This window comes from Camellia sinensis, chromosome 6 (genome assembly GCF_055761805.1).
Source record: "Camellia sinensis isolate YWXY chromosome 6, ASM5576180v1, whole genome shotgun sequence".
NCBI lineage: Eukaryota > Viridiplantae > Streptophyta > Magnoliopsida > Ericales > Theaceae > Camellia > Camellia sinensis.
This window is the reverse complement of record NC_138966.1, coordinates 191,956,792-192,100,970: the sequence shown is the minus strand read 5'-3', so window position 1 is coordinate 192,100,970 and position 144,179 is coordinate 191,956,792. Positions and strand designations below refer to the sequence as shown.

Genomic DNA, 144,179 nt, shown 5'->3' with positions numbered 1-144,179 from the left:
GGAGAAGCCGAGGTAATCTCGGAGAAGCCGAGGTAATCTCCGAAGATGTCGGAGTCCGAAGATAAGGGACAAGAGTCCTAAGGCAAAAAGGGGACTTAGTTAAGATAAGGATAAAGCTCTTAGGGAGTTTATCTCTATCTCTTAAAGAGTCCAGAGTAAGCACTAAGATTGGAGTTCATAGAAGTCATACTTCTAGTTGGACTTGGATTGAGTACATTATAAAAGAAAGGCACCCCCGTGGGTCTAAGGTATGCAATATATACTTTGAGTATTTAATTTAGTACTTGATTATCTTTGAGAGATATACTGACTTGATCGTCGGAGTACCCCCGGGTGGAAGAACCACCGCCGGAGCTTTTCTTTTCTGTTACAGGTTGCTGGAGCCATCTATTCTGCCGGTGCTTAGCTGCTGATCACTAAACGGGCAGTGTGGTCAGATTTTTACCCACACAATTTGGCGCCGTCTGTGGGAACGAAGGAAGAATAGATGGCCAGTAACGGACAACAAGGAAACGCTGGGGACGATGCTCCTTCTGGAAGCAGCAGACCGATTAACCTTGACACCGAAGGGGACAATCACAATACAGAAGCCCGTAACCAGGGTCACAGGGAGAACGACGATATCCAGGAAGGTGACACAACAAAAAGATCAAACCAAGGAAAATACTACAATGAAGACAACCTCCAGGTATGGAGGGACAGGTGCCTACGCAGAGACGAGGAAGTAAAGGAATTAGCAAACAAGTTGGCGGACCTCCAGTCGGTCGTCAACTTCATGATGCAGAACAATGTTATGCAACCACCATACCCGCTGCAAGATACGCCAATGCCAGCAACCAACACCCAGAAGGGTGGAGGAAAAACAATCCCCGAGGTCCCTCAACATACCAGGAGCGGCAGGCATTCTCACCGGTCTTCCAGGGAAGTCGGACGAGAAAGGCCAAGGCAAGAGGAGTCCCGAAGGACGCAACACATGAAGAATCCAGACCCCAAAGAACATCGACATGTTCAGGGGCAAGTACTCCACTTTGACACAACCCATGAAGAAAGACCCAAACGGACCCACCTCGAGGCCGAGAGCAGTATACCAAAAAGACTAAAATCAAAAGACAGCCGAGCCCCAGGGCGGAGCAAAGAAGACTTAAGGGACTACCTCAAGAGGAGGCAGCAAAATGCAGAGGCCGAGGTAAACTCCCCAGTAAAACCGAAGACAGCCTTCTCGGTAGAACTGGACAAATTCGAACCACCCAAGAGGTTCAGTATGCCGAGGTTCCAAATCTATGATGGTAAGTCAGATCCAAACTTTCATGTTGGGCTATACCTAAATTCAATGGCACTATATAGCGGAAACGAACCATTGCTCTGCAAGGTATTCCCCTCATCCTTTGGGGAAATTGCATCTGATTGGTTCCACAAGTTACCGAAAGGAAGTATAAAGACATGGGAAGGCCTGGCCGAGATGTTTGTGGCCAGGTTCGTGACCAACAAGCTGCAACCCCTGAGGGTTGATGCTTTGATGGCTCTAAGAATAACCAAGGAAGAAGGCCTTAGGGCCTATGCGAAGAGATACTACGAGGTGTTCAACCGAATACCTGAATGCAACCAGGAAGTAGCAGTCGTGTCTTTCAAGAACGGCCTGAACGATGACTGCCCACTACGGAAGTCTTTGGCAAAAACATTGCCAAAGAGCATGGAGGAACTCATGGCAAGAATTGAGAAATACGCCAGGGCCGAGGAAGATACGTCGGGAAACAAAGAAGTGAAGCAAGAAAAGGGAAACGGCTCACCGAAGCGAGGCCGAGTCAACAACGGACTCACCAGGCAAGAAATAGAATTAAGAAATAAACAGGCGGTAACCACGGTATTCCGGATCCCCATCCATAAAATCTTGGATCGGATTCGGAATCAACCATATTTCAGGGCTCCAGAAAGAGCACCAGGGGAATTCATGGGAAAAAACGTCGGCAGACGTTGTGCCTACCACAATGAGGGAGGGCATCCAACTCAAGGTTGCAGGGCCTTAAAAGCACACTTGGAGGACCTGGTAAGGCAAGGCCTTCTGAGGGACCTGGTCGATGAAGCCAGAACAAGGGAAGAACAGGCAAGGTTGCCTCAAGCACCAGCAGCACCCCCTCCCCCAGCACAGCGACCACAGGCAGGAGAACCAAGGGTGGTCAATGTGATCCACTCAAGGGTCAACGAAAACGAGGTCAGAGGAGAAACCCAGAGGGTAAGACATTTACAGCATATCCACCAAGTTGGGGACAAGAGACATCGGCCAGAAGAATGCCAAGGGCCAATGATAGCCTTTACCGAAGCCGACCTAGAACTGGTCCAACATCCGCATAATGATGCCTTGGTAGTATCCCTCCAGGTTGGGGAATGCCAAGTAAAACGCATCCTAATAGACCAAGGCAGCTCCTGTGACATCATGTACGTCAGATGTTACAGAGAGCTAGGCCTTCACCCCGATGACCTAGAGCAATCCAGCGGCCCGATGGTCGGCTTTAATGGAACGCCAACATGGCCACTGGGTGCAACAAGCTTAGAGGTACAAGCCGGCACTAAGAAGATCAGGACAGAATTCCTGGTCATTGACACACCCTCACCATACAACATCATCCTTGGAAGACCGTGGTTGCATGCAATGGGGGCAGTTCCCTCGACGTTGCATCAACTACTCCGGTTCCCAACGGAGCATGGGATTGAAGAAGTCAGAGGGGATCAACTACAAGCCAAAAATTGCTCCATGGCAGCAATAAAGTCCACCTGTAGTATACAGGAGCCAAAGAAAGCAGAAGTTGAAGATGGAGACATGGAAGTCCTGGAAGACGTCGGGAAAGAACCGACCGAGAAAAGCGAAGAAGCACTAAAGAAAATCTTCGTCCAGGAGGGCGACGAAGAACGATTTTTTCTTCTCGGCTCCGGCCTAGCCAAAGAAGAAGAAAAAGAACTAGAAGATTTTTTAAGGGCAAACATAGAGGCATTTGCCTGGACACCCTATGAAATGCCTGGCATTGACCCCGAGGTCACTTGCCACAGTTTGAATGTCGACAGATCGGCAAAACCAGTGATTCAACGAGCCAGAAGGCCGACGTTATTACACGTCGAAGCAGTGGAGGAAGAGGTAGACAAACTCCTTGAAGCCAGGGCAATCCGAGAAGTCCAGTACCCAACGTGGCTGTCCAACACAGTAGTAGTAAAAAAGAAAAATGGCAAGTGGAGGGTTTGTGTGGATTTTACCAGCCTCAACAAAGCTTGCCCCAAGGACAGTTTCCCTCTGCCCAAAATCGACCAACTGGTTGACGCCACTTCGGGACACGAAAGGATGAGTTTTTTAGACGCATACAGAGGGTACCACTAGATTGCTATGTACCCTCCAGATGAGGAGAAGACCGCGTTCATCACCCCGAAAGGCCTGTACTGTTATAAGGTAATGCCTTTTGGGCTGAAAAACGCAGGAGCAACCTATCAGAGGTTAGTAACAAAGATGTTTAAACATCTGATCGGCAAAACAGTAGAAGTTTACATTGATGACATGGTCGTAAAGACCAAGGAGTCAAAAGGTCATCTTGCCGACCTAAAAGAGGTCTTTGACATACTCAAAAGATATCGGCTCCGACTCAACGCCGCAAAGTGTGCCTTCGGAGTTGGGTCAGGTAAATTCCTAGGCTATCTGGTAACAAGAAAGGGCATAGAGGCCAGCCCAGACCAAATCAAAGCTATCCTAGAGCTACAGAGCCCAACATCGGCAAAGCAAGTCCAAATGCTCACTGGAAGGGCCGCAGCCCTGAACCGATTCATCAGCAGAAGCTCGGACAAGTGCAGACCCTTCTTTAACCTGGTAAAAAAAGCCACAGACTTCCTGTGGACCGAAGAATGTGAAGCAGCCTTAGCCGATCTGAAAAAGTACCTGACCACAACCCCGGTCCTTTCTAACCCTGTTCCAGGAGAAGAATTATTTTTGTACTTAGCAGTCTCTGAACACGCAGTCAGTGCAGTGCTAATCCGCGAGGAAAAAGGGGAGCAGAAAGCTGTCTATTATGTAAGCAAGACTTTGGCTAACGCAGAAACAAGGTACCTACCACTGGAAAAATTAATGCTAGCCTTGGTAATGGCCTCAAAGAAACTAAGCCATTACTTTCAGGCACACAAGATTGTGGTTCTAACAGAGCACCCATTGAAGTCCTTATTACATCAAGGAGACTTAACAGGAAGGATAGCAAAATGGGCAGTAACACTGGGACAGTTTGACCTAGAATTCAGGCCAAGAACAGCAATAAAGGGCCAAGTTTTGGCCGACTTCGTCGCAGAACTCACACCTGAAGCCATCGCACCTCAGGCTCCGTCGAGCCGAGATGAGCATCAACCCGACAAACAAAAAAAAACCCAGTCAAAGACAAAACAGCAAGAGAAAGAAAGGCTCAGACCATTCGCATCTACATCGGCGATTCGTTCAGACTATATGTCGATGGAAGTTCAAACCGCCAGGGAGCAGGAGCAGGAGTACTGCTGATATCTCCAGATGGAGAGATTGTAGAACAATCCATCCGACTGGGGTTCAAAGCCTCCAATAACGAAGCAGAATATGAGGCATTAATTGCAGGACTAAAGCTAGCAGCAGCAGCAGAGGCAGACGAGGTAATTGTTTTTTGTGATTCGCAATTAATTGTTAACCAGTCAACAGGAGAATTTGCAGCCAGAGACGAAAGAATGTCGGCATATGCAAAGGAAGTCATCCGACTGGCGGCCCTATTTCAGAACTGCAGATTACTCCAAGTCAGCCGAGATGACAACACCCATGCCGACGCATTAGCCAACCTGGCCAGTTCAATTCAAACTGGAAAAACAAGGACAATTATGATCGACTACATGTCGGCCCCGAGTATAGATAAACAGAGCACCGAACAAGAAACAATGTGCGTGGGCCTTGGACCAAGCTGGATGGATGCACTCATTGCGTTCCTAAAAGAGGGGAAGCTGCCAGAAGACCACAAAGAAGCACATAAAATTAGGCTGAAATCCGCCAGATTCAGCCTAACAGCGGAAGGCCATCTTTACAGGAGGTCCTTCACTGGACCACTTTTAAGGTGCGTACACCCTTTGCAGGTTGAAGATTTTCTTTATGAGATCCATGAAGGAATTTGTGGAAGCCATGCCGGGGGCAGATCGTTAGCCCATAGGGCCATTACCCAGGGGTATTGGTGGCCCTACATGCAAAAGGATGCCGAAGCCTATGTAAAGAGATGTGAGCAATGTCAAAGGTTTGCACCTTTGATACATCAGCCAGCTGCCGACCTAAACCCAGTATCCAGCCCCTGGCCGTTTGCCCAATGGGGCATGGATCTGGTGGGACAACTTCCCCAGGCAACTGGGCAAAGAAAATATTTACTGGTAGCAACGGACTACTTCACAAAATGGATAGAGGCAGAACCTCTTGCCAAAATCCGAGATGTGGATGTCAAGAATTTTATTTGGCGAAACATAATCACCAGATTTGGGATCCCAAGAGCAATAGTTGCCGACAACGGAACACAGTTCGACAGCAAACTTATCAAAAACTTCTGTGCGAAATTCAAGATCAAAAACTATTTCTCAACTCCAAGTTTTCCTCAAAGTAATGGGCAAGCAGAGGCGTCCAACAAAGTAATCCTGGATGGGATAAAGAAGAGGCTCCAAGCAGCAAAGGGAAAGTGGGTGGACGAGCTGCCCAACGTACTTTGGGCATATCGGACCACGCCGAGAAGATCAACGGGAGAATCCCCTTTTGCCATGGCCTATGGCACAGAAGCAGTCATCCCATTGGAGATCGGCATCCCAGGGATCAGAACCCAGGGAGTAGAGAATGGCACCAATGACATACTCTTAGCCCGAGACCTGGATCTACTGGAAGAACGAAGAGAGAAGGCTGCAATTCAGCTTGCAGTATACCAGCAACAGCTTGCCAGAGCTTACAACAAGAAGGTTAATCCAAGGGATTTTCAAGTTGGCGACTTAGTCCTAAGAAAAGTCGTCGGAAACAAGAAGGATCCCAGGGAAGGCAAGCTTGGCCCGAACTGGGAAGGACCCTACAGAGTTACTTCAGTATTGGGCAATGGAGCATATCGGCTTGAAGACAATGAGGGCAAAGCACTACCCAGACCTTGGAATACTTGTAACTTGAAATTCTTCTATCATTAGATAAACATCATTGTTTGGCCGATATTATCAATAAAGTCTTTTCAGAATTCTCTCAACACGTATGATTAATGGTTATTGAAGACATATCAAACTCAGGCAAACTAAGCCGATGTTATTCCTTGATCCACTTGTTGAAATTTGTAGCAATTTACAAGTTGGAATCAAGCTGATTCCTTATCTTCACTTGTTGAAATTTGTAGCAATTTACAAGTTGAAGTTAAGCCGATGTTATTCCTTGATCCACTTGTTGAAATTTGTAGCAATTTACAAGTTGGAATCAAGCTGATTCCTTATCTTCACTTGTTGAAATTTGTAGCAATTTACAAGTTGAAGTTAAGCCGATGTTATTCCTTGATCCACTTGTTGAAATTTGTAGCAATTTACAAGTTGGAATCAAGCTGATTCCTTATCTTCACTTGTTGAAATTTGTAGCAATTTACAAGTTGAAGTTAAGCCGATATTATTCCTTGATCCACTTGTTGAAATTTGTAGCAATTTACAAGTTGGAATCAAGCTGATTCCTTATCTTCACTTGTTGAAATTTGTAGCAATTTACAAGTTGAAGTTAAGCCGATATAATTCCTTGATCCACTTGTTGAAATTTGTAGCAATTTACAAGTTGGAATCAAGCTGATTCCTTATCTTCACTTGTTGAAATTTGTAGCAATTTACAAGTTGAAGTTAAGCCGATGTTAGTCCTTGATCCACTTGTTGAAATTTGTAGCAATTTACAAGTTGGAATCAAGCTGATTCCCTACCTTCACTTGTTGAAATTTGTAGCAATTTACAAGTCGAAGATAGGCCGAGGTTATTGCGTAAGTTCTCATAGCAATATGTGGGTTGTCTGAACCCTAGAGAAGATGCTTAACACTTGTTGAAAGTTGTAGCCATTTACAAGGTTATGTTAAGCCGACGTATGATCACCCGCTGAGGTATACAGAAAATTAACGGGTCGATGCAAAGGTTAAGTATATTATTTAAACACTTGTTGAAATTTGTGGCAATTTACAAGTAGGTTAGAACGAAATCATTGTTTAAATACTTATTGAAAACTTAAAAGATGGCAAAAGTATACATTGAGTAGTATATGTTTAGTTCTTGACAGAATTTATACAAGGTTTGCAGGTCAGTATCTTGCCGAAGTAAAAGCCTTGCAGTTATACCCAGGGTATGTAGCCCCGAGAAGATTGCACAAAGAAAGCATGCAAAAATTTCTAAGTATAGAACTATGCAGAAGCAAGCAACAGAACATCACAAGATCAAAAATATCCATTGCAAGAACAGTTGCAATTACATACTGAAAAAGGCACATCGGCCATAAGAAGGAATGTACATTGTTCAGAAATTAAAAGAAAAAACAGAGTCCAAAATCCAGAAAAGAAAGAAGGGAAAATCAAGACTCTTGAACATCAGCAGCAGAAACTGGAACCTCGGATGATTCAGCTGGAATATCCTCGGCCACCTTCTCCGCTCGTATTTCGGCATCTATCTCTGCTAAAGTTGTGTCAAGACTTCTGTCAGTCAGAAGAAGGTCAGATGATGGACACCCCTGAACAGGTTCCCTGGGCACTTCCTCAGCCTCATCACCCACTTCATCTTGAGTTAAGTCTAAAATTTGCTCAGCTGGAAAGGACTTGGCCTCAGTAGCGCCCCTGGGTTTTCTCACCAAGGCTTCACCTTCATCTTTCTCTTCGTCTTCACCCTCAGCTTCTACCTCGGTCTCTGATTCATCCTCAGCTTGACTTGGAGGAAGAAATGGTAGAAGATTAGCATCAACTTGGCGCAATGGCGAGTCAGCAGGGAGATCAAGCTTCTTTATCAGAGACATCCAACCAAGGGAAAATCCCCTGTTGCATGCCTGCCTGACTTGAAGTTTGTATTCTTCTGCAACGTCGGCCATGCCTTGAGCATAGGCCTTTTCATCGGCCTCCTTGACTTCAGCCTCCTTGGTGGCCAGAGCTTGTTGAAGTTCTTTTTGCGCTTGGACCTTCTGAGCCTCGGCCTCCCTTTTCTCGGCTTCAGCTACTTTTTTAACGGCCTCAGCAGCTTCGGCCTTCTCAAGAGCTAAGGTTTGGTTCTTCGTCGCAGCCTCGGCTTGATCCTCTAGTTTCTTCATTTTTACTTCAAGAGCCCTTAATTCTCTCTTCATTGAGGTCGCTTCCCTTTTCATATCAACCAATCTTTGACGATTCTCAAAGGATTGCATTGAAAATGAGTGGGCATGTTGGATAGCCTGAATGCAAACAGAAGTATCAGAAAGTGTTCTCAGAAAGAAACAGAAGGAAAAAACACAAAAACAAATAGAAATACTTACTTGGGCAGAGTGTTGGAGCATCAGAGCGTAATTTTCATACTCACTGAACTTGGCATTTCGCTCCAGGTCATTCGGTAGAAGAAGAGCGGTACTAAGGGCGACAGCAACGTTGATATCATCAGTACTTTCACTAGCCATGATAGGCCTGTCCTCCAGAGAAAGATCAGGGGCCCATGGGACGTCGGGCTTCTTTGAAGCCGAGGTCGTCGCAGACGATGACCTTGGCCTCTTTGTTTGTGTAGATCCTGAGGGTTGGCCCTCAGCAGACCTTTTGGTTGAAGTAGAGGTCGATTTTTTGCTTTCAGCTAGCTTCGAAATCGGCAAAGCATCCTCAGCCTCGGCATCTGTAACCTTGGCCTTAGGCTGAGCCTTTTTTACCCTCTTCGGTTTGGATGGAAGCATTGATTGCGTTGCTGCGGCTTCGGCGTCAGCTGGAATGTCGGCAAGAAGATCTTGGACGACAGGCCTCGGACGAACCATCTCGGCAGTCTTTACTAGCCTTCGTCGGCGTTTACGTTCAGGAATTGGTATTAAGAAGGGGGCCGAAGTTGATGGAAGATCGGCTGGGTCAGATGTGGACTCTTGATCTGTCCGAGATGTAGAAGCAGTTAAGGTCGTGGCTGTTGGTGGAGAGAGACTCTTCTTCCTTTTTCGAGGGACGTCGGGTAAAATGGATCTGTGTGTGGGGACAAAGTTTAATAATACTGGGGCTTTTCGTTTAAGGATTGGAAGACCAAGAAGTGTTCTCAGATCTGGTCCTGGGAAGAAGGATTGACGAAAATTTTTCGGTGGTTGATGAAGATCTGCAAAGAATCAGACGTCAGAAACAACAAAAGTATTTAAGTGTTGAATGAAAACAACTAAGTGTTGACTCAGGGCTCTTACTCTTGCCCTCTGTAAGTGTTCGAGGAAGAGGGTAAAGGTGGACATCTTCATCTGGGCCAAATTCCCAATTTCCAGAGGCAATAAGATAGTCATCTCCAGCCCCCTTGTTGGAGTCTGGAAGGTCGGCTATAATCTTGTACTGAGTGGATCTCGGCTTAAGGTAATATACAAAACCCCTATCCTTCAGATCAAGAGGGCACATGGTATAACAATATTGAAGGTCGGCGAGGGTGATTCTGAGGTTTTCTTGCCTAGCTAAGGCTATAATACCATTAATTATCCTATAGGAATTGATAGTAAGTTGCATGGGGTTTAGCTTATAGAAATAGAGAACTTGACGAAAAAGGGGATCGAGTGGAAGCCGAAGTCCACATTCGATAAAAGCAACTACTGGAAAAGGCATTGTATGGTCTGTAGGCACGATAGTGTCATTATCCCCAGCCAGCTTAAGATGAACGTCGGCTGGGATAGAGAATTCTTGCCTAAAGTATTCAAGACTCGTTGGGGTATTTACCCTGTGCCTCCACATACCCATTGTGTCGACCTAAATTAAGAGGAATATGTTTCAGAAGACGGGCGTTTTTCAGGTTTCCCTAAAGATTAAGGGTTCTACAGACAAATCCCAAATCTACGAACTATTAAGATAAAGATTGAGGGCACAGATCTGGGGCAGATACAAAAAAGAGAAAACAAAAACGAGGTTTCAGATTCAAGAACAGAGGTATAATTTTCAGAAACAATAGAGGTACAGGAAAAAGTCAAGAACAGCGGCGAAGAGAATGATGGAAAAGCATAGAAATTCAAAATACAAATAAATCCCAGACCTCGAGTAAGATCAGTAATGGCAACAGACTGACAATAGCGCATAAAGAGAATGAAAGAAATTAAAGGAAGGGGACTTACCAGGAGAAGTGAAGCCAAGGCAATACTCGTCGAACCCAGAAACCAGTTGCGACAGCAAAAAAGGCTTTGCAAGAAATACGGGACTAAGAACAGTTCCAGAGAAGGAATTGAAGCAATGGTAGATTTGAAGAGGAAGAACGAGCTTTCGGAAGAGAAAGAGTAAAGAAGATGAAAAGAAAAAGTGAAGAAAAGATAGAGGCAAAAGAAGTTTTGTCAAAAATTTGAAACGGCGGCAAAAATAGGGCAATTATTGCGCCTAGGGTAACGCACGCGTCAGACGGCGCAGACGAAACGAACAGACAGCTTCCAGGCGCGTCACTAACACGCTCCAATAAAGACAAAACACGTGGAAGGAACAGTTAGACATGAATGACAGCTCATGTGCATAGGGGAGTACGACCGAAGCCACGTTCTCCGAAGAGAACACGTCGGCTGAAAGAAGATAATCTTGGCAAAGCAGTCTTCTTGAGCCATTATTCAGAAAGGAAGTGACAAAAAATTCGGAATAGGTTCCATCACCTCAGAATGCCGAGGTAATAGAACCTAGGGGGCAGTTGTGGGGACATATTTTTTGAATACCAACACGTGGCATGGTGACGCCGACGTGTCAGCCGAGGTGCCACGTGCCCTGGTAGTTAAGCCGAGGTAATCTCGGAGAAGCCGAGGTAATCTCGGAGAAGCCGAGGTAATCTCCGAAGATGTCGGAGTCCGAAGATAAGGGACAAGAGTCCTAAGGCAAAAAGGGGACTTAGTTAAGATAAGGATAAAGCTCTTAGGGAGTTTATCTCTATCTCTTAAAGAGTCCAGAGTAAGCACTAAGATTGGAGTTCATAGAAGTCATACTTCTAGTTGGACTTGGATTGAGTACATTATAAAAGAAAGGCACCCCCGTGGGTCTAAGGTATGCAATATATACTTTGAGTATTTAATTTAGTACTTGATTATCTTTGAGAGATATACTGACTTGATCGTCGGAGTACCCCCGGGTGGAAGAACCACCGCCGGAGCTTTTCTTTTCTGTTACAGGTTGCTGGAGCCATCTATTCTGCCGGTGCTTAGCTGCTGATCACTAAACGGGCAGTGTGGTCAGATTTTTACCCACACAATTTGGCGCCGTCTGTGGGAACGAAGGAAGAATAGATGGCCAGTAACGGACAACAAGGAAACGCTGGGGACGATGCTCCTTCTGGAAGCAGCAGACCGATTAACCTTGACACCGAAGGGGACAATCACAATACAGAAGCCCGTAACCAGGGTCACAGGGAGAACGACGATATCCAGGAAGGTGACACAACAAAAAGATCAAACCAAGGAAAATACTACAATGAAGACAACCTCCAGGTATGGAGGGACAGGTGCCTACGCAGAGACGAGGAAGTAAAGGAATTAGCAAACAAGTTGGCGGACCTCCAGTCGGTCGTCAACTTCATGATGCAGAACAATGTTATGCAACCACCATACCCGCTGCAAGATACGCCAATGCCAGCAACCAACACCCAGAAGGGTGGAGGAAAAACAATCCCCGAGGTCCCTCAACATACCAGGAGCGGCAGGCATTCTCACCGGTCTTCCAGGGAAGTCGGACGAGAAAGGCCAAGGCAAGAGGAGTCCCGAAGGACGCAACACATGAAGAATCCAGACCCCAAAGAACATCGACATGTTCAGGGGCAAGTACTTCACTTTGACACAACCCATGAAGAAAGACCCAAACGGACCCACCTCGAGGCCGAGAGCAGTATACCAAAAAGACTAAAATCAAAAGACAGCCGAGCCCCAGGGCGGAGCAAAGAAGACTTAAGGGACTACCTCAAGAGGAGGCAGCAAAATGCAGAGGCCGAGGTAAACTCCCCAGTAAAACCGAAGACAGCCTTCTCGGTAGAACTGGACAAATTCGAACCACCCAAGAGGTTCAGTATGCCGAGGTTCCAAATCTATGATGGTAAGTCAGATCCAAACTTTCATGTTGGGCTATACCTAAATTCAATGGCACTATATAGCGGAAACGAACCATTGCTCTGCAAGGTATTCCCCTCATCCTTTGGGGAAATTGCATCTGATTGGTTCCACAAGTTACCGAAAGGAAGTATAAAGACATGGGAAGGCCTGGCCGAGATGTTTGTGGCCAGGTTCGTGACCAACAAGCTGCAACCCCTGAGGGTTGATGCTTTGATGGCTCTAAGAATAACCAAGGAAGAAGGCCTTAGGGCCTATGCGAAGAGATACTACGAGGTGTTCAACCGAATACCTGAATGCAACCAGGAAGTAGCAGTCGTGTCTTTCAAGAACGGCCTGAACGATGACTGCCCACTACGGAAGTCTTTGGCAAAAACATTGCCAAAGAGCATGGAGGAACTCATGGCAAGAATTGAGAAATACGCCAGGGCCGAGGAAGATACGTCGGGAAACAAAGAAGTGAAGCAAGAAAAGGGAAACGGCTCACCGAAGCGAGGCCGAGTCAACAACGGACTCACCAGGCAAGAAATAGAATTAAGAAATAAACAGGCGGTAACCACGGTATTCCGGATCCCCATCCATAAAATCTTGGATCGGATTCGGAATCAACCATATTTCAGGGCTCCAGAAAGAGCACCAGGGGAATTCATGGGAAAAAACGTCGGCAGACGTTGTGCCTACCACAATGAGGGAGGGCATCCAACTCAAGGTTGCAGGGCCTTAAAAGCACACTTGGAGGACCTGGTAAGGCAAGGCCTTCTGAGGGACCTGGTCGATGAAGCCAGAACAAGGGAAGAACAGGCAAGGTTGCCTCAAGCACCAGCAGCACCCCCTCCCCCAGCACAGCGACCACAGGCAGGAGAACCAAGGGTGGTCAATGTGATCCACTCAAGGGTCAACGAAAACGAGGTCAGAGGAGAAACCCAGAGGGTAAGACATTTACAGCATATCCACCAAGTTGGGGACAAGAGACATCGGCCAGAAGAATGCCAAGGGCCAATGATAGCCTTTACCGAAGCCGACCTAGAACTGGTCCAACATCCGCATAATGATGCCTTGGTAGTATCCCTCCAGGTTGGGGAATGCCAAGTAAAACGCATCCTAATAGACCAAGGCAGCTCCTGTGACATCATGTACGTCAGATGTTACAGAGAGCTAGGCCTTCACCCCGATGACCTAGAGCAATCCAGCGGCCCGATGGTCGGCTTTAATGGAACGCCAACATGGCCACTGGGTGCAACAAGCTTAGAGGTACAAGCCGGCACTAAGAAGATCAGGACAGAATTCCTGGTCATTGACACACCCTCACCATACAACATCATCCTTGGAAGACCGTGGTTGCATGCAATGGGGGCAGTTCCCTCGACGTTGCATCAACTACTCCGGTTCCCAACGGAGCATGGGATTGAAGAAGTCAGAGGGGATCAACTACAAGCCAAAAATTGCTCCATGGCAGCAATAAAGTCCACCTGTAGTATACAGGAGCCAAAGAAAGCAGAAGTTGAAGATGGAGACATGGAAGTCCTGGAAGACGTCGGGAAAGAACCGACCGAGAAAAGCGAAGAAGCACTAAAGAAAATCTTCGTCCAGGAGGGCGACGAAGAACGATTTTTTCTTCTCGGCTCCGGCCTAGCCAAAGAAGAAGAAAAAGAACTAGAAGATTTTTTAAGGGCAAACATAGAGGCATTTGCCTGGACACCCTATGAAATGCCTGGCATTGACCCCGAGGTCACTTGCCACAGTTTGAATGTCGACAGATCGGCAAAACCAGTGATTCAACGAGCCAGAAGGCCGACGTTATTACACGTCGAAGCAGTGGAGGAAGAGGTAGACAAACTCCTTGAAGCCAGGGCAATCCGAGAAGTCCAGTACCCAACGTGGCTGTCCAACACAGTAGTAGTAAAAAAGAAAAATGGCAAGTGGAGGGTTTGCGTGGATTTTACCAGCCTCAACAAAGCTTGCCCCAAGGACAGTTTCCCTCTGCCCAAAATCGACCAACTGGTTGACGCCACTTCGGGACACGAAAGGATGAGTTTTTTAGACGCATACAGAGGGTACCACCAGATTGCTATGTACCCTCCAGATGAGGAGAAGACCGCGTTCATCACCCCGAAAGGCCTGTACTGTTATAAGGTAATGCCTTTTGGGCTGAAAAACGCAGGAGCAACCTATCAGAGGTTAGTAACAAAGATGTTTAAACATCTGATCGGCAAAACAGTAGAAGTTTACATTGATGACATGGTCGTAAAGACCAAGGAGTCAAAAGGTCATCTTGCCGACCTAAAAGAGGTCTTTGACATACTCAAAAGATATCGGCTCCGACTCAACGCCGCAAAGTGTGCCTTCGGAGTTGGGTCAGGTAAATTCCTAGGCTATCTGGTAACAAGAAAGGGCATAGAGGCCAGCCCAGACCAAATCAAAGCTATCCTAGAGCTACAGAGCCCAACATCGGCAAAGCAAGTCCAAATGCTCACTGGAAGGGCCGCAGCCCTGAACCGATTCATCAGCAGAAGCTCGGACAAGTGCAGACCCTTCTTTAACCTGGTAAAAAAAGCCACAGACTTCCTGTGGACCGAAGAATGTGAAGCAGCCTTAGCCGATCTGAAAAAGTACCTGACCACAACCCCGGTCCTTTCTAACCCTGTTCCAGGAGAAGAATTATTTTTGTACTTAGCAGTCTCTGAACACGCAGTCAGTGCAGTGCTAATCCGCGAGGAAAAAGGGGAGCAGAAAGCTGTCTATTATGTAAGCAAGACTTTGGCTAACGCAGAAACAAGGTACCTACCACTGGAAAAATTAATGCTAGCCTTGGTAATGGCCTCAAAGAAACTAAGCCATTACTTTCAGGCACACAAGATTGTGGTTCTAACAGAGCACCCATTGAAGTCCTTATTACATCAAGGAGACTTAACAGGAAGGATAGCAAAATGGGCAGTAACACTGGGACAGTTTGACCTAGAATTCAGGCCAAGAACAGCAATAAAGGGCCAAGTTTTGGCCGACTTCGTCGCAGAACTCACACCTGAAGCCATCGCACCTCAGGCTCCGTCGAGCCGAGATGAGCATCAACCCGACAAACAAAAAAAAACCCAGTCAAAGACAAAACAGCAAGAGAAAGAAAGGCTCAGACCATTCGCATCTACATCGGCGATTCGTTCAGACTATATGTCGATGGAAGTTCAAACCGCCAGGGAGCAGGAGCAGGAGTACTGCTGATATCTCCAGATGGAGAGATTGTAGAACAATCCATCCGACTGGGGTTCAAAGCCTCCAATAACGAAGCAGAATATGAGGCATTAATTGCAGGACTAAAGCTAGCAGCAGCAGCAGAGGCAGACGAGGTAATTGTTTTTTGTGATTCGCAATTAATTGTTAACCAGTCAACAGGAGAATTTGCAGCCAGAGACGAAAGAATGTCGGCATATGCAAAGGAAGTCATCCGACTGGCGGCCCTATTTCAGAACTGCAGATTACTCCAAGTCAGCCGAGATGACAACACCCATGCCGACGCATTAGCCAACCTGGCCAGTTCAATTCAAACTGGAAAAACAAGGACAATTATGATCGACTACATGTCGGCCCCGAGTATAGATAAACAGAGCACCGAACAAGAAACAATGTGCGTGGGCCTTGGACCAAGCTGGATGGATGCACTCATTGCGTTCCTAAAAGAGGGGAAGCTGCCAGAAGACCACAAAGAAGCACATAAAATTAGGCTGAAATCCGCCAGATTCAGCCTAACAGCGGAAGGCCATCTTTACAGGAGGTCCTTCACTGGACCACTTTTAAGGTGCGTACACCCTTTGCAGGTTGAAGATTTTCTTTATGAGATCCATGAAGGAATTTGTGGAAGCCATGCCGGGGGCAGATCGTTAGCCCATAGGGCCATTACCCAGGGGTATTGGTGGCCCTACATGCAAAAGGATGCCGAAGCCTATGTAAAGAGATGTGAGCAATGTCAAAGGTTTGCACCTTTGATACATCAGCCAGCTGCCGACCTAAACCCAGTATCCAGCCCCTGGCCGTTTGCCCAATGGGGCATGGATCTGGTGGGACAACTTCCCCAGGCAACTGGGCAAAGAAAATATTTACTGGTAGCAACGGACTACTTCACAAAATGGATAGAGGCAGAACCTCTTGCCAAAATCCGAGATGTGGATGTCAAGAATTTTATTTGGCGAAACATAATCACCAGATTTGGGATCCCAAGAGCAATAGTTGCCGACAACGGAACACAGTTCGACAGCAAACTTATCAAAAACTTCTGTGCGAAATTCAAGATCAAAAACTATTTCTCAACTCCAAGTTTTCCTCAAAGTAATGGGCAAGCAGAGGCGTCCAACAAAGTAATCCTGGATGGGATAAAGAAGAGGCTCCAAGCAGCAAAGGGAAAGTGGGTGGACGAGCTGCCCAACGTACTTTGGGCATATCGGACCACGCCGAGAAGATCAACGGGAGAATCCCCTTTTGCCATGGCCTATGGCACAGAAGCAGTCATCCCATTGGAGATCGGCATCCCAGGGATCAGAACCCAGGGAGTAGAGAATGGCACCAATGACATACTCTTAGCCCGAGACCTGGATCTACTGGAAGAACGAAGAGAGAAGGCTGCAATTCAGCTTGCAGTATACCAGCAACAGCTTGCCAGAGCTTACAACAAGAAGGTTAATCCAAGGGATTTTCAAGTTGGCGACTTAGTCCTAAGAAAAGTCGTCGGAAACAAGAAGGATCCCAGGGAAGGCAAGCTTGGCCCGAACTGGGAAGGACCCTACAGAGTTACTTCAGTATTGGGCAATGGAGCATATCGGCTTGAAGACAATGAGGGCAAAGCACTACCCAGACCTTGGAATACTTGTAACTTGAAATTCTTCTATCATTAGATAAACATCATTGTTTGGCCGATATTATCAATAAAGTCTTTTCAGAATTCTCTCAACACGTATGATTAATGGTTATTGAAGACATATCAAACTCAGGCAAACTAAGCCGATGTTATTCCTTGATCCACTTGTTGAAATTTGTAGCAATTTACAAGTTGGAATCAAGCTGATTCCTTATCTTCACTTGTTGAAATTTGTAGCAATTTACAAGTTGAAGTTAAGCCGATGTTATTCCTTGATCCACTTGTTGAAATTTGTAGCAATTTACAAGTTGGAATCAAGCTGATTCCTTATCTTCACTTGTTGAAATTTGTAGCAATTTACAAGTTGAAGTTAAGCCGATGTTATTCCTTGATCCACTTGTTGAAATTTGTAGCAATTTACAAGTTGGAATCAAGCTGATTCCTTATCTTCACTTGTTGAAATTTGTAGCAATTTACAAGTTGAAGTTAAGCCGATATTATTCCTTGATCCACTTGTTGAAATTTGTAGCAATTTACAAGTTGGAATCAAGCTGATTCCTTATCTTCACTTGTTGAAATTTGTAGCAATTTACAAGTTGAAGTTAAGCCGATATAATTCCTTGATCCACTTGTTGAAATTTGTAGCAATTTACAAGTTGGAATCAAGCTGATTCCTTATCTTCACTTGTTGAAATTTGTAGCAATTTACAAGTTGAAGTTAAGCCGATGTTAGTCCTTGATCCACTTGTTGAAATTTGTAGCAATTTACAAGTTGGAATCAAGCTGATTCCCTACCTTCACTTGTTGAAATTTGTAGCAATTTACAAGTCGAAGATAGGCCGAGGTTATTGCGTAAGTTCTCATAGCAATATGTGGGTTGTCTGAACCCTAGAGAAGATGCTTAACACTTGTTGAAAGTTGTAGCCATTTACAAGGTTATGTTAAGCCGACGTATGATCACCCGCTGAGGTATACAGAAAATTAACGGGTCGATGCAAAGGTTAAGTATATTATTTAAACACTTGTTGAAATTTGTGGCAATTTACAAGTAGGTTAGAACGAAATCATTGTTTAAATACTTATTGAAAACTTAAAAGATGGCAAAAGTATACATTGAGTAGTATATGTTTAGTTCTTGACAGAATTTATACAAGGTTTGCAGGTCAGTATCTTGCCGAAGTAAAAGCCTTGCAGTTATACCCAGGGTATGTAGCCCCGAGAAGATTGCACAAAGAAAGCATGCAAAAATTTCTAAGTATAGAACTATGCAGAAGCAAGCAACAGAACATCACAAGATCAAAAATATCCATTGCAAGAACAGTTGCAATTACATACTGAAAAAGGCACATCGGCCATAAGAAGGAATGTACATTGTTCAGAAATTAAAAGAAAAAACAGAGTCCAAAATCCAGAAAAGAAAGAAGGGAAAATCAAGACTCTTGAACATCAGCAGCAGAAACTGGAACCTCGGATGATTCAGCTGGAATATCCTCGGCCACCTTCTCCGCTCGTATTTCGGCATCTATCTCTGCTAAAGTTGTGTCAAGACTTCTGTCAGTCAGAAGAAGGTCAGATGATGGACACCCCTGAACAGGTTCCCTGGGCACTTCCTCAGCCTCATCACCCACTTCATCTTGAGTTAAGTCTAAAATTTGCTCAGCTGGAAAGGACTTGGCCTCAGTAGCGCCCCTGGGTTTTCTCACCAAGGCTTCACCTTCATCTTTCTCTTCGTCTTCACCCTCAGCTTCTACCTCGGTCTCTGATTCATCCTCAGCTTGACTTGGAGGAAGAAATGGTAGAAGATTAGCATCAACTTGGCGCAATGGCGAGTCAGCAGGGAGATCAAGCTTCTTTATCAGAGACATCCAACCAAGGGAAAATCCCCTGTTGCATGCCTGCCTGACTTGAAGTTTGTATTCTTCTGCAACGTCGGCCATGCCTTGAGCATAGGCCTTTTCATCGGCCTCCTTGACTTCAGCCTCCTTGGTGGCCAGAGCTTGTTGAAGTTCTTTTTGCGCTTGGACCTTCTGAGCCTCGGCCTCCCTTTTCTCGGCTTCAGCTACTTTTTTAACGGCCTCAGCAGCTTCGGCCTTCTCAAGAGCTAAGGTTTGGTTCTTCGTCGCAGCCTCGGCTTGATCCTCTAGTTTCTTCATTTTTACTTCAAGAGCCCTTAATTCTCTCTTCATTGAGGTCGCTTCCCTTTTCATATCAACCAATCTTTGACGATTCTCAAAGGATTGCATTGAAAATGAGTGGGCATGTTGGATAGCCTGAATGCAAACAGAAGTATCAGAAAGTGTTCTCAGAAAGAAACAGAAGGAAAAAACACAAAAACAAATAGAAATACTTACTTGGGCAGAGTGTTGGAGCATCAGAGCGTAATTTTCATACTCACTGAACTTGGCATTTCGCTCCAGGTCATTCGGTAGAAGAAGAGCGGTACTAAGGGCGACAGCAACGTTGATATCATCAGTACTTTCACTAGCCATGATAGGCCTGTCCTCCAGAGAAAGATCAGGGGCCCATGGGACGTCGGGCTTCTTTGAAGCCGAGGTCGTCGCAGACGATGACCTTGGCCTCTTTGTTTGTGTAGATCCTGAGGGTTGGCCCTCAGCAGACCTTTTGGTTGAAGTAGAGGTCGATTTTTTGCTTTCAGCTAGCTTCGAAATCGGCAAAGCATCCTCAGCCTCGGCATCTGTAACCTTGGCCTTAGGCTGAGCCTTTTTTACCCTCTTCGGTTTGGATGGAAGCATTGATTGCGTTGCTGCGGCTTCGGCGTCAGCTGGAATGTCGGCAAGAAGATCTTGGACGACAGGCCTCGGACGAACCATCTCGGCAGTCTTTACTAGCCTTCGTCGGCGTTTACGTTCAGGAATTGGTATTAAGAAGGGGGCCGAAGTTGATGGAAGATCGGCTGGGTCAGATGTGGACTCTTGATCTGTCCGAGATGTAGAAGCAGTTAAGGTCGTGGCTGTTGGTGGAGAGAGACTCTTCTTCCTTTTTCGAGGGACGTCGGGTAAAATGGATCTGTGTGTGGGGACAAAGTTTAATAATACTGGGGCTTTTCGTTTAAGGATTGGAAGACCAAGAAGTGTTCTCAGATCTGGTCCTGGGAAGAAGGATTGACGAAAATTTTTCGGTGGTTGATGAAGATCTGCAAAGAATCAGACGTCAGAAACAACAAAAGTATTTAAGTGTTGAATGAAAACAACTAAGTGTTGACTCAGGGCTCTTACTCTTGCCCTCTGTAAGTGTTCGAGGAAGAGGGTAAAGGTGGACATCTTCATCTGGGCCAAATTCCCAATTTCCAGAGGCAATAAGATAGTCATCTCCAGCCCCCTTGTTGGAGTCTGGAAGGTCGGCTATAATCTTGTACTGAGTGGATCTCGGCTTAAGGTAATATACAAAACCCCTATCCTTCAGATCAAGAGGGCACATGGTATAACAATATTGAAGGTCGGCGAGGGTGATTCTGAGGTTTTCTTGCCTAGCTAAGGCTATAATACCATTAATTATCCTATAGGAATTGATAGTAAGTTGCATGGGGTTTAGCTTATAGAAATAGAGAACTTGACGAAAAAGGGGATCGAGTGGAAGCCGAAGTCCACATTCGATAAAAGCAACTACTGGAAAAGGCATTGTATGGTCTGTAGGCACGATAGTGTCATTATCCCCAGCCAGCTTAAGATGAACGTCGGCTGGGATAGAGAATTCTTACCTAAAGTATTCAAGACTCGTTGGGGTATTTACCCTGTGCCTCCACATACCCATTGTGTCGACCTAAATTAAGAGGAATATGTTTCAGAAGACGGGCGTTTTTCAGGTTTCCCTAAAGATTAAGGGTTCTACAGACAAATCCCAAATCTACGAACTATTAAGATAAAGATTGAGGGCACAGATCTGGGGCAGATACAAAAAAGAGAAAACAAAAACGAGGTTTCAGATTCAAGAATAGAGGTATAATTTTCAGAAACAATAGAGGTACAGGAAAAAGTCAAGAACAGCGGCGAAGAGAATGATGGAAAAGCATAGAAATTCAAAATACAAATAAATCCCAGACCTCGAGTAAGATCAGTAATGGCAACAGACTGACAATAGCGCATAAAGAGAATGAAAGAAATTAAAGGAAGGGGACTTACCAGGAGAAGTGAAGCCAAGGCAATACTCGTCGAACCCAGAAACCAGTTGCGACAGCAAAAAAGGCTTTGCAAGAAATACGGGACTAAGAACAGTTCCAGAGAAGGAATTGAAGCAATGGTAGATTTGAAGAGGAAGAACGAGCTTTCGGAAGAGAAAGAGTAAAGAAGATGAAAAGAAAAAGTGAAGAAAAGATAGAGGCAAAAGAAGTTTTGTCAAAAATTTGAAACGGCGGCAAAAATAGGGCAATTATTGCGCCTAGGGTAACGCACGCGTCAGACGGCGCAGACGAAACGAACAGACAGCTTCCAGGCGCGTCACTAACACGCTCCAATAAAGACAAAACACGTGGAAGGAACAGTTAGACATGAATGACAGCTCATGTGCATAGGGGAGTACGACCGAAGCCACGTTCTCCGAAGAGAACACGTCGGCTGAAAGAAGATAATCTTGGCAAAGCAGTCTTCTTGAGCCATTATTCAGAAAGGAAGTGACAAAAAATTCGGAATAGGTTCCATCACCTCAGAATGCCGAGGTAATAGAACCTAGGGGGCAGTTGTGGGGACATATTTTTTGAATACCAACACGTGGCATGGTGACGCCGACGTGTCAGCCGAGGTGCCACGTGCCCTGGTAGTTAAGCCGAGGTAATCTCGGAGAAGCCGAGGTAATCTCGGAGAAGCCGAGGTAATCTCCGAAGATGTCGGAGTCCGAAGATAAGGGACAAGAGTCCTAAGGCAAAAAGGGGACTTAGTTAAGATAAGGATAAAGCTCTTAGGGAGTTTATCTCTATCTCTTAAAGAGTCCAGAGTAAGCACTAAGATTGGAGTTCATAGAAGTCATACTTCTAGTTGGACTTGGATTGAGTACATTATAAAAGAAAGGCACCCCCGTGGGTCTAAGGTATGCAATATATACTTTGAGTATTTAATTTAGTACTTGATTATCTTTGAGAGATATACTGACTTGATCGTCGGAGTACCCCCGGGTGGAAGAACCACCGCCGGAGCTTTTCTTTTCTGTTACAGGTTGCTGGAGCCATCTATTCTGCCGGTGCTTAGCTGCTGATCACTAAACGGGCAGTGTGGTCAGATTTTTACCCACACAATGAAGATGTTCATAATCAATGTCACTGCCACGTCGGATTCAAATAATTTAAAGAAGTATATCTTTTAAATCATATCCACATATATATTTAATAATGACACACATCTTTGTCCTTTCTGCCCATTAATTGTATTTTAGTTTGTTGCCATCTAAGTCCAGAAGAGAGAGAGAGATGTCAAATTGTTGTAAATGGTCCTAGTCGGGGACACCAAAGCACCCAGTATAGAAATCAACAAAAGTGGTCATCTGTCCAAGGGCAAGATGGGCACATAATTATTGTTTGTGGCGCGGGATTATTTGTCTTCAAAATTTTTGTTTATTCCAAGCTTCGTTTAGAAATAAATTATTTTAATAATTTTTAAATTTTTTATGAAAAGATGTGCAGAAAAATAGAGAGAGTGATGTGATAACTTATAGTGACTTTTTGACTTTTTAACTAAAACATATAGTTACCAAACAAAACCATAATGTATTTTTAATCACGTTAAATTTAAAGTTAGAACAAATTGATTTTGTTTTAGGTTGTGTAGTTATAAAAAAACACATGATAATTTAATAATTTGATTTTTTTTTTTTCCTTTTTCAAAAGAGGTCAAAATTAAATTTATTTATACTATTATTATTATATAAAGTAAACTCTTGAATTGAGAAGATGTCACAGATTTTTTTCCCCTCCAAATGCTCATTACCGTGCGGCTGTTATTCAATTATTTCAAATAAGTATCATCACCAGATTTAATTATTTGGATTCAACTATCACGAAATGTGTGTGCCTATTTTTAGTTAAAATAAAAATTTTGACACAGAAAATCCGTGCATGTGGGTTCTGATAAGATCGCACGTCAATGACAGCTTCATCCCACATGCATTCTCACACAACTCACTATTCATAGACTTATTGTAATTGTTGAAAAATATATTTTAAAAATGTATTCTAATGTATCAAATTTTTAAAATTTATAGAAGATGTATTAAAAATTATAAATATTTCAGCATTTTATATGATTCATTTTAACAGGATCCATATCTTATTATAATTTCTTAATGGCTAAATTACACTTTTATTTCTATAATTTAATCAAGTCAAGTCACTACAAGAAAAATCACCTTTGACGAATAAATTTTTAGTCGCCAAAAGTCACATTTTTACCTTCCCCGACTAAATTTTTAGCTACTAAAAAACCTTTCGTCACTAAAACCTACACATTTGGCGACTAAATCTGTTTTTAGTCGCCAATAACTATACATTTGGCTACTAACTCTTTTAGTCGCCAAAAGTCTTCACTTTTGACTACTAATTCCATTTTAGTCGCCAATTGTGCTACTTTCAGCGACGAAAATTTGGTTTTTAGTCGCCAAAACTGCTTTTCCTTGTAGTGAGTCTCAATTTTGTAATCCCGTTTACATTTTAATTAATTAATTAATTTTTTTTTTGTATATATACTTCAGGAAGCTAACAAATATAACAAAATCATTAAATTTAAGAAAAAATTAGTAAAAAATTCCTCTCTAACTTTAAATAGTAGGAGAGGTCCGATATATTATTTTTTATTAGCTAAGGTCCCTCGATGAAATTTCTCTGTGATCATATCAGAAAATTTTTAAAATTTCTCTATGAAATCAGAGAAATTTCTCTATGTCGATGCTAAATTTCTCTGTGTTAATTTTTTTCTATGAAAATGTTGATGGATCCCAACTACCTATGAAAATATTTTATATCCTTTACCTTATAAAATATTAATATTAGAGACTTTAAAAAAAATTCTCCTAAATTTAACTTTTAATTTGAATGAAAATATCAAATTAAAATTAGACTTAAATTATAAATGTTAAATTATTTAAATTAAAATAATAGAGATTAAAGTGATTTTAAAAATAAAAATAAAAAACTCAGTAATTTACCATTTCTCAATCATGACACACAAATTCGGAAAAGTCTACAATGTGCATTCACAAAAAAGAACACATGATATACACCTCATAATTTTACTCACAAAAAATATAACACAACTTACAAAAAAGTATAACTTAAAAAAATTATCATAAATTTTGTACAAAAAGATATAAAAATCGTAACTTTTCTCACAAAATGTATAACACATCTCACAAAAAGTATAACATTCAAATTTTTACAAGTTTCTTTTGAAGACACAAAAATCATAACTTCACTCATAAAATGTATAACACCACTTACAAAATGTATAACTTTCAGATTTTTACAACTTTTCATCGAACACACAAAAATCGTAACTTCGCTCACAAAATATATAACACCATTCACAAAAAATATAACACCACTCACAAAAAAATATAATATTCAAAATTTTCACAACTTATTTTTGAAGTCACAAAAAATTATAACTCCTCACAAGATATATAAGACTAACCACGAGTATAACATTAAAATGCACACATGATAACGGACCCCCACAAACTCTCAATCATTGACACTAGACAAACTCATAAATATCTATCTACCTACCTCCATGGCTGCACATGTATAAATACCAGCACAAACCTATATGTTTTCCCTCACACTCAAAACACCTTCATTTCTTTGTGCCATCTTCTTCTTCATATACTTGGATAGAAAATGGTAATTGAGAAGTGTAAGGATATTGAAAATGGTGACAGCGATGGGATTGAGGATTTGGGAAAACCCCTTATTGAGAATAAGAAAGTTGTTGATTCTGAGGATGATAACAGTGATTTGGGTGACCAGAAAGGTTCCAATGCAATGGTTTTGCTCAGTACTGCTGTTGCTGTCTGCGGCTCGTTTGAGTTCGGATCATGTGTGAGTATCTATTTTATGCCAAGAATTCTCTGTTCAAAGATTCCCATGTCTTTAAGTCTTTTTTTTTTTTTTTTTTTTTGGTTTTTGGTCAGGAACACCAAAAATTACAAAATATTCACACACAAAAAGAAGAAAAGAAAGAATTTGTTTAGCTTATGTTGATTTTTTTTGCAGGTGGGCTATTCAGCACCCACTCAATCTGCTATAAGGGAAGATCTTAATCTTTCCCTACCTGAGGTTTGCTTTCTTGAACTTGTTTTTTTATTTTTTATTTTTAATCTTTATGAATTGGTGCCAAAGTATATGAATTGTATTAACTTGTTTATCATCTTCTTGCAGTACTCCATGTTTGGCTCCATATTGACCATTGGTGCCATGATTGGTGCTATTTCAAGTGGCCGAATTTCGGACTTCTTTGGTCGAAAAACGGTATGTGTAGTGTTTTCATTTTTTGGAAACCATATAAAATTTGTTTGGCAAATTTTTTTCAAGAAAAAAATTCTGAAAATAAACCTTTCTGGGAAAGACCAAAAAGTTATTCCAAAAAGGGTTATTTTCGAGGACTGTTTTTTTTACAAAAATGAAAAGGATGAGTGTTTTCAAACTTTTCACTGTGTTAGTTACTGAAAACCTAAAAAATGAAAATAAAGAAAACGAAAAAACCACAAAAAATTTCAAGCTTCTGATAAAGCTATCATGAAGCTCAACCTATATCGTTAGAATTAATTAATTATTTTTTTTGGGTATTTTCATGCAAGCAGGCAATGAGGTTGTCAGCAGCTTTTTGCATCACAGGATGGCTAGCAGTCTACTTCTCTATGGTATGCACATCAGATTTTTCAAGATTTATAGTCCGTTTGGATTGCATGATTTGGAGAGAAAAGAAAACAAATATAAATCTCTTGGCACTAAACAAAAATGAAACATTAATTAAAATCAGTATTGTGATGCCATATATTTCTCTTTGTATTATGATTGTATACAGGGAGCTTTGTTACTTGATGTGGGAAGATTCTTCACTGGCTATGGCATTGGAATTTTCTCTTTTGTGGTAAATATTCCACAACTGGGCTGTTAACTTTAGTTTCAAAGGCAAGTTTGGTATCATTTTTTTTGTTTCTGTTTGTTTTGTTTTCAAAAACAAAAATAATGAAAAGTTATAAAATACCCGTTGTTTTCTTCTTTATGCAAAATCAGTTTCCGAAAGTTTCAAAGTTTTTTTTTTTTTTGTTTTTTTTGGTTGCATAAAAAGTGGGTTAGTTTTGCAAAAAGTCTCAAAAAGAGTTTTGAGAACAGTTCCGAACAAGTTTTTGTGTTTTCCAGAAATTGAAAACAGAAAATGAAAACAATACCAAACAAGCCTGTCTTTTGGGACCTGCTAAGGTTTATTCTTCAAAACTCACGATTGAGCAAACCTGATTGATAAACAGGTCCCCGTGTTTATCGCTGAAATTGCACCAAAGAATCTCCGCGGAGGGCTCACAACACTTAATCAGGTGGGGAGGAAAATAAATCTAATCTTCTGTTCAGTTGTTTTTTTGTGACTGATTAAAAAGTTCATTAAAATTTTATTATCCCATTTTTTGGTTCTTCTTGATCTGCAGCTCATGATTGTTGCTGGTTCATCACTTGCTTTCTTGATGGGAACAGTCATAACATGGCGATCACTAGCCTTGACGGGTAAATGCCAATTCTGTACCACACCGTGCAATAATTTAAAAAAATCAGAAACTGTTGAACCTAACTAACCAAAAGCAATTTTTATGCCAAACAAAGAAAAAAAAAAAAGGACCACACAAGAGATTCAAAAACTGATTGATAGGTTTGATTTGAAGGACTTTTACCCTGCGTTGTCCTGCTCTTGGGCCTATTCTTCATTCCAGAGTCGCCGAGATGGCTGGTGAGAAAGCGTTCCATATGAATTTCTCAGAATTTTTGTTGTTAATGCAAAAATTGGTGAGGAATGAGACTAAATTTTTATGATTTCAGGCAAAGGTCGGCCTCGAGAAGGAATTTGAAGCTGCACTACAAAGGCTTCGTGGCAAAGATGCTGATGTTTCACGGGAAGCAGCTGAAATCCAAGTAATTCTCTTTTTTTTGAGAAATTTCATATCAAATGGCCTTAAAATAGGATCAGCATTTGCAAAACTAGTTTTTTATTTTATTTTTAATTTTTTATAATCTTGACAGACTTATATTAAAACACTTCAAAGTCTTCCAAAAGCTGGACTGTTGGATTTGTTTGACAGAAAATACATCCGTTCTGTAATTGTAAGCAACTTCACAACTTGTTAAAGCATTCGAACCTTTATGACTAAAATTTTACTCGTAGGCGTTAAATTTCACTTTTTGGGTTTTGAACTTGGTAATGTTTAGATTGGGGTCGGATTAATGGTATTCCAACAATTTGGAGGCATAAATGGAATAAGTTTCTACGCCAGTCAAACCTTTGTCGCTGCTGGTAAATCCTGATTAGTCTATTCCAATTATTCAAATGCACATTGCAAACTATGACACTAACACTATAAATTTTCACATTGGCAGGACTTTCTTCGGGCAATATTGGAACCGTAGCCTATGCCATAATTCAGGTTTTTCCAAATCTCCGGTTGTCCTCAAAAGAATCTAATCTTTTACATCTAAACTAGCCAATGAGATAATTATCTTTATAGGTTCCGATAACTATAGTTGGAGCAGTACTAATGGACAAATCAGGAAGAAGACCGCTTCTCATGGTGAGTACTTAGCAGTTTTAATTAGCACTTTCCCGGATTCACTTGTTGAGGTAAAAGCACAGTGAAAAGATTCTGAAAACTAATCGAAATGGTTCTGCAATTTTTAAGGTGTCAGCAACCGGAACATTTTTAGGATGCTTCCTCACCGGAGCCTCTTTCTTCCTCAAGGTAAAATACCAAAACTGTAAATGTAAAACCGTTGTGTGAATGTATAATAAAAAAACAAACTATTTTTTATTGCAGACTTGATGGTTTTTCATGATCTTTTTGAATCAGGGCCAAAGTTTGTTGCTTGGATGGGTCCCAATACTGGCTGTTTCTGGAGTCCTGGTAAATTAACAATCACCAGCTGGCATGCTACAATTACCATGATGCTGTTTGGCAAAAATTATTTGCTGAAAACCCTAAAGGTTTTTGCCAAATACAGAACTATTCAAAGTACTTAAACTGCTTAAGCATGAAATTTCAAATTGTACACTAAATAAACTGCAAATAAGCTTTTCCAAATGGGCCATGACACAATTCATAGGACTTCATACTATGTTTGCCCATCTTCATGTTTTGACATTTTTCTTCTCAATGAGAACAGATATACATATCAGCATTTTCAATTGGAATGGGAGCAGTTCCTTGGGTCATTATGTCTGAGGTAAATTCCTAACATGTGAGAAAATATTTAATTGGTTCTTGAGAAAAATTGAAGAACATGAAGAAGAAATTGGGATTCAGCATTTTCCATTTCTCGGTTTGGAAGCATGTCAAACTGACTTTTTCAATTCATACATTTTCACAAATGATCAGGCTTTTTGCAATTTCCATCCAAACAGAAATATGCACATGAATTTAAAGTCGTGTTTGAAGTTTTCTTGTTCATTTTTCTGTTTTCTTGTGAAACAAATTGACTACCAAGAAAATTAATGAATTTTATATATTTCTTGCCGCGGTAGATCTACCCAATACATGTGAAGGGCGTTGCCGGGAGCTTGGTAGTGCTAGTGAACTGGTTGGGAGCTTGGGCAGTTTCTTACACTTTCAACTTTCTCATGAGCTGGAGTTCCACAGGTTTAGATGTTTCACAAACCTTTTGGTACAAATAATTGATCGGAAGATGAAAAGCTCTACAACTAATTCCACGTCTTTCGTTATTTTTATTTTTTTTTTTTTCCAGGTACTTTCTTGTTGTACTCTGTTTTTTGCGCCCTCACTGTGCTTTTTGTGGCAAAAGTAGTACCAGAAACCAAGGGAAAAACATTGGAAGAAATTCAGGCATCCATCAACCATATAGACATGGATTAGAGTGGTGAATTTGATATGTGATATTGGCTAATGTGTGTACTATTCTTGAGAATGGAAATCAAAGCAAGATCAAGACAAGAAAGGTTCATGTGGAAACAAGTTCTAGGCTAATTTTCTCTCGGATTTTCATTACAAAATATACGAGTTTTAGAGATAATTTTTTTTTTTTTTTTGGTTTCTAAAAGTATAAAATTTTTTGTAAAAAAACATTTAGGGACTAATTTTAGTTGTCAAGAGTATAGTCGCTGAAATATCGTCTCAAAAAGTCAAAAAAGAAACTTTTAGGGACAATTTTAAAAATTCCACTAATAAATACACTTTAAGAAGAAAAAAAAAATTGGTCTAAAAAAAGTTTATTTTTTGAGACAACTTTTGATCTCAAAATGTCAGTAATTCATCACTAAATACCTAATTTTGTTGCTAAAAATAAAATAATAACACTTTTGGCAACAAAATTATTTTATCCCTAAATTTTTTCCTTTAAAAGTTTAATTTCTTGTAGTGTTTCTAAGAATTTTTTTTTGTGGGCAGTGATGTAATCTATTTGAACATTAATGAATGTAAGACACTATACCAATTGAAATTGATTGTTTTCCTAAGAGGTGGTAAAAGAATGGGAGTGGGCCTCGTGTCCTTAGCAATGTGCCTAAGTGACCTATTGAGTTAAATGAAAATGTATTTTTTTGTTTAAAAAAGAAAGGATTATAGGATCAATGTAAAAGACTAGTAAAATTTATTTCATGCTAAATTTTTCCTAGATTTGTGGAATTTGTTAAGTGACCTATTGAGTTGAATGAAATAATATATCTTTGTTTAAAAGAAAAAAAAAAAGAAAAAGATTGTGGGATCAATATAGTAATTTTTTGTTTTGGTACCATTGGTGGTCAATCTATTTTTATTTTTATTTTTACTGCATTGGAGTGTAAACAATATACATATTAAGGAAAATGGGTGTTTTTAATGAAAAGCTTTTTTAGAGGTTCAAACCCTCATTCTAAAATTTCTAATTTTTTGCTTTTAAATAATTAATTTTTTTTATTGGCTAGCCTCATTCAATCAAAAAAAAAAAAAAAAGAATTAATATTCCTTGATTTATAAGTTTTAAATTAGAAAGTATATTAATTCATTTCAAAATTTAAATTTGAGGGACACTAACTATGAAAAGCAATCTATTAATTTACATTTAAAATTGGCACATAATTTAAAATCATTTAAAGTTAATCATCTCTCCAAATATTTATCATTTAAAATATATGAAATATAACACTCAAAGTCTCAAATTCCATTAAAAAAAATGTGGTGCAGGGGATGAAAAAATTTAAAACCCTAACATAGTTAAAGACATCATGCCTCATATTCATTGAGTTCATTTGATTTTAATTTTTTTTCATTGTATCAAATTAAACCCTACTTTACGTAGGATTGACTGATCTATCTATATCTATACTATATTAAGCAAAATAAATTTTTTATTTGTTCCAAAACATTAATTTAAATTTCTTAATTTTCTTAAAACTTATGAACCTTAAGAAAATGGCACGGAAATATTAGTCCATCTAATCGTACCTATGGTTTTGGAATTTAAAAATCTTAATATAATTTTAGTCTTATATAATTTCAAAATTTTAAAAATATTTACTTCAAAATTTTATATTTTTATTTTTGAAAACTAAATAATACATGTAGTGCTTAAAAAATTAAGAATTTTTTAATGTTAAAATGTTTATAGCTCCTTTATTAATTAAAAAAGAAATTCCACATGACACATGTAAACATAAATTAAAAAAATATGTGTAATGCAAATTTTTCTGCTACATCAAAAAATACAAGTGTCGTATTTAAAATGTGTTTTTAACGGTATATTTTAATCATATCTAAGCCTTTTGTATATATATATTTAAATAAAAAAAGCCTGACATAATATATATGGTATAAAATTACGAAAAAAATTAGTAAAACATTCCTCTCCAATTTTGTGTAGTAGGAGAGGTCCAAGATATTTTTCTTATCAGCTAAGGTCCCTTAACATTTTCACAAAGAAAATTTGACTCTGAGAAATTTCGCTTGACTCAAAGAAATTTCGCTTGACTCAGAGAAATTTCAGTTATGGCTTAGAAAAATTTCTCTGTGAAAATTGAAATTTCTTTAAGGTAGGGCAAAATTTCTCTTAAGCAAAATTTCTCTGTGAAAATGTTAAGGGACCTTAACTACTATGAAAATATTGTATGTCATTTATTTTATAAAATTTTAATATCAAGGACCTAAAAAAAAATTCTCCTAAAACTATTAGTTTATATAATTGTTTTTTTTTTAATTTAAGAATTTGTAGATGGAAAATAATAATAATAAAAAATTAACCATATCTAAATTGTATCCAATTTGAGATTTTAAAAAAGAATCCAAATAAAATTTATTTATTTGTAATTTAAAAATATTGAAATAGAAAATATGAATGGAATTTTTAGCTATATATAATTCGACAAACTTTAACATAAAATACAACAAAATTGAAAAATTTATAAGACGACATGTATTTTTATTTTATCATAAATATAATTTTTGTAATTTATTTTATTTTTTCTATATTTACCAATTAAATTACGACATTTATTTCTTATTGAGAATTTAAAATATATAGTTAATGATAAAACAACTACAATATATATATTCTAATGAAATGGTTAAAATGTAATTCATTTTAAATTTTTTTCTATACATTTTAAATAAATTTTGTATTATTATTTAATTTTTAAATTATTTTTTTAACCCGTGCATAGCATGGGTGATATATTAGTGTGTGTATATATATATATATATAAATTAGGATTTAGTTTTTAGAATTGGAAACATTTTGATAGAACTAGTACTTGACAGTAAAATTAAAGAAAAAAAAATTAAAGGACTTCGAGATACATGATTTGACCAATTAAAAATATTTTTAATTTTTTTTTATTGAGAATTTTAAAATTTCAGACCTTTTAAATTAAAACGCTTTAAAAATTTTAAAAACAACCAAATTTGAAAAAAAAAAAAAAACTAAAAACAAAGAAAGTCAATAAAATTGACTTCTTATGAACTTTTATTTATTTATTTTTTTATAATTTGGTACAATCTTTATTTTAAAATTTTTTAAGGTAGTCTAATATAACAGGAACTAAAATGTGAAAAAACATAAATAAATAACAAGTTTTTTAAAAATTAACTTAAAAACAAAAAAAGTTGCTAAAAATGTGAAACCTCCGACTCATTCTGATCCGAAATTCAATCATTGACACAAACTCTCTTCATCATTGACACCAGACAAACTCATAAATATCTATCTAGCTACCTCCATTGCTGCACATGTATAAATACCAGCACTATATTATTGTTTTCCCTTACTTAGATAGAAAATGGCAATTGAGAAGTGTAAGGATATTGAAAATGGTGACAGCAATGGAATTGAGGATTTGGGAAAACCCTTTATTGAGAATAAGAAAGTTGTTGATTCTGAGGATGATGAGAGTGATTTGGGTGACCAGAAAGGTTCCAATGCAATGGTTTTGCTAAGTACTGCTGTCGCTGTCTGCGGCTCCTTTGAGTTCGGATCATGTGTGAGTATCTATTTTACGCCAAGAATTCTCCATCCAAAATTTCCGTACTTTTTTGTCTCAAAACATTTACAATCGTTGAATTATGTGAGAATCTCAAAATAAGTGTTTCGGGACAGCGGGACAGAAGATCCTGTGTATTCTATGTAGTTTTTTATTAAAAAGCATTTTTATTGACAGTTTTCCTTTTCCCTTTTTCTTTTTTTCTTTTTTGGTTTTTTTTATCAGGAACACCAAAAATTACAAAATGTTTACAAAAACAGAAAAAAAAGAGGAATTTGTTTAGCTTAAGTTGATTTTTTTGCAGGTGGGCTATTCAGCACCCACTCAATCTGCTATAAGGGAAGATCTTAATCTATCCCTAGCTGAGGTTTGCCTTCTTAATCTTTCTTGGTATATAAATTGGTGCCAAAGTGTATGAATTGTATTGACTTGTTTATCATCATCTTGCAGTACTCCATGTTTGGCTCCATATTGACCATTGGTGCCATGATTGGTGCTATTTCAAGTGGCCGGATTTCGGACTTCTTTGGTAGAAAAGCAGTATGCCTTATGCTTTCATTTTTTGGAAACCACATAAATTTGTTTGGCAAACTGTTTTCAATTTTTTTTTTTTTTTTTTTTTTTTTTCTGAAAATAGCCCATTTTCGGGAAAGAACAAAAAGTAATTTTCAAAGACTGTTTTCGCACTTAAATGGAAATGATATGTAAAGGACGATTGTTTTCAAACTTTCCATTGTCTTAGTTACCGAAAACCTGCAAAAATAAAAATAAAGAAAATGAAAACACAACCAAAATTTTCAAACTTCTGACAAAGCTATCATGACACTCAAGCTATATTGTTAGAATTAAACCTTCTTTTTTTTTTTTTTTTTTTTTTTGGTATTTTCATGCAAGCAGGCAATGAGGTTGTCAGCTGCTTTTTGCATCACAGGATGGCTAGCAGTCTACATCTCCATGGTATGTGTACGGAAATGAAATAAATCTTCCCGTATAATTTTATTGATTAAGTCTGTGCTTCTTTATATGACGTTGCTTTACTCCCTAAAAACACAAACGTGAGCTAGCCGACGGGTGTGTGCCGGATATCTGTCCGATGCATGCCTAAGTCAGCAAAATAGACAAATAGACAAAAGCTCTGTGTATTCGAGAATCAAAGTTGTGTTACCTCTCTATAGGTGATGCTATGAACTTTTATAGGTTCCGCGTGACACAATCCTAATAGGACTCTTACTCTTCCATGTAGAGTCCTCCTTGGAATCATATTCCTGAAAGATAATGCTTATCCTTCAACACTCCTCTCACTGCTTGAACCAAGTGAGATGGTTTTACCATGGTCGGATTCTAATATGACTGAGGTAAGCATGACTATGCTAAGCCACAGAGTAGACCGAACTATCTAGTTCGGTTCTTTCTTTCACTGCTCTTACCTCGGTTTCTCCTGTACAACCCATGGCGTGCTTAGATCGAGCTAGCAAATAACAAGGTTCTAACCGAGCTAACCACAGTATGCTATGACCGAGCTAACTGCAAAGCTCTCTTGGACAGGACTAACTTCAAGGTTTTCTCGGATCGGGCTAACTTCAAGGCCTTTTTTACTCAACCCTTCTTACTATGGCCCACAACGGCCCATTGCCCAGCTCGGCCCAATTTAGATATAAATTATCCTCTTAATTGCCCCTTAATTCCATCTATGCAGCATGATAGGGATTACCTATTTACTAACCGAGCTAAAAATCTTTAGCCCTCCAATCGAGCTAAAAGCTTCTAGCTTTCCAACCGAGCTAGATCAACACCGAGCTATCCTCCTGTCCGGTCAAAACGTCTCTTCAGTCTCTATAACCGAATCGATTTCTATTCCAAGGACACGTGGCAGACTCTGATTAGCCCAATGCAGCTGTTATGCCGTCTTCGTACTTCGTGTTTTTTGATCAATCCCGCCTTTTTGTCTTTCCCTCTACACAAAAACAAACCCTTCGTTTTTGAATCAAACACATCACTACTCATTTCCCTCTCTCTCTCTCTGAGCTTCCATCTCTTCCAACCTTGTTCTTGCAGACCTCGCGTTTGTTTCTATTACTACCTATATCTTCAATGCTCTCTCCTTGAACTGGTGAGTGAATCTTCTTCCTTTCTGTTGATTTCGCACCTCTTTTGCTACACAAAGCATGTTTATTTGTATGTTTTTCAAGGCATACACCATTTTTGCTTTCATTTTCTAAAAAAAACCTTTGTAACACAACCACTGTCTATATGAATAACCTAGGAAATGATAGTTTTGATCCAAAATCATTGCTCAACCGAACTAGGATACTGTTTGTAATAGGTACGACCCAGGCCGGACTAAACAACCGGACGAAAACTTCATACCCTACTCGTAGTTTTAATAGGCCCTACCTCTTAGCCGGGCTATCGAACTGCATTAAGTTTGCACAATACCGCGCTAGAAAGCCCTAACCACCGACCGAACTAAAACTTGGAGCTAAACCAGCTCCCATAGTTAAAAACCGAACTAAGAATGCTGCCCCAAAAGTTCAATCGGGCTAATAGCCCCTTGGTCAAACCAAGCTAATACCCGTAGCACCTCACATAGCCGAGCTTTATTTATCTTGCCTTTGTTTCTTTTAGCACGGTTCAGCGATCTGTGCTTAACACCTTTGTTTTTCACTTTGCAGACTTAGGTTACCCAGGCACTCCTTTGAGCGCTCAACCGAGCTACTTAGCATCATACTTCGACCGAGCTAATACTCCTGTTTAATTTATTTATAACTTAAATTACAAATGGAAAAGTATAGGTTCTTAGTTAACTCACCAGGTGCCATGGCCGAATTCCGAAAGGATTATAACATCCCTGATGATGTTCATCTCACCTTAACCGACCTGGATATCACACTATGGCAAAAACACGGCTTCGTTCCCTTTACCCTTCTGTCCATAGTAGAAAACGGACTAAGATTCCCTGTACAGCCTCTTCTCTGTGAATTCCTTAGGTAGACCAACCTTTGCCCAACCCAACTTTCTACCAATTCTTACCGTATAATAAATGGTATTGCTGGGCTAAACCGCCGGGCTGGCCTTAATCTCGGTTTAGCCGAGCTCTTCCATCAATATTCTATAGGCTCCGCTGAAGATGGATGGGTCTATTATTTAAGAATACGACGCCGGCGTGAAAAGATAATAAAGGATACCCCGGATAAAGACGTGAACGATGATGATTTCTTCTGGGTATCTGGGAATTTTGAGGACCAACAAGCCCAGATCCCTGGTGACAGAATAAATTGGAACAAAGGTGTAGCCGGTAGAGTTTCCTCGGCTTCATTCTATGCCTTTTTTTCCTTCGATTTTCTCATCTTAAACCGCACTAACTGTTGTCTTCTTTTATGCAGATTTGAACTTTCTCAAGTCCCAATACAGCTACCCCAACTTGAATGTACTTCGCGCCGCCCTGCGATATGCAAACCGAAGTTAGACGGAGCTATTGAACTTTCAGCCGACCTACCGATATAGTGGCAAACGAAAGACCAAGGTAACTGACTTTTTGTTGGAAGCCTCTCCTAAACCGGACCCAAACTTGCCCCAAATCAAATTGATCCCTCTAACCGCTAAGCAAGAGATGGCCAAGAAACGAGCTGTAAGGGCACTCCTGACCGAAACAAACCAGCCCGAGGTACCACCAGCCGGTCAGACTCAGGAGACCGTGGTGGCCCTTCCATCCCATTAACCCTCATCATCTCGTCCCAATAAGCGTGCTCGGACTTCCACAATCGAGCCACACTTTGTTGATGAAGAAGATCCCATCATTCTGCCAAGACCTCTACCGAACCCACAACCGGAGCGTTCCGACTGAGCTAGCTCTTCCAAGTGGGCTCCCAAGATCACTTTTCAGAACCGTGCTATACGGGATACTGATTCAGTGGTCGTTAAAAAAGACTACCTAATGGCATTCAATCTGGCCAAGAGCGTTTGCTTTCCACCTGACATGGAGCACCATGACCACCTAACCGAGCTGAAGGCCCTTCGCTCGTCCACAAAATCCATGGTGCTAGTAAGTAGCTCCCTTGCTTATCTTTCAAATTCTTACGATTTTCTGCTCGGTCGTACTTAAAAAGTTTCTTTCCATCCTTTTGTAGGCCATATAGAAGGACCACATCACTCACAAGTGAGTGTTGGAACTTCAAAAAACCACAAGGCAGGCCATGGCAGAGGCCAACGAAAAAACCGCTGAGCTAGAACAGGCCAGAAAGCAGATAGCCGAGCTACAAACCGAGAATGGTCGTCTGACCGGTCTTGTTAGCTCGGCTGAAACAGACAAGCAAAAGGCTGTAACCGTGATAAATGATAAATATCTTCGCGAGCTAGCCAAGCTTGAAGGAAAAAAGAATGGCGAAATAACACAGCTCGAGAAGAAGTTGGAAGATGTGGAGGACCGCGGTTTCAAAGAAGGCGAAGCCCTGTACATCAAGCAGTGTGAAGCTGCGAAGGACTTGTTCTTTAAATGTAGGTGGAGGGGGGCTGTGGCGCAGCTCGGTCATGGACCTGAGACCGAGGTCTTCAATCCTCTTCTATATTTCATACTGAGTTCACTGGCGAAATATGCTGCTACTGTTCAGTAACAATTTCTGGAGGAGGAAGATGAGGATGAGGCTCTAGAAGGTAACACTCAGCCTGGTCGCCAGTCGACCTCCCTCACTCTAGAGGTCTCCATCCCACTCTTGCCTGCTGATGCGGTGCTTTTGACCGGGCCTAACCAAGGGGTGCTTGCCATAACCGAGCTACCTCTGGGTGAAGACTGAATTGTTCTTGATGCTGACTTAGATGATCTTTTTGCTTGATTCTGTACTTTTCTTTTCTTTGCTTTTGGACAAAAAATTGTAACAGGGCTGAGGCCCCTCCTTTGTACTTGATTTGAATCTTCAATGAAAGCTTCTTTTATTTTTCAACTGTTATCTCAGTTTACATTTATGCATATGTTTTTCTTTTTAACTGTAGTCAGAATGAAGTATAGCAGTTTCCAGCCGAGATACTTATCTCGGTCTTAATCTTGATACCTCTTACCATGCCAGCCAACCTCTTCTGTCTAGGTCTTTACTTTGGCTAAAGATTATAACAAGCCTTGCTCCTTACCTCGGTTGAAGAGTAACAAAAGTTGGTTTATCCAGCCAATCATTCTTTTAGCCTTGCTCTTTATCTCGGCTGAGGAGTGCTAAGTGTTAGTTTTTCCAGCCAACCATTCTTCAGCTTTAATCCTTATCTTGGTTGAAGAATAATAAGTGTAGGTTATTCCAGCCAACCTCTAAGTTGGTTATTCCTGCCAACTTTGAGTAAGGTGTTTGGTTATTCTGACCAAGCGTCCTGCAGCCTGGATCCTTATCCTGGGTTTAGGACGGATGTTGGTTATTCCAGCCAACTTCTAAGTTGGTTATTCCTGCCAACTTAGAACAAAGTGTTTGGTTATTCCGACCAAACGTCCTGCAGCCTGGATCCTTATCCTGGGCTTAGGAAGGGTGTTGGTTATTCCAGCCAACCTCTAAGTTGGTTATTCCTGCCAACTCAGAGTAAAGTGTTTGGTTATTCTGACCAAACGTCCCGTAGCCTGGATCCTTATCCTGGGCTTAGGAGGGGTGTTGGTTATTCCAGCCAACTTCTAAGTTGGTTATTCCTGCCAACTTAGAGCAAAGTGTTTGGTTATTTCGACCAAACATCCTGCAGTCTGGATCCTTATCTTGGGCTCAGGAGGGGTGCAAAGTTGGTTATTCCGGCCAACTATTCTTATAATGTCCCTAACTCACTAAAACAATCTTTTACTGAATGAAACAACTATGCTGAAAAGAAACTACTTGTTTTATTGAGAAAGAAAAAAGAAAATTACAAATACTTAGAAGAAAAAGCTAAAAATAAAATAGTTTGAGATTGGCAGTGTTCCTGGGAATGGCTTTGATGTCCTCATCTTCTAAGTGGTATGTCCCTTTTCCTGCTAATCCGACCATTTTGTAAGGTCCTTCCCAATTGGGCCCCAACTTGCCATCTCCGGGTACCACGGTATTTCCCATTACTTTGCGCATTACCCAATCTCCAATCTTGAATTGCCTTGGGTGCACTGTCTTGTTATACTTTCTGGACAACTCTTGCTGGTATAAAGCGATGTGAACCAGTGCCCTTTTTCTTCTTTCTTCTGCAAGGTCGAGCTCCAATGCTATGGCTTCTCTATTTAAGTCTGGATCAAAATTTTCGCTTCTGATAGTGGGGAGGCCAACTTCCAGTGGTATTACTGCTTCTATGCCATAGGCCAAGGAAAATGGTGTTTCGCCAGTTGACCGCCGTGGTGTGGTGCGGTAAGCCCATAAAACATGGGGGAGCTCCTCCGCCCACTTGCCTTTTGCTTTCTTTAACCTTTTCTTTAGTCCATCCAAGATGACTTTGTTTGATGCTTCTGCCTGGCTATTCGCTTGGGGGTATGCTGGTGTAGAATTGTAGAACTCTATCTTGTACTCTTCACAAAAGCCTCTGAAATTTTGCTGTCGAACTGAGTGCCGTTGTCAAATATCAAAGCTTTTGGTATGCCAAACCGAGTGATGATATTTTGCTAGACGAAATTCTTTACATCTTTCTCTTTTATTGATGTTAGTGCTTCTGCCTCCACTCACTTTGTGAAGTAGTCTGTTGCTGCAAGAAAGAACTTTCTGTTGCCGGGTGCCATTGGAAGTGGTCCTACTATGTCCAAGCCCCACATTGCAAAAGGCCACGGACTAGTTAAAGGTAGAAGCTCTCTGGCTGGTTGATGTATTTGGTGTCCGAACTTCTGGCATTTCTCGCACTTCTTGACATACTTTTCAGAATTTGCTTGCATGTATGGCCACCAATATCCTTGTCAAATGGCTCTGTAAGCTAATGATCTTCCTCCTTGGTGGCTTCCGCATACGCCTTCGTGTATCTCGAATAAGAACGCTTCAACTTTGCTGGGATGGACACACTTTAGGTAAGGTCCTGTGAAGGATTTCTTGTACAAGGCCATTGATGGGGAGAGCCAAAATCACTGCGACTTTGCTCTTATTTTGTTGGCCTCTTTCGTCTCTTCCGATAGGACGCCGTCTTTTAAGAATGCTATGATGAGATCCATCCATGAAGGGCCTAGTTCGGCGCAACATGCTTCTTCTACTTTAGGTTTTTCAATGCTTGGTCTTGGTAAGTAGTCAATCAGTAACGGATGTGGGACGGATGTATCTGCCATTGAAGCAAAGCCTGCTAGTTCGTCTGCTCTACTGTTTTCTTCCCTGCCGATCTGCTCTATCCGTACTATTTCAAATTTCTTGATCTCTTTTCTGACTAACTCTTAGTACTTAGCCATCCTGTCGTCCTTTGCCTCGTAGTCACCTGAAATTTGGTTTACCACCAGCTGTGAGTCATTGTAAACCATTAGCTCGGTGGCCTTCATGTAGGATGCTGATTTTAAGCCTACCAGAAGCACTTCGTATTCCGCTTCGTTGTTTGATGCTGGGAAGCCAAGGTTGACTGCTTGTTCTATCACTAGGCCATCTGGTGAGATGAGGACTATTCCTAGTCCTGCACCGTGCCTGTTGGATGCTCCATCCACGAAGAGCTTCCACATCTCTCCAACAAACAATTTCCAGTAAGTGGAGGGATCAGATGATGCCTTGGGATCAAGAGTGTTGCTGGTGTTTTCTTCAAGGTCCATACTTGTCTTTTGTCCCTCGCTATCTGATTGTACCAAGTCTTTATTTGTTGGTGAGTCTTGGCTTGGTGTAGCATGGTTTGCTTCTTCCTCTCTTACTTTACTCTAGTCTGCCTTAAGGTCTGACTGGGTATCCTGCACCAGGGGTTGCGCTATTCCGGCGTCAACTTCCAACCCTAGTTCGAATGTATTAGTCAGGTCGACTGGACAGATATGATGACTTCTTGGGGTGAATTTTGCGACAAAGTCTACCAAGGCTTGGGCTTTTATCGCGGTTCGGGATTGGAACTTGATATCGAACTGTCCCAACTCGACTACCCACTTCAAGACTCGTCCAGAAAAGTTCGCCCTCTCAAACAAAGCTTTTAATGGAAAAGTTGTGAGGACGATTATTGTGTGGGCGTGAAAGTAGTGCGACAATTTTCTTGAGGCCATCATCAAGGCTAAGGCCAGTTTTTCCAATGGTAAGTACCTAGTTTCTGCGCCCAGCAATGTCTTGCTGACATAAAAGATGGGCAGGTGTTGAATTCTTTCCGCTCGAACTAACACTATGCTGATTGCGTGTTGTGAAACTGCTACGTACAAGAATAGTTCTTCTCTAGGTATTGGGGTCACTAGCAACGGCGGAGAAGACATGTATTCTTTCAAACTTTCTAGGGCGCGGTCGTATTCTTCATCCCACTCAAACTTGGCCTTTAATGCTTAAAAAAATGGTCGACATCTGTTTGACGACCGACTGATGAACCGGTTGAGCGCGGCTGCCATACCAGTGAGATGCTGTACTTTTTTTTACTGAGTTCGGCCTCTCTAGATCTTGAATTGCTTTGACCTGAGAAGGGTCTGCCTCTATACCTCGGTTGGTCACCAGCAAGCCTAGAAACTTGCCAGATCCTACGCCGAACGCACTTGGATGCATTAAGGCGTAGCTTGTGCTTCTCCAGGATCTGAAACATCTCACCTAGGTCCTTGAGATGGTCATTCTTATCCTTGCTTTTGACTACCATGTCGTCGATGCAAGCCTCCATTGTTCTGCCTAACAATGGTTCAAACATCTTGGTAATCATTCGTTGGAATGTTGCCCCTGCGTTCTTAAGGCCAAAGGGCATGACCTTGTAATAATAGAGTCCTCTTGGCGTCGTAAAAGATGTAACCTCCTGGTCTGGCTCATACATGGCGATCTGATGGTACCCTCTGTACGCATCAAGAAAGCTAAGACAGTTGTGTCCTGCCATCAGATCTACCAGTTGGTCTATCCGTGGAAGAGGAAAGCTGTGTTTTAGGCATGCCTTGTTGACTGTTTTGTAGTCCACACTGATACGCCATTTTCCATTCTTCTTTGGCACCACTACTGTATTGGATATCCATCTGGGGTAGTGCACCTCTCTGATAGCTCCTGCTTCTAGTAGGTTTTCTACTTCTTCCGCCACTATCTCGGCGTGGTGGAGTGCCGATCTGCGAGTGCACTGTATAATTGGTCTGGCAGTTGGGTGGACATTCAATTGGTGACAAATGAAACTTGGGTTAATGCCAGGCATGTCATACAGCGTCCAGGCAAACACTTCGATATTAGAGGTCAAGAATTCCATGACCTCTATTCTCTCAGTGTTGGACATAGATGAACTAAGCAAAAAGAACTTATCCGGGTTCTTTTCATCTATTCTTACTTGTACCAAGTCTTCCACTGCCTTCTGTTCAGCGGCTTTGCCAACATCCGCAAACAATTCATTACTCTCGGGCTCTTCCACCATTTGAACAAACCCTTTGGCAACACGACTGCCATTTACTGTGACGAAGCATTGCTTGGACATAATTTGGTCTCCGTAGACCTCTTTAATTACTCCGGTTTCGTTGGGGAACCGCATTACTTGATGGTAGGTTGATGTTACCGATCACATGGCATGTAGCCATGTCCTCCCCAAGATTATGTTGTAAGTGGACAGGACTTTCAATTTCCAGAATTCCACTTGTTTCGTAATGCTTCCTACTCTGATTGGGAGAATAATCTTACCAACTGGCCATTCTGGCATTGAGTTGAATCCGATTAGGGGAGATACGATAGGTGCCAGGTCTTTGTCCTCCAGTTTCAATTGTTTGAAGGTTTCGTAGTACATTATCTCACATGAGCTCCCTTGGTCAATCAAAATCCGCTTGACGTTGTAATCCTTGACGCGGAGAGTGACGACCAGTGCGTCACTGTGAGGGCAATATATCCTTGCTAAGTCTCTTTCTTTTTGACGGTAGGTTGGGCACTTAATACCTCCCTTAAGTGCTCAACCTTCTTGATTATTCCCCTGAGCTCACATACTCGCTCAGGTTCGAATAGTCCATGTATCACGTTTATCACGCCTTGAGGTGGGGCGTCGATCGGCGTTCCGTCTGGATGATCGTGGTTTTGGGGGGCTGGATGTGCCCCTTCTTCTATGTACTGGTCCAAGTGACCAGTTGCCACTTACTCCTCCAGATGCTGTCTCAACGGCGTGCAGTTTTTAGTGCGATGCCCCTTTTCTTTATGAAAGGTGCACCAAGATCTGTCGTCGTAGTCCTTCTATGCCCCTCCCAATTTAGCTGGCCATCTGACGAAAGGTTCATCACGTATCTCACTGAGAATTTGGTAGATTGGTTTCTTGAACACCGTGGTAATGGCAGTGCGGACTCTCAACCATCTTTTATCTTGGTCTTCTCCGTTGTCTCGCCTGCCTCGCCCGTTCTTACTTGGATGTTCTACCGCGTTGACTTTTGCCGAAGTCTTTTTATCTGGTATTGAGGCTGTACCAAACTTTGTTTAGCACGCGCGCCGTCCTCCTCTACCCGAATGTGCTGGTGTACCCTCTCCATTAAGGCTTCCATTGTGAGGAAAGGTGTCATGGTAATTGAGTCCCTCAGCCTGTTTCCGACTGGAAGTCCTCTTTTGTATTGCGCGATGGCGAGATTTGTGGGACAATCTCCTATCTGGTTGAAGGTCTCCCAATAACGACTGTTGTAGGATCTCAACATCTCCTTGTCACCCATGTCAATGGAGAGTAGCTGGTCGATCTCCACTGGGGTTTTGGTATTCGTTCTAAACCTTGTTACGAAGGCCTCTGCTAACTGCGCCCAGGAGGCTATGCTACCTTCTGGTAGCCTTTCGAACCAAGTTAAACCTAGGTCGCCAAGACTAGATGTGAATAGGATGCACATCAAAGCCTCGTTCCGCCGGTATACTGCCATGACCTGGCGAAAGTGGCTTAGGTGCATGTAAGGGTCTGTCTTCTCCTTGTACGTGGTAAATTTAGGCTGGATGAAGCCTGAGGGTAATGGTGCATTCTCAATCGCCGAAACGAACGGCGAGCTATGTAGGCTTGCCAATGCTTTGTCTATTGGTTTGTAGGCAAGGTGCGGTATTGGCATTCCTACCTCGACACTTCCGTGCGTCCGAGGAGCTAACCACTGAAAGGCTTAAATTCTGTGCGGGTCGCGTGCCCTGGCATCCTCCTTTCGTCGTGTCCTTTCTTCAAGCACAGTCCGTAAGTCAGACGACCTAGGCAACTCCGTTTGCCTGGATGATGTCTGGTGCGTATGTGAGGGCCGATAGGTACTTCCCTCAGTGTAAGACCTCAACGATCTCGTTCTCTCAGACCTGGAGTAACGAGTTCTGGAAGTCCTTAATTGAGTGTCGCCTGCCCTGAGGCTTTTACTCTCCGCATGCGATGGCGTGATATGCCTACCACGATCTTCAGAGTGGCGAGGAGGCGTATTGTTTTTGCGCCTCTCTCCTGTCGCCATCCCTTTCCCTTTTATCTGGCGCTTCATCAATTCCATGTCTGCCGCCATCTTCCTGATTAACTCGTCTTGCTCCTTTACTCGATCCTCCAAAACTTGAGGGTCGATCCTCTGTCTTTGCCTATCAGGACTTGATGAGCGACGGGGGCTGTTACCCTGCCTTCCCCTTATATCCCTCCGGGGATTCTGTCGCTGGGGCTCCAAGTCTGCCATGGGAGGGATGAAAGGCAAACCTTCGCGCCTCCCACCTCCTTCTGGCGTTTGTCCTTCAATGGCGGACTGTGGCAAATCTTCATTGTGTGCCATTGCGTCTAATCTAGCGAGAAAAACTTTGATCAAGAGGTTTTGTTCTTTCTGTGATTCCCACAGACGGCGCCAATTGTACAGGAAAGAAATAAACCTTCTCGTATAATCCTGTTGATTAAGTCTGCACTCCTCCGTACGACGTCGCTTTACTTCCTGAAAACACAAACGTGAGCTAGTCGGCGGGTGTGTGCCGGATACCTCTCCGATGCCTAAGTCAGCAAAATAGACAAAAGCACTGTGTATTCGAGAATCAAAGTTGTGTTACCTCTCCATAGGTGATGCTATGAGCTTTTATAGGTTCCGCGTGACACAATCCTAGTAGGACTCTTATTGTTCCATGTAGAGTCCTCATTGGAATCATATTCCTGAAAGATAATGCTTATCCTTCAACACTCCTCTCACTGCTTGAACCAAGTGAGATGGTTTTACCATGGTCGGATTCCAATATGACCGAGGTAAGCATGGCTATGCTAAGCCGCAGAGTAGACCGAACTATCGGTTCTTCCTTTCACTGCTCTTACCTCGGTTTCTCCTGTACAACCCATGGCGTGCTTAGACCGAGCTAGCAAATAGCAAGGTTCTAACCGAGCTAACCACAGTACGCTATGACCGAGCTAACTGCAAAGCTCTCTCGGACCGGACTAACTTCAAGGTTTTCTCGGACCGGGCTAACTTCAAGGCCTTTTTTACTCAACCCTTCTTACTATGGCCCACAACGGCCCATTACCCAGCTCGGCCCAATTTAGATATAAATTACCCTCTCAGTATGCACATCAGATTTTTCAAGATTCACAGTTCGTTTGGATTGTGTTATTTGGAGAGAAAATAAAAAGAAATAGAAATCTTTTGGCACTAAACAAAAACGAAGCATTTAAAATCATTATTGTGATGTTATATATTTCTCTTTGTATTATGATTGTATACAGGGATCTTTGTTACTTGATGTGGGAAGATTCTTCACCGGCTATGGCATTGGAATTTTCTCTTTTGTGGTAAATATTCAATTCAACAACTGAGCTGTTAACTTTAGTCTCAACCCGAAGTTTGGCATCATTTTTTGTTTTTGTTTGTTATGTTTTCGGAAACAGAAAAAATGAAAAGTTATAAAGTACCCATTGTTTTCATCTTTATGCAAAAACAGTTTCTGAAATATTGAAGGGAAAAAAAAAATCTTAAATTGAGCTTTGAAAATAGTTCACCGAACAAGTTTTTTGTATTTTGCAAAAATTGAAAACAGAAAACGAAAATAATACCAAACAAGCCAGTATTTTGGGACCAGCTAAGGTTTATTCTTCAAAGCTCTAACGATTGAGCAAATTGGATTGATAAACAGGTACCTGTGTTTATCGCTGAAATAGCGCCAAAGAATCTCCGTGGAGGGCTCACAACACTTAATCAGGTGGGGAGGAACATAAATCTAATCTTCTGTTTAGTTGTTTGTTTGTGACTGATTAAAAAGTTCATTAAAATGTTATTATCCCGTTTTTCGGTTCTTCTTGATCTGCAGCTCATGATTGTTACTGGTTCATCAGTTGCATTCTTGATGGGAACGGTCATAACATGGCGATCACTAGCCTTGACAGGTAAATGTCAATTCTGTACCATGCCGTGTAATATTTATAAAAAATCAAAAACTGTTGAACCTAGTTAACCAAAAACAATTTTTATGCTAACCAAAGAATTAGAAAAACAGGACACACAATAGATTCAAAAATTGATTGATAGGGTTTGATTTGAAGGACTTCTACCCTGCATTGTCCTGCTCTTGGGCCTATTCTTCATTCCAGAGTCCCCGAGATGGCTGGTGAGAAAGCGTTCCATTCAGAATTTCTGTTGTTAATGTGAAAATTGGCAAGGAACGAGACTAAATTTTTATGATTTCAGGCAAAGGTAGGCCTCAAGAAAGAATTTGAAGCTGCACTACAAAAGCTTCGTGGCAAAGATGCTGATGTTTCACGTGAAGCAGCTGAAATACAAGTAATTCTCTTTTTTTGAGAAATTTCATATCAAATGGCCTTAAAATAGGATTAGCATTTGCAAAATTGACATCTTCTTCTTCTTCTTCTTTTTTTCAATAATCTTGACAGACTAATATTGAAACACTTCAAAGTCTTCCAAAAGCTGGACTGTTGGATTTGTTTGACAGAAAATACATCCGTTCTGTGATTGTAAGCAACTTTATGACTCGTTAATGCATTCGAATTTTTCTGACTAAAAAGTAACTTGTAACATTTTTATTTTTGAACTTGTTTGTTATGTTTAGATTGGGGTCGGATTAATGGTATTCCAACAATTTGGAGGCATAAATGGAGTAGGTTTCTACGTCAGTCAAACCTTTGTCGCTGCTGGTAATTCTAATTAACTTCTGATTATTCTGTTCCAATTATTCAAATGCATATTACAACTATGACACTAACACTTGATTTTTCACATTGGCAGGACTCTCTTCGGGCATTATTGGAACCGTAGCTTATGCCATAATTCAGGTTTTTCCAAATCTCTGGTTGTCCTCAAAAGAACCTAATCTTTTACATCTAAACTAGCCAATGTGATAATTATGTTTATAGGTTCCGATAACTATAGTTGGAGCAGTACTAATGGACAAATCAGGAAGAAGACCGCTTCTCATGGTGAGTACTTAGCAGTTTTAATTAGCACTTTCCCGGATTCACTTATTGAGGTAAAAGCACAGTGAAAAGATTCTGAAAACTAATCGAAATGGTTCTGCAATTTTTAAGGTGTCAGCAACCGGAACATTTTTAGGATGCTTCCTCACCGGAGCCTCTTTCTTCCTCAAGGTAAAATTCCAAAACTGTAAATGTAAAACCGTTGTGTGAATGTATTGAAAACAAATAAGAGATTGTAAGAAATCTCTTGTATATATTGTATCTGACAGTGTAAGAGGAGACTCCATTTATAGGAGCTATTGTTTACAACATCATTATGTTACATTACATAAAATATTAGAAAGTGCCCGAAAGCAGCCGAAAGCGAAGGCGTGCTCTGGCATCCTAGCATCCACTATATATATAATATATTAGTATAGCTATGTGTGTTAATATAATATATATACATATTAATGTATGTTACATTATATTAATATATGTTAACAGCCCCCCTCAAACTCAAGGAGGACAAACATCAACCAACTGGAGTTTGGAGACAAGGTCAACGAAGCGGCCAGGAGAATGAGCTTTGGTGAAGATATCAGCAGGTTGATCAGCAGAGGAGATTGGATGGAGATGAACAGTACCACGAGTGACGTGTTGACGAATAAAATGACAGTCAATCTCAATGTGCTTGGTGCGATCATGAAAAACATCATTGTGAGCAATTTGAAGAGCACTGTGATTGTCACAAAAGAGGGCGGTAGCGCCAGAGGGGGAAACGCCCATGTCAGCAAGAAGCCAACGAAGCCAGAGAAGCTCCTGAGTAGTATCAGCAAGAGCACGATATTCGGCCTCAGTACTGGAGCGAGCAGTAAGAGATTGTTTCTTGCTGCGCCAAGAAATAAGAGAATCACCCAAGAAAAAACAGAACCCGGTAGTAGAGCGCCGGTCAGTAGGATCCCCAGCCCAATCAGCATCGGAAAAAGCACGAAGCTGGAGAGAGGAGCGGGCGGAATAATGAAGTCCATGAAACAAGGTACCTTTGAGATAACGAAGGATACGAACTAAGGCAGCATAATGAGGGGTACGAGGAGCTGACTTAAACTGGCTGACAATATGAACGGCATAGGCAATATCAGGACGAGTAACAGTGAGATAGACAAGGCTGCCAACCAGCTGACGATAGAGGGTAGCATCAGAGAGAAGAGTGCCATCAAGAGGTGTAAGACGACTCTGAGGCTCCAGCGGAGTGGAGGCAGTCTTGCAATCCGTAAGCCCAGCACGGGTGAGAATATCAGAGGTATACTTAGCCTGAGAGAGAAAAGACCCCGTGGAATCATGGAAGATTTCAAGACCCAAGAAATAGCTGAGAGGACCAAGGTCTTTCATCTCGAAATGTTGGCTAAGAAACTGTTTAAGGCATAGAATACCATCAAGATCGTCACCGGTGATAATCATGTCATCCACATAAAGAAGAAGCAAGGTGGTCCCTTGAGTAGTGGTCCGGATAAAAAGAGCAGTATCATAAGAACTGGAGGTGAAACCACAATCATGAATAGTAGAGCTGAACTTGGCAAACCAAGCGCGCGGAGCTTGTTTGAGACCATATAAAGCACGCTGAAGTTTGCAGACTTTATGAGGTGGATAAGTAGACCCAGGGGGAGGTTGCATGTAGACCTCCTCAAGAAGAACACCATTAAGGAAAGCATTTTTTACGTCCATTTGATAAAGATCCCAGTGTCGAGTGGTAGCAACCGCAATCAGGCTGCGAACAGAGGTGAGACGAGCAACAGGAGCAAAGGTCTCCTCATAGTCAATACCATATTCTTGGTTGAAGCCTTTGGCAACAAGGCGAGCTTTGTAGCGCTCAATAGATCCATCAGAACAAGTTTTGATTTTGTAAACCCATTTGCAACCAATGGCAGTCTTGCCAGGAGGAAGATCAACAATGTCCCAAGTGTGAGTTTTGTCTAAAGCCTACAATTCATTAGTCATAGCTTGCTGCCAAAGAGGATTAGAGCGAGCCTCACGATAGGAGGTTGGTTCATAAGTAGAAAAAGCAGTAGAACCAACAATAAAGTCACGAAGACGAGTAGAAGGTTGGGTTACCCGGTGTGGTCGAGTAGAGGCAGGAGGAACCAAAGGGAAAGACGCATCAGGAGGGGAGGATCCCGAGGGAACAAGAGCAGGACCATCAGAGGTAGCAGGTGCATGGGACAGACCAGTAGGCAAGGCAGGCTCGAGAGAAGCTGGTGGGGGCGGTGGAGCAAGCTCATCAGAGAACTCGAGAGAGGCTGGCAAGGGCGTTGGAGTAAGCTCATCAGAGAACAGATTCGTGGAAGGGTCAGTAAAAATTAAAGTGGATGAGGGAACGGACAAACGGAAGAGAGAGAGAGAAGAAAACATTTTGTGTTCCCAAAAGACTACATGACGAGAGATACGGAGTCGCTGGGAGAGAGGATCCCAACAACGATACCCCTTGTGTTCAATACCATACCCTAAGAAGCAACAGAGGCGAGAGCGTGGTTCAAGTTTGGTACGTTCATGAGGTTGGAGAAGAACAAAACAGGCAGAGCCAAAGACCCTAAGGGTGGTGTAAGGGGGACGGGTGCCATGCAGACGCTCATAAGGAGTGTGATTATGAATGACAGGTGTAGGGATACAATTGATAGTGTAAGCAGCAGTGAGAGCTGCCTCTCCCCAAAAATGTTCCGGACAAGAGGAAGACAGAAGGAGGGCGCGAGTAGTGTCAAGGATATGTCGATGTTTCCGTTCAGCACGTCCATTTTGTTGAGACGTGCCGGGACAGGAACGATGAGGTTGAGTACCATGACGCTGAAGAAAAGAAAGAAAGTCAAAATCTTTATATTCCATGGCATTATCGGAGCGAAAAAGCTTAATAGTTTTAGAAAATTGTGTTTTAACCATGGCAGCAAAATTGTAATAAAGTTGTTTGAGCTCAGAGCGATTTTTCATAAGAAACAACCATGTAAAACGGGAAAAATCATCTATAAAAACAACAAAATAGCGTGCACCCCCCATAGTAGGAGTAGGAGAGGGTCCCCAAATATCAGAGTGAATGAGATCAAATGGGGCAAGAGAAACAGAGTCACTTTTATTAAACGACAAGGCAGGTTGTTTGGCAAGTTGACAAGACACACAATCTAAAACATCAGAACTTACGTGACCTAAATGACCACTGGAAATTAAAGATTTTAAACGACCAACAGAAAGATGGCCCAAACGACAATGCCAAAGCTGAAAAGGAGATAAAAGAGGAGCAGTGGTAGCAGTGGTAGGAGCTGGAGGAGCAGTGGCAGCAGTGGTAGGAGCTGTGATCTGAGAGGAATCTGGAACATGAAGATGGATGAGTTCGTAGAGACGTCCATGCTTACGGCCTATCCCAAGAGTTTGCCCCATCCGAGGGTCCTGCACCAAACAACCAGAACGGGAAAAGGTAACAGTTAGACCATGCTCACATAATTGACTAATGGAGATAAGATTTAAAGTAAGAGCAGGCATAAGATAGACATGAGATAAAGATAAGTGAGAGGTTGAAATAGAACCAACATGACTTACAGACAGAAGAGACCCATCAGCAGTATGGATAGAAGGAACATGAGGAGTAGAAGAGAGGAGTAAAAATAGTAGGGTCAAAGGTCATGTGATTACAACAAGTGGAGTCAAAGTACCAAGAAGAGTTACCTGCGGTGGCAGAGAAAACAGTAGATGGAGGAGTACCGGAATTCTGCCAAAAATGTTGAAACATGGCTTCGACATCGGATTGAGAGAAGACTGGAGTGGAAGGGTCTACAGGAACAGAGGAAGGTAAATCCTCGGAGGCAGCAGCAGCAGTGCGTTGAGCAGGTAGTGGTGTCGACGGGGTCCCAGAACGGTGAGAGTGGCGGCGAGAGAAATTCCCGGGGGAAGGACCAGGGCGAGAGGCGCGGGCGGGATTGCGGAAGCAATCTTGTTGAAGATGACCAGGGCCAGTCTTGTTGCAAAACCGACAAAGACGAACTGGACAATTAACCAGAAGATGAGTGGACGGAAGATTGCGGTTGTGACAGTAATTGCAGGCATTGGACTTCTGTGGTGAAGGTGGGGAAGGAGAACTGCGAAGCTGGGGAGTGGCAAGAACAGAGTCCACAGGGTGCGGATGGAGAGTACCAAATCTGGTTTCCTCTGACAGGAGTTCAGAAATTGCTTGCTCAAGAGTGGGTAAAGGAGTGCGATGAAGGAGAGATGCTCGTACTGGCTCAAATTGGGGAGTGAGAGCCATGAGAAACTGAACCAAGCGTTGTTGGTCACGATAAGTAGTAAATAAGGCAGCATCCTTAGTACAATCCCAAGGAGGTTCAGAAAGAGCGAGCTGATCCCAAACAGAATACATTTGGGAGAGGAAATCATTAATGTTCTGAGTTGTGTCTTGACGCATACGGTGAAGATGACTCAGAAGCTGATATTGGTGAGCAAGGCCAGTAGTTTGATAGCGTTCTTGTAAAAAATCCCAGATGGCTTTGGCAGGAGAGGAAGCAGAGTCAAGTTGGAACCGACCAAACTGAAGGTTGATAGAGGTAATAAAAGTATTGCGAAACCAAGTGATGATCTGATAGTTTTTACTATCCCAATCTTCCAGTCGGTCGACATATTTGGTAGTGGAGTCCGTGGCAGCAGAATCCGGGGTCCCTTGAATGGGTTTGCACACATCCCCAGTGATGATGCGCCAAAGTTTCTTTCCTTTGAGGAAGCCAGACATAGCTTGGGCCCATAGGACATAATTAGTCCCGTCAAGAATAACGGAAATAGGGTGGTTAGAGAAGTCCAAGCGATCCATGAGAGAAAAATAGCACAAGCAAGGGAGAATCTAAAAATTCCAAGGGCACCAGTGGGTGCAGAAGGGTCAAAATAGTCAGAAACCGGGCTGAACCGGTCAAAAAGGGCCAAAAATGGGGGTGAACCGGCATGGGAAAGTGGCTGAACCGGTTAGAGCCGGACCGGCTGGAGCCGAGTGGGTGACCAGCAGGTGCAGTCGGTGCGAGCCGACGCGAGGGACGTGCGAGCCGGCGTGAGGGACGCGGGTGGTATGGCTCACGCGGACGGCTGGCATGGCTAGCGGACGCGGAGCGCGTGGGACGCGGAAAGAGGTGGCTTAGGCGACTGGGGGCGCGTGGAGCGCGTGTGATGCTGAAGGCTGAAGCAGGCGACGCGCCGGCGACAAAACTAGCGCGTGACGGCGCGTGTGACGGCGAAAGAGGATGAATCCGGTGGCCGTGGATCCGTAGTGAAGAGATGAAGGCTTTGGTGGTGTCCAAACTGTAATTGAGAGAAGGACGAGAGGGGCAGCAATCTGCAGACTGCCAAGAGAGAGAAAGAAGGAAAAAAAAAAAGGATGCTAGGAAAGAGACTAGGCAGTATACCTGTGCTCTGATACCATGAAAACAAATAAGAGAGTGTAAGAAATCTCTTATATATATTGTATCTGACAGTGTAAGAGGAGACTCCATTTATAGGAGCTATTGTTTACAACATCATTATGTTACATTACATAAAATATTAGAAAGTGGCCGAAAGCAGCCGAAAGCGAAGGCGTGCTCTGGCATCCTAGCATCCACTATATATATAATATATTAGTATAGCTATGTGTGTTAATATAATATATATACATATTAATGTATGTTACATTATATTAATATATGTTAACATGTATAATAAAAAAACAAACTATTTTTCATTGCAGACTTGATGGTTTTTCATGATCTTTTTGAATCAGGGCCAAAGTTTGTTGCTTGGATGGGTCCCAATACTGGCTGTTTCTGGAGTCCTGGTAAATTAACAATCACCAGCTGGCATGCTACAATTACCATGATGCTGTTTGGCAAAAATTATTTGCTGAAAACCCTAAAAATTTTTGCCAAATACAGAAGTATTCAAAGTACTTAAACTGCTTAAGCATGAAATTTCAAATTTTACACTAAATAAACTGCAAATAAGCTTTTCCAAACGGGCCATGACACAATTCATAGGACTTCAAACTATGTTTGCCCATCTTCATGTTTTAACATTTTTCTTCTCAATGAGAACAGATATACATATCAGCATTTTCAATTGGAATGGGAGCAGTTCCTTGGGTCATTATGTCTGAGGTAAATTCCTAACATGTGAGAAAATATTTAATTGGTTCTTGAGAAAAATTGAAGAACATAAAGAAGAAATTGGGATTCAGCATTTTCCATTTCTCGGTTTGGAAGCATGTCAAACTGACTTTTTCAATTCATACATTTTCACAAATGATCAGGCTTTTTGCAATTTCCATCCAAACAGAAATATGCACATGAATTTAAAGTCATGTTTGAAGTGTTCTTGTTCATTTTCCTGTTTTCTTGTGAAACAAATTGACTACCAAGAAAATTAATGAATTTTATATATTTCTTGCCGCGGTAGATCTTCCCAATACATGTGAAGGGCGTTGCCGGGAGCTTGGTAGTGCTAGTGAACTGGTTGGGAGCTTGGGCAGTTTCTTACACTTTCAACTTTCTCATGAGCTGGAGTTCCACAGGTTTAGATGTTTCACAAACCTTTTGGTACAAATAATTGATCGGAAGATGAAAAGCTCTACAACTAATTCCACGTCTTTCGTTATTTTCTTTTTTTTTTTTTCCAGGTACTTTCTTGTTGTACTCTGTTTTTTGCGCCCTCACTGTGCTTTTTGTGGCAAAAGTAGTACCAGAAACCAAGGGAAAAACATTGGAAGAAATTCAGGCATCCATCAACCATATAGACATGGATTAGAGTGGTGAATTTGATATGTGATATTGGCTAATGTGTGTACTATTTTTGAGAATGGAAATCAAAGCAAGATCAAGACAAGAAAGGTTCATGTGGAAACAAGTTCTAGGCTAAGTTGGGTATTGGAATGATGGAGGGTAGTCATGAAAACATTTTCTCTCGGATTTTCATTACAAAATATGCAAGTTTTAGAGATCAATTTTTTTTTTTTTTTTTTGGTTTCTAAAAGTATAAAATTTTTTGTAAAAAAACATATAGGGGCTAATTTTAGTTGTCAAGAGGATAGTCGTTAAAATGTTGTCTCAAAAAGTCAAAAAAGAAACTTTTAGGGATAATTTTAAAAATTCCACTGATAAATACACTTTAAGAAGAAAAAAAAAAATTGGTCTCAAAAAAGTTTATTTTTTGAGACAAAACTTTTGATCTCAAAATGTTAGTAATTCATCACTAAATACCTAATTTTGTTGCTAAAAACAAAATAATAACACTTTTAGCAACAAAATTATTTTATCTCTAAATTTTTGCCTTTAAAACTTTAATTTGTGGGTAGTGATGTAATCTATTTGAACATTAATGAATGGGAGTGGGCCTCGTGTCCTTAGCAATGTGCCTAAGTGACCTATTGAGTTAAATGAAAATGTGTTTTTTTGTTTAAAAAAGAAAGGATTATAGGATCAACGTAAAAGATTAGTAAAATTTATTTCATGCTAAATTTTTCCTAGATTTGTGGAATTTGTTAAGTGACCTATTGAGTTGAATGAAAATATATATCTTTGTTCAAAAGAAAAAAAAAAGAAAAAGATTGTGGGATCAGTATAGTAATTTTTTTTTTGGTACCATTGGTGGTCAATCTATTTTTATTTTTATTTTTACTACATTGGAGCGTAAACAATATACATATTAAGGAAAATGGGTGTTTTTAATGAAAAGCTTTTTTAGAGGTTCAAACTCTCATTCTAAAATTTCTAATTTTTTGATTTTAAATAAATAATTTTTTTTTATTGGCTAGCCTCATTCAATCAAAAAAAAAAAAAAAAGAATTAATATTCCTTGATTTATAAGTTTCAAATTAGAAAGTATATTAATTCATTTCAAAATTTAAATTTGAGGGACACTAAATATGAAAAGCAATCTATTAATTTACATTTAAAATTGGCACATAATTTAAAATCATTTAAAGTTAATCATCTCTCCAAATATTTATCATTTAAAATATATGAAATATAACACTCAAAGTCTCAAATTCCATTAAAAAAAATGTGGTGCAGGGGATGAAAAAATTTAAAATCCTAACATAGTTAAAGACATCATGCCTCATATTCATTGAGTTCATTTGATTTAAATTTTTTTTCATTGTATCAAATTAAACCCTACTTTATGTAGGATTGACTAATCTATCTATATCTATACTATATTAAGCAAAATAAATTTTTTATTTGTTCCAAAATATTAATTTAAATTTCTTAATTTTCTTAAAACTTATGAACCTTAAGAAAATGGCACGGAAATATTAGTCTATCTAATCGTATCTATGGTTTTGGAATTTAAAAATCTAAATATAATTTTAGTCTTATATAATTTCAAAATTTTAAAAATATTTACTTCAAAATTTTATATTTTTATTTTTGAAAACTAAATAATACATGTAGTGCTTAAAAAATTAAGAATTTTTTAATGTTAAAATATTTATAGCTCCTTTATTAATTAAAAAAGAAATTCCACATGACACATGTAAACATAAATTAAAAAAATATATGTGTAATGCAAATTTTTCTGCTACATCAAAAAATTCATGTGTCGTATTTAAAAACGCATGTGTTTTTAACGGTATATTTTAATCATATCTAACCCTTTTGTATATATATTTAAATAAAAAAAGCCTGACATAATATATATATATGGTATAAACTTACGAAAAAAATTAGTAAAACATTCCTCTCCAATTTTGTGGAGTAGGAGAGGTCTAAGATATTTTTCTTATTAGCTAAGGTCCCTTAACATTTTCACAAAGAAAATTTGACTCAGAGAAATTTTGCTTGACTCAAAGAATTTCGCTTGACTCAGAGAAATTTCAGTAATGGCTCAGAGAAATTTCTCTGTGAAAATTGAAATTTCTCTAAGGTAGGGCAAAATTTCTCTTAGTCAAGCAAAATTTCTCTGTGAAAATGTTAAGGGACCTTAACTACTATGAAAATATTGTATATCATTTATTTTATAAAATTTTAATATCAGGGACCTTAAAAAAAATTCTCCTAAAACTATTAGTTTATATAATTGTTTTTTTTTTAATTTAAGAATTTGTAGATGGAAAATAATAATAATAAAAAATTAACCGTACCTAAATTGTATCCAATTTGAGATTTTAAAAAAGAATCCAAATAAAATATATTTATTTGTAATTTAAAAATATTGAAATAGAAAATATGAATGGAATTTTTAGCTATATATAATTCGACAAACTTTAACATAAAATGCAACAAAATTGAAAAATTTATAAGACGACATGTATTTTTATTTTATCATAAATATAATTTTTGTAATTTATTTTATTTTTTCTATTTTTACCAATTAAATTACGATATTTATTTCTTATTGAGAATTTAAAATATATAGTTAATGATATAACAACTACAATATATATTCTAATGAAATGGTTAAAATTTAATTCATTTTAAATTTTTTTCTATACATTTTAAATAAATTTTGTATTATTATTTAATTTTTAAATTATTTTTTTAACCTCTACATAGCACGGGTGATATATTAGTGTGTATATATATATATATATAAATTAGGATTTAGTTTTTAGAATTGGAAACATTTTGATAGAACTAGTACTTGATAGAACTAGTACTTGACAGTAAAATTAAAGAAAAAAAAATTAAAGGACTTTGAGATACATGATTTGACCAATTAAAAATATTTTTAATTTTTTTTTTATTGAGAATTTTAAAATTTCAGACCTTTTAAATTAAAACGCTTTAAAAATTTTAAAAACAACCAAATTTGAAAAAAAAAAAAAACTAAAAACAAAGAAAGTCAATAAAATTGACTTCTTATGAGCTTTTTTTTTATTTATTTTTTTATAATTTGGTACAATCTTTATTTTAAAATTTTTTAAGGTAGTCTAATATAACAGGAACTAAAATGTGAAAAAACATAAATAAATAACAAGTTTTTTAAAAATTAACTTAAAAAACAAAAAAAGTTGCTAAAAATGTGAAACTCCCACTCATTCTGATCCGAAATTCAATCATTGACACAAACTCTCTTCATCATTGACACCAGACAAACTCATAAATATCTATCTACCTACCTCCATTGCTGCACATGTATAAATACCAGCACTATATTATTGTTTTCCCTTACTTAGATAGAAAATGGCAATTGAGAAGTGTAAGGATATTGAAAATGGTGACAGCAATGGAATTGAGGATTTGGGAAAACCCTTTATTGAGAATAAGAAAGTTGTTGATTCTGAGGATGATGAGAGTGATTTGGGTGACCAGAAAGGTTCCAATGCAATGGTTTTGCTTAGTACTGCTGTCGCTGTCTGCGGCTCCTTTGAGTTCGGATCATGTGTGAGTATCTATTTTACGCCAAGAATTCTCCATCCAAAATTTCCGTACTTTTTTGTCTCAAAACATTTACAATCGTTGAATTGTGTGAGAATCTCGAAATAAGTGTTTCGGGACAGCAGGACAGAAGATCCTGTGCATTCTATGTAGTTTTTGATTAAAAAGCATTTTTATTGACAGTTTTCCTTTTCCCTTTTTCTTTTTTCTTTTTTGGTTTTTTTTATCAGGAACACCAAAAATTACAAAATGTTTACAAAAACAGAAAAAAAAGAGGAATTTGTTTAGCTTAAAAAGTTGATTTTTTTGCAGGTGGGCTATTCAGCACCCACTCAATCTGCTATAAGGGAAGATCTTAATTTATCCCTAGCTGAGGTTTGCCTTCTTAATCTTTCTTGGTATATAAATTGGTGCCAAAGTGTATGAATTGTATTGACTTGTTTATCATCATCTTGCAGTACTCCATGTTTGGCTCCATATTGACCATTGGTGCCATGATTGGTGCTATTTCAAGTGGCTGGATTTCGGACTTCTTTGGTAGAAAAGCAGTATGCGTTATGTTTTCATTTTTTGGAAACCACATAAATTTGTTTGGCAAACTGTTTTCAAAATTTTTTTTTTTCTGAAAATAGCCCATTTTCGGGAAAGAACAAAAAGTAATTTTCAAAGACTGTTTTCGCACTTAAATGGAAATGATATGTAAAGGACGATTGTTTTCAAACTTTCCATTGTCTTAGTTACCGAAAACCTGAAAAATAAAAATAAAGAAAATGAAAACACAACCAAAATTTTCAAACTTCTGACAAAGCTATCATGACACTCAAGCTATATTGTTAGAATTAAACCTTCTTTTTTTTTTTTTTTTGGCATTTTCATGCGAGCAGGCAATGAGGTTGTCAGCTGCTTTTTGCATCACAGGATGGCTAGCAGTCTACATCTCCATGGTATGTGTACGGAAATGAAATAAATCTTTTCGTATAATTTTATTGATTAAGTCTGCCCTCCTTTATATGACGTTGCTTTACTCCCTAAAAACACAAATGTGAGCTAGCCAGCGGGTGTGTGCCGGATACCTCTCCGATGCCTAAGTCAGCAAGATAGACAAATAGACAAAAGTTTTGTGTATTCGAGAATCAAAGTTGTGTTACCTCTCTATAGGTGATGCTATGAGCTTTTATAGGTTTCGCGTGGCACAATCCTAATAGGACTCTTACTCTTCTATGTAGAGTCCTCCTTGGAATCATATTCCTGAGAGATAATACTTATCCTTCAACACTCCTCTCACTGCTTGAACCAAGTGAGATGGTTTTACCATGGTCGGATTCTAATATGACCGAGGTAAGCATGACTATGCTAAGCCGCAGAGTAGACCGAACTATCTAGTTCGGTTCTTCCTTTCACTGCTCTTACCTCGGTTTCTCCTGTACAACCCATGGCGTGCTTAGACCGAGCTAGCAAATAACAAGGTTCTAACCGAGCTAACCACAGTATGCTATGACCGAGCTAACTGCAAAGCTCTCTTGGACAGGACTAACTTCAAGGTTTTCTCGGATCGGGCTAACTTCACCTTTTTTACTTAACCCTTCTTACTATGGCCCACAACGGCCCACAACGGCCCATTACCCAGCTCGGCCCAATTTAGATATAAATTACCCTCTCAATTGCCCCTTAATTCCATCTGTGCAGTATGATAGGGATTACCTGTTTACTAACCGAGCTAAAAATCTTTAGCCCTCCAATCGAGCTAAAAGCTTCTAGCTTTCCAAACCGAGCTAGATCAACACCGAGCTATCCTCCTGTTCGGTCAAAACGTCTCTTCAGTCTCTATAACTGAATCGATTTCTATTCCAAGGACACGTGGCAGACTCTGATTAGCCCAATGCAGCTGTTATGCCGTCTTCGTACTTCGTGTTTTTTGAACAATCCCGCCTTTTTGTCCTTCCCTCTACACAAAAACAAACCCTTCGTTTTTGAATCAAACACATCACTACTCATTTCCCTCTCTCTCTCTCTAAGCTTCCATCTCTTCCAACCTTGTTCTTGCAGACCTCGCGTTTGTTTCTATTACTACCTCCATCTTCAATGCTCTCTCCTTGAACTGGTGAGTGAATCTTCTTCCTTTCTGTTGATTTCGCACCTCTTTTGCTACACAAAGCATGTTTATTTGTATGTTTTTCAAGGCATACACCATTTTTGCTTTCATTTTCTAAAAAAAACCTTTGTAACACAACTACTGTCTATATGAATAACCTAGGAAATGATAGTTTTGATCCAAAATCATTGCTCAACCGAACTAGGATACTGTTTGTAATAGGTACGACCCAGGCCGGACTAAACAACCGGACGAAAACTTCATACCCTACTCGTAGTTTTAATAGGCCCTACCTCTTAGCCGGGCTATTGAACTGCATTAAGTTTGCGCAATACCGCGCTAGAAAGCCCTAACCACCGACCGAACTAAAACTTGGAGTTAAACCAGCTCCCATAGTTAAAAACCGAACTAAGAATGCTGCCCCAAAAGTTCAACCGGGCTAACAGCCCCTTGCTCAAACCAAGCTAATACCCGTAGCACCTCACATAGCCGAGCTTTATTTATCTTGCCTTTGTTTCTTTTAGCACGGTCCAGCGATCTGTGCTTAACACCTTTGTTTTTCACTTTGCAGACTTAGGTTACCCAGGCACTCCTTTGAGCGCTCAACTGAGCTACTTAGCATCATACTTCGACCGAGCTAATACTCCTGTTTAATTTATTTATAACTTAAATCACAAATGGAAAAGTATAGGTTCTTAGTTAACTCACCAGGTGCCATGGCCGAATTCCGAAAGGATTATAACATCCCTGATGATGTTCATCTCACCTTAGCCGACCTGGATATCACACTATGGGAAAAACACGGCTTCGTTCCCTTTACCTTTCTGTCCATAGTAGAAATCGGACTAAGATTCCCTGTACAGCCTCTTCTCTGTGAATTCCTTAGGTAGACCAACCTTTGCCCAACCCAACTTTCTACCAATTCTTACCGTATAATAAATGGTATTGCTGAGCTAAACCGCCGGGCTGGCCTTAATCTCGGTTTAGCCGAGCTCTTCCATTAATATTCTATAGGCTCCGCCGAAGATGGATGGGTCTATTATTTAAGAATAAGACGCCGGCGTGAAAAGATAATAAAGGATACTCCGGATAAAGACGTGAACGATGATGATTTCTTCTGGGTATCTGGGAATTTTGAGGACCAACAAGCCCAGATCCCTGGTGACAGAATAAATTGGAGCAAAGGTGTAGCCGGTAGAGTTTCCTCGGCTTCATTCTATGCCTTTTTTTCCTTCGATTTTCTCATCTTAAACCGCACTAACTATTGTCTTCTTTTATGCAGATTTGAACTTTCTCAAGTCCCAATACAGCTACCCCAACTTGAATGTACTTCGCGCCGCCCTGCGATATTCAAACCGAAGTTGGACGGAGCTATTGAACTTTCAGCCGACCTACCGATATAGTGGCAAACGAAAGACCAAGGTAACTGACTTTTTGTTGGAAGCCTCTCCTAAACCGGACCCAAACTTGCCCCAAATCAAATTGATCCCTCTAACCGCTAAGCAAGAAATGGCCAAGAAACGAGCTGTAAGGGCACTCCTGACCGAAACAAACCAGCCCGAGGTACCACCAGCCGGTCAGACTCAGGAGACCGTGGTGGCCCTTCCATCCCATCAACCCTCATCATCTCGTCCCAATAAGCGTGCTCGGACTTCCACAATCGAGCCACGCTTTGTTGATGAAGAAGATCCCATCCTTCCGCCAAGCCCTCTACCGAACCCACAACCGGAGCGTTCCAACTGAGCTAGCTCTTCCAAGTGGGCTCCCAAGATCACTTTTCAGAACTGTGCTATACGGGATACTGATTTAGTGGTCGTTAAAAAAGACTACCTAATGGCATTCAATCTGGCCAAGAGCGTTTGCCTTCCACCTGACATGGAGCACCATGACCACCTAACCGAGCTGAAGGCCCTTCGCTCGTCCACAAAATCCATGGTGCTAGTAAGTAGCTCCCTTGCTTATCTTTCAAATTCTTACGACTTTCTGCTCGGTCGTACTTAAAAAGTTTTTTTCTATCCTTTTGAAGGCCATACAGAAGAACCACATCACTCACAAGTGAGTGCTGGAACTTCGAAAAACCACAAGGCAGGCCATGGCAGAGGCCAACGAAAAAACCGCCGAGCTAGAACAGGCCAGAAAGCAGATAGCCGAGCTACAAACCGAGAATGGTCGTCTGACCGGTCTTGTTAGCTCGGCTGAAACAGACAAGCAAAAGGCTGTAGCCGTGATAAAAGATAAATATCTTCGCGAGCTAGCCAAGCTTGAAGGAAAAAAGAATGTCGAAATAACACAGCTCGAGAAGAAGTTGGAAGATGTGGAGGACCGCGGTTTCAAAGAAGGCGAAGCCCTGTACATCAAGCAGTGTGAAGCTGCGAAGGACTTGTTCTTTAAATGTAGGTGGAGGGGGGCTGTGGCGTAGCTCGATCATGGACCTGAGACTGAGGTCTTCAATCCTCCTCTATATTTCATACTGAGCTCACTGGCGAAATATGCTGCTACTGTTCAGTAACAATTTCTGGATGAGGAGGATGAGGATGAGGCTCCAGAAGGCAACACTCAGCCTGGTCGCCAGTCTACCTCCCCCACTCTAGAGGTCTCCATCCCACCCTTGCCTGCTGATGCAGTGCTTTTGACCGGGCCTAACCAAGGGGTGCTTGCCACAACTGAGCTACCTCTGGGTGAAGACTGAATTGTTCTTGATGCTGACTTAGATGATCTTTTTGCTTGATTCTGTACTTTTCTTTTCTTTGCTTTTGGACAAAAAATTGTAACAGGGCTGAGGCCCCTCCTTTGTACTTGATTTGAATCTTCAATGAAAGTTTCTTTTATTTTTCAACTGTTATCTCAGTTTACATTTATGCATATGTTTTTCTTTTTAACTGTAGTCAGAATGAAGTATAGCAGTTTCCAGCCGAGATACTTATCTCGGTCTTAATCTTGATACCTCTTACCATGCTAGCCAACCTCTTCTGCCTAGGTCTTTATTTTGGCTGAAGATTATAACAAGCCTTGCTCCTTACCTCGGTTGAAGAGTAACAAAAGTTGGTTTATCCAGCCAATCATTCTTTTAGCCTTGCTCTTTATCTCGGCTGAGGAGTGCTAAGTGTTAGTTTTTCCAGCCAACCATTCTTCAGCCTTGATCCTTATCTTGGTTGAAGAATAATAAGTGTAGGTTATTCCAGCCAACCTCTAAGTTGGTTATTCCTGCCAACTTTGAGTAAGGTGTTTGGTTATTCTGACCAAGTGTCCTGCAGCCTGGATCCTTATCCTGGGTTTAGGAGGGATGTTGGTTATTCTAGCCAACTTCTAAGTTGGTTATTCCTGCCAACTTAGAACAAAGTGTTTGGTTATTCCGACCAAACGTCCTGCAGCTTGGATCCTTATCCTGGGCTTAGGAGGGGTGTTGGTTATTCCAGCCAACCTCTAAGTTGGTTATTCCTGCCAACTCAGAGTAAAGTGTTTGGTTATTCCGACCAAACGTCCCGTAGCCTGGATCCTTATCTTGGGCTTAGGAGGAGTGTTGGTTATTCCAACCAACTTCTAAGTTGGTTATTCCTGCCAACTTAGAGCAAAGTGTTTGGTTATTCCGACCAAACATCTTGCAGTCTGGATCCTTATCTTGGGCTCAGGAGGGGTGCAAAGTTGGTTATTCCTGCCAACTATTCTTACAATGTCCCTAACTCACTAAAACAATCTTTTACTGAATGAAACAACTATGCTGAAAAGAAACTACTTGTTTTATTGAGAAAGAAAAAAGAAAATTACAAATACTTAGAAGAAAAAGCTAAAAATAAAATAGTTTGAGATTGGCAGTGTTCCTGGGAATGGCTTTGCTGTCCTCATCTTCTAAGTGGTATGTCCCTTTTCCTGCTAATCCGATCATTTTGTAAGGTCCTTCCTAATTGGGCCCCAGCTTGCCATCTCCGGGTACCACGGTATTTCCCATTATTTTGCGCATTACCCAATCTCCAATCTTGAATTGCCTTGGGTGCACTGTCTTGTTATACTTTCTGGACAACTCTTGCTGGTATAAAGCGATGTGAACCAGTGCCCTTTCTCTTCTTTCTTCTGCAAGGTCGAGCTCCAATGCTATGGCTTCTCTATTTAAGTCTGGATCAAAATTTTTGCTTCTGATGGTGGGGAGGCCAACTTCCAATGGTATTACTGCTTCTATGCCATAGGCCAAGGAAAATGGTGTTTCGCCAGTTGACCGCCGTGGTGTGGTGCGGTAAGCCCACCCACTTGCCTTTTGCTTTCTTTAACCTTTTTTTTAGTCCATCCAAGATGACTTTGTTTGATGCTTCTGCCTAGCTATCCGCTTGGGGGTATGCTGGTGTAGAATTGTAGAACTCTATCTTGTACTCTTCACAAAAGCCTCTGAAAATTTTGCCGTCGAATTGAGTGCCGTTGTCAGATATCAAAGCTTTCGGTATGCCGAACCGAGTGATGATATTTTGCTAGACGAACTTCTTTACATCTTTCTCTTTTATTGATGCTAGTGCTTCTGCCTCCACTCACTTTGTGAAGTAGTCTGTTGCTGTAAGAAAGAACTTTCTGTTGCCGGGTGCCATTGGAAGTGGTCCTACTATGTCCAAGCCCCACATTGCAAAAGGCCATGAACTAGTTAAAGGTAGAAGCTCTCTGGCTGGTTGATGTATTTGGTGTGCGAACTTCTGGCATTTCTCGCACTTCTTGACATACTTCTCAGAATTTGCTTGCATGTATGGCCACCAATATCCTTGCCAAATGGCTCTGTAAGCTAATGATCTTCCTCCTTGGTGGCTTCCGCATACGCCTTCGTGTATCTCGAATAAGAACGCTTCAACTTTGCTGGGATGGACACACTTTAGGTAAGGTCCTGTGAAGGATTTCTTGTACAAGGCCATTGATGGGGAGAGCCAAAATCACTGCGACTTTGCTCTTATTTTGTTGGCCTCTTTCGTCTCTTCCGATAGGACGTCGTCTTTTAAGAATGCTATGATGGGATCCATCCATGAAGGGTCTAGTTCGGCGCAACATACTTCTTCTACTTCAGGTTTTTCAATGCTTGGTCTTGGTAAGTAGTCAATCAGTAACGGATGTGGGACGGATGTATCTGCCATTGAAGCAAAGTCTGCTAGTTCGTCTGCTCTACTATTTTCTTCCCTGCCGATCTGCTCTATCCGTACTATTTCAAATTTCTTGATCTCTTTTCTGACTAACTCTTGGTACTTAGCCATCCTGTCGTCCTTTGCCTCGTAGTCACCTGAAATTTGGTTTACCACCAGCTGTGAGTCATTGTAAACCATTAGCTCGGTGGTCTTCATGTAGGATGCTGATTTTAAGCCTACCAGAAGCACTTCGTATTCCGCTTCGTTGTTTGATGCTGGGAAGCCAAGGTTGATTGCTTGTTCTATCACTAGGCCATCTGGTGAGATGAGGACTATGCCTAGTCCTGCACCGTGCCTGTTGGATGCTCCATCCACGAAGAGCTTCCACATCTCTCTAACAAACAATTTCCAGTAAGTGGAGGGATCAGATGATGCCTTAGGATCAAGAGTGTTGCTGGTGTTTTCTTCAAGGTCCATACTTGTCTTTTGTCCCTCGCTATCTGATTGTACCAAGTCTTTATTTGTTGGTGAGTCTTGGCTTGGTGTAGCATGGTTTGCTTTTTCCTCTCTTACTTTACTCTGGTCTGCCTTAAGGTCTGACTGGGTATCCTGCACCAGGGGTTGCGCCATTCCGGCGTCAACTTCCAACCCTAGTTCGAATGTATTAGTCAGGTCGACTGGACAGATGTGATGACTTCTTGGGGTGAATTCTGCGACAAAGTCTACCAAGGCTTGGGCTTTTATCGCGGTTCGGGATTGGAACTTGATGTCGAACTGTTCCAACTCGACTGCCCACTTCAAGACTCGTCCAGAAAAGTTCGCCCTCTCAAACAAAGCTTTTAATGGAAAAGTTGTGAGGACGATTATTGTATGGGCGTGAAAGTAGTGCGACAATTTTCTTGAGGCCATCATCAAGGCTAAGGCCAGTTTTTCCAATAGTAAGTACCTGGTTTCTGTGCCCAGCAATGTCTTGCTGACATAAAAGATGGGCAGGTGTTGAATTCCTTCCGCTCGAACTAACACTGCGCTGATTGCGTGTTGTGAAACTGCTAGGTACAAGAATAGTTCTTCTCTAGGTATTGGGGTCACTAGCAACGGCGGAGAAGACATGTATTCTTTCAAACTTTTTAGGGTGCGGTCGTATTCTTCATCCCACTCAAACTTGGCCTTTAATGCTTAAAAAAATGGTCGACATCTGTTTGACGACCGACTGATGAACCGGTTGAGCGCGGCTGCCATACCGGTGAGATGCTGTACTTCTTTTACTGAGTTCGGCCTCTCTAGATCTTGAATTGCTTTGATCTGAGAAAGGTCTGCCTCTATACCTCGGTTGGTCACCAGCAAGCCTAGAAACTTGCCAGATCCTACGCCGAACGCACACTTGGATGCATTAAGGCATAGCTTGTGCTTCTCCAAGATCTGAAACATCTCACCTAGGTCCTTGAGATGGTCATTCTTATCCTTGCTTTTGACTACCATGTCGTCGATGCAAGCCTCCATTGTTCTGCCTAACAATGGTTCAAACATCTTGGTAATCATTCGTTGGAATGTTGCCCCTGCGTTCTTAAGGCCAAAGGGCATGGCCTTGTAACAATAGAGTCCTCTTGGCGTCGTAAAAGATGTAACCTCCTGGTCTGGCTCATACATGGCGATCTGATGGTACCCTCTGTACGCATCAAGAAAGCTAAGACAGTTGTGTCCTGCCGTCAGATCTACCAGTTGGTCTATCCGTGGAAGAGGAAAGCTGTGTTTTAGGCATGCCTTGTTGACTGTTTTGTAGGCCACACTGATACGCCATTTTCCATTCTTCTTTGGCACCACTACTGTATTGGAGATCCATCTGGGGTAGTGCACCTCTCTGATAGCTCCTGCTTCTAGTAGGTTTTCTACTTCTTCGCCACTATCTCGGCGTGGTGGAGTGCCGATCTGCGAGTGCACTGTATAATTGGTCTGGCAGTTGGGTGGACATTCAATTGGTGACAAATGAAACTTGGGTCAATGCCAGGCATGTCATACGGCGTCTAGGCAAACACTTCGATGTTAGAGGTCAAGAATTCCATGACCTCTATTCTCTCAGTGCTGGACATAGATGAACTAAGCAAAAAGAACTTATCCGAGTTCTTTTCATCTATTCTTACTTGTACCAAGTCTTCCACTGCCTTCTGTTCAGCGACTTTGCCAACATCCGCAAACAATTCATTACTCTCGGGTTCTTCCACCATTTGAACAAACCCTTTGGCAGCACGGCTGCCATTTACTGTGACGAAGCATTGCTTGGACATAATTTGGTCTCCGTAGACCTCTTTAATTACTCCGGCTTCGTTGGGGAACCGCATTACTTGATGGTAGGTTGATGCTACCGATCACATGGCATGTAGCCATGTCCTCCCCAAGATTATGTTGTAAGTGGACGGGACTTTCAATATCCAGAATTTCACTTGTTTCATAATGCTTCCTACTCTGATTGGGAGAATAATCTTGCCAACTGGCCATTCTAGTATTGAGTTGAATCCGATTAGGGGAGATACGACAGGTGCCAGGTCTTTGTCCTCCAGTTTCAATTGTTTGAAGGTTTCGTAGTACATTATCTCACATGAGCTCCCTTGGTCAATCAAAATCTGCCTGACGTTGTAATCCTTGACGCGGAGAGTGACGACCAGTGTGTCACTGTGAGGGCAATATATCCTTGCTAAGTCTCTTTCTGAAAAAGACATGACATTCGTGGCTTTCGTTCCTTTTTTGATGGTAGGTTGGGCACTTAATACCTCCCTTAAGTGTTAAGCCTTCTTGATTATTCCCCTGAGCTCACATACTCGCTCAGGTTCGAATACTCCATGTATCACGTTTATCACGCCTTGAGGTGGGGCGTCGATCGGTGTTCCGTCTGGATGATCGTGGTTTTGGGGGGCTGGATGTGTCCCTCCTTCTATGTACTGGTCCAAGTGACCAGTTGCCACTAACTCCTCCAGATGCTGTCTCAACGGCATGCAGTTTTTAGTGCGATGCCCCTTTTCCTTATGAAAGGTGCACCGAGATCTGTTGTCGTAGTCCTTCTGTGCCTCTCCCAATTTAGCTGGCCATCTGACGAAAGGTTCATCACGTATCTCACTGAGAATTTGGTAGATTGGCTTCTTGAACACCGTGGTAATGGCAGTGCGGACTCTCAACCATCTTTTATCTTGGTCTTCTCCGTTGTCTCGCCTGCCTCGCCCGTTCTTGCTTGGACGTTCTACCGCGTTGACTTTTGCCGAAGTCTTTTTATCTGGTATTGAGGCTGTACCAAACTTTGTTTAGCACGCGCGCCGTCCTCCTCTACCCGAATGTGCTGGTGTACCCTCTCCATTAAGGCTTCCATTGTGAGGGAAGGTGTCATGGTAATTGAGTCCCTCAGCCTGTTTCCGACTGGAAGTCCTCTTTTGTATTGCGCGATGGCGAGATTTGTGGGACAATCTCCTATCTGGTTGAAGGTCTCCCAATAACGACTGTTGTAGGATCTCAACATCTCCTTGTCACCCATGTCAATGGAGAGTAGCTGGTTGATCTCCACTGGGGTTTTGGTATTCGTTCTAAACCTTGTTACGAAGGCCTCTGCTAACTGCGCCCAGGAGGCTATGCTGCCTTCTGGTAGCCTTTCGAACCAGGTTAAACCTAGGTCGCCAAGACTAGATGGGAATAGGATGCACATCAAAGCCTCGTTCCGCCGGTATACTGCCATGACCTGGCGAAAGTGGCTTAGGTGCATGTAAGGGTTTGTCTTCTCCTCGTACGTGGTAAATTTAGGCTGGATGAAGCCTGAGGGTAATGGTGCGTTCTCAATCGCCGGAACGAACGGTGAGCTATGTAGGCTTGCCAATGCTTTGTCTGTTGGTTTGTAGGCAAGGTGCGGTATTGGCATTCCTACCTCGACACTTCCGTGCGTCCGAGGAGCCAACCACTGAAAGGCTTAAATTCTGTGCGGGTCGCGTGCCCTGGCATCCTCCTTTCGTCGTGCCCTTTCTTCAAGCACAGTCTGTAAGTCAGACGACCTAGGCAACTTCGTTTGCCTGGATGATGTTTGGTGCGTATGTGAGGGCCAATAGGTACTTCCCTCAGTGTAAGACCTCAACGATCTCGTTCTCTCAGACCTGGAGGAACGAGTTCTGGAAGTCCTTAATTGAGTGTCGCCTGCCCTGAGGCTTTTACTCTCCGCATGCGATGGCGTGATATGCCTACCACGATCTTCAGAGTGGCGAGGAGGCGTATTGTTTTTGCGCCTCTCTCCTGTCGCTATCCCTTTCCCTTTTATCTGGCGGTTCATCAACTCCATGTCTGCCGCCATCTTCCTGATTAACTCGTCCTGCTCCTTTACTCGATCCTCCAAAACTTGAGGGTCGATCCTCCGTCTTTGCCTATCAGGACTTGATGAGCGACGGGGGCTGTTACCCCGCCTTCCCCTTGTATCCCTCCGGGGATTCTGTCGTTGGGACTCCAAGTCTGCCATGGGAGGGATGAAAGGCAAACCTTCGCGCCTCCCACCTCCTTCTGGCGTTTGTCCGTCAATGGCGGACTGTGGCAAATCTTCATTGTGTGCCATTGCGTCTAATCTAGCGAGAAAAACTTTGATCAAGAGGTTTTGTTCTTTCTGTGATTCCCACAGACGACGCCAATTGTACGAGAAAGAAATAAACCTTCTTGTATAATCCTGTTGATTAAGTCTGCGCTCCTCCGTACGACGTCGCTTTACTTCCTGAAAACACAAACGTGAGCTAACCGACGGGTGTATGCCGGATACCTCTCCGATGCCTAAGTCAACAGAATAGACAAAAGCTCTGTGTATTCGAGAATCAAAGTTGTGTTACCTCTCCATAGGTGATGCTATGAGCTTTTATAGGTTCCGCGTGGCACAATCCTAGTAGGACTCTTACTGTTCCATGTAGAGTCCTCATTGGAATCATATTCCTGAAAGATAATGCTTATCCTTCAACACTTCTCTCACTGCTTGAACCAAGTGAGATGGTTTTACCATGGTCGGATTCCAATATGACCGAGGTAAGCATGGCTATGCTAAGCCGCAGAGTAGACCGAACTATCTAGTTCGGTTCTTCCTTTCACTGCTCTTACCTCGGTTTCTCCTGTACAACCCATGGCGTGCTTAGACCGAGCTAGCAAATAGCAAGGTTCTAACCGAGCTAACCACAGTACGCTATGACCGAGCTAACTGCAAAGCTCTCTCGGACCGGACTAACTTCAAGGTTTTCTCGGACCGGGCTAACTTCAAGGCCTTTTTTACTCAACCCTTCTTACTATGGCCCACAACGGCCCATTACCCAGCTCGGCCCAATTTAGATATAAATTACCCTCTCAGTATGCACATCAGATTTTTCAAGATTCACAGTTCGTTTGGATTGTGTTATTTGGAGAGAAAATAAAAAGAAATAGAAATCTTTTGGCACTAAACAAAAATGAAACATTTAAAATCATTATTGTGATGTTATATATTTCTCTTTGTATTATGATTGTATACAGGGAGCTTTGTTACTTGATGTGGGAAGATTCTTCACCGGCTATGGCATTGGAATTTTCTCTTTTGTGGTAAATATTCAATTCAACAACTGAGCTGTTAACTTTAGTCTCAACGAGAAGTTTGGCATCATTTTTTGTTTTTGTTTGTTATGTTTTCGGAAACAGAAAAAATGAAAAGTTATAAAGTACCCATTGTTTTCATCTTTATGCAAAAACAGTTTCTGAAATATTGAAGGGAAAAAAAAAAAAATCTTAAATTGAGCTTTGAAAATAGTTCACCCAACAAGTTTTTTGTATTTTGCAAAAATTGAAAACAGAAAACGAAAATAATACCAAACAAGCCAGTATTTTGGGACCTGCTAAGGTTTATTCTTCAAAGCTCTAACGATTGAGCAAACTGGATTGATAAACAGGTACCTGTGTTTATCGCTGAAATAGCGCTGTTAGTAATGGGCGCCCATGTGGCATGACCATTAAATTTGATTTTGAATCCTTATCCAAATAGGTTTTGAATTTGAAATCAAACCTATTTAGGATAACCACTCTTGAAAGAGACGTTATCAGTTTGAACTGATATAGATAGATATAATATATATTAGATATTATCTGTATCTTAACTGATATGGATAGATATTATAATATATTAAATATTTGTTATATGGTTATGGGTAATCCAAGAGAGAAACAACGTTGAGTTTGTTTCAACCCATACACTGACTCTCTCCCAAAAACACAACGATCAAGTCTTTGACACTGTGGTTAGTGTGGGTGACATTCAATCTGTGATATCACTCCACTGCTGGGTTGGTTCATCAAGAAGTTTCCTGGAAGCACGTGATTTATCCAAGAAGGTTCTATCATCAAGAACCTTTTGAACCTCATCCAAATGGGTTTTGAATTTGAATTCAAACCTATTTGGATAGCCACTCAGGATATATATCTATCATATCATGATATGGATAGATGATATAGATATCAGATATTATCTCATTTAACCAATGGATAAATGAGATAAATATAATATATATCTGATATATGGTTATGGGTAACGAAGATAGAAAACAACGTAGGTTTTGTTTTTCTACCCAAAAACTGAAACATCAACTCCTTATCTTATGACATAGTCAAAGGTCACAAAAGGCATAAAGTAAAGTCATTTAGGAAAAATGACTTTTAGGACTCACACGGTGAAGAAGCAGGGATCCATTCTTTCACCTCGCTAACGGGTCGATAAGCACATGCAGTATGAATGCATGTTATAGTGGAGTTACTCTTCCAAAGAGTGATGTTAAACTCACACACCATACAGATCTTAGTCTAGTCGCTCTTAAGCGCACGAGTCGCTTCCTAGCGTCTAACTCGAATTCTCTATTTGCTCGCCTCTCAGGCATCAAATGAGATCTCGCATCTGGCTATCCATAACAGACATATCATGGAAAAGTGGGTACTCTCATATCCATGGTCGGTCTCTAACAAGACCTCATCTTGGCTCCAACCAAGGCGACATAGCTAGTGGATAATTTTAGCTTCTAGTCTCATCCTTACTCGCTACCCAGCGCTAAGGGCGATTGCTCGTGTGAGTGAGCCAATCTTGCCTGCTAACATCATGTATGATTCGGCTTTAAGGGACATTACTGGGAAAGCGGTCAATTTCAAATTGAATGATATGAGGGTGAAGGGAAGATCATCTAGTTCTACATCTCTGCTCTATATTCACTGTCGACAACTCACATCGCTCTTTATAGGATGCTGATTGGGTGTGAATATAATGCGGGACCTAGGAGAGTCAAACATGCTCTTTGAGGGATTAGAGATGTTTTTGGACTGATGTAGCTAGATGGGTCTGGGCACATGAGACACTATTTCTGTTCTTTTTGGGTTGATGTCTCTGTGCTGACTCATATTGAGTTTCTAGTATAGAGCTCCCACTTGCAGGTGTTCTCAGCGGTCGCACGGTGCATTGGCTAGTATGAGATTGTTCGTTTTTTGGGGAGATTGAGATAGAGATGTGGCAGTGTCATGCCAACTCATGTGCGAGTGGGAGATGTTAGTAATGGGTGCCCATGTGGCATGACCATTAAATTTGATTTTGAATCCTTATCCAAATAGGTTTTGAATTTGAAATCAAACCTATTTAGGATAACCACTCTTGAAACAGACGTTATCAGTTTGAACTGATATAGATAGATATAATATATTATAATATCTATCCATATCAGTTAAGATACAGATAATATCTAATATATATTATATCTATCTATATCAGTTCAAACTGATAACGTCTGTTTCAAGAGTGGTTATCCTAAATAGGTTTGATTTCAAATTCAAAACCTATTTGGATAAGGATTCAAAATCAAATTTAATGGTCATGCCACATGGGCGCCCATTACTAACATCTCCCACTCGCACATGAGTTGGCATGACACTGCCACATCTCTATCTCAATCTCCCCAAAAAACGAACAATCTCATACTAGCCAATGCACCGTGCGACCGCTGAGAACACCTGCAAGTGGGAGCTCTATACTAGAAACTCAATATGAGTCAGCACAGAGACATCAACCCAAAAAGAACAGAAATAGTGTCTCATGTACCCAGACCCATCTAGCTACATCAGTCCAAAAACATCTCTAATCCCTCAAAGAGCATGTTTGACTCTCCTAGGTCCCGCATTATATTCACACCCAATCAGCATCCTATAAAGAGCGATGTGAGTTGTCGACAGTGAATATAGAGCAGAGATGTAGAACTAGATGATCTTCCTTTCACCCTCATATCATTCAATTTGAAATTGACCGCTTTCCCAGTAATGTCCCTTAAAGCCGAATCATACATGACCGCAGGCAACATACCAAAGTAGCTGAACATCAACTCCTCATCTTATGACATAGTCAAAGGTCACAAAAGGCACAAAGTAAAGTCATTTAGGAAAAATGACTTTTAGGACTCACACGGTGAAGAAGCAGGGATCCATTCTTTCACCTCGCTAACGGGTCGATAAGCACATGCAGTATGAATGCATGTTATAGTGGAGTTACTCTTCCAAAGAGTGATGTTAAACTCACACACCATACAGATCTTAGTCTAGTCGCTCTTAAGCGCACGAGTCGCTTCCTAGCGTCTAACTCGAATTCTCTATTTGCTCGCCTCTCAGGCATCAAATGAGATCTCGCATCTGGCTATCCATAACAGACATATCATGGAAAAGTGGGTACTCTCATATCCATGGTCGGTCTCTAACAAGACCTCATCTTGGCTCCAACCAAGGCGACATAGCTAGTGGATAATTTTAGCTTCTAGTCTCATCCTTACTCGCTACCCAGCGCTAAGGGCGATTGCTCGTGTGAGTGAGCCAATCTTGCCTGCTAACATCAATTTAATTGTTTTGTGTATGCTAATTCACAAACCATTACTAAAAGTAGTAAACATAAATGTGTGATAGAAACAAGTATGAATACTAATGGCATAAATATCCCCAAAAATGAGTTCAACTGAATACACAAAAAAAAATCACCACCTACGTAGTCCTAAAGCCCTAACATGAATAAGATAAACATCTCTAGCAATGGGCTTAGTCAAAGGGTCCGCAACCATGCGACTCGTAGGGATGTGCTCCAGGATCACTTCTTTCTGCGCCAAAATATCTCTGATAAAGTTGAACCTCACATCAATGTGTTTGGTTCTGCCATGGTATTTAGGATCCTTAGCGTAAGCGAGTGCAGCCATGCTGTCACAATGAATAGTCACAGGGTCTGAAGTGTGTGTGACAACATCCAAATGCTGAAGGAATCTCCTCAACCACACGGCTTCCTGAACGGCAGATGAACAAGCCACAAACTCAGCCTCCATAGTCGATAAGGCGATACAGGATTGCTTCTTACTGCTCCAAGAAATAGCACCATCGCTAAGCATGAAAGCATATCCTGAAGTAGACTTACGCTCATCTAGGTCTCCTCCCCAGTCAGCATCACAATAGCCAACTAGATGTAGATCTGAACTCTGGTAGCAAAGTGTGTAATCTGCAGTCCCTCTAAGATATCGTAATATCCTCTTAACTGCTTTCCAATGAGCTGGTCCTGGGTTGGATTGGTAACGACTCACCAATCCGACTGCATAGCAAATGTCAGGACGTGTACACATCATAGCATACATCAAGCTTCCAACAGCATTTGCATAGGGAACACGGGCCATCTTTTCATTTTCTTCTTGAGTCTTAGGACCCATATCAAGGCTTAGGCTCTCGCCTTTTGCAACAGGAGTGTCAATGGGTTTGCAGCTCTGCATCTGGAACCGCTCTAGAATAGTCTTAATGTAAGTCTCTTGAGACAAACCAAGAAGTCTCCTAGAGCGATCCCTAAGGATCTTAACACCGAGCACATAACTCGCCTCACCCATGTCCTTCATTTCAAATGTAGAGAACAACCACATTTTAGTGGCGACAATCATCTCCTTGTCATTTCCAGCCAATAATATGTCATCTACATATAATGACAATATCAGAAAAATGTCCTTGGACCGCTTAACGTACACACAGTGATCTTCATCAATCATCGTAAACCCATTTGAAACAATGGCTCGATGAAATCTCAGATTCCACTGTCTGGATGATTGCTTTAAGCCATAAATAGATCGTTGAAGCTTGCAAACTTTGCGCTCCTGACCTACTGCCACAAAGCCTTCCGGTTGATCCATATAGATCTCTTCATCCAATTCTCCATTGAGAAATGCAGTTTTAACGTCCATCTGATATAGCTCTAAGTCCAACTGAGTTACTATGGCCAGGATTAGGCGAATAGAGGCAAACCTTACAACTGGTGAAAAAGTTTCCTCATAGTCCACACCCTCTCGTTGGGTGTAACCTTTCGCCACTAGGCGAGCCTTATACCTTTCTATGGAACCATCCGCCTTGCGCTTGATTTTGAGAACCCATTTGTTCCCAATAGTCTTGCGCCCTAGCGGCAAATCAACCAAGTCCCAGACATGATTTTTCTTCATAGACTCTATTTCTTCTTCCATTGCAGTACTCCATTCTTTACTAGCAGGGGATGAGAGAGCCTCTTTGAGATTCTTAGGCTCCATCTCATCACTCGGAGCAATCATGAATGCTTCCCCTTCAATCTCAAAACGACGACGGGGTATAGCTCCACGTTTGCTTCTACGTAGTTGAGAATCCTCATCCATTGGATCTAATCCATGGGTAGGTAGATCGCTCCCACTGTCCCTAGGAGCTTGAGGAATTATTTCCTCATTCTCTACTAAGCTACTAGGTGCGCCTTCAAGTAGATCCTCCATCTCGTAGAATTCCACTTCTCTAGTTACCTCTCCTCTGCTAGGGAAATCCTCCTCTAGGAAATCCACATCTCGCGACTCAATTTCAGTCACACTTCCATCCGGATGCTCCCCAACAAACACATAGCCCTTAGAATGCTCACTATAGCGAATGAAGATACACTTCTTTCCTCTAGGGCCCAACTTCCCAAACTTATGAGAAGCGTTGTGTATGTAAGCTGCCGAACCCCAAGGCCGCAAATTGCCCAAATCAGGCTTTTTGCCAGTCCACATCTCATATGGGGTGGAAGGAACTGATTTGGAGGGCACACGGTTAAGGACGTAGGCAGCAGTCAACAAAGCATCTCCCCAATAAGAAATTGGAAGATTAGCTTGCGCCATCATTGATCTAACCATGTCAAGCAATGTGCGATTCCTTCTCTCCGCTACACCATTTTGTTGCGGAGTCCTAGGAATTGTCAATTGCCTGATAACTCCTTTTTCCTCACAGAGCACTTTCAATTGCTCAGATAGATACTCACGTCCTCGGTCAGTCCTTAGAGCTTTAATGCTCTTGTCTAATTGATTCTCAACCTCATTAACATACCGTCTAAAGCAATCCAATGCTTCTGACTTGTGAGAAATCAGATAGACATGACCAAAACGTGTGCAATCATCTATAAATGTGATGAAATAAGGGGCTCCATGCCTTGCCCTCACATTCATTGGTCCACATATATCAGAATGAATAAGTTGCAATGGGATAGATGCCCTTATGGCTTTCCCAAATGGTTTTCTTGTTGCCTTTCCAGCAAGACAGTGCTCACAAGTAGGCAAAGTGACTCTAGCGAGTGGTCCTAAAAGACCTTCTCTAGCCAATCTAGTCATCCTGTCTTGCCCTATGTGGCCTAATCTAGCATGCCATCTCATAGAATCATTATCACAAAAAGATGCAATATTAGAAATAGAGCCATTGGCATTTTTATTAATACTAGAATCATCCACATCCAAAACTAAAAAACCATCTGAAAGATAACCAAAACCATAAAAAATTGTTCCCAAATAAATGCTAACACCATTATTCTCAAAACAAAAGCTAAAACCAAGGCTCATCATGCTAATAACTGAAACTAAGTTTCGCCGAATATCCGGAGCATAAAGAACATCATGAAGATACAAGGTGCGCCCTCGTCGCATTTCCAGCTTGAATGTGCCTATGCCAAGCACCTCCACACTGGACTCGTTCCCCATGTAAACTTTTCTGCTCCCAGCAGGTACTCGACGATACTCAACGAACCCTACTCTGTCCCTCGCGATGTGGTCTGTTGCTCTGGAGTCTACAACCCAAAAATGAGGAGAATGAGCAATTAATGCTTGACTAGACACAAAGCATTGAATGCGAGAAATTAAGTAAGGGAGTACCTTCTTCTGCTCAGGGCAATCCCGAGCGAAGTGTCCTTCTTTGTTACAGTTAAAGCATGTCAATTTAGCCTTTGCCTTCTTACCACCTCTCTTGCCCCTACGCTTGAAATTTCTAGCGCCATTGGGCTTAAGTGCAGCCGCTGCTTGCTTCTTGGGGGCACCTTTTGCTTTTCCACGTTTGAACTGAGAAGTCCTACGTGAGCTTGACTCAACCACCATAGCAGAACCATCAGACTTAGCCGCCTCAAGGCGCTCAGCCTCTAGCTCCAAATGACGCGATATGTCTTCGAATGTTTTCACACTCTCATTATGCATCATGTTCTGCTTCATCTGCTCCCAAGAATTTGGCAGAGAGCGTATCACAACCTGTACTTGCTGCTCTTGAGTCAAATTATGCCCAGCAGCCGCAAGCTCACGTATCATGGCTGACATGACTCTCAAATGCTGCTTCATCGAGTGATGCGCCCTTTTTCTGATATGAGTCAAACTTCATAGTCAGCCCACGTAGCTTTGCCAAAGAGGTAATACCAAACTTTTGCTTGAGAGCTTCCCACATCTCAAATGCAGTCGGGCAATGCTCAAACTCACTAATCAAGTCGTTGTGCATGCTGCTCAACATAGTAAAGCGCGCACACCGATCTTTGTTACGCCAAGTCTGAAAGGCTTCAAGATCACGACGATGCTGAGCTGTATTGCCCTGCTCTGGCTCAACCATCACTTGTTCAAGTGTGGTCAACACTTCTTGCTCATTGAGGAGGTATTGGATCTTACGGCGCCATATGTCATAATTGTCGCCATCCAATTTCTCTCCCTTAGTTAAGTCTGCCACCACTGACTTAGCAGCCATTTCTACATACAGAGTAAATAAAATGCGCAGGGGATATTAATGATAGCAACACAAAACAAAATATTTTGCAGCAAAAAGAATCTAAATTAAATAATGATAATTTTACACATGTCTCAAGATCGAAAATTTGCTATGCTCGTAATCATCTCTTGCGCCTCTAGTGATAATTATCAAAATTTAATTTCATTCCATGCGCAAAAAATAATCAAACAATCTCCCACTATCTATGGCATATACAAAGCATGATAAATTCCATACAATAGCATCTCAATATAAATTTGCAAACAACTCATGCTATATTTATTTAATGATGGAATTCAAATAAATAAATAAATAAATAATCATGCTTTAATTGCAACATATTAAAAAACCAAAAAAAAAATTGTATTTAATATGCAGATTATGCCATAATTAAAGTGTACATCATTTTTGAAATTTTCTGGAATTTTCTGAAATTTTCTGGAATTTTAAATAACTAATTAAACACACATAAAATTAGAAATAAAAAATCCAGAAACTAGTAAACAGAAACAATATTCAGATTATGCCATAATTAAAATGTACATTGTTCTGAAATATTCTGAAAATTTTCTGAAATATTCTGGAATTTTAAATGACTAATAAATACACATAAAATTAGAAATAAAAAATCCAGAAACTGATAAAATGAGACAATATTACCAGTAAATAATAAAACCTTTCAGAAGTCTACAATAAATATTTCAGCCCCAGAAAATTATTTATGCAATACCAGAATCATTTTAAAGCATAAAAAATGAATTATTAACACAGGAAAAATAATTTATATTTTCTGAAAATTTTCAAAATTTTACAGAATGTAGAAAAATTAATTCTGAGTCTAACAGTATAAGCCACGCATAAAACAAATATGTAATGAATTAATTATGATCATTTAACGCAGTTCAGAATTAAAAACAAAACAAACAGTGCCTAATCGCCAGCAGCCAAGCCAGCCGAGGAAAACGGCGCGGCTCAGCACGCGGCTCGGCTCGAGGCTCGGCTCACGGCTCGGCTCGCGGCTCGGCTCGCGGCTCAGCGCACGGCGCGCGTGCGTGGCGCGGAGGGCGCGCGCGTGACTGCGCCGCTGACGCGCGCGTGAGAGCGCGTCGGGTGAGCAGCTGGCGCGTGGAGGCGCGTGGCTGCGCGTGGAGGCGCGTGGAAACGGCCCACGGCGTCAGGTGGCGCGTGCAGGCCACGCGCCGCCTTCCAGGGTGTTTTCTGGTCCGATTTTTGTACTGCCGGACTCCTTTTTTCAAAATAAAACTATTTATGATATGAAAAAAGACATTAATGAACATAAAAAAAAAATTTTATGCTCCTAATCTGAAATTTTTTTTTTTTCTACAAATATTCATGTGTATAATATATACATATACATATAAAAGTATACACATGAGGAAAACACGAAAATATCCATTAACAGGCTCTGATACCAATGTAAACTAAAAAAAACACAGAATATGCAGAGGATTAAAATGATCAGATCATACCTTCTTGATGATAGAACCTTCTTGGATAAATCACGTGCTTCCAGGAAACTTCTTGATGAACCAACCCAGCAGTGGAGTGATATCACAGATTGAATATCACCCACACTAACCACAGTGTCAAAGACTTGATCGTTGTGTTTTTGGGAGAGAGTCAGTGTATGGGTTGAAACAGACTCAACGTTGTTTCTCTCTTGGATTACCCATAACCATATAACAAATATTTAATATATTATAATATCTATCCATATCAGTTAAGATACAGATAATATCTAATATATATTATATCTATCTATATCAGTTCAAACTGATAACGTCTGTTTCAAGAGTGGTTATCCTAAATAGGTTTGATTTCAAATTCAAAACCTATTTGGATAAGGATTCAAAATCAAATTTAATGGTCATGCCACATGGGCGCCCATTACTAACATCTCCCACTCGCACATGAGTTGGCATGACACTGCCACATCTCTATCTCAATCTCCCCAAAAAACGAACAATCAAGTCTTTGACACTGTGGTTAGTGTGGGTGATATTCAATCTGTGATATCACTCCACTGTTGGGTTGGTTCATCAAGAAGTTTCCTGGAAGCACGTGATTTATCCAAGAAGGTTCTATCATCAAGAAGGTATGATCTGATCATTTTAATCCTCTGCATATTCTGTGTTTTTTTTAGTTTACAAGCGCCAAAGAATCTCCGTGGAGGGCTCACAACACTTAATCAGGTGGGGAGGAACATAAATCTAATCTTCTGTTTAGTTGTTTGTTTGTGACTGATTAAAAAGTTCATTAAAATGTTATTATCCCATTTTTCGGTTCTTCTTGATCTGCAGCTCATGATTGTTACTGGTTCATCAGTTGCATTCTTGATGGGAACGGTCATAACATGGCGATCACTAGCCTTGACAGGTAAATGTCAATTCTGTACCGTGCCGTGTAATATTTATAAAAAATCAGAAACTGTTGAACCTAGTTAACCAAAAACAATTTTTATGCTAACCAAAGAATTAGAAAAACAGGACACACAATAGATTCAAAAATTGATTGATAGGGTTTGATTTGAAGGACTTCTACCCTGCATTGTCCTGCTCTTGGGCCTATTCTTCATTCCAGAGTCCCCGAGATGGCTGGTGAGAAAGCGTTCCATTCAGAATTTCTGTTGTTAATGTGAAAATTGGCAAGGAACGGGACTAAATTTTTATGATTTCAGGCAAAGGTAGGCCTCAAGAAAGAATTTGAAGCTGCACTACAAAAGCTTCGTGGCAAAGATGCTGATGTTTCACGTGAAGCAGCTGAAATACAAGTAATTCTCTTTTTTTGAGAAATTTCATATCAAATGGCCTTAAAATAGGATTAGCATTTGCAAAATTGACATCTTCTTCTTCTTCTTCTTTTTTTCAATAATCTTGACAGACTAATAGTGAAACACTTCAAAGTCTTTCAAAAGCTGGACTGTTGGATTTGTTTGACAGAAAATACATCCGTTCTGTGATTGTAAGCAACTTTATGACTCGTTAATGCATTCGAATTTTTCTGACTAAAAAGTAACTTGTAACATTTTTATTTTTGAACTTGTTATTTATGTTTAGATTGGGGTCGGATTAATGGTATTCCAACAATTTGGAGGCATAAATGGAGTAGGTTTCTACGTCAGTCAAACCTTTGTCGCTGCTGGTAATTCTGATTAACTTCTGATTATTCTGTTCCAATTATTCAAATGCACATTACAACTATGACACTAACACTTGATTTTTCACATTGGCAGGACTCTCTTCGGGCACTATTGGAACCGTAGCTTATGCCATAATTCAGGTTTTGCCAAATCTCTGGTTGTCCTCAAAAGAACCTAATCTTTTACATCTAAACTAGCCAATGTGATAATTATCTTTATAGGTTCCGATAACTATAGTTGGAGCAGTACTAATGGACAAATCAGGAAGAAGACCGCTTCTCATGGTGAGTACTTAGCAGTTTTAATTAGCACTTTCCCGGATTCACTTGTTGAGGTAAAAGCACAGTGAAATGATTCTGAAAACTAACTGAAATGGTTCTGCAAGTTTTAAGGTGTCAGCAACCGGAACATTTTTAGGATGCTTCCTCACCGGAGCCTCTTTCTTCCTCAAGGTGAGATACCAAAACTGTAAATGTAAAACCGTTGTGTGAATATATAATAAAAAAAAAAATCCTATTTTTCATAGCAGACTTGATGGTTTTTCACGAACTTTTTGAATCAGGGCCAAAGTTTGTTGCATGGATGGGTCCCAATACTGGCTGTTTCTGGAGTCCTGGTAAATTAACAATCACCAGTTGCCATGCTACAATTACCATGATGCTGTTTGGCAAAAATTATTCGCTGAAAACCCAAAAAGTTTTTACCAAATACAGAACTTTCAAAGTACTTAAACTGCTTAAGCATGGAATTTCAAATTTTACACCAAAAAAATTGCAAATAAGCTTTTCCAAACGGGCCATGACACAATTCATAGGACTTCATACTATGTTTTCCCATCTTCATGTTTTAACATTTTTCTTCTCAATGAGAACAGATATACATATCAGCATTTTCAATTGGAATGGGAGCAGTTCCTTGGGTCATTATGTCTGAGGTAAATTCCTAACACGAGAAAAAATATTTGATTGGTTCTCGAGAAAAATTGAAGAAAATAAAGGAGAAATTGGGATTCAGTAGTTCCCATTTCTCAGTTTGGAAGCATGTCAAACTGGCTTTTTCAATCCATAAATTTTCACAAAAGATCTGGCTTTTTGCAATTTCCATCCAAACATAAATATGCACATGAATTTAAGGTCATGTTTGAAGTTTTCTTGTTCCTTTTTCTGCTTTCGTGTAAAACAAATGGACTACCAAGAAAATTAATGAATTTTATATATTTCTTCCCCCGGTAGATCTTCCCAATACACGTGAAGGGCATTGCCGGGAGCTTGGTAGTGCTTGTGAACTGGTTGGGAGCTTGGACAGTTTCTTACACTTTCAACTTCCTCATGAGCTGGAGTTCCACAGGTTTAGATGATTCACAAACCTTTTGGTACAAATAATTGATCAGAAGATGAAAAGCTCACATAGTCTGACAACTGATTCCACGTTTCTTTTTTGTTTTTCAGGTACTTTCTTGTTCTACTCTGGATTTTGTGCTCTTACCGTGCTTTTTGTGGCGAAAATAGTACCGGAAACCAAGGGGAAAACATTGGAAGAAATTCAGGCATCCATCAACCACATAGACATGGATTAGAGTGGTGAAGTGGAACAATATTTGATATGTGATATTGGCTAAAGTGTGTACTATTTTTGAGAATGGAAATCAAAGCAAGATCATGACAAGAAGGTTCATGTGCAAAAAAGTTCAAGGCTAAGTTGGGTCTTGGGATGATGGAGGGTGGTCATGGAAACATTTTCTCTCGAATTTTCCAAGAAAATTTTTGTGGGTAGTGATGTAATCTATTTACATTAGTGAATGTAGACAATATACCAATTAAAATCGATTGTTTTCCTAAGAGGTGGTAATAGAATAGGAGTGGAACCTCATGTCCTTGGCAGCGTGCCTATGTTCATGTCCTTGGCATTTGTTGTAACCAAATTTAAAAGATTAGTAAAATTCATTTCATGGTAAATTCTTCCAAGATTTGTGGAATTTGTTAAGTGACCTATTGAGTTAATGACAATGCATTTTTTGTTTAAAAAAAAAGGGATTATGGGATCAACGTAGTAAAATTCATTTCAAGCTAAATTCTTCCAAGATTTGTGGAATTTGTTAAATGGCCTATTGAGTAGAATGAAAATGTATTTTTTTGTTAAAAAGAAAAAGAAAAAAAAGGGATTATGGGATCAATGTAGTATTTTTATGTACCATTTGTGGTCAAGCAAATTTTTTGTACTGCGTTGGAGTACAAATAATATATATTTATATATACAAATTAGGATTTAGTTTTTGGAATTGGAAAAATTTTGATAAAATTAGGACTTGACAGTAAAATTAAGGATAAATTACAAATACACATCCTGAGATTTGTTTAAAATACAGATTGTCTCATGTGGTTTGAAAAATTACAAATATCCCTTTATTAGAATTTTTTATTTAACAGAATTAACTACAAAAATGAAATTCATAATTTCTCTCTTATACAATAATAAAATTACCTAAATATTAATTGAAACATATTTTTAAAATCATTAAAAATTGTTAATTGATGATTTATTAATAAAATGAGCGATTTGTTATGAAATTAGAAATCTCGAGAGGCGGCATATAATTTTCAAAATTATAGGAGGCGATTTATATTTTAATCAAACCTCAATAAGTGTATTTGTAATTTATCCTAAAATTAAAAGGACTTTGAAAGTCATGATTTGACTAATTTGGTATTTTAATTAAAGCTCAAGAGGTAGATTTGTAATTTGGTATAATTTTTAATTTTTTTTTAAGATATAGTCTAATATATTAGGAACTAAAATGTAAAAAAAAAAAAAAAATCAAACTAAACAAAAAAAGTTGCTAAAAAATTGTGAAATCGGATCCGCAATTCAACCCGTCAGAACACGAAACGGGTGGGCAACTAAACCCGAAAGGGTCCACGTTTTGGCGGTTTCTATATCACACGCGAAAGATAGCGCGTGAATTCACGTAGCCTCTTCCTCGTGTTAAACGAAGCGCGTGACTCCACTGTAGCTATCATAACGTGGGCAAATAAAAAACAAACAGGAGGCCGTTGATGCCGGCTCATTTTCTCCAGAAAATCTTTCCTCCTATAAAAATGTCTGAAAATCGGAGCCTGAATTTTCTCTCCCACCTACTTTCCCGAGAAAATTATGTCCACAGAGCTCAGGTGATCACTACTCTCTCTCTCTCTCTCTTCCAATCTCGAATTAATTCAGTCCAATCCCTCAGTGACGTGGCTTTTCTTTTTCTGTTAAAACCTATTCACTAGGGTATAAGCGCATATATATATATATATGTATGCATATCTATGTGCTTACGTGTGTTAGGTCAAATTCTTAATCATAGTCTAATTTCACATGTTTTCACAATTTTTTTATTATTATTTTGAACTCTGTAGTTTATACCATGTCAATTCTTGAAGTTTATCACAGCCTCAATTGGTTATTCATGTGTGTGTATACATATCTCTGTGAGATGTTGAATTTTAGGCATATTTGCTTTAGATTGCAGTCTCTCTCTCTCTCTCTCTCTCTCTCTAACTCTTCAATTGGTTACTTACCTATGTCTGTGTATATATCTATGTAAGGTATTGAATTTTATGCATATTTGCTTTAGATTGCAGTCTCTCTCTCTCTATCTATCTATATATATATATATATATCTGAGATTTGCTCTCTGCAGGATTAGCTGTGGCCAGACCTCATTTCGGGTGATTTTATATAGAGCCCAATTTGTCATGATGGTTGTAAATTGAAGTGTATATATAGTCAGTGAAGTAAGGGAATTTATTACTGTAGTATAGAATGAGTAAGTCGCGAAAGGATAGAGGCCTTTGTGTAGATGGGAGTAGCTCTGGACGACGAGGTGCTATTCGAGGGCACAACGTGCCATCAGGTTATCTTGATCATGAAATTGCTCAACTCACAAATCTTAGGTCAGGACCCAATGACCTCCTGAGTCGGGTGGTACAGGGAAAATTAAGGTTACCTATTTCCCCTGTGAAAATGTTGGCTGCTCGAGAATGTAACTCTTCGGGGAGGGGTAGATTCTCATCTGCTGATAATTGTCATGTTTCAAGCCGATATTTGCCCGTCAATGGGCCTCGAAGGATTGACACAATGGCGAGCTGTGCTTATGTTTCACAGTTTTCGGCCAATGGTTCTCTTTTGGTTGCAGGATTTCAGGTAATGCATCTGATATAAAGGTATTGAATTACGGTTCATTTAGAATGATTGACTTGACACAATTGTATTTAGTGGTTTTTGGTCATTTTGTGAATTAGGAAAGTGAAATCAAGATATATAATGTGGATGGTGGATGGAAACTTCAGAAGGACATTCTAGCAAGAAGCTTGCGATGGACGATTACTGATGCATCTCTTTCACCAGATCAACATCATCTTGTAAGTTGGTGGCAATTGTTAAACAATAATATGTGCAGGTATTCGTTTGGGAAGTGTTCCATTCGAACAGTTGGTAATTTTGTAATGCATTTAAGTATGGGTACCTGCTAGAACTGTAGAAGGATATTCTATCTTATGTTAACTTAGTTGCTAATACACATGTTTAACAACTTCTTACTTCCTTTAGGAAGTAGCAACTCAAATGATTCTTATATGACATATGCATATATTCCATTTTTTAAAATTTAATATATACACTGCAAGTCTGATTTATAATATATTCACAAGCAAACTAGTTTTCAACAATTTGAAGAGAATATGGACTTGCATGACTTGTATCGAAAGATATTCATGGAAACTACTTTTTCACAATATTGACTTAAAAACTAGTATAAAATCAATATTCTAAACAACTGGTTTATAGGTTTCATTAAGTTCATTAGAAATCGTTAAAAAATTAAAACCTAGTATATTAAGGTTAAAGTATACATTTCAATTAGTTTTAGGGATTAGCTAGTATCTCATGCTGTGTGTGGATATAGTATTTTTTGTTTAACATTATATATTTTTTAAAATACCCTTGAACGATTGTTTTGGTTGGGAAAAAAAAAAACAGATAGAAGACAGTAGTTTTAAATGTTTCAAACTTCGTTGCAGCTGCGATCCAATATGCATGATCTATTGTCATAAAATAAGTGAGGGTAGGGGATTGATGAGGGATGTAGGTAGTAGGTTTGCAAATTGTATGAAAATGTAAATAAAAGATTTCGTTGACACCATTCCTATTTTTTATTTCTTGTATGTATAACTCAGTGGATCATGGATGAACCTGATAGTTCATACTCTCATAGATGCAGGGGTTCCGTTTTGTATTCATTGTGAACTCCAGGGTTGTGACTTTTGTTCAATTCTTCTGTACACAAACACACACGTGCATACATTTCTCTGATCTTCCTCCCATTTCTTCATCTTTTCTCTTCTAATTGTATTTTTATAATGTGATTCCTGTTGTTTGTTTCTGTCTGATTGTCTGATCCTTTAGTATCATGTTAATGTTTCAATGCTCCTACACAGAGGTGCAAATTTATTTATATTTTCACCTGATCCTCCATATGCGTCTCTTTCTAGTATTTGCTAAGATGGAAAAATATTTTTCTCTCGTCATGAGATTTTTGGCAAGTGAATTTGCTCATAGTTTGTCTCTTGTTACTTAATTGTCTGATTATTTAGCATTTGGTGGTTGTCTAGTTGATGTACTGTCATTGTTATTCGATTTTAAATTTAATGATTGCAGGTTTATGCAAGTATGTCACCTGTTGTCCATATTGTTAATGTTAGCTCTGCTGCAACGGAATCTCATGCAAACATTACGGTGAGTGTTATGAGGACTGTTGTATTACCTTTCCTAGAAAGAGGCCTTAGAAAACACAAGTCTCATTTTGAACCGTCCTTCCTATTACTACTATGAACTTAATCTCTCTTGAGATAAAGATCTATTATGAACTGCTTTAATATCTCAAATGTGTAGCCTGTAAATCTTCTCTTTAGATTCACTTAAAATGGAATTTTGCTAAATGGTGCTCTTTCATGCAGGAAATTCATGAGGGTCTAAATTTTTCTATAGATGATGATGGTGAATACTCTTTTGGGATCTTCTCTGTAAAGTTTTCAACTGATGGGCGAGAGCTTGTAGCAGCAAGTAGTGATGATTCAATATATGTTTATGATCTTGAAGCAAAGAGGCTTACCCTTAGTATTCCTGCACATGCGGTATTGTAGTTCATTTTTTCTTCCTTATTGTTAGAATTTACCATCAACTACCACCTCACCTACTCCACTAAACCTAACCCACTACACCACTACCACCTCACCTACTCCACTAAACCTAACCCACTACACCACTACCACCATCCACTACACCTACATCTATATAAGGAACCGTTTGTAATAGATCAAAAAATATCAATCAATAATACAGTATTTTTTACATGGTATCAGAGCTATAAGATTTAGACCTATATATTGTTTTCCCCCGGCGGGCAGCCGGCCGGCAACCTTGCCTTCGCTGCCCGTTGGAGTTTTTCTATACATACCTTCTCTCTCTCATCTAAGCTAGGGTTTTTCACGATGATGCAACCAGCAACGAGCGTAGTTCAGCCACACCAGCAGAACCACCTTCAATACCAACAACAACAACAGTCATGGATGATTAAGCAGCAGATGTATTACCACCAGCAACAGTCATCGAACCAATTTCCGACTATGGAGCCGCCGGAAAACACCGCCGGAGCAATCGAATCAGCCGAGAAAATCATCCTCCGGTGGGACTCCACGGCGTTGGAGGAAGCCAGAGAGCGTATGATCTTCGATTCCGATCGTCAAGAGATCGATCGATACTTGCAAGCCGTTGATGAGATTCAACGATCGATGGAATCGGTGACTGTGACCGATGATCAGAACAAGGTCAATGGTGCGATGCAGATCGCCATGGCTAGGCTCGAGGACGAGTTTCGTAATATCCTGATTTCACATACTGGACCTGTTGAAGCCGAATTGTTAGTCAAATCAGTTCGATCTACTCCGAGAACTGATAGCACTGGAGTTGATTTTCCAGAAGAAGATTACTCGTTTGCAGATTCGGTGGTGAGCAAGGAAGTTGAAGTGGAGTTTCATGTTGGAGAGAGTAGTAGTAGAAGTAGTAGTAGTTCCAAGTATCAGTCTACTACTAGTATTCGGGAGATCGATTTGATTCCATCGGAAGCCACCATCGGAGACTGCTGCTGTTACTGGTGGTGTTGTTCTGCTGTTGAGCGAGGAAGACTCAAAGATTTTCTAGTACCTAGATTCTCTTGAGGAGAATAAAGAAGAAAAGAGCAAACAACACAGGGGGGACATAGCACACACTGTCACTCTCTCTCTCTAATAATCACCCCACATGCCTCAAGATATTTCACGTGGGTACTCCACCTCCATAGACACATCAAATATTTTATTCACACCCAAAATCATCATTTTCCACCGCCCCACTTTTTAAACATATTATTATTATTATTATTATTATTATTATTATTATTATTATTATTTTAAATATATTATTATTATTTCTTTCTTTTATTTTTTATTTTATTTTATTTTATTTTATTTTTTTTAATAAAGTGAAAAAAATAAAAAATAAAAAACTTTCTTTTATTTTTATTTTTATTTTATTTTATTTTATTTTTTTTTAATAAAGTGAAAAAAAAAAATAAAAAAAAATAAAAAAAAAAATAAAAAAAACAATTGCAACCAATTTACAAATTTGCACAATACACTCATTTTATTCATATCGGGATCAACCCCGATCCACATTTTACAAAAAAAAAAAAAAAAAAAAAACAACAACAACAACAACAAAAATCCACAACAACAGCTTTGTTTTCTTTTCTGCAGACGGCCACCCACCGACCTACTCTGCCGCCGGTCTCTTCTTTTTGCCTCCGTCCTGGGCGGCCCTTGCCGGTGTTGCCTCCGTGTTTCCCACTCCACTGGGCATGATCACTACTCCCTGCTCCTCCACTGCAGCATATGGCGGCCCTCCAAATCGGAACATCACGGTGGCCTTCCGCTTCAGCTCCTTATTTTCTGCTTTCAGCACACTTATCTCTGCTCGCGCATCCTTATACATGCGTTGGAGCAGAGCCAATTGGACGTTTAACTGCTGCACCTCATTTGTCCTACTCTGCAGCCGGTTGGACAAATTTGTGACCGCCGTCATGGTTTCCACACATGACTTCAAGGTATACTGATTGGCCTCCACATCTGACTGCACTGCCATTCTTTGCTCCACCGACCGCATCGGAAAGTTCAACGGAGCAAACTCCGGGGCGCTTGGTTGAGGTTCCAGTGCCACCGCACCAGTTCTCTCTCCTGTTGACTCGTTGAGGTCGGGAAAGAGGGTGAGCAGTCCACGGGAAGACGAAACCATTTTCTGGGCAACAGAGTATTACAGCGTATTACAGAGTTTCTCTCTCAGCAACCGCAGAGTTTTTTCAGAGGTTTTGTAGCAAGTTTTGTCTCTGCCTTAGCCTCAGCATCAACCTTGGTTAAATAGCCAAGGCAGCCACGCGCATCGCGCGCCTCTTGACGCTAGCCGACCAACGGGCGCGCAAGCCAAGGCGCCCACGTGCCTCGCCATCATGTCTGGCACGTCTTTTTATGGATTGGGCACGCCTTTTGATGGCACGCCTTTTGAAAGATTGGGCACACCTTTTGAGGGTGCGACTTTTTAAGGGTCCGACATGACTCTGTAAACTGTCCCGACATAGATTCCGGTTAGTTTCTACAAGGGTCCGACAAGACTCTGTAAACTGTCCCGACATAGATTCCGGTTAGTTTCTACAAGGGTCCGACAAGACTCTGTAAACTGTCCCGACATTGTTTCCGGTTAATTTCTACAAGGGTCCGACAAGACTCTGTAAACTGTCCCGACATTGATTCCGGTTAGCTCCTTCATGGGTCCGACAAGACTCTGTAAATTGTCCCGACATTGATTCCGGTTAGTTTCTACAAGGGTCCAGCAAGACTCCGTAAACTGTCACCACAACTGTCACAATAGTGTCTGCTACAACGGTCCGACATGACCCCATAAACTGTCTTCTACAACGGTCCGACATGACCCCCTAAACTGTCTTCTACATGGTTATGACACCCCCATACAGTGTCCTCTACAACGTTATGACACCACCATCCAGTGTCTTCACCAATGGTCTGACACGACCATACAGTGTCACCTATCCTCTTTTATTTTTATGTATTTTCTTGTTTTGTTACTCTCTCCAAACTCAAGTTGGTTAGTTTCTATCCTCCTTGAGTTTGCGGGGGGCTGTTAGAATTTACCATCAACTACCACCTCACCTACTCCACTAAACCTAACCCACTACACCACTACCACCTCACCTACTCCACTAAACCTAACCCACTACACCACTACCACCATCCACTACACCTACATCTATATAAGGAACCATTTGTAATAGATCAAAAAATATCAATCAATAATACAGTATTTTTTACACTTATAATAAGACATTTCTAGTTAGTCTTTAATGACCAAGGTTTAAGAGGAAGCTTATTTCAGTTGTCTTCTTTTAGAATTAAGTTTACAATCTGTGGATCATGTTTTAGCTTTGTTCTGAGAAAGCGTTACCATTTTTTTTTTTTCATTATGGTCAAAATTGTCAAATAGTTGTGATTCAATGTTTTGTGGAATTGAGAATTCTTCTCAAAGGTGTTCTTGTTTCTAAAATTGAAGTGGATTGAAGCATATTGAGACTGACGTTTCCTGTTACCTCTAAGCTCATTAGGTAATAGGGGTGTGGTGTTGAGAGGTTGAATGGGTCTCACCTGGTCCAATATCAGCAACTCTTTTCTTTTATTTTTTATTTTTTCTTTATAAGTTGATGCAAAGTACTTGTGCATTTTTTTATTACTGGTATTCTGCTTTAAATTTATTTGCACATATCAACCAAGAGATTGTTCAATTTCTACTCCAATTTCTTTTTTCACATTCTGTTATGACTTTTGAGTTGACAAAAATTGCTTCTTTGATCTACCTTGTTATTCTCTGTTGTTTTTCTTGCCTTCCCTTCTGTACCCCTTTTCTATCCTCTACCACTGTAGAGGTGATTCTGGTTTCTATATTTCCAAGTAAATTTGAAACAAAACCATACATACTTGATGTATCTCTTTGATTGATATGCTTTATTTGTTGGTTACCATTCTTCTCATGTGAGCATTTTTGCCTTTTGTGGTGGCTTCCCCTCAAACAGGTGTATGGATGTTATTAGTTACTGACATTTGATGTACATTTTTTTTCTTCTTCTTTTGCAGTCTGATGTTAATGCTGTATGTTTTGCTGATGAAAGTGGCCATCTCATATATTCTGGGAGTGATGATAACCTGTGTAAGGTGAATTATAGAGCTTTCCTTCTAAGAAAATTTAGGCAGTACTGATGTGAAATTCTACTTCATTTCTTCTCTCTCTCTTCTTTTTTCTTTTTCAAATCTGAAAGTTGTTTGATGGAGCCGTTAGATCATCAATTGTTCTGAAAGCTTAAGTTTTAGGAAATGGCCCAACAATTTATATCAAGCTTACATTCTCCTTCACATGCAATCTTGTCTCAAACCTGGAGAGAACATGCACAATGACAAAAATAACATGAGTGATAACAAGACTTGATCCAGGACCTCCTAGAACCAAAACCCCAAATCATTGCGACCACCTACAAGCCACAGGTGTGGCCAGCGGGAGTTTAACATAAGACCTCTTGACTAACAATGGGTCCCAATGACAACCTTTAACTGCCGGGCTAACTTGACGGGTTTGTGATATGGACATTTAGCACTGTATTTTAGTGAGGATTACTTCTTGTGAGTTATTTTATTTGTTAGATTTTTGCTTATTGCTTTCAAAATTTTAATTTATTTTTTAAAATTAGAATGTATCCTCCAACTCATGATAAGATACAACCATGATATATAAATGTAGAGTTTGAGACGCAATACAATACACCATTCTACAAGAATGGTGGTGTGTAAATCTGGGAGATGATATTTTTAGGGGTTTGTTTCAAGTTTGATCCTTGGTGTTGTTTCATCTTAATAGTTTGCAGATGCCTAGTTTGGAGAACAACAGAACCCAGGGTTTATGTTTCCTACAGTGCTGTGGTGTGAAATCGATTTTAATTTTACCATTTGTCATATATCAGATGAATAGAAATTGTGGGCCATTGACTCGGTGTTATACTCCCTAATATGGTCAAGAAATGCTTTTGAAATGCATTCTCATAGAAATCACTTGTCAGGACCTCTGGGATTTTTAAGAATGTTTAGATGCAATGAAAAGGGGGGTGATTTATTGCAGTGGCAGTATAATTAATCTGTGGTGCTGCTGGCTCACAAGCTATTGTTGTTTTTCTTTTAATCATGCCTTCCATTTATTTTACTAGGAATCTTGAAATAAAAATGTTTGGTGTGATTTGACATTATTGCAGTAGTTCTGACAAGTCTATTTGGTTAAGGGTCTTTCTGCTAGATGATAATTTATTACCTTTCAGGTGTGGGACAGGCGTTGTTTCGTTGCAAAAGGGCAAGCAGCTGGGGTCCTGACGGGACATATAGAAGGCATTACTTTTATTGACAGTCGTGGAGATGGCCGTTATTTTATCTCGAATGGAAAGGATCAGGCAATCAAACTTTGGGATATTCGGAAAATGTCTTCTAACGTCACTTGGTACGCTTCTTTTGTTGCTTATGTTTTGCATTCGTGTTTACTAATTCTCAACTGTACTCTAGTGATTGAACTGATTTGATTCTCTGATGAGTAATACAAATTTATATAATACAGTAATGGAGGAGAAGTGGAGGAACCTAATGTCCTATTGTTAACTTTCAATTCTTTAAGTTATCCAAAACATGCCCAGTTAGAGAGAAAATTTAGAAAAATAAAATAGCAACTTTGAAAATGTGAACTTAAGGTTGTTGGCATGAATTCTGGCACTAACTTGTATGATGCTCAAAGACAAATTTTAAATTTTACTTAAGGATCACTATATGAAAAAATGTCTGCATAATGTTTAATATTTATAATCCATGTTCTTTAGGTGGGATCTCATGTTAGATATCATACGTATTTGCTGCTGGTCAGTTATATGCTAAATCGTTCAAATATGTATATGCTTACTTGACTTGTGCCGTTGGGATCTCTTGCTTTTTGGCTCTAGTTCTTCCTGGGGCATTGACCTAGAGGAATTTTTAGGAATGATACATCTTACATACTCTGCTTACTCCAAAACTTGGGTTTCAACAGGCTTCCTTTGCTTAATGTTCAATCTAGGGTGTGGCAACTTGAGTGTGGTTGGGGTGTGTCAAACTATGGTCTCCGCTGAAGCTGGGGATTTATATGTAGTATAGTAAAATGATTGCTTTGCTAACTTGAAAATTTCATTGATGCAGCACCAGCAAAAGCTTTAGGGATTATGAGTGGGATTATAGATGGCTGGAGTACCCGGCTCATGCAAAAAAATTGAAACATCCTAATGATCTGTCATTGGCTACATATAAAGGTCATTCAGTCTTGCGCACTCTCATACGCTGTTACTTCTCCCCAGCATATAGGTAATTCACTGATAATTTCTTCTTGTAAAGACAATTTTATTTCATTTCAGTCTTATACTTTATAGAATGTCAAAATGATTGTTATTGCTTCTATGAAAATTTTGAACTCAAATCTAGTTCACCAAGTGATGATGATTGCTCGTCACAAATATATGCCCCTGAATCTTTTAGCTCTTATGACTCACACTGGCTTAGTCAGACTCAGTCTAGTGCACCAAATACTGGTCTATTTCTTGCAGGTTATTTGTCTGCAAACATCCAAAGTGGATTCTGGTTGAACGATTTTGAATGATTTGGCCCGTGAAATTGCCTTTAATGTTATCCAGCTGGGGTCTGAAATTTATTTTATTTTGTTTTGCCCTTTTTTTTTTTTTTTGGATTCATTCTAGTTGGACTGCAATGCTTGTCAAACTGGAAAGAAGCGGCAGCCTATTGGATGTCAATTTTTGGCCTATAATTTTAGATCATTGGTTTTATCCAATGTAATTGGGTTTTATTTTGACAGGGTACTGAATGGTGTACTATATTATCCGAAAGTGTTGCCAAATGGATTGAAGTTTCTAATCTTGTAATGCCTTGTCCCTTTTTTTGCAGCACTGGTCAAAAGTACATCTACACTGGATCTAGTGATTGCTCTGTGTATATCTATGATCTGGTGTGTATTCAAATTTTTCATTGCTCTTCCAAAACTTAGATCTTTTTCTTTCTCTAAATTTTTTTGTTGAATTAATACACTAGGATGAGTAACTGGAGAATGCGGCCCTTCTTAATTGGCTGCCTTCTCCATGCAGCATGTCATTTTTGTCATTGCAAATGATCAATCATGCTGCAAGAGTGTAAATAATAAGACAGAGGCCACTTTGGTTGGACCTTTTCATTTATTCATGCTTAGTTTGTTGCAACAGAAAACGTTTTCTACATTTTTTGGAGTTTGGTATTATGACAAATGGAAGTCAACGGAAAACAGTTTTCATGGTCAATGGAAAAAAACTTATTTGAACGGAAAATGTTTTCTACTTTTGAATGGTGAAAAATGTTTTTGGATTAAAAATTTTACCAGTGTCACCAAACTACCAATGCTGCTGCCACTACCGCTGCCGCAGCCGCTGCCACAACCACCTCCACCACATTAGTTTCAAGGTCACAACCAAACATAAGAAAATGTTTTTTGCCAAAGCAAACGGAGCAAACGGAGCGGTGGTTAACACTCCACAATGAGGCTTGAAAATTCTAAAGATTTGCTTGTTTTCTAGCATAGGCTGCCAGCCCAGGCAAATGTCCACAATAGAGGCCATCAAGTTGTTTTTTCCCTTCTTGCTATTCCCTCTCATACTTGACCATTGTTTGTAGGTGAGTGGAGCTCAAGTGGCAAAACTTGACTACCATGAAGATCCAGTGAGAGACTGTAGTTGGCACCCATTCTACCCAATGATTGTCAGCTCATCATGGGATGGTGCAATTGCCCAATGGGAGTTTCCGGGGAATGGTCAGCCACCAGTTGCCTCGCGACCGAATAGACGATGGAGGCGACATATCTATTGAATGAATCATGGTTTCACATCATTCATCTAGAAGTTAGGAGATGTACTTGCATCAGTATATTGTTGTTGTATAAGATGCTTTTTTTTACAGCCTCACAAATTGGTGTCAGTATATTGTAATTGTATAAGATGTTTTGTTTAACAGCCTCACAAATTGGTGTCATCAGTATAGCCAAATGTATACCCTTCTTCTTCTTATAAATGTTGTTCAGTTTCGTTTTCATTCTCTCCCTTTCTTTTTCAAGTTACCATGGATGTAGGTTGCCCCATTTTATCCCTGGGTTAAAATCTTCCAAACTATGAGGTTTCATTATGGTTGTTGTATATGGTTTGCCTCCCATTGTGGAGGAATGAGGATTTAGAAAGAGGCTATTTGCCCTTATATATATACATATTTATCAAAATATAGTGTATGTTTAGCTTACTCTTAAAGGTGTGTCAGGAAGGGGTGCAGCTAAGGGGCGGGAGGAGGTGAAGGTGAACTTGCAACAGGTGACGAGTGATACAAATAAAGACTATACTGTCCCTCTTGGAGGCTTGAATCCCCAACCCCAACCTCTAGTACGTGTGAGGGTTGGGGATTTGCAGCCTTAGTGACTCTATGTTTTGAGATTAGACTAATAAGTGATGATTTTCATGGTTATGAACCTTGTCAACTTGTCTTTAATTTTGTATACATGTGCATGATTAGATTAACAATGAGTGATCATCATTATATGCACAAATCTATATAACAAAACAAGAAAGTTTTTGAAAATTTATAAAATGTATCAGAGGTACATTTCATATCAGTGGCTGAGATGATTTCTAATTAACATCTAACGGCTGAGATGAGATGAAACATATAAATTATCTATTTAACAGGCCTTGTAAGATAAATAATTCAAATTATTAAGATAGATCCACAATAGGCAAACTACAAGATACATTTTAGAGGAAATATTATTTTGCCCCTCAAACTATTACATGTTTTTCAATTTAACCCCCATACTTCGATTTATTTCAATTTAGTAATGAACTTTCAACAAATTGATCAATTTAACCCCTGCTGTCACATTCTGTTTATTTATTTATTTAAAAAAAAAATGTGATTCGATCGTGTGGATATTGATATCCGATTAACTTGATTTTTAGTATAGACGATCTACTTGAAAGGTCTTACAAGATAAACGATTAGAATTATCGAAATAAGTTCACAATAGACAAAGTTCACCGTGCAGGCTGTACCCTTTCAAAATAATTTTTGTTGTTTACTTTAGGGTAAAATACAAATACACCTCTTGAGGTTTGCTTAAAATACGAATTACCCCCTGTGGTTTGGAAAATTGCAAATACCTCATTGTCAGAATTTTTTATTTAACAAAATTAATTGAAAAAGTGAAATTTCTAACTGTTAACCTATACAATAATAAAATTATCTGAATTATTAATTAAAATAAAATTTTAACATTATTAAAAATTGTTAATTAACTTGATGATTTATTAATAAAAGGAGGACCTATTTGTTATAAAATTAGAAACCTTAGGGGCCATAATGTAATTTGTAATTTAAGTAAATCTCAGGGGGTATGTTTGTAATTTATCCTTTACTTTATTCATTTACTACTGTTAAGCCCGTGATGTGTATGGCTAATGTAAATATATTTTTGACATATTCATTTTATCTTAACAAAATACAATAAAAATCACTATATAATGCATAATAAATGCAAAAGATTAAAAATTATGTGAAATATTGATAATGTAATGACAAATTGTAAATCACTAAAAAAAATTAAATTATTTCAAAATTAAATGCAAATCAATCCAAATAATAATGCAATTAAATATACACTAATTTTTCATCCATTTAAACCAAAAAGTAATAATAAAAATTCTTTGATGATGAAATATCATTACATTCATTTCATACGTTCAAAGTTTTTTGCAATAGTTGCCGAATATAAAAGGCCACTAAACAACAGGGGAAAAAAATTAAAAATAAGTTAAATTATGAGTAAGAAATTAATAAAACAGAAACAAATTATATTAGTAGTCCCTACATTTTATCTCTTATATCATTTTGCTCTCTACACTTTTAATTTAATCAATTTTGACTCTTAATTTTAAATTTTGTGACTCTTAATCAATTACTCCTACTATTTCTAAATTTACATAGACATAAGGTTACCAAAATTTCACGTCTCTTCCATTGTATAATTTTTTTTCCAATCTAAAAAAATGTACTCTATTGATTGGTTTTCCCTCAAAAAAAAAAAAAAACTTAAATTAAGAAAAAAATATACACATACATACTTTGATTTTCAAATAGTCACATGATCGGTAAAAATTCTAAGTAAATTCTCTATATCGATAGTAAAAACTCTTTTCGATTCCTCTCACATTGTAGTAAAAATTCCTTAGGATTCCCTTACGTCATTATTATAAGGATGTTAAATCCAAGATTATCATTACTTTTGCTTCATCTTGAGAAGGAAGCTTGGTGCTCTTATTGTACAGAGCTAGATTTAGCCAGCTATAAAAATAATTTTTTTGTATTTTACATTTTTTTTTCATTTGTACAAAAATAAATATAAAAAAACTTTATTAAAATAAAAAAAAGATATATACAAAGAAATTGGCTAAAATAACCCAACAACAACTCATGTTAAATAGAGAATATGAATATCCATGCTTCACTTAAAATATGCGGATCATATTCATAATTTAATTTTCACAACTCGCTTGTTTTTCAAGCTAAAATCTCTGAATAATTTTTTTTGAGTTTCTATTTTTTTCCCCATATACTTAAAGAATTATGTTGTGATTGTGTTTTAAAGAAGAGAGAAAAAAAATAAATAAATTGAGGGCCTAATATAAAGCTCTCTTTCCATTGTTATATTTCCTAAACTTTTTAAATATAAATATATAAGTCTTTGAAGTTTGGTATGTATAATCATATAGATCATGATTCCAATTAGAATAAGGTAATTCTGGGAATAATAATCACAAAATTTATGGAAGCAATACTAATAAATTTTGGCAATGATTTAGAGGATTTAAAAACTACCTTAATTTATATAAATTATATTTTGAGCTAATCATAAAATGACATGTGTATTTTAAGTGTTATAAAATTTAGAAAAATTGAGAAAATTAGAGTGAGACTTTCAACTTCAAAGATGCTACAACACTTTTACTTATATTATATAATAATAATAAGATTTTATCATCTACCAATACTCTATTAATTTAATTGTTTACACGAATGATTTGTTCGATAAATTTTACAAAATAAATGATTTACATATAGAGATAACATGAATTGCGTTGTGAAAGAAGCACGGGATAAAATGATATATAATTTATTAAAAATGCGATAATTATATTTAAATTTTTTATATTTTGTCTCTTGTAAATAAAATTATATATATAAGTTTAAGTGTTTTGTTTCAAATATTCCTTTACTATAACATATAGTATAGATAAATTAAAATTGTTGTATTAACAATTAATAAATAAAATTATACTTTGTTCTAATATATAATTAATAATTAAAAATGAAATAGTTCTAATATTTCACTATTTTAGAATAAAAATATATGAATTTTAAAAATTTGTCATATTGATTTTCGAAAGGGAAATAATTAATAAATTTTAAAAACTTAATGAGTAAGAAATAATCATCGTAAAAAATAAAATTTCTAAATGCTATATCATATAATAATAAAATTGGTTGAATATATAACAATTAATATGTAACCATCTTAATTTTTTATATAAATATTTTACCTAATAAGTCTTAAAATAAGAAGCATTGAAATTATGGAAATTAGGCCGCGGATCACTCCTCCCTCCATATTGTACCACTTTATAGTTTCGTTACCTTTTACCTAATTCTCTTTCAAAACACGCAGTTTTTGCCCCCCTTTCCACACAATCTCTCTCTCTCTCTCTCTCTTAAACATGACCGAGTCACAGAATTCCACTTCCAAGTGTTACTTTGGTATCCTCCGCTGCCTCCTCCGCACAAACAGCCTCCTAACCCACCCATTCGATCTCATCACCGACCCCACCACCACCATCCCAACCACCACCACCTTCGAAAATCCAAAAAAGATTTCAAAACCCAAGTCAAGACCCCAGGAGTAGTCGCAAGACTCATGGGTCTAGTCAAAACATCACTATCATTTCGCGAAGTTCCAACCTTTCTCCACAAAGTAGGTGGAAATGGAGAGAACAAAATGGGTTTGAGTTCTGACATGGATTCAAAAGATTTGAAGCAGAAAGAGATGAAAACAGAGAGAAATTGAGATAATTTGAGAGAAAGTTTGAAAACAAGAGGAAGGTTTTTAGAAGAAAGGAAGATCAGCCAAAAAGGGTCTGTGGAAATTGTTCTTCGAAGGTTGACAATGTTAATTTGGATTGTAAGAATAAGGTTGTTATTGTTTAGAGAGAACCTCGTGCAAGTTTGAGAGCGAAAAAAAGTGGAGTTAAGAATGTGAATCAGAAAGAAACAATGAGTGAATTGAAGATTGGGAACAAGAAAAAGAGTCAAAACAACAAAGCTAAGAAAGTCCAACAACCCGTGTGTGTTTTGGAGAATTCAAGTCTTGTTTCAGTTCTTGATCTTCATCATCACAGTTTCAGTCCTCATCATGAGTCTACGTCAGGTTTGTTTTTGGAACGACCATGTACTTTTTTATATTTTGTTTGGTAGTTTCTGTGTTTTAATTTGTTTCGTTTTTGTCTTTCATGTTTTCGAAAACAGAAACTGTTGTGTTCCAATTTTTACCAGAAAATATTGTCCTATTATAGCGAAGTCTGACTAACTTCATGCAGTTGTTCTTTTCATCTCTGATCTATGAAAACATACCATTCATTTTTTTAAAAATAAGTCTAATTTTAGAGTAGAGTATTTTTTTTTCTTTTTCTTTTTTGTGTAAAAATAATTTTTAAAAATTAATAGTACTTATAAAGTTACACAAACACAATTAGATAGGAGTAAATTTAGGATTTAGAAAAATAAATCAAGTTCCTTAAAATTTTAACTCACCAGTAATTAATATTTTTTCATTAACAATTTGTTATTCATATGGATTGAAAAAAAATTACCTATATTAGTTTAATGTGATAAATAAAATTTGTAAAATTTATTATATTTTAAAAAAAACCTTAAGTTGGTCAATGTAATTTACCAACAAATTTTTGTACATAAAATTTCACAATAGTGATATGTCTTGTGAGATATTTTCATTTCAAATGAGAAAATTTATTATCGTGCCTTTGAATTTAAAAATATAACTGTCACATTATTCGGAATAAATTTTATATATAAAATCTTTGTATGTAAATCAAATTTTTTTACTAAAAAATTGAAGGTTTCAAAAAATAAAAAATAAAAAACAATTTGACAAACGAGTTTATCTTCAAAAAATGAAAACAATAATACGAGGTATCATCATTATCCAAGTTTGTAGTCTTATTTTGTATGTTTGTAATAGGACACACAAAGGTGTGGGGTTTGATTTAAAAATTTTGCAAATATCATTTTTTTTAAAAAAATTTCTTTATGCGATTTGGTAACAATGCATATCCCTATTTTTCTTCGAAAAATCAGAATTTATCTCCTTTTTTTTTTTTTATAAATTTATTTTAAATTTTGATCTTTTTGAGTTTTTGGAGTTTGGTTGCACAATATTTTAAGATAAATTTAGCATTTTAGATGAGATTCATAATTTTGGTCTTCCTATTGCATGTTGTATAGCGATCCCGGTTTTACTCCGACCTTTGTTGTGTTCCGAACTCGGATTCAGCGATTGTATATTGTTGTCTATGTCTTATTTCCTTCCTTTAATTTTTTGAATTTGAGTTTTGAGACTTGTTGGGCGAGTTTGGAACATGTTGGTTGTCTATTGGTACAAATGGTTGTTGCCCAGATTTTGGCCTCTTCGCTCGAGCGAGGCTTCTTGTGCTCGAGTGAGTCTTGTGTAGTTTGCTTCTTCACTCTAGCGAGATTTATTATGCTTGAGTGAGAAATGAGGGTCTTCAGGTTTTCTCCCAGACGCAACTTTTCTGGGAAGGTGAAAGTGCGTCGCTCGAGCGAGGCTTCTTACGCTCGAGTGAGCCTTGTGAAATTGTTTCTTCGCTTGAGCGAGACTTCTTGCGCTCGAGCGTGCGTCTGCGTTTGTGGCAGACCTGAAGCTTGGCATTGTGCGCTCGAGCGATGTTTCTTGCGCTCGAGCGAGGTCACTTGTTGTGTCTGGTCACTTGAGTGACAACTCCTTCACTCGAGTGAAGACCCCATATATCAGTTCGCAGCAGCGTGATTTTATATCACTTTTTGATCTCTTTTTAACCCAAAACCCTAATCTGGCTGTCTCTCTCTCTAGAACACACTCTCTCTCTACAAATACTCCATGATCTTAGGTCTCTCTACCCTACTCCCTTTGTATAAAAGATAGAGTATCGCGTGGGCTTCCTTTTGATCTGAAAAGTTCACGTTTGGGGCATCTCCAAGTTTCTCCTTCTTTCTCTTTGAGCTTCTCCATTTGAGGTAGGGATAATCTACTCTTTAATATGATTTTTAACCTTGATATTTGTCATTTTGTATAAATGATGGGATTTGGGAAGATTTGGGTGAAGTTAGGGTTGGGGTGTTGATTTTTGAAAGAGGGGTTTCCACATTTGGTACCATAAGTGTATGAAAGGTCTTGAACATGGTATAACTTGGGTATAATTGATGAAATTTGGTCTTGGTTATAATATTTGTGAAAGGGGAAAGATTGCCCTAGTTTGAATTAAATAAATTATTGGTGTAAATAACGAAATTGTTATGAGAAATATGAAAGTGAAAGAATGCACAAATGAGATGTGTAGTTGGATTTGATAAATCACTCACCTATGGTAAATATGATAAATTATCTGTTGATGGATTTATTTATCTGTTTAGAAATATTTGTTTTGGGTTATCGGTGGAGGATAGTTGTGATTGTTATACAAACTGCATGAGGACTAGGTAAATTGAAACTAGTCATATGAGTATTGTCATTGAATATGACGCTTTGATTAAACCATTGAATATGTGTTTTGATTAGTCATTGTATATGACAGAGTGTTTAAATATATTGTATATGTATCATTGTTTGGGAGGAGATAGGGGATGGACTCCATTAATTTGGCCAGAGTGTCCAGTGTGAAAGTCCCAAAATCTTATATATATATATATATATATATGGGTGCCGGTTCCCTCAGACGTGGTTTCGTAAAATGGCAAAAAATAGAAGTATTGGATTGATGAATGTATTAAATTGTGAACCATTGAGTTGTAGTCTTGTATTGGTTGCTTTGATAATAATGAATTTGGTTAATTGATTTACGCGAAATGGAAGAAGGGAAATGATTTGAAATTCTGGTTATCTATGTTGAATGACCTTGAAAAGAATATGTGTTGATTAAGAATGTTGCACATTTATCTGATGCTTATATTTTAGTTAATTCTCATATATGGTTTAGCATATCTCTACTAGGCTTTGGCTCACCCCACTTGGGACACCATTTTCAGGTACAGGTGACATGCCGCCTCCAAGGACGTAGCTTGGGAGGTCAAGGGGCTGAAGGCTCCATTTTGCTATTTGTAAATTCAAGCCAAGGGCTTTATATGTAAACGAGTTAGGACTCTCCTTTTGTTGTAACCAAGTGATAAATTGGAAAGCTGTAAGCCCGTAGGGCACTTACTTTGTTGTTATCAGTTAGAACTACATGCTATAGTTTCAGGATGTATATTTATGATAATGTAAGACGTGTAATACATTTTGTAAAGAAGACTCTGATGAATGGAAATATAATATTTCTTTTATGCGTATGGATCTTATGTATGATTGATTTATATAATATTTGAGGGTGTTACATGTTGTTTCAATTCATTGTTTTATTTGGTTTTGTTGATTTGAAATCATGCATACACAGTTTGCTTACATCTCTGTGCATAGTAATATGTATGTCATCTTGGAATGATCATCTAGGAACTAGGCAAATACAAAGACAAAGAAGTTTACCAAAATTGGCATCAGATCATAGTTCTTATAGCGGTGGCACCACTGAGGAAGATTTGGTACGTTGATTTCATGTTTTGTATCTATATTTGAGCTTTATGATTTGAAGTATTAATTTTTCACATTAACTTTTGAATAGTCATTGCGAAAGCAAAGCAATGCTGTTTTTGTGACGTGTCAAACACTCAATAGTGGTTCTTTTTTATTTGGTTATACTAAATTTATGAATTTAAATTTCATTTTGCATATGCAGTTCTCATGTGAGTTGTGGAGTAAGCTCTTCTAGACGAGTTACTAGCACCCCAACAAAGAAGTTATTAGTAGAAGAAATGTCAAATGAAACGGAGTCCAAGAGACGGCCATCGAGTGTTATTGCCAGATTGATGGGTCTTGATGAGCTGCCTCCTCAGCAACCTCTTCATAGACAACATAAAGGGTTCTCGGAAACTTATTGACAATGGACTGCATCGGTATCATCGCAAAGGGATGGAAAACCATATGAACACCAATCAAATAGGAAAGACTCAATGGCGCAGCAAGAATGTAATGATAAGTATGAAGTTTTGGAAACATCAAAGGTTGAGAGAAGTAGTTACCCAACAAAAAGGACTACAAACTCAAAGCTGTCTGAGGCAGAGATGGCATTCATTCAACAAAAGTTTATGGCTGCAAAATGTCTTTCCACAAATGTCAAGCTTCATAATTCAAAAGAATTTTGTGATATGCTTGACATGCTGGATGCCAACAAAGACTTATTGATTAAGTTTCTTCAGCAGCCAGATTCCTTGTTTACAAAGCATCTCGTTGATCTGCAAGGTGTTGCTCTTAGATCAAAATGCAGTCACATGGCAAATGTGGACCCATCAAAATTGGATAAGTATGAAAGCAGTACCATTGGTTGGAAGTCAGAGAAAGGGATTTTACAATGCTCTCGTCAGAAACATTATGATGGTCTTTTTACCCACTTCTGCAATCATCGTGGTGCTCAAAAACCTCTTAAATCACCAAACATTCAATCAGAAGGGAAGCATGGGAGTGAGACAAACATTCTCCCAACACAGATTGTTGTTCTTAAGCCAAATCTTGAGAAGATGCAGAATGCTACTAAATCTGTTTTATCAACCAGTTCTTTTCATGGTAATTAGTCAGATTGTAGGAAGCACTGGGAATATCGAACTATTGATACTGGTGAGGGAGGACATTGGGTTAAGAAAAACTCATCTAATGATGATGCAGATTTTTTTAGGCCCAAGTCTAGAGAGCCCAAAGAAAAAGCTAAGGAGATTACTAGGAAAATGAGAGAAAGTTTACGTGGTGAGCCGATGGATTTGCCCTCCATTTTTATGGGATATGCTGGGGATAAGAGCTCATATAATGTGTTTGGAAGTGATTCTGGAAGTGAATCAGAACTGACAATATCGACTCTCAGAAAGACCTTTCACTGGAGTAACCGACCTAGACCTTCATCATGGCTTTCAACTAAGTCATCTGTAAGTAGGGAGGCCAAAAAGAGACTCTCAGAGAGGTGGAAGATGTCCCAAAGGTATCAGAATGTTGGAGCAGTTGGCAAGGCTAGCACTCTAGATCAAATGCTTTCTATTCATGATACAGAAATGAGGCTAGAGAATTTTTATCCAATGACTAGTTTGGATGGATCCAGTGACAGATTTGTTAACAATGATGAAATTGCTGAGTGGGATAGTCCTTTGGGTATTAGTAGTAAGGATGGTTGGAAGGATAGTATTAGAATTTCAGCCAGATCAAGATCTTTTGTTGCTTTATCTGTTAGCTCTTGTGGCCCTAAAACAAACATGCAATGTGAAACTCTTGACCAGGATAGTTATTTGATGGCTGGAGAAGCCATGAATCGGGGTAAGAATAAGGCAATCAGGAGAAATTCCAATAAGAAAGAAGATTCTTCATCCAGAAAAATAAGATCCAACAATAAGAAATCTCAATCCTTTTGCCGCACCTATAGTGATAGTACTGATTCCTTTGGGGAAAAGCAATTTAACCTATCTCAGGCGGAGATCAACCTTGGAAAGAAAGATCCTACAGAACAGAAGTCTTTAGTTTCTCAGATGCGGACTCATAACATCAACAATAAAAGTTCAATTAATGATGTTGAGGTGGATGGTGGACATGCGGATATGTATTCTGAATCTCTTGATGGGGAGTTGCCCTCAAAACCATCATCTTGTTTGTTAGGAAATCCTATTACTTCTACCCCTGGTCCAGAGGATTCAAAAGCTCAAGTTTGATTTACTTGACTAATAATCTTTCAATAGTTGTTGACACAACATGGATGTAGTATTAATATCTGTGGTGGTCTTATCCCCTTTCTATACCCATACCTTATGAGGCAAAATAGTTCAATTTTCTTAACATTTATTTTATTATCATTTGTAATATGGTTGTATTTAATGAACTTGTGCATTGCTTGCTTGTTGTCCTTCATGTTTGTTGGATTTTTTTAATGTGTACAGAGCATCAATATCTCATGATAAATAATTACATTTTGTTATAGGTGCATTTTATTGTATCTTGCTATATGGTTAGATACATGATATGTATAATTTATGCATTATGTTGATTATTTATTTATTTTTATTTTTTAGAATGGTCAACTTTTCCTTTAAAAAGTTCATATGCTATTGCTTCAAACTTCAAATATACATTAATATTAAAGAGACGGATTAGAAACTTTCTATTGCTCTTTGAGAATGGCAATAGGGTACGCTCTGGGTTGATCATCCCTTCCTCAATCTTATCGTGGAATAGAGGTGATGCAGCACATTCAGGTTTAAAGCAGTCTAAATTTGGTCATAGGTTTAGGTTTAATGAAAGAATGATAAGGAATGTGTGGGGTTTGGTTGTGAAAGGTTTGGGCTCAAGGGGAAAGGAATTTTGGTGGCATAATAAAAGTTGTTTAAAGGCTGTAAACTATAATCCATGAACATTAAACAGAAAAGAAGGAAAAAGAGGAAGAAAACTAGGAATCAATCCTAGAATCCCTTAGGCATCACACCTAGGGCTAGAGTTGCAATTCACAAACCGAAAAGAGGATTCAAAACTCTAGAAAATTCTATATAATTTGATCATTGAATTAGAAGCAATGCATAGCATAATATAGAATTAGAGGAGACTTCTTTAACCAAGTAGAACTAGGATTTACCAAAAAAGAAAGAAAACTAATAAAAAAATTGACTTCCAAAACTTATCTAATACTAAATAAAACTGTTAAACAAATTAAAACAATACCAAGGCTCATGGCTCAGCAAAACAACCCATTCTTGAGACCAATTCCAGAAATTGTGCAAATTAAAAAAATACCCAACCCTAAAATAGAACCAAAGCTCACATAAAACATAGATATGAATAGAGAGAAGACTCAAAATTAAATTATTCTAGTTCCCAAGTGGGCCCAGCATCATCCAACACATGCCAAATCAATGTTTGAGCATTAGAAGCATAATTTCTACATTGTTTATAAACTTAAGTATTGTGTTGCCAGTTGTCTCCATCAAAAGGGGATCCAACTTGGATTTGACACAAACCACATTAGTGTGGGTTTAGAGGACAAGTCAACAAATTTTTTCCTTTTATTGGGCGGGTTGGGGGGAGCTTTTTTTCCCCTGTAATAATTATATGAAAATCATTGGAAATGATATAATTATTGACTCCATACGCGTGAATTCTTACCTCACGTAAGCTAATGTTATGGTGGACTGCCATTATGATGAACATGTAGAGTAATGGAGGTAATTGATGATTGATTTATAGGAGGTAATCCTTTGTTGTGTTAACTCTATTGGATTTAGGACGAATACTTGTAGGTTTATGTCATCATTTATTGAAATGAAGTTGTTTATTGTACAACTTTATAGAGGGAAACAATCCTTACCCACATTCCTCTCATTCCACTAATTGTTTTCTAGTTTGAGAAACACTTTAGTGAGCTAATCCCTTGCAAACAATTGGTTACATTTCATGATTATGGTTGAACCTAGCATGATTTTGTCTATGGATTTATTTGTTATTTAGGCCTTGTTTGGAGACTGTATGTTTTAGCCAAAAAGCCAAAAAGTCACTGTAAGTTGTCACATCACTCTCTTTACTTTAATGCACATCTTTTTGTAAAAAACCAAAAAGTCACTAAAATAGTCTATTTCCAAACGAGGCCTTATTATGCTATACATTAATTGATTTTCTTTTTCTTTAAGTGATATTCTCGAAAGTAGGTATGTGGTTTTAGGAGGGAGGATGACAAATATTGTTGTGTTATTATACAAGTAAATTTCTTGGTTGGCAAACCTATTTAGACATGTTCCATTGGATTCGAATATGGTTGTCTTCTTTTCTTTACGTACTTCCTAGTTGAACCTATAACCTCCACCACAAAATCCACCCCTTTTAAATGAAGAGGGTGGGGAAAGTAGCAGTTGTTGTTGATGTTGTTTACCTTTTTTTTTTTTTGGGGGGGGGGGGTGTTATTGTCATCCATATAAAGAGTTCATTTGGTGTTGGATTTCCAAATTGGTGAATGCCCTATGATTTCTTGCAGTCTCATCAATTGGATCTTTTGATGAGGCCAAAACTAAAGATAATCCATCATATGTAGTATGGAGATGATTGAATCGTCTGCATTGTGTCCAAATCATCTGGACACCCTTCAAATAGCCCCTTGGCGCCCCTTGGCTTGCTTGTTGACTTATAAAGATCAGTTGTAGCAAAGGTGACTCTGATGGACTCTCACTAAACAATATTGATGGAGGGAGTTTTCTCTTTGTGAACAAATGCAATATTTTTAAGATAATAATTGTGTGTTCAAATAAATGTTGATTTAAGAGTGTTGTATTGATTTGGTTATCAAGTTTCTAATTTGTTGGGCCACAAATGATTTTGCCAAGTTGAGTGGGTTGCTTAAAGAACTTGGTTCAAGATGACAGTCCTTAATAGTGATCTTATTTCTCCATGTCAAAGTCATGAGACTATGAAGGCTGTCTATTAGCCTGCAAGATCTACTATTTATGTTGGAACTGCAATTTTTAGTTAAAAAAGGAAAACAAACTTCTTGTGGTTCCATTTGAAATGTTGTGATTCTTACATATGGGCCCATTTACTTGGATAGGATAAATTTGATGATAATTTAACAATCCATTATAAGACCGAGTGCATCATCTTAGTTTGAGGCATGAAAGTGCGGATACTTGAAATAGGTTGTACATGTTGGATATGCATGGATATGTATCCTCAATTTAATTTACCTCAATTAGCATGTGCATGAAGGACTCAATTCTGGTTGTTACATAGAAAAATGCATCCATGAGTGAGAAATACGAAGGAGGAGATAGACAACCCAAGTTACGTGAAACATTTGTTTTGTTTGGATGATGAAAATTGAAGGCAATTCATTTTTTCTAAGAAGCACAAGCATTTCTAAGAAGGTAGCGTGTCACCAACACGACACAATAGTCGTAAGACACTTCCTAACTCTTAGATACACATGAAACACATTACAAGTTTAAATAAAATAATTTGGAATCCAATGATAAAATAAAACAATATAAATTTGCATCTAATTTTCTTCTTTTGACTTCAAACATTATTATATTTTACTTAAATATTCTTATATCTGACATATAATAATTTTGTATCCTTGTATATGACATATAATAAATATATAAAATTATATATTTTGCACGTGGCCCCCCCACATGTCATGTGTACATTTTTTGAAAATTTTGTGTTAGCCTGTTAATGTCGTGTCATATGTCTGTATCCGTACTTCTTGGCCTTTGCTGCTATCACGAGTGCTTTTCAGCTTGCCTTTTTATGTTGCCATGTGATGGATGTTTTGATATTTTTGGAATCATTTTAGTAATATTATTTTCACTAAAAGAAAATTCAAGCTATTTTATTGATTTAAAAAAATATTAATATTAAATAATAATTCAAAATTATTGCTATTTTAATGGGAAAATTACAAATACTCCTTTTGAAGTTTGCTTAAAATACTAATTTCTTGTGGCAGTTTTGGAAATTATATCCTACTCTTAAAATTTCTAGTCGAATAACAAATAAATTTTGGGCAGAGCCTGCGAGTGTGGCCTCAAAGAGTTGATAGCACCTAGTAAGAGTTGAACCTGAGACCTGGAGGGAGTATACCCCCAGGCCCCAAGCTGCTCCCACTAGCCCCACCCCCTAGGGTTGTAATTTTCCCTATTTTAACTCTATAATAATAAAAATATATTTTATTATTAATGTATCCTTCTTGTACCTATATCTCAATTTCTTAGATTTTGAAGAATTATGATACTTGTATCCATATCCATGCTTCCTAGTGTCACGCCCTCGAAAAATACATATAAACCAATCATTCATGACATCCATAGACATAGGAGAAATAAACATGTATTTCATTTATCAGAGTATTCATTACAAAAATATTACATGTTGACAACAAAAGTATGCCCTACAGGCTTACAACTTTTCAAGTCAACACTTGGTTTCAACAAAAGAGAGTTTTGACTCTTAACATATTAAGCCCTTGGCTTGAATTACATGTAATACAAAAGATAACTACCAAAATAAGCCTTCAGCTTCTAAACCTCCCAAGCTACATCCTTGGAGGCGGCATATCACATGTACCTGAAAATGATGTCCCATATAGGGTGAGCCAAAGCCCAGTAGAGATATGCTAAACATAATATGAGAATTAACTAAAATATTTGCATTTGATAAATGTTTAACTCATATAAACCAACGTACATTTCTTCCATAACCAATCCATATTCAGAACCATATTTCAATTCCTTTCCGTTTCATTATCCAAATCAATTTATAGATATGGTTCATTGTTTATCCGAACAGTTCAAAATGAGACTACAGCTCATACTATCAACACTTCAATCATAATCAATTCAAAATGAGACTACAACTCATATCATTAACATTTCAATACTTCAATCATCTACGTTATGCAAACGTATATAAGATTTCGGGACTTTCACTCAGGACACTCCGGCCAACTTAATTATCACTGGAGTCCATCTCCTATCTCCTCCCAAACCGTGGAGTACATCCCTTATCTCCTCCCACACACTGGAGTACATCCCTTATCTCCTCCCAAACGACATACACATGCAATGTATTTACACACTTTATCATATACAATGATCAATTAAAGCACATATTCAATGTGTTAATCCAACCGTCATATTCAATGACATATTCCCATTGATTAGTTTCAATTTTTCCTAATCATCATGCATTGCCTACAACAATCAAGACTATCCTCCACCGATAGCCCAAAACAGTTATTTCTAAACAGATAATAAATTCATCAAACAGATAATCTATCAACATTTTCGTAGGTGAGTGATTAATCAATCCAACTACACCATTCAATCTCAATTCCATCTAATTTCATGATTTCCAACTCAATTTCATATTCCCACAATTACTACATTAATTATACAAATTAATGAATAACATTCAAGTTGGACATGTTGCCCATTTTTCTCAAACCTTAACCCAAAGGCTCAATTTCATAAATTTCACACCAACAACCCCATTTTCCAAGGTCTCACATACACATAGAGTTCCATACTTGAAAACCCCTCTTTTGTAATTTCAAATTCAAAACCCTAACTTCCCAAAATCATCACAACCCACCATTTATACAAAATGACAAACATCTATGTTAAAACTCATAACAAGGAGTAGTTTATCCCTACCTCAAGTTTAGAAGGGAAAGAAGGAAGAAAAATCCAAAAGTCGATGGAGGAGAAACCAAGCTTTTCTTCGATCAAAATAAAGCCCTCGACAAGCTCTACATTTTATCTCAAAGGAGCAAGGTGAGTAAAAGTGTTCAAACAAGTAGATCTAAGGATCTTTGAATGAGAAGTGCCTTTTGAGAAAGAGAGAAGGTGTTTTACGGTTTAGAGAGAGGAAATGGAAGAAAAAGTGAGAGCAAAGGTCAAGTGAGGGCCTTTATATAGTACTAGGTCAAAAATAGATATAAGCCCCAAAGTTAACTCAAAATATCTAGTCAAAATATCCTCAAAAAGTAGGCCCAAACCGGTAGAAAAATCTGGGAAAAAGTCGCAGGTGTCGACCCCTGCAACAGTGGTGTCGACACCAAAGAAGAAAAAAAAATTTGGGAAAGCTTTGACTGCACTGCAGGTGTCGACCCTACCCCAGACTGGTGTCTACCCTATGTTCCAGCAACCAATACACAGACATAAGAGGGTCGAGCCTCTCCCAGTCTGGTGTCTACCCTATGTTCCAGCAACCAACACACAGACAGAAGAGGGTCAACCCTCTCCTAGTCTGGTGTCTACCCTATGTTCTAACAACACTTCCAGAACTTCATCAACAGGGAAGGGTCACCCTAAGAAGGCTGGTGTCGACCCTAGAATGGAATTTCTAAGTCTCCAAGGAACTTTTGACAAGAATAAGTGCAAACAACCAAACCCAACAAGTTTAAATCAATTTGTACTCCTCCAAAACCAAAGTACAACAACACCAAAGGTTCCCAAAATGGAATAAAGGGTCCAACTACATTTACCAAAAGCTTTAAAAGGCACAAGTGCTACACCTAGGTTTGAGGATGAAACAATTGTTTGTCAAATGAATGACAAGCTGAAACATTTCCCCCTCATAATAAATGAAATTTGTTTGTTTTAGGGGTTAACATTTTAGAAAAATGACATTATTTAAATGTATGGTGAGGATAGAGAGAGGGAAAAAAAAAGTGATCAAAGATGGATATCAAACTATCAATTTAGGTGAATTAATGTACTGTACAATAATCTTTTTAAAGACAAAACTATTTTTTTATTCTTTTCTTTTTCAGAAAATATATCATCCGTCTCAACAAATACAAAAGACGAGAAACAAAGAATATTTTCTGAATATAAATAAATTAGATGATATTATGACATATTATTACATCTTAACATGACAGTTGTTGATTGTAATGTTGTGATATTAAATGTATTAATCAATTTTCATTTGAGTTGCACTGTGAAAGGTGGCCGCGAAGGTAGTGGCATTTGAGCTGCAAGTAGAGAACCCGCTTGATGAGGTGACTATGCCGGATTCCCTGAATGGTGGTCGTGGTGGCGCTTGAGGAGATGACCGTAGCAACATGGTAACAATTTGAATCCAATTAGTTGGCCATCGTTGTACTTTATTGGTTGATTGGACTATAAATTTGTTATGGTTTTCTCACATATCTCGTTCTTCTATGTTTAGATTTTGCAAGGTATTTTGTGGGTGGAGGGGGGGAATAATAAACAAAAAAAGTAAACAAAAATTTATTTAATATTGCATTCACTTCTCTAACTTTTTCTTCATTTCCCTCCACAAATCTTCCACAAATTCAAAATATAAAATTAAAAAACATTAATGCCTTATAGATTTACCCAAAAAAGCAACTAATCTTAACAAATTGCATTTCAATAACCAAGAAAACCCTCCATTTTTTTACATTGGAACAGTTCATTTGCATTGTCTCCACATTTAAAGAGAAAATATGGTTATAAAAAATTTGAACCTTATTATGAGCACACAAGATTTGTGTGACTAAATAGTTCATGTGTATTAGACCTCGGTTAGTTTGACTAATTAACCCCAAATTATTTAGTGTTTTATGATCAATACAAACCTTTTAATTTTCTCAAGTTAAAAGAAGTTGCAATATGAAATATGAACTTCTGAAGAACCATTAAAATACCAAAAGGATGGACAAGCATGAGAGAGTATGGCCAAGAATTGGTTTTATAAAAATAAAAATAAAGGAAAAATTTTTGATATACAAATAAAAATTAGTGCAAAATAAATTCATAGATTTGAATTCATTCATTTCAAAAGAAAAAGAAAAAGAAAAAAAAAAGAGACCAATATTAAACTGATTTATTATTTTAAAAATGTCGTTGACATAGATAAAATGCATCAATATATGATAATGACATTTTTAAAATAATAAGTTAGGTCTTTTGATTTAAAATCACTGATACAAATTTGCATGACATTTTTAAAATAATAAGTTAGGTCTTATAGTTTAAAATGAATTGATATAAATCTCCAAAATTATATTCTATATGAGTGATTTTTTGTTTCTTTTTTTTTTTTTTTGGTATACTCCTTATGTTTATATATTTGTCCAATATACAAAGAATATAGGATATCAAACAAACAACATAGTAAAATCAATTATGGATTCAAAATTTATTGATTCAGTTCCACCCATGAGCTAATTGGTATTTCAGCTGAAAATGAAAGGATAAAAAATAATACATCAATATAAAAAAAATTTAAAGACCCATTTTTACATCCAAAAATGGAATTAAGAATTGACTAGATACATAGTATAATCACATGATTTTATATCCCAAACCAACACAATAAAACAGAATTGCTAAGGCTATTTCAATTGAAGACTATTATCACTATGTTTGGTGTAGATTTTAACAGGTTGAAACTGGATAATCAAAAAATATAAATTAAAATCACTTTTTTGTTTTTTTTGTTTTGCTTTTCAAAAATTATATTTTTTTTCATTTTATTCAAACTATTTTTTTTCTTATGAAAATGTAAGCAAAAGTGACACCAAAATTCTTGCACAAATTAAAAAAGAAAAGAAAAGAAAATTATACTAAGTAGCACATAAATTGCACCAAATCGTTCCAATATGAGATTCCAATTAACAATTGGTTGATGATGGCATCTTTAGTTGTATGTCTTATTTCTTTCAATAAATTCATGTTCTTTTATTTGACAAAAATAAAAAATAAAGTCAATATTTGTCAACAATATTAGGAAAATTTAGCCAAAATTCTCTATGCCCAACATGTTACTGTGTAAAGGACAATCTAAACTGTTTTATTTCTTAAACCTCCTGAACAAGAAGCGTGTTCTTTATAAAAGACAGATTAATATATATATTTTTCCTTTTTTCTAGGCAATTTTACCTTGAATATGTGTCAGAGATTTGAATCAAATTTAATAATTATTGACGTTGAAATTTTGTTGAATGATCATTGTTGGCCATTGTTCAATGATCAAATCTAGACCACAAGGAATAAATTTATCTTTGAGAATACTATTCCAAACTAGTTGGCCGGAGAGAGAGGGTAGCCGGAGTGGAAGGGGGACTACCGGAGAAGAGAATGAGGAGTTACAAGTAGAAAGTGTACGGGTGAGGTTCAAAGGTATATTTGGGATTATGGTAGGGGTCAAAAGAAAATTAAAGAGGGAAGCAATTTTGGTGATGGAAGGCCATAGAAGCAGGAGATCTACAATAGAAAGGTAGGGGCATTTAGCAGCCCTCAATTTTTATTGATTGGAGTTTTCAAGTGTAGTTTTTTGAATTTTCAATTCATATATTTTTTTATAGTGAACATTTTTATTTTTTTAACCAATATTTATTTATTTATTTATTTTTAAAATTTTTATATCTACTTGAGCTAGATCAAAAAAATTTAAAACTTAATTGCAATATAAAAAAAATTACTAAAAAATGAATTAAATATTTTAAAAAAATATTTTTGAAAACTCAAAATATAGAGTACTTTTATTGATTTTTGCAAGACAAATAAATAAATGTCACAACATAAGTCATGTATCTAATTTTGCTGTATTTAACAAAAATTAATTAAATATAAAAAAAATTATTAAAGACAAATAAAAACTCATTTAAAAAATTAAACCAAACACAATCTATATTTTTTAATATCAGTGGAGGCAATGTGAATTTAGGTACTAAATGTCATTTAAAAAAAATAATAATAATGTAAATAAATGAAATGTGAATGCAATGCAACGTGACAATTACCAAAAGGACCACACAATGGTCATCCTTTTTTGTTTCTTCTTCTATGGTTCACTAATGTCATCGTACAAATATTAAATTCCAAAAAAAAAAAAAAAAAAAAATCTAACATCATTCAATGCCAAAGCCATCTCCCTCTCTCTCTCTCCATTATGGGTTCCTTTGGAATGTGGATTGGCTTTTTAGCTTTTTAGTTATTTTAGCTTAAAGTTAAAAAGTCTCGTTTGGGATAGACTTTTTAAATTTTTTAACTTTTGTGAGAGAAAAAATGAAATGATTATGGATTGGATGTGACATTTTATCTTATTTAATTAAAATAGCCTATTTTGTCCTACATGACTGTAATGCCCTCAAAAAAGAACAAGACAACCATTCACAAATTGTCATAAACATAGGAGAAATACCATCTCTTCAATCATCAGAGTTTCCTTTACAAAGACATTACATGCATTACATTTTCATAAGCATTAATCTTGAAACTGTAGCATGTAACTCTAACTTCTAAACAACAAAAATAAGTGCCCAAAGGGCTTACAACTTTCCAAGTTAACACTTGGTTACAATAAAAGAAGAGTTCTAACTCTTTACATATAAAGCCCTTGGCTTGGATTCACATTTAACACCAAACAAAATGTACAAAATGGAGTCTTCAACCCCTAAACCTCCCAAGCTATGTCCTTGGAGGTGGCATGTAACCTACACCTGAAAAATGGTGTCCCAAGTAGGGTGAGCCAAAACCCAGTAGAGATATGCTAAACAATATATGAGAATTAACTAAAACATTAGCATTCGATAAATGTTTAACACTTGAAAACCAACTTACACATCTATAACCAATCAACATTGACATCCATACTTCCATTCATTTACATTTACTTGTCCAAATCAATTCATGGACATAGTTCATCATCGTTTAAACAATTCAAAATGAGACTACAACTCATTTGTCAACTCTTCAATCATAAACATTTATTCATACACTTCTATTTCTTGCTATTTTACGGAACTACGTCCGAGGGTACCGGTACCCAAATATATATAAGATTTCGGGACTTTCACCCTGAATACTCTGGCCAACTTAATTATCAATGGAGTCCATCCCCTATCTCCTCCCAAACAATGAAGTACATCCCCTATCTCCTCACAAACAAAGATACATATACAATGTATTTAAATACGTTGTCATATACAATGACCAATTTAATCACATATTCAATGTTTATATCTAACCATCATATTCAATGACATATTCTAATTGATTAGTATCAATTTACCTAATTATCATGCAGTTTCTACAACAATCATGACTATCCTCCACCGATAGCCCAAAACAGTTATTTCTAAACAAATAAATAAATCTATCAAATAGATAATTTATCGACATTTCCATAGGTGAGTAATTTATTAATCCAACTACACCATTTAATCACATGTTCCTTCAATCCCATAATTTCCAAGCAAATCTCGTTATTTATACGAAATAACTTATTTAATTCAATTAGGGAAAATCTCCCCCTTTATCAAACATTATACCAAAGACCAAATTTCATCAATTCTTCTCAAGTCATAATATGTTCAAGACCTCTCATGCCCATAAAGCACCCAAATAGAAAACCACTTTTTTATACATATGGAAACCAACCAAAATTTTACCAAAAACCTTTCCAAATCACACCGTTTATACAAGATGACAATATCTATGTTAAAATCCATATAGGAGAGTAGAATATCCCTACCTCAAGCTTAGAAGAGGAAGAAGAAAGAAAAACTCAAAAGTTGACGAACGAGAAACGACGTTTTGCTCCGATCAAAATGAAGCCCTCGACAAGCTCTACAATGTATCTCAAAGGAGCAAGGTGAATAGAGGCCTTCAAGCAAGCAGATCTAAGGATCTATGAGTGAAATGTGTTTTTTGAGAAAGAGAGAGAGACTCTCACGATTTAGAGGGAGAAAAGGAAAGAAGACATAAAGAAAAGGGTTAAGTGAGAGCCTATTTATAGCACTAGATAAAGTTAGAAATAAGCCCCAGAGTCAACCCAAAATATCTGGTCAAAACCCCCAAAAGTAGTCCCCAAATCGATAGAAAAATTTGAAAAAAAACATCGTAGGTGTCGACCCTTGCAACACAGGTGTCGACCCCCAAGAAGAAAAGCTGGAACACTAAGTTTGACTGCACAGCAGGTGTCGACCCTTCCCCAGGTTGGTGTCGACACCAAAATGCAGTGAGCAATTTCAGAATAAGGGTCGACTCTTCCCAGATTGGTGTCGACCCTTGCGGCCAAGTAAAAGAGAAGGTGTCGACACCACCAAGACCGGTGTCGACCCCAGAACATGATTTTCAAGTTTCCAAACAACTTTTCAACACGAACAAGCGTGAATGAGCAATCCTAACAAGTTTAAATCAATTTGTACACCTCCAAAACTAAGGTACAACAGCACCAAAGATTCCCAAAATAGAATAAAGGGTTCAAATACACTTACCAAAAGCTTTAAAGGACACAAGTGCTACAACTGACTATTTTAATCCAAACGCTCATCCCAAACAGGACCTTTATTAATTAGTTTATGGTACCACTTAACAAGAAGTTGTTTTATGTACATAGACTTCAATAAAAAATAATTAAATATAATTATCTTATATGAAATGAGATTAACATATTTTGTGGAAGAGAGTTGAGTTTTTATCCAGTTTAGATTTAGATGGAAACGTATGGTTCAAATTAGTTTTAATAATATGAATCAGTTTTTTTTTTTTTTAAAAATCTTTCATATACATCATTTATAAAAAAAAAATTAAATCAATTCACAAGTTCATTCTACTTTACTAGTCCATTAAACCTCTCTTTTTTTCTCTCCTATTCATTTGTGCTACCACCTTATATTTGGGTACATGTAGTCTATAGAAGGCATCACTTGATATTATCATATGATATTGTACATTAATTATAAATTTCCATTCTTCATCAAAATTCGAGATTAATTTTTTAATAACTTTATTGTTGACTCTTTTTCTGTCTCATTATTTTTTAAAATTTACCTTCTTAAACTCTACTTGACTAAATGAACACCTCCCCCCCTCCAAAAAAAAAAAAATAAAAGAGGCCAAAATAGAAAATTTTTAGTTTTTTTTTTTTGGTTTTTTGGGGTTAAATTCTTCTATAATAGAAAGAATGGAATAACAAAAATTTCAACATAATTTAAAAAAGAAAAAAAAGAAAAAAAGAAGAAGAAGAGATGATGAATTACACTGATCTCCCTGACATTTGGAAAAAATATAACAAGACTTATAATTTTGGATTAATTACAACCACAATCTATTACAACCAAGGAGGTGAAAACAAGCAAGCATGCGAGAGCAATGCTATATACATATATATATATATATATATATATATAAAGAGAGAGAGAGAGGTGAGAATTGGAAGGTGAAGCGATAACAATTAAGAATTGAATAGTTCAACTTGTACTTGTAGCAGATGAGGAAGGATTGATGCAAACCAAAGCTTGTTTCCAGAATCAGGCTACCTGATGGAAAAATCAATAGATTGATGAAAAAGTGATCAAATTACAGTGAGTTCAGATGAAGAAGTTGAATACGAATTATAGTGAGTTCAGTGAGTTCAAGTGATCAAAGTAGAGAGATGAATAAGTTGAAATACGAATGAATGATTCGAAAAGACTCACTGAGACGAGAGAGAGAGAGAGAGAGAGAGAGAGAGAGAGAGAGAGAGAGAGAGTTCATATCGATACTTACCCAAAAAAAAAAAGAGTTCATACTGTTGGAGATCTCTTCTTCAGACGACCATGGTGATCTATAGATCGAAATCGAGAGAGGGAAATCAGATTCTCTTACTCGGCAAGTTAACACACAATCTGATTTGGGGAAAATGAGAGTTTAAGAAAAAAGGAAAATATAAATTGGGCATAGAGGGTTCATAAGTTTTAACTTCGGCTGATCTGCCTTTGCAAATAAATTTTTTTTTGCGACGGTCAAATAATTAGACGCAAAAAGTTATTTTTCTAGTAATGCAAACAACATTTCTTGATCATAATCTGTTGGAAATTCAATCATGGTTTTCAAGCAAGGTTTTCAAACACGCAAATTACATAGTATAGAAGCAAGGTTTTCAAGTTCTGAGTTTAGCTTTTCATCTCATGTACATTCTCATAACCTACTTGGCAAACAGGTTCTAGGAGAAATTTCAAATGTGGTGATTACTAGATCTATGTCCTTAGTTTGGCGAGATATCTTCTATTGTGTCAAATGTTGATCTGCACTTATTTTTTGTTGAAAATTTTAAAATTGTGATTGGTAATGGTGAAAGGACACACTTTTGGAGAGACAAATGGTTGGTGATTGGAAAGTTGGAGGATGTCTTTCCTAGGCTTTTTAACTTATTAGAGGCTAAGGATGGCTCCTTGAAGTCTTTTGTTCAAATCAAAGATGCAGCTGGAGGGTGACAGTTCTCATTCAAAAGACCTTTAAGAGCCTGGGAAGAGGAGGAGGTTAAAAGGCTTATTGAGGTATTGGAGGATGTTCCCAAGCTAAGGATCAATATTGATGATCAAGCTTGGTGGAATGCAGAACCATCGGGCTCTTTTTCTATTTCCTCTGCCAGAAGATGGTGTGAGTCTACTCAAGGCCCATCTCTTAGGATTACTAAACTGTTGTGGGGTAACGGTGCACCACGAAGAGTGAAATTTTTTGGTTGGTTGGTTGGTTGGCCTGGAAAGTTCGAGTGAAAACGGCTTTTTATCTTCAAAGAATTGCAATTTTGGATCCCAATGTGAACAATTATTGTCTGTTTTGCAGGGAGAATGTGGAAACTGTCAATCACATCCTGCTATATTGCCCTTTGGTATGGAGAATGTGGTCTAAATTATTGGATTGGTGGAACTTGTCTTGGGTAATTCCTGGGTCTATTAGAGATCTTCTGGAATGGTGGTTAGGTACAAGCTGTAGCAGGTTTGAAAGGAGGATATGACATTCTATTCCTTTTGCTATCATGTGGTCTGTGTGGAAGCTCAGAAATGAATGTGTGTTCAATGCAATTCAACTAGATTTTATGGATTTCGGGGTGTTGCTGAAGGTTAGAATTGCTTTATGGTTGAAATATAACACACATGGGATATATTTTTCTATTAATGATGTGGTGTTCAACCTTGCTCAAGGCAACGAAACAAAATCAAAATTCTGGGCTAATTTTTGGCTGTGGAGATTGTTGTCTGTAGGATAGTTTTAACAGGTGGGGTCTGTTTGATTGTTTGTTACTCCTTTGTTTTGGGGTGATTTTTCTGTTTGTTGTTGGTTTCTCACCAACATTTTGGCTTGAGCTAGCACAAGATTGGGCATCCTTCTTGGTGCCAACTTAGTTGGGATCAGGTTGAGGTGCTATGATGCTTTCGAGCTCTTGTCTTTTCTTTATTGATGGTCTTCATATGTGTAACAAGCCCGCGGGGGGGAACCTCGCTACAGTTCGGACTCTCGATTTGTGTCACGGTTCTTAATCTGCACCAAAGAGTCCAAATCTGGCAAATCGTTTTGAGAAACAGATTTTTGAAAAAGTAGTGCCAAACATGGACTGCTTTTCCAGATACAGAGTCGCCACCTAAATATTTTAAAATGGGGAAATTTAGGAAACCCTGACTCGGTGCCGAAGGCCACATGTCCGTCATCACCGGAGTTGTCTCGGCTCGGGAACTTGGGTACGATCGGGGAAGGTCAGCTATGAGCACCCCCTCTCGCCCGGTCCGAAGACCGGCCTCTACTAACCGTGATATCCGTTTTTGAAAACTTTATGTGTTCTTATCCCGGTTATTAGCCTAGAATTACTATGTTATGCGCGCAGCAAACAAGTATAGACTAGATTGCCTAATTTGGAAATAAGCATTGCATATCCATTTGTTTTGGAAAATGTTTTGAATTTGCTACTCGCAAGTAGGCTAAAACACGGATTTCAATGAGTTCTTCCAACTCAAACAATCCAACCTTCACCCACAGGCATCCAAGCAGTTTATAACACATAAGCATCTAGCCACATGTTAAGCATGCTGACATGGCAACATTCACACTCATGCGATATGCTAAAGCGGAAATACTTACATCGTACTCCGTGCCAAAACAAAGAACTCGTTAGCAAACATGCATGATCCAAGTCCATGTTAAGTGCCTAATGCATCGCATACAAAGTATTGCTAGAATAGGCTCGGCTATCCTAAACATGGCATGTGAGAAATGCACAACTATCACATATTCAGTTTAGAATTTGAAGTACAAATGCAGTTAGCATGATGTACCGAGCCTAATGTATGTAATACAAATGTATGGATGCACGCATGCATAGCATAAGGTATGCTAAATTAAACGTGCCCTAATCTACCATCGTAAGTAGGTAAATAAAAGGGAAGAAAGAAGTGAGGTTGGAAGACATACACACCACCCACACACACTTATTACAGATTTGCCCTCACTCGGAGGGACCGAATGAATATTACAAATTAATTAACTACGCAAGCTAATTAATATTACAAATTAACTAATTTAATTAACAAATTAAATTAACTAAAAAAATAGATAAATTGCCTCGGGAAGCGTGCCACCATGCATAGGCTGCCTCTGTTTTCTTTCCTCTGCTCCTCTGGAGGCTGTCAAAATCTCAGGACTACATCCCTGGACAGAGAGGATCACCACCGGCTGAATGAAATTGCCACCGGCAGTGTGGTATGGCCATCGGCACAAAATTGAAGCTGTCGGCAGAGAAATTGTTGCCGGCCGGCACCTTACACTGCCGGTCGGCAAAGAAGGCCTGCAGAACCTGCAACTCACAGCAATAGAGGACAAGGCAAAGCATGGCAGCACAATTCAAGGCATGTATGCAATAATCATGTCCCTTATCATGATAATGACTCAAAGGGGCATGTGCCTCGATTCTCGGACCACCAATCACGCATTTCCATGCATGATGGCCCAAAGAACCAAGTATGCAACTTTGATTTCAAATGTATGCAAACCAAATCAAACCAAACTCCCAATCCCTATCACCTAAGTCAAGGGACAAGGAATGCATGCAAGATGCAATGCAACCTAGGCATACAAGCTAAGGATGCGACATGGCATAGCAATGAACTTATGCAAGCATGCAAGCATACATATGACAATGCAAACTAATGCTAAGATGGTCTTATACATGAATTAGGCAGCTCTAATAAGGCCTAAAACAGTGGCCATTAATGCCCAAAATGGATGCTAAGCACACATGCACACACACATGTTAAGACCCAACACGTAGGCACAAAGCAAGCAACATTCAAGCACACTTGAAAGAGACATTCATGGGCTAAAAGCATGCAACATAAGCTCTGAAAATCATGCTAATACATGGTGCCAAACCAAGCAACAAATCAAGCTAAACATGCAACAAATAGTCTAAGTGTTCAAAGCAAATCCAAGGAGCATTGAAATACACTTACAAGACTAAACATGGTATGAGCTTATTGACCCAAAATAGAGTTTTAGCACATAACATAAGGCCCGAAAGACCACTTAGATGGCATCTAAATGGCTCAAAAACAAAGGCATGCACAAATGGTCAAAACATGGAGCATGCAACACATGCTTTCAAAGCACCAAAGAGGCATGCAAGGCAATCAAGCAAGCATGGAAATGGGACTGAAATGGCATATGGAGGGACCCTAAATCACCAATTCGATGCAAAGATGTCATGTTACACATGCACACACTCAAGGCTAACAAGCCCAAATACAAAGGAGCTATATCAAGCATGCCAAAATCGACCCAAACACTTATGGATAGACCTAGAACATGGCAAAATAAGCACATAATCTTCACAAGACTAAGCCTAAACATGCTCCCACAAAGGCTAACAACCTAAGGCACATTAAGGCATAAATATGGCATTACAAGGCAACTATGCTAAGCATGCATGGAGTACCAAAACCAACTTGAAATCATGTTATATTATGGATATATAAGCATGAAAAACAGACCAAACATGCTCAACACACACTCAAGCATAGGCTTCCTTAAGAGGCCAAAATATGTCCTTTTCAAGGACAACAAGGAGAGGGGGTGGCCCTCTCCTTCTTGGGACTTCAAGGCATCATCTTCACCACTGAAATCCCTCAAGATTTCAGTGGTGAAGAGACCCCAACACCAAAATCCCGGAGCTAGCACAAAATGGCCCAAAAATGAGGCCTTTCAAGGCCTAAGGGTGGTCAACAACCCTCAAACAACAAAACACTCTTAATAAACAATAAAGAGAGCCTAAAAACAGAACTTTTTTATGTTATACAATAAGCACAAAAACAGCTCTAAGATAGGTATAAAATCAATGCAAAAATGGGGGAAAATGGGACTAGATTCTCACCCTTGATGACCCCTTTACAAATGGTGCTCCAATGGCCTCCTTTGGCTCCAAACCAGTCAAGAAACTCAAGAACAAGCCCTTAGAACCCTAGTTTCAAGAGGAAGATGAAACACTAGGTGCTTGTGTGCAATAGTATGGACTAAAACACACACAAGAGTAAATATAGAGATAGGATGTGTATGCAACTCAAACCCTAAAACCAGAGCTTCTCTCTGTGTTTTTCCCTCTCTAAAAATGTCTAAAGTCTCTCCTCTTAGCCCCAAGAGAGAGCCTCTATCTATCTCTCTCACCAAACTTGCAAAACTTACAAGTTAAGCAAAACTAGAGGGCCATCCCTCCATACACGTGTATGGAGGGAAAGTCACTGCAATACAGCTGCCTAAAAATATCTCAAAAAGCAACTGCACAGTAACCGGCCGGCAAAAAATGCCATCTTGGCCAAAAAGAGTGCCGACCGGCACAAAATAGTGCTGACCGGCAACAAAAGGTGCCGGCCGGCAAACTACATTGCCGGTGGCAGCAAACACCAGCCGGTGGCCTCTAGCCACTGCCGGTGGTGGGTAGGGATGGTCTACAAGCCCTACCTTGCCTCTCAAAGGCAAGATGCAAGTGTTTGGTGCAAAACCAGACACTAAACGGTCAAGTTCGGAGGTCCTGAGGCAAGACGCGCGAGCCGAGGCCTCTGAGAACTCCAAACGAACACAAACATGGATAATCACCGAGTGTTCAAACGGCGACGTCCAAGTCTTGAGGACGGTCAAAAATGGGGTGTCTACAGTTGCCCCTCTTTGACAGAACTCGAAAGTCATAATAATGACAGGAGTGAATGTCAAAGCCCAGAGACGACCCATTTTTGACAAGGCCGAAGACTTAGACAAACATGCAAGACAATCAAGATATGTGCCCGAAGGCAGGGGCAAAATGCAAGACAATGCAGAGAGCCGAGCATAACTTATGATCATGCAAAGAAAGCTGTAATGAAGCAAACATGCGACAGTTTTAAGCTAGCATACCAAACTACACTACAATGCAGAAATGATGTAAGAGAATTATGAAATTCTCAATGCGTCTCACTCGGGAGATACAATACCTGTGCGGCTCGTCTGGTTGCACCAACCTCAAATGAACCGTACATACAATATCGTGCCTGCAAAGAAAACAAACTTAACAGGTACAATATTGTTAGCAACATGCATGACAATGCAAATGTGGATGCAAAACGAGATGCAATATATACAAAACAATGTATAAACAATGCAAATGAAGATGCAATGTAATTGAAAAAAAAATGCAAGCTACATGCAAAGTATTTGAATCGTGATCCAATCACGAACGATTCGAAACCACACCTATGTCAAATAGATTGATGGAGATAACAAGTCTGTCTACCATAGAACGGTCAACTGAACTATGAGTATTGTAGACAGACGCAAGAACAAGTATTGGGTGGAATTGACATAAGTGGGGAAACAACCCGCCGGAGAAAGGACTACGATCCTAATGCCGGGTGCAAAAATTACACTACAATGTAATACATGAATATGCTAGGAAGATGGCGATGGATATGGCACGCAGGCCAAACCAAATCTTGCCTAGGAAAGGCATGCATACGTACAAGCCATGTGTAACACAGAAAAGGTGCCGCAACCCTTAACCAACATATCAGCGTGGAATCGGCGCGATACACATGCAGAACTGTGTTTTAACATGAAAAGTAAGGGCACATACCAGACCAAGCTCAACATGGAAAGGCGCAAGCCATAGATGGAAGGCGATGCAATGGATGCATGCAATCTACAATGCAATATCTACAAATATGCAATGGAGTGGATATGGATACAATGGATATGGCACGCAAGCCAAACCAAATCTTGCCTAGGAAAGGCATGTACACGTACGAGTCATGTGTAACACAGAAAAGGTGCCGCAACCCTCAACCAACATATCAGCGTGGAATCGGCGCGATACACATGCAGAACTGTGTTTTAACATGAAAAGTAAGGGCACATACCAGACCAAGCTCAACATGGAAAGGCGCAAGCCATAGGCGGAAGGCGATGCAATGGATGCATGCAATCTACAATGCAATATCTACAAATATGAAATGGAGTGGATATTTACAAATATGCATGACAATGCAGTGCAATGCGACCTACTGGGGAAAATGTAATGGATGCATGCAAGCTACGATGGAAATGCATGACAATGCACTATGATGCAATGACTATGATTGCAACTTTCCCTATCTTACCAACAGGGTGATATACTAGGTTGGTTCAGTATCCAGAACTGAGGCGTAGACATGCCGCCTCAACCTATGGGGCTTCCATACAGATTTCAAGCCGAGGGTAAACCTCTGGGTATTTAAACCAGACTTTAGTCTCGGAACTCCCGAACCTTTGCGTTCTAGGCATAAGCCGTTCGAACTCTAGTTTCCACCATCCCAGTTGGTCTTCTAGGAACTCATCGCAAACATAGGCAGGTGGCTTTACCAGACCACCAAAAGTCGTTCGGGCACGACAAACACCAAAGGAATTGCACCTTTAGAGGATTTAAGGTCTCCTAGACCGTGCGTGTTTAAGGTCTCGCCAGACCGCTAAATACCTGTCCGGTTCGTCTGGTCGCTCCAGCCTCAAATGAACCGTACATACAATACCGTTCCTGAAAAGAAGACAAACTTAACAGGTACACTATTGTTAGCAATATGCATGACAATGCAAGAATGAGGCACGCATGCCGTATGGAATGTAAGTTGATGCAAATGGACTTATATGCTAAATAAAAAAAAACGTGCACACCAATGCACCGGAGGTTTCGCACCTCCCAAGGATTTAAGGTCTCCTAGACCGTACGTGTTTAAGGTCTCGCCAGACCGTGGTGCAAAATGTATGCATGACTATGCATGTTTTTTTTTGTTTTTATTTTTTTTGAAATGCAAATGATGCAAGCGATGCATGTTGCATGGAATGCGCGACAACACGCGGCTTAAGATATGTACAAAGCAATAGTGTGCACACCAATGCATTAAAGGTCTTGCACCTTCCAAGGATTTAAGGTCTCCTAGACCGTACGTGTTTAAGGTCTCGCCAGACCATACATGTTTAAGGTCTCGCCAGACCATGATGCAAAATGTAAGTGTGGTGCACAAAACAGTGCGATGGAAATACAATGCACAAAACAGTGCGACAATTTGAAATGCACAAAACAGTGCAATGCGCAGAACAGCGCGAGTGAAGTACAATGCACAAAACAGTGCGACAATAAGTGTGACACGCATGCCACACGGAATGTAAATGGGCTTAAATGCGCAACAACGCACGTATTCCAGAATGCATGACAATGCATGGAATGGAAATGCAATGATGATGCATGAGAAATGTGCACGACAATGCAAAGGGGTGCGTGTTGCAATGCATGTAACACGTGCATAACAATGCAAATGTGTGGCGCATGATAGCGCGATGTAATGCACCGAAGTAGTGTGATGAACTCGTGCAACACACATGGGGCAACTTTTGAATTTAAAAGGATACAAAAAGGATACACCTTGCACGAATTCGAGTGCCACGCACTGGAGACACGGTCTGCGGTCAGAACGGAGGCCGGTTGAGCGTCAGAGATGCACTTTCTTGCACTTTCTTGAGCTATGAAGACCAAAAACAACTCAAATGGCCTAAACAAGGCTATGGGAACCTCACCGGCCGAAGGGGGAGGCCACCGGCTGGCCACCGGCATAAAAACAATTCTATCGGCACAAAAAAGTGCTGGCCGGCACAAAACATTGCCGACCGGCAAACAGTTGCTGATGCGGGGCAGTTTTGACTTTTCACCTTGGGTGTTATAAAATAGGGTTTCAAAACCCTATTCCTCACTTTCCTACCGCCGAAATCCCTTGCTCTCTCTCTCTAGAGTGTTTCTCTCTCGTTTTTCGCCCGTTTCTTCGCGTTCTACGCTCGTTTCGTCGTCGAATTCGCGATTCTCTTCGCGTTTCGGACATTTTCCACCGATCACATTTTCGTTTCGGTGCCTCGTTTGGTGTTCTCGCCTTTTCGGGGTTTGTTCCCCTCATTTTCCTCTTCATTCTTGTGCCTTTTCACATTCCGGCCATCCCGGTCATTTCCGACCCTCTTGGGAGTTGAATTTTTGGTTGACTCTTCGTATTCCGACCCGTTTTTCCTTTTCCGGGCCATTTTCACATCATTCTCTACATGGCGGATGACATTCCACGTGGCGGGACTCCCCCGGACCACGAGATGGATCCCAGGGTCGAGCTCTTACCACTGAGCGAGTGCCCGTTCGACCCGGCGACCTACCGGCCGGCGATCCATGTTCTGCCCCCCGACGGCCTGCGTCAGTTCCGGAGCTTCGAGAGGCACGTGGTGCCTGAGCTACTACTGCGTGAGCCTACCTCCCACCTTTCATTCGGCACTTTCGAGGTAACTCTCTGTCTTCTGCTTTACTTTCCGCAATGTAGGATACAAAAACTGTCATAGTTAGTTGTATTCTTTAACTGCTGAAAATTGATATGCTGTAGACCGTAGTTGACTGTAAACATACATACAACTGATATCTGTTTGAGACTGACACATGCACACACACTGCACTATCCCTGAATCATTCAAACACACTGCACTCACTGTTTTTCACTGCATACACACTGGCACCCAGTATTTGTCTGAATCTGTCAAACCTGCATGCATGCTATATCTGTTCTGAAACACCCAAACACGTTGACACATCACACGTATTTCACTGTAAGCACACCGGCACCCGGTATTTGCCTAAATCCGACAAACTTGCATACATGCTATATCTGTCCTTTCAAAACTGCATTTTGAATGTTGTCTTGCCACCGTTATTTTCTGTTTACAGGAGGGTTCCCATACCATTCGCGGGTATGGGAATACTGGTGCACGGGAGTGGTATGATGAGCTCCCCGACGCAGTCCGACGCATCGTGGATCGAGCGGGCTTCGGGACCTTCTGCCGAGGGCTCTCCAGATTATCCACATGCAGACCTCTCCTCGCCGCTCTAGCGGAGAGGTAGTGGGACACCACCGATTCTTTTCATTTCTCTGCTGCAGGGGATATGACGATGACCCCTCATGACTTCTCGATGCTCACAGGCATCGGGGTAGGGGGAGATCCGATCCCTTTTGACACAGACATGGATGAGTGGACCGCCGCTCAGGTCCATCTACTGGGGGAGGCGCCACCCCTAGCTCGCCCAGGTTTCGTTCGATATTCCTGGTTTGAGGTCCAGTTTCGGGTCCAGCCCGCGTTGGAGGAGGAGGCGCAGATGACCCCGGAGGACGAGGAGAGGTATGCTCGCGGCTTCCTCATGTTCCTGTTTGGGACTACCATCTTCGCCGACCGGGCGAACACCGTGCCTCTCTGTCTTCTCAGCGCACTGGTGGACGTCCGGGACATTCTGCACTACGACTGGGGCGGCGCTGCTCTGGCCACCCTTTACGGGTACATGAGCTCGGCTTCGCGCGGCAGCGGCCAGCTACTTGGAGGTTACTGGCGGGCTTGGGAGGTACACTTCTTCTCCGCTTTTTCATTTCTGTCTCGTACTTTCTGTACTCTGTACACTGCACACACTGTAGTCTGCTCTATACTTGCTGTATACTGTACACACGGCACACACATACATTCTGTTTTACACTGACTGTACACTGTTCACACTGTACACTGCACACAATACACTGCACAACACACGGCTCTGCCCTTTCTGCTTTATTCTGTCGGTCATACTGACATCTGTTTTGCAGTTGTGGGTTTACGCCTACTTCCCTAGGCTTGCCCCCGTGCCAGTTGCGGAGACTCCCCTGGCCGTCCCCTTTTCGAGTCGCTTCGACGGGAGATGCACCCGGCGACCACGAGAGACTTTCGGCTTCTTCCGCCGATACTTCGATACCATTACCCCTGCCGAGGTATGTTTTACTTACAGTTCATTTAAGCTTCGCTTTGCAACTGTATATTTCAATAACACTAGATAACAAACTGTCTGCCATTTTCAGATCACTTGGCGGCCGTGGGCTCCTATGCCGGCGGCGATGCGGGGTCGGTTCCCTGGTGCGGAGGAGACCTCGCGTTTCCGGATTTTGCTTGAGGGCCCGGTCTGTCGGGCTTGGTACCTGGGGGAGCGTTTTCTACGCCAGACCCTAGGGTTACCTGAGCAGATAGTCCCGGTTCCCCCTCCTGCAGACATGAGGGAGACCGAGGGGCTCACTACTGAGCAGCTAGATGATTACTCCATCGGCTGGGAGGAGGCCGGCTTCCGAGGCACTGGAGACTATCAGGAGTACGTGCGGACGTACCTGATGCGCCCCCTGAGCGGCCGTCGAGCAGAGGGGGCCAGGCCTATGGCATCGGCGGCTGGGGCCGGAGCGGGAGCAGGGGCTGGATCTTCGAGGAGGGCCCGGGTCCGTGGTAGGGGTGGAGTGCAGGGAGGATGGGGAGCTGGCTGGCCTGCCCTGCCTGCTGTACTGACTTTCCAGGGGCAGGGTGGGTCGACCTATCAGATCCCCTTCGCCCCTCCATCGGCTGGTCACGAGTTCATCGACATCCCCGACCTACCTCCGGTATGCATCACTGCACTTCGTACAGTCATTTCATTTCAGTTTACTTGATATTCCACAGAATATTGATGCATCTGATACTTTTGCAGGCTTCTTCTGGGTACACCCGTCAGTCGTTGGCGATGAATGCCTCGATGATGGGGATGCTTCAGCGGACTTTTGACCTCCTAGCCCTCTACAGCATACCGGTATGTTCTTCTGACATTGGCCTCAAACCATTCATACACTACTTTACATAATCTGATGCACTGCACAACACCTGATACACTGATCTCACAGTATCTGATACACTGTATGCACTGCATTCTGTACTGTACTCTGTACTGATAAACTGCTCACGGCATTCATACACTGTACTCACACGCTGCATTCTGCACTGATAGACTGCTCACGGCATTCTCACGCTGTACTCATACACTGTATTCTGCACCTTTAAACTATCTACAGTGTACTGATGCATTTCCCTTTGTGTACTTTTTCAGCCTCCTTTCCAGATTCCCATGGCAGGAGGTGCTTCAGCCGGACCTTCTGTCCCTGCCCGGGGGAGAGATGAGGGGGGCAGGATATTTCCCCGCACCAGGGGAGGGCGTACTCATGTCGGGAGTAGCTCGCGAGCTCCAGTCCCGGACGATGATGATGACGAGGAGTCAGAGGCGGAGGCAGAGTCATCGGAGGAGGAGTCCGGAGGCGGTTCTAGCTCGGGCTCTGACGACGATGCTGATGATGCTCCTGGACCCTCGTCCAGGAAGAGGACTAGGACGGACTGACGGCCCCCCCCGGAGTGCTCGACATGGATGCAGATTTTTGCTATCTTCTTCTTTCTTGTACTTTTCTTTTTGTTGGTAGATAGATTACCTTGTACTGCCGCAGGCATATTTTTGTTTCCAAAACTTATATATTTGAAAAGATAATGAAATGAAATGGACTTTTTACTTAAAAAGTGTTACATTTACATATCTCATGTATTGTATTACATCTCATCATGTTACACCTCAATGTAAATGGAACTGATTGGTTGTCTGAAAATTGAACACTTGCGCTGTAATAACCAGATAACTAAACAACCAACAGCAAAATAAACCTAAGCAATCCACTGCCTGATTCTTGGACACACAGCCCTTACTCTGTTGGGGATTAATCTGCATACAGCCCATAACACAGCATTCGGTTCATTCTGCACACAGCAAACTTTAAACAAAACAGCCCAATCTGACAAGACGGCCTTCAAAGGTGAAACCGGCTAGGGTTGAAACATGCTCGGATGCCCCAAATTTTCCCTTCCTTTCTTTTGCTTCGCCCAAATGTAGAGAATGGCACAGCATTCTGAGCATAAACGATTTTTGAATTTTAAATAAGGATTTTTCAAACCGGGGTATCGAGCCTACAACCGAACACAGCGGGAAGGACTCGAACAAAAGGGTGCACGACCTAAACACAACGAGACACGCTCGGAAAAGGCCTAAAACAAAGGTTGAGGTAAACAAAACCAAAGACATGACATACAGACGCGCTGACGAAGACGGGGACCTCAGATCACGAGGAGCCAGTTTCTCTAGGCATTGTTTCCCACCCTTTCTGATTTGTGATTCTCACATCACTCGGCTCTCGAGCTCGGATTTTCTCTCAAAACCCTTTTCCTCACTTTTCTCTCAACTTACACCTCTCTATTCTTCATTCTCTCATTTTTCATCCCTCCCCGGGGTGATTGATGGATAAATAGAAAGGTGTGGGTTCATGCTCAACACCGTTAGCTCACGGCCATTTCTTCTAGCGGGTAGAGTGCCCTCCTGGCAAGTACGTCGATGACGGGGGAAAGACAGAATGCCTGGCTCAACTGTGCCCCTAGTTCATCATTTTAACCATTCTTTGTTTTTGCTTTCTATTAAAACAATTTTGATCAAAATGAGAGTCGGATTAACGTACTTGTTCGATTCTTTGATTTGAAAAGCATGCAAGTCAGGCTGTAAGCACTGAAAGTTTTCCTTTTTTGGGTCCAAGACAATGGTCCAGTTTTGGAAAATGGAATAGTTTTCGAGAAAATAGTCAACCTCAGTAAAAATTTTCAAAAACTATTTTTCAAACAGCTGATGCTCAACAAGCATGGAACTTACTCTTCAAGACGCGCAACCTCGGATCGGAGGCAATGGAAAATTGCCCCTGGTTTGAAGGGGGGTGAGAGGCAACGGAAAGTTGCCCCTAGTTTGAATGGCGTCTCACGACGGCTTTGTTTGGGATGGTGCCGCAGCAATCCGCAGACAGTCTTCATTGGCGGTGGTCGAGCTCTTGGACACAGCGATGACGAAGACGGTCACAACACATATATGGACACAATCACCTTGAAGGGTGTTGGCCACTGGACTTTGGGGATGAAATTGAAACCATTGCATGGACTGAGACGTTGTGAAAGCGTTGGGGGCTGGACTTCATGATGAAGTTGCCTACGTATCCCAAACATGGGAATCAAGCCTCACGTAGTTCCGGCTAAGGTACACTCGGGTATTTTAACCTTCACTTTGTTTGGCTCTCATTTTTGCCAAGGCGCCCAATGCGGGTTTTCGACCTTGCGAGCTTCTTTTTTTTTCTTTTGTTCATTTCTTTTTCTTCTTTTTTGCATTTTTTTTTCTTTTTTCTTTTTTTGCTTCTTCTCTTTTTTGTCTTTTCTTCTTTTTTGTGTTTTTCTCTTGCTCTAACTTTTGCCTGGGTCGCCCTTCCGGGTTTTCGGCCCAGCGAGCCTCTCAAAGGGTAAAAGTGTAGCAAGTCCATGCCAAATGGTTCCTGAACTGAAAGCCCCTCTGTGTTTAGGAGAACGGCTGTTGCACTGATTTGCGGAGAATCCATCATGGCTGTTCCACGAGCTTCTTCCGGCGAGATCTACTCCTTCTGATTTGGTTTTTTTTTTTTTGGTGCCTCTTGCTCGAGGGCTTCTTCAAAACTGGCCACACGGGCCTTTCATGGCGTTTGTCCGTTGAACTTTCTGAACGTTCTGAACGGGTTCAAAGTCGGAAAACAAATAGGTTGGATCTTGAGGCTGAGAGCGATCCTAGGCTGCGCGACCTCAAGAGGGATTCCACACAAGTCTTCACAGGGCCGCGTAAAACATTTATTTTTGAAAGTTTTTAAGAAAGCGACAAATCGCTCGCGCCGAAGATAGTGTGGAACCAATTTGGATCAGGCCAGGATCCTTCTCAGTACTCACGACGACAAGCATGATTTCATTCATTAAAAGGCTTAGCACGCCTCTCTTTCTCTCAAAATGATCAAAATTTTGCAAAACCCGAGGAATTCCTTCCTTTTCGTTTTCATTACCGTAGTGTAGTGTTCAAAAAGTTTGTTTTTGGAAAACTTAGGTTAATGCAATGAGTTTGGCGCGCAGGAGAGCAGGCGAGATGTACTGTCAGCCCAATCAAATTCTCTGGTACTTATGCTGAAAGCAAGGATGAAGTTTGAGATAGCAATAGCTGCTTCAATCGGCTCTGTTGGTGCAACTGGCCCCTTGGCAGAAACAGACTCAAAACAAAAACAGATAATAATAAAATGGCGTTCGGGACAACAACCCCAGAATCACCTGGTATTATATACAACGGGGACTGACTCGATACAACCAGACAGACCCTTAAGCAAAAAAGACTGACTCAAGACAAAGAGACAGACCCAAAACAAAAGATTGACTCGACATCCAAGCCAGGATTTACAAAACTCGGTTTCACCGATGCTCAAAAATGCGTGCCAGACGCTCCAAAAATACACCAAATGTTGCCCGCAGGCGGTCCACTTCACATACTCGCAGTATCTGAGCCCTCGAAATCCAACAACTGAGTGGTGACGGGCTTGCCTGAGGTGGGTGGTAGGATAACCTTGTTATCAATCAAATCCTGCACTTCATGACGAAGGCGGGAACATCCATCGGTATTGTGACCGGACTGTTGATGGTACGCGCAGTACAAGGTAGCATCATGAGTGGCGGGGAGATTCTTCGGGAGTGGCCGGGGCTCGAAAGGCTTAAGATGCCCATTCTTCACCAGTATTAACAATGCCCTAGACAAAGGCATGTGGAGGTCGTGAAAGACCCTGCGCCCTCGGGGCAGGTACTTTGCAGTTTGAGGATTCTTGCCAGATGCGCTGGCGAAAGGATCGGCTGGCGCTGCCTTGGCTTTTTGAACCTTTCCCGGTGCAAGGTTGGGAACTATAGGAATTGTCTGGGCATGACGGGGCCCATCCCGGTTTTCTGTCTGGCTTGAACTGCCTTTGATCGGAGCGGGGAAAGCATCATCCACAGCTTTGATCACGATCGTAGATGTTTGTTGCTTGTTCATTCCTCTGACTTTCAGAGCCTCGACTGCCCACAGCAGTTGCTCAATGGGGTCGGCATCTACCTTTGCCTTATCATTTCCTCTGGCCTCAGCCTGATCAAGGGTCTGGGTTGGTGCTGGCATGTCGTGGCTATAGCCGGAAGCCACCTCTGGCTGGCTGAGCTCTATCACAATCCGCCCCAGTAGCGGGGGCTCCTGTGGCACGAAATTCCCGGCGTACGGCGCCGCTGGCGGCGAAGCCGACATTCCATAAGCTAGATCGGCCACGGTCCTCTGGAGGTCCCCTATCATTCCCATAAATTCGAAAGTGGTGGGCTCACGAGCCTGATATAACTGGGGAGCCCAAACCGGGTGCATAACGGGCGACCTGGGCGGGTATGACACACTGATGCCGGCCTCACTCTGCGGAGCGGTTCCCTGCTCCAATGCAGCCGTCATAACCACAACTTCTTCTGAATTTTGTGCCGCCATAAATCCTGCCTCAGCAAGGGGGAGACACTGGCTATTCTGTATCACCTCTGCGACTCTCTGAACTGAATTGAGAAATAAACAGCATTTCAGCCTCAAACTGATCGGATACGGGCGTAGCCAAACAACTGTACCCTACTGCTGATCACTGTTCCCAGATTTCTGTTCCCAAAATACTGAATCTGATACCCGCGGATAACTGATTCCTGATAACTGATTCTCAACAATACTGATTTTGGTGCCCTCGGGCCCGATACTCAAATTCGCAAACTGGTATATGCGTCCCTGTAGAGATACACTCTAAAAGCACATAGCAAGTAAGAGAGAGCCAAAACACCCCTATGTTGGGGTAGGGTTTCCCTGTCCTATTTCGTCAGGAGCTAGGGTTTCACTACGCACACAGCGGTTTCAAACAACTTAGCATCGGGTAAGCAACCTGTCCTAGTTTGGAATGGTCACTATGGATTCCGAATATGCACTAGGTCGAATGGTCAAAAGGGTGCCCCGGTAAAACCAGGGTTTGTGTTCCCATACTGTCAGAGCCCATAGCCGGTCAGCCTTATGGTCATGCCTTGACAAGACAAGCCTCCGGCAAACCGTTCAGGAATGGCAGATGGCAAACACGATGTTCCTAGGCGCACCAATGCACATGCAATGCAAAGAAACACATAAATGAGATCAAAACAGGATATCACGAGTTCGAGTCAAGCTCTCCGAACTCCCTAGCGGAGTCGCCAGAAACTGTAACAAGCCCGCGGGGGGGAACCTCGCTACAGTTCGGACTCTCGATTTGTGTCACGGTTCTTAATCTGAACCAAAGAGTCCAAATCTGGCAAATCGTTTTGAGAAACAGATTTTTGAAAAAGTAGTGCCAAACATGGACTGCTTTACCAGATACAGAGTCGCCACCTAAATATTTTAAAATGGGGAAATTTAGGAAACCCTGACTCGGTGCCGAAGGCCACATGTCTGTCATCACCGGAGTTGTCTCGGCTCGGGAACTTGGGTACGATCGGGGAAGGTTAGCTATGAGCACCCCCTCTCGCCCGGTCCGAAGACTGGCCTCTACTAACCGTGATATCCGTTTTTGAAAACTTTATGTGTTCTTATCCCGGTTATTAGCCTAGAATTACTATGTTATGCACGCAGCAAACAAGTATAGACTAGATTGCCTAATTTGGAAATAAGCATTGCATATCCATTTGTTTTGGAAAATGTTTTGAATTTGCTACTCGCAAGTAGGCTAAAACACGGATTTCAATGAGTTCTTCCAACTCAAACAATCCAACCTTCACCCACAGGCATCCAAGCAGTTTATAACACATAAGCATCTAGCCACATGTTAAGCATGCTGACATGGCAACATTCACACTCATGCGATATGCTAAAGCGGAAATACTTACATCGTACTCCGTGCCAAAACAAAGAACTCGTTAGCAAACATGCATGATCCAAGTCCATGTTAAGTGCCTAATGCATCGCATACAAAGTATTGCTAGAATAGGCTCGGCTATCCTAAACATGGCATGTGAGAAATGTACAACTATCACATATTCAGTTTAGAATTTGAAGTACAAATGCAGTTAGCATGATGTACCGAGCCTAATGTATGTAATACAAATGTATGGATGCACGCATGCATAGCATAAGGTATGCTAAATTAAACGTGCCCTAATCTACCATCGTAAGCAGGTAAATAAAAGGGAAGTAAGAAGTGAGGTTGGAAGACATACACACCACCCACACACACTTATTACAGATTTGCCCTCACTCGGAGGGACCGAATGAATATTACAAATTAATTAACTACGCAAGCTAATTAATATTACAAATTAACTAATTTAATTAACAAATTAAATTAACTAAGAAAACAGATAAATCGCCTCGGGAAGCGGGCCACCATGCATAGGCTGCCTCTGTTTTCTTTCCTCTGCTCCTCTGGAGGCTGTCAAAATCTCAGGACTGCATCCCTGGACAGAGAGGATCACCATCGGCTGAATGAAATTGCCACCGGCAGTGTGGTATGGCCATCGGCACAAAATTGAAGCTGTCGGCAGAGAAATTGTTGCCGGCCGGCACCTTACACTGCCGGTCGGCAAAGAAGGCCTGCAGAACCTGCAACTCACAGCAACAGAGGACAAGGCAAAGCATGGCACAACAATTCAAGGCATGTATGCAATAATCATGTCCCTTATCATGATAATGACTCAAAGGGGCATGTGCCTCAATTCTCGGACCACCAATCACGCATTTCCATGCATGATGGCCCAAAGAACCAAGTATGCAACTTTGATTTCAAATGTATGCAAACCAAATCAAACCAAACTCCCAATCCCTATCACCTAAGTCAAGGGACAAGGAATGCATGCAAGATGCAATGCAACCTAGGCATACAAGCTAAGGATGCGACATGGCATAGCAATGAACTTATGCAAGCATGCAAGCATACATATGACAATGCAAACTAATGCTAAGATGGTCTTATACATGAATTAGGCAGCTCTAATAAGGCCTAAAACAGTGGCCATTAATGCCCAAAATGGATGCTAAGCACACATGCACACACACATGTTAAGACCCAACACGTAGGCACAAAGCAAGCAACATTCAAGCACACTTGAAAGAGACATTCATGGGCTAAAAGCATGCAACATAAGCTCTGAAAATCATGCTAATACATGGTGCCAAACCAAGCAACAAATCAAGCTAAACATGCAACAAATAGTCTAAGTGTTCAAAGCAAATCCAAGGAGCATTGAAATACACTTACAAGACTAAACATGGTATGAGCTTATTGACCCAAAATAGAGTTTTAGCACATAACATAAGGCCCGAAAGACCACTTAGATGGCATCTAAATGGTTCAAAAACAAAGGCATGCACAAATGGTCAAAACATGGAGCATGCAACACATGCTTTCAAAGCACCAAAGAGGCATGCAAGGCAATCAAGCAAGCATGGAAATGGGACTGAAATGGCATATGGAGGGACCCTAAATCACCAATTCGATGCAAAGATGTCATGTTACACATGCACACACTCAAGGCTAACAAGCCCAAATACAAAGGAGCTATATCAAGCATGCCAAAATCGACCCAAACACTTATGGATAGACCTAGAACATGGCAAAATAAGCACATAATCTTCACAAGACTAAGCCTAAACATGCTCCCACAAAGGCTAACAACCTAAGGCACATTAAGGCATAAATATGGCATTACAAGGCAACTATGCTAAGCATGCATGGAGTACCAAAACCAACTTGAAATCATGTTATATTATGGATATATAAGCATGAAAAACAGACCAAACATGCTCAACACACACTCAAGCATAGGCTTCCTTAAGAGGCCAAAATATGTCCTTTTCAAGGACAACAAGGAGAGGGGGTGGCCCTCTCCTTCTTGGGACTTCAAGGCATCATCTTCACCACTGAAATCCCTCAAGATTTCAGTGGTGAAGAGACCCCAACACCAAAATCCCGGAGCTAGCACAAAATGGCCCAAAAATGAGGCCTTTCAAGGCCTAAGGGTGGTCAACAACCCTCAAACAACAAAACACTCTTAATAAACAATAAAGAGGGCCTAAAAACAGAACTTTTTTATGTTATACAATAAGCACAAAAACAGCTCTAAGATAGGTATAAAATCAATGCAAAAATGGGGGAAAATGGGACTAGATTCTCACCCTTGATGACCCCTTTACAAATGGTGCTCCAATGGCCTCCTTTGGCTCCAAACCAGTCAAGAAACTCAAGAACAAGCCCTTAGAACCCTAGTTTCAAGAGGAAGGTGAAACACTAGGTGCTTGTGTGCAATAGTATGGACTAAAACACACACAAGAGTAAATATAGAGATAGGATGTGTATGCAACTCAAACCCTAAAACCAGAGCTTCTCTCTGTGTTTTTCCCTCTCTAAAAATGTCTAAAGTCTCTCCTCTTAGCCCCAAGAGAGAGCCTCTATCTATCTCTCTCACCAAACTTGCAAAACTTACAAGTTAAGCAAAACTAGAGGGCCATCCCTCCATACACGTGTATGGAGGGAAAGTCACTGCAATACAACTGCCTAAAAATATCTCAAAAAGCAACTGCACAGTAACCGGCCGGCAAAAAATGCCATCTTGGCCAAAAAGAGTGCCGACCGGCAAACTACATTACCGGTGGCAGCAAACACCAGTCGGTGGCCTCTAGCCACTGCTGGTGGTGGGTAGGGATGGTCTACAAGCCCTACCCTGCCTCTCAAAGGCAAGATGCAAGTGTTTGGTGCAAAACCAGACACTAAACGGTCAAGTTTGGAGGTCCTGAGGCAAGGCGCGCGAGCCGAGGCCTCCGGGAACTCCAAACGAACACAAACATGGATAATCACCGAGTGTTCAAACGGCGACGTCCAAGTCTTGAGGACGGTCAAAAATGGGGTGTCTACAGTTGCCCCTCTTTGACAGAACTCGAAAGTCATAATACAAGGTCCCTCCCAATTTGGGCCAAGCTTGCCCTCTGTGGGATCCTTCTTGTTGCCGACGACCTTTCTCAGGACGAGGACCCCAATTTGACGAGGACCCCAATTTGAAACTCTCTTGGGTTAATCTTCTTATTATAAGCCTTTGAAAGTTACTACTGGTATGCCCCCAGCCGAATTGCTGCTCTTTCCCTTTTTTTTCTAACAAGTCCAAATCTCAGGCCAGGAATGCCTCATTAGTCCCATTCTCTACTCCCTGGTTTCTGATCCCTGGGATGCCGACTTCTAGTGGGATAACTGCTTCAGTGCCATAGGCCATGGCAAATGGAGATTTCCCAGTCGATCTTCTCGGCGTAGTCTGATATGCCCAGAGCACATTGGGCAACTCATCCATCCACTTTCCCTTTACTGCTTCCAGCCTCTTCTTAATGTCATTCAAGATAGTTTTGTTGGATGCTTCTGCCTAACCATTGCTTTGGGGGAAGCTTGGAGTGGAATAGTAGTTCTTGATTTTGTACTTCGCATAGAAGCTCTTAATTAGCTTACTATCAAACTGTGTACCATTATCTGCTATTATTGCCCTTGGGACCCCAAACCTGGTGATGATGTTCTTCCATATGAAGTTCTTCACATCAACGTCTCAAATTTTTGCAACGGGTTCTGCTTCTACCCACTTGGTGAAGTAATCTGTTACTACCAGCAGGAACTTTTTCTGTCCAGTCGCTTGAGGTAGTTGTCCAACAAGATCCATGCCCAATTGGGCAAATGGCCGAGGGCTGGACACTGGGTTCAAATCTGCCGTTGGTTAATGTATCAAAGGTGCAAGCCTCTGACACTTCTCACACTTTCTGACATAAGTTTCAGTATCTTTCTGCATATAGGGCCACCAATACCACTAAGTAATGGTCCTATGAGCAAGTGACTTGCTTCCAGCGTGGCTTCCACATACTATTTCGTGTATTTCATACAGGAAGGCTTCAACTTGTGAAGGATGCATACATCTCAAATGGGGACCAGAAAAAGACCTTCTGTAGAGATGTCCTTCTGCTGTCAGACTGAACCTCGCCGACTTCAGTCTGGTCTTGTGTGCTTCTTTGTGATCATCTAGTAACTTCCCATCTCTAAGGAACACTACTATCGCATCCATCCAACTTGATCTCATCTCCACACTCATGGCCTCATACATTGTGTTTAGTGGTTCTACACTTGGGCTTGACAAATAGTCAACCATTATTGTCCTTGCCTCTCTTGATTTTATTGCACTAGCCAGGTTAGCCAAGGCATCAACATGGTTGTTGTCATCTCGGTTAACTTGTTGTAGTCGACAATCTTGGAATAAGGCTATCAGTCTGATAACCTCCTTTACGTAGGCCATCATTCTTTCACATCGGGCTGCGTATTCGCCTGTTGGTTGGTTGATGATAAGCTGGGAGTCACAGAAGACCACCACCTCATCGACTTCCATTGCTGCTGCCAACTTCAATCCTGCGATCAGTGCTTCATATTCTGCTTCGTTGTTTGAGGCCTTAAACCCCAAACGAATAGATTGTTCCAGCATCTGCCCATCTAGCGATACTAGTACTACTCCTGCCCCTACTCCCTGACGATTTGAACTCCCATCAACAAACAGGTGGAAGGAGTCGCCGATGTAAATATTGCAAGGCTTAAGTTTCTCTTCTTTCTTCTGTTCTGCTGTCACCAGCCGGGTTTCTTCTCGTTCACCTGGACATGCTAAACCACGACTCAATGGAGCCTGATGTGGGATGGTGCTTGGTGTGACCTTGGCCACGAAATCGGCCAAAATCTGGCCTTTAATCGCTGTTCTAGGTCTGAATTCTAGGTCATATTGGCCCAACACCACTGCCCATCTGGCTATCTTGCCAGTCAGATCTCCTTGCTGCAACAGGGACTTCAATGGATGCTCAGTTAATCTACAATTTTGTGGGCTTGAAAGTAATGGTTCAGCTTCTTGGAAGCTATTACTAAGGCCAGTGTCAGTTTCTCCAAGGGTAAGTATCTGGTCTCTGCGCCTACTAGGGTTTTACTCGCATAGTAAACTGCTCTTTGTTCTCACTTCTCTTCTCTAATTACCACTGCATTTATTGCATGCTCTGAGTCCGCAAAGTACAAGAACAGTTCCTCTCCAGGTACTGGATTTGAGACTACTGGAGCTGTGGTTAGATATTTCTTCAAGTCGGCCAAGGCAACTTCGCACTCTTCTGTCCACAAGAAATCTGTGGCCTTCTTCACTAAACTAAAAAAAAGTTTGCTTTTGTCAGAACTTCTGCTTATGAACATATTCAGGGCTGCAGCTCTTCCAGTCAACATCTGTACTTGTTTTGCCGATGTCGAGCTCTTCAAGTCCAAGATGGCCTCGATCTGATCTGGGCTCGCCTCAATACCCCTTCTGGTAACCAAGTATCCCAGAAACTTTGCTGACCCAACTCCAAATGCGCACTTCGACGCATTGAGTCGATGTCGAAATGTCCTCAGGATATCAAAAGCTGCTTTCAGGTCAGCCAAATGATCCTCAGGCTCTTTGGTCTTCACAACCATGTCATCAATGTATACCTTCACTGTTTTGCCTATCAAATGTCTGAACATCTTAGTCACTAATCTCTGGTAAGTTGCTCCTGCATTTTTCAACCCGAAAAGCATTACTTTGTAGTAATACAACACTTTTGGGGTGATAAATGCAGTTTTCTCCTCATCCGGGGGGGGGGGTACATGGCTATTTGATGGTACCCCTGTAAGCGTCCAGGAAACTCATCTTTCCATGCCTTGAAATGGCATCTACTAATTGATCAATCTTGGAGAGTGAGAAACTATCTTTTGGACAAGCCTTATTTAGGCTAGTGAAGTCCATACAGACCCTCCACTTCCCATTCTTCTTTTACACCACCACAGTGTTAGATAGCCAAGTTGGGTAGTTTATCTCTTGAATGGCTCTAGCCTCCAGCAGTTTGTCCACTTCCTCTTCTACTGCTTCGACATGCATCAAGGTCGGCCTTCTAGCCCGTTGAATGACAGGTTTAGCTGACCTGTCTACATTCAATCTATGGCAAGTTACCTCGGGGTCAATACCAGGCATCTCATATGATGTCCAGGCAAACACCTCAATGTTTGCTCATAAGAACGTCTTTAACTCCTTTTCCTCTTCCTCGGCCAAGATTGAGCCGAAAAGGAAGAAATGCTCTTCGTTTCTTTGCTGGACTAGGATCTTCTTTAGGGCTTCCTCACTTTTCTCGGCTAGTTCTTTGTCGACGTCCTCCAGGACCTCCATGTCCTCCTCCTCAATCTCTACTGTTTTTACTTCTCATATGTTGCAGGTGGATTTCATTGCTACCATAGAGCAATTCTTTGCCCACATCTGATCCTCTCTAACCTCCTCAATTCCATGCTTTGTTGGGAACCGTAATAGTTGGTGCAGTGTTGAAAGAACAACCCCCATTGCATGCAGTCATGGCCTTCCTAGGATAACATTGTAAGGGGAGGGGGTGTCAATTGTTGTGAACTCTGTGTTTACCTTCTTGGTGCCAGCCTGCACCTCTAAACTTATTGCTCCTAGCGGCCACTTCGGCGTTCCGTTGAACCCAACCATCGGACCATTGGACTGCTCCAGATCATCTTGGTAAAGGCCAAGTTCCTTGTAACATCTGACATACATGATGTCACAAGAGCTGCCCTGGTCAATTAGAATGCGCTTTACCTGGCACTCTCTAATCTTGAGGGATATTACCAGGGCATCGTTGTGTGGATGCTGCACCATGCCTAGATCGTCTTCAGTAAATGACACCATTGGTCCCTGGTACCTGTCTATCCTAGGTCTTTTTTGTCAAACCTGATGCACATGTTGTAAGTGTTTTACCTTCTGAGTTTCCCCACGTATCTCATTCTCATTGACCTTCGAGTGAATCACATTGATCACTCAAGGTCCGCCTGCTTGTAGTTGTGGTGCTAGCGGAGGTGGTGCTGCTTGTGCTTGAGGCAATCTCTCTTGTTCTTCCCTTGTCCTGACCTCATCTACTAGGTCCCTTAAATGACCTTATCTTACCAGGTCTTCCAGATATGCCTTTAAGGCTCTGTACCCCTGAGTCAGACGCCCATCCTCATTGTGGTAGGCGCAACGTTTCCCCAGACTTCTTCCCATAAACTTGCCAGGAATCTTCTCTGGTGCTTTATAAGAGGGCTGATTCCAGATTCTTTCCAAGACTTTGTAAACCGGAATTCGGAATACGGTAGTGACTGCTTGTGCAACCCTCAGTCCTGTCTCTTACTTGTTGTATCCAGTATTACCTCAGCCTTATTTCGGCGAGCCATTTCTCTTCTCTTGTTTTGATGCCTTTGTCTCTGGCTTGTCTTCCTTGGCTCTCGCATACTTCTCGATCCTGGCCATGAGTTCCTCCATACTTTTTGGCAGTGTCTTTGCCAGTGATTTTCGAAGTAAACAATCATCATTCAGGCCGTTCTTAAAGGATACGACCGCCACCTCTTGGTTGTACCCTAGTATTTGATTAAATACCTCATAATACCTCTTGGCATAAGCCCTGAGGCTTTCATCCTCGCTAATTCCTAAAGCCATCAGCGAGTCCACCCTTAATGGCTGTAGTTTGTTTGTCACAAACCTGGCCATGAACATCTCGGCCATGCTTTTCCAGCTTTTCACAGTTCCTTTTGGCAACTTGTGAAACCAGTCTGATGTGATTTTCCCAAAGGATGAGGGGAACACGTTGTAGAGCAACGGCTCGTTCCCGGTGTATAGTGCCATTGAGTTCAGGTACAAGCCGACATAAAAGTTAGGGTCAGACTTACTGTCGTATATCTGGAATCTCGGCATGTGGAACCTTTTCGGAGCCTTAAATTTGCCAAATTCTATCGAAAACGACATTCTCAGCTTGACCGGAGAGGTCACCTTGGCATCTTGTCGCTTCCTCTGGAGGTAATCTCGCAAATCCTCCTTGGCCATCTATTCTCCTTTCTTTCCTACAGGCGGCACCAAATTGTAGGTGTTAATTTCTGACCACACTGCCAAGCAGGTACTGAGCTGGAGAACACCAGCAGAATAGATTGCGCCTGAACAACTTGTCACAGAAAGATAAGACTCCGGTGGTGGTTCGTCCACCCAAGAGCACTCCGACG

General features: G+C 40.0%; 6 protein-coding genes across 7 annotated transcripts; 5 read left to right on the top strand and 1 right to left on the bottom strand.

Annotated features, from left to right (window-relative positions):
• The first annotated feature begins 24,729 nt into the window (after positions 1 to 24,729).
• Positions 24,730 to 29,243, top strand: LOC114278656 (sugar transporter ERD6-like 16). Its single transcript, XM_082875715.1, has 18 exons — positions 24,730 to 25,116; positions 25,291 to 25,353; positions 25,456 to 25,545; positions 25,878 to 25,937; positions 26,102 to 26,167; positions 26,547 to 26,612; positions 26,721 to 26,796; positions 26,952 to 27,016; positions 27,106 to 27,198; positions 27,307 to 27,387; positions 27,493 to 27,577; positions 27,661 to 27,707; positions 27,789 to 27,851; positions 27,960 to 28,019; positions 28,128 to 28,181; positions 28,441 to 28,500; positions 28,799 to 28,913; positions 29,020 to 29,243. Exons 1-18 carry the CDS (start codon positions 24,916 to 24,918, stop codon positions 29,145 to 29,147), a joined length of 1,473 nt encoding a protein of 490 aa, XP_082731841.1. The 5' UTR covers positions 24,730 to 24,915; the 3' UTR covers positions 29,148 to 29,243.
• A 3,244-nt stretch (positions 29,244 to 32,487) lies between these two features.
• Positions 32,488 to 54,089, top strand: LOC145789318 (sugar transporter ERD6-like 16). The gene is made up of 18 exons (XM_082875716.1): positions 32,488 to 32,740; positions 33,045 to 33,107; positions 33,191 to 33,280; positions 33,638 to 33,697; positions 45,419 to 45,484; positions 45,826 to 45,891; positions 46,000 to 46,075; positions 46,232 to 46,296; positions 46,377 to 46,469; positions 46,580 to 46,660; positions 46,756 to 46,840; positions 46,932 to 46,978; positions 47,060 to 47,122; positions 47,231 to 47,290; positions 52,875 to 52,928; positions 53,188 to 53,247; positions 53,546 to 53,660; positions 53,766 to 54,089. The coding sequence occupies exons 1-18, from the start codon at positions 32,540 to 32,542 to the stop codon at positions 53,891 to 53,893; spliced, it is 1,473 nt and encodes a 490-aa protein (XP_082731842.1). The 5' UTR covers positions 32,488 to 32,539; the 3' UTR covers positions 53,894 to 54,089.
• Positions 54,090 to 57,146: 3,057 nt separating this feature from the next.
• LOC114278655 (sugar transporter ERD6-like 16) lies at positions 57,147 to 82,821 on the top strand. Its single transcript, XM_082875714.1, has 19 exons — positions 57,147 to 57,471; positions 57,778 to 57,840; positions 57,924 to 58,013; positions 58,350 to 58,409; positions 70,153 to 70,218; positions 70,563 to 70,591; positions 79,871 to 79,919; positions 80,028 to 80,103; positions 80,260 to 80,324; positions 80,405 to 80,497; positions 80,608 to 80,688; positions 80,784 to 80,868; positions 80,960 to 81,006; positions 81,088 to 81,150; positions 81,259 to 81,318; positions 81,429 to 81,482; positions 81,741 to 81,800; positions 82,099 to 82,213; positions 82,315 to 82,821. The coding sequence occupies exons 1-19, from the start codon at positions 57,271 to 57,273 to the stop codon at positions 82,440 to 82,442; spliced, it is 1,485 nt and encodes a 494-aa protein (XP_082731840.1). The 5' UTR covers positions 57,147 to 57,270; the 3' UTR covers positions 82,443 to 82,821.
• Positions 82,822 to 83,878: 1,057 nt separating this feature from the next.
• On the top strand, positions 83,879 to 95,187 carry LOC114278657 (LEC14B homolog). 2 transcript variants are annotated; one of them, XM_028220749.2, is made up of 10 exons: positions 83,879 to 84,033; positions 84,549 to 85,051; positions 85,150 to 85,269; positions 86,564 to 86,641; positions 86,863 to 87,039; positions 91,138 to 91,215; positions 92,364 to 92,539; positions 93,262 to 93,423; positions 94,018 to 94,078; positions 94,774 to 95,187. In XM_028220749.2, exons 2-10 carry the CDS (start codon positions 84,671 to 84,673, stop codon positions 94,963 to 94,965), a joined length of 1,425 nt encoding a protein of 474 aa, XP_028076550.2. In that variant the 5' UTR covers positions 83,879 to 84,033; positions 84,549 to 84,670; the 3' UTR covers positions 94,966 to 95,187. The 2 variants fall into 2 exon arrangements, with proteins under 2 accessions (XP_028076550.2, XP_082731839.1); XM_082875713.1 differs by lacking the exon at positions 83,879 to 84,033 and adding an exon at positions 84,238 to 84,453.
• Positions 95,188 to 103,524: 8,337 nt separating this feature from the next.
• On the top strand, positions 103,525 to 105,258 carry LOC114278643 (uncharacterized). The gene is made up of 2 exons (XM_028220731.2): positions 103,525 to 104,134; positions 104,234 to 105,258. Exons 1-2 carry the CDS (start codon positions 103,525 to 103,527, stop codon positions 105,256 to 105,258), a joined length of 1,635 nt encoding a protein of 544 aa, XP_028076532.2.
• Positions 105,259 to 142,500: 37,242 nt separating this feature from the next.
• LOC145793937 (uncharacterized) lies at positions 142,501 to 142,839 on the bottom strand. The gene has a single exon (XM_082876848.1). It carries the CDS (start codon positions 142,837 to 142,839, stop codon positions 142,501 to 142,503), a length of 339 nt encoding a protein of 112 aa, XP_082732974.1.
• Positions 142,840 to 144,179: the final 1,340 nt, after the last annotated feature.

Coding starts and splice junctions, on each gene's coding strand:
- LOC114278643 (XM_028220731.2), top strand. CDS start 103,525: ATGGCGCAGCAAGAATGTAATGATAAGTATGAAGTTTTGGAAACATCA. Junction 104,135..104,233: donor ATCAACCAGTTCTTTTCATG/GTAATTAGTCAG, acceptor ATGATGATGCAG/ATTTTTTTAGGCCCAAGTCT.
- LOC145793937 (XM_082876848.1), bottom strand. CDS start 142,839: ATGGTGTCATTTACTGAAGACGATCTAGGCATGGTGCAGCATCCACAC.
- LOC114278655 (XM_082875714.1), top strand. CDS start 57,271: ATGGCAATTGAGAAGTGTAAGGATATTGAAAATGGTGACAGCAATGGA. Junction 81,151..81,258: donor GAAGAAGACCGCTTCTCATG/GTGAGTACTTAG, acceptor GCAAGTTTTAAG/GTGTCAGCAACCGGAACATT. Junction 81,483..81,740: donor TGGCTGTTTCTGGAGTCCTG/GTAAATTAACAA, acceptor CAATGAGAACAG/ATATACATATCAGCATTTTC.
- LOC114278657 (XM_028220749.2), top strand. CDS start 84,671: ATGAGTAAGTCGCGAAAGGATAGAGGCCTTTGTGTAGATGGGAGTAGC. Junction 86,642..86,862: donor AATCTCATGCAAACATTACG/GTGAGTGTTATG, acceptor TCTTTCATGCAG/GAAATTCATGAGGGTCTAAA. Junction 91,216..92,363: donor GTGATGATAACCTGTGTAAG/GTGAATTATAGA, acceptor ATTACCTTTCAG/GTGTGGGACAGGCGTTGTTT.
- LOC145789318 (XM_082875716.1), top strand. CDS start 32,540: ATGGCAATTGAGAAGTGTAAGGATATTGAAAATGGTGACAGCAATGGA. Junction 45,485..45,825: donor TTGGAATTTTCTCTTTTGTG/GTAAATATTCAA, acceptor ATTGATAAACAG/GTACCTGTGTTTATCGCTGA. Junction 47,291..52,874: donor GAGCCTCTTTCTTCCTCAAG/GTAAAATTCCAA, acceptor TTTTTGAATCAG/GGCCAAAGTTTGTTGCTTGG.
- LOC114278656 (XM_082875715.1), top strand. CDS start 24,916: ATGGTAATTGAGAAGTGTAAGGATATTGAAAATGGTGACAGCGATGGG. Junction 27,708..27,788: donor TAGCCTATGCCATAATTCAG/GTTTTTCCAAAT, acceptor TTATCTTTATAG/GTTCCGATAACTATAGTTGG. Junction 28,914..29,019: donor CATGAGCTGGAGTTCCACAG/GTTTAGATGTTT, acceptor TTTTTTTTCCAG/GTACTTTCTTGTTGTACTCT.